General features: G+C 48.8%; 2 protein-coding genes across 2 annotated transcripts; one reads left to right on the top strand and one right to left on the bottom strand.

Moving 5' to 3' along the window:
• Positions 1–30100: 30100 nt before the first annotated feature.
• On the top strand, positions 30101–56018 carry IGFBP2 (insulin like growth factor binding protein 2; the record flags this gene model as incomplete). Its single annotated transcript, XM_082658524.1, has 4 exons — positions 30101–30527; positions 52443–52672; positions 53409–53549; positions 55674–56018. The coding sequence occupies 4 exons, from the start codon at positions 30101–30103 to the stop codon at positions 55836–55838; spliced, it is 963 nt and encodes a 320-aa protein (XP_082514650.1). The 3' UTR covers positions 55839–56018.
• Positions 56019–62651: 6633 nt separating this feature from the next.
• On the bottom strand, positions 62652–84509 carry IGFBP5 (insulin like growth factor binding protein 5). Its single transcript, XM_082657804.1, has 4 exons — positions 83296–84509; positions 68999–69228; positions 68573–68692; positions 62652–67375 (listed from the first exon to the last, which is right to left on the bottom strand). Exons 1-4 carry the CDS (start codon positions 83627–83629, stop codon positions 67244–67246), a joined length of 816 nt encoding a protein of 271 aa, XP_082513930.1. The 5' UTR covers positions 83630–84509; the 3' UTR covers positions 62652–67243.
• Positions 84510–142688: the final 58179 nt, after the last annotated feature.

Genomic DNA, 142688 nt, shown 5'->3' with positions numbered 1-142688 from the left:
CCCTGTTCTGTTATTTGTATTTGGGTCTCTCTCCCGCACTGATCTGTGAGCAGCTCCAGAGTGGGGTCCTGTCTGTTCCTCTTTGCTTTTCCCGCATGGGGGAACAGTATTGGGTACACAGTAGGTGATCAAAAGTGCTGAATCGGGCTTCCCTGGTGGCGCAGTGGTTGAGGGTCCGCCTGCCGATGCAGGGGACACGGGTTCGTGCCCCGGTCCGGGAAGATCCCACGTGCCGCGGAGCGGCTGGGCCCGTGAGCCATGGCCGCTGAGCCTGTGCGTCCGGGGCCTGTGCTCCGCAACGGGAGAGGCCACAACAGTGAGAGGCCCGCGTACCGCAAAAAAAAAAAAAAAAAAAAAAAGTGCTGAATCATTGTCATAAATTGGGTCTTTAGGTACATTTGAAGCAGTGCATGAAAAAGGTAATACCAAATAGTATGAATATTTACTTGGTGGAACATAAATATAACATCATAAAATACTAGGGACTTCCCTGGTGGTCCAGTGGTTGAGACTCCATGCTTCCAATGCAGGGGACACGGGTTTGATCCCTGCATGGGGAACTAGGATCCCACATGCCGTGCGTGGCATAGCATGGCATGGCATGGCATAAAATAAAATAAAATCCTAGAGTGTGTCAGGCTCTGTTCTGAGTGCGTGATGAGTTTTTCAGTGCTTGCCACAGACCCGGTGAGGTGTGTACTGTTATTATGTCCATTTTACAGAAGAAAAGACTGAGGTACTTGCTGGAGGTTCTGTAACTATGGAGCAGAAGAAGCAGAATTAGAATCCAAGCAGCTTAACTATAGAGCCTGGTCTTCTAGCAACTGTACTGTTCTTTCTGTGCCCCCACGTTGTGCTCAGGCAGTTGTGAGGATGAAAAACAGCCCTGCACACAGCCAATCACTATTAGCTCCTAACAAAAGTCCCACCTACTCACATAGCTCAGGCCATCAGAGATCTGTACTTGGCAAGCTAGTAAGGCAAGAGAGATCACTTTTGACAGAAGTGTTTGCAATAATAATAGAATTAAGAAAAAAAAAGCAGTTTTGCTGACTAATTAGCTGAACTCTCCTTGCACCTTATATTTCCATCTCTGCGCCCATGACCATGCTGAGCAGTGGTATAGTTCTTTGCATCCGTATCTGTCTTCCTGACTGGTCCGATGACCTACTTGGGAAAAGAGACCTGATCATTCCTTAATAATCTTTCCATTTCCTGCCGTGCCTAGGACAGTGCTTGGCACGGAATAAGCATTCCATAAATAGTTGTGAAATTTTTGAACGAAATTAAATCTTCACAGTGGAAAAAGAAGAATGAAATAGTCCATGAAAAAGCAGAAAGTAATCTGTAAGATCATAGTGCCAATGATTTAGGAGATTTTATGTCTCCTTTTCATTAGGCAAATAATACATGTTCGTGGTGGAAAAATGAGACAACAGAGACAGGCAAAGAGAAAAATGTTGAAATCGCCTATGATTCCATGATTAACATTTTAACTTATTTTCTTCCCCTTCTCCTTTCTGCTTTGTCTCTGCCCCTGCTGATCTCACATACAGACAGTGTGTGGCAATGATAACTGCATATGACCTATTTTCTGGCTTCTTTTCCTTTTTTTTTTTTTTTTTTTTTGGCGGCGCCGTGGGGCTTGGGGGATCTTGGTTCCCAGGGAGGGATTGAACCCAGGCCATGGCAGTGAAAGGGTCGCGTCCTAACCACTAGACCACCAGGGAATTCCCTGGCCTTTTTTCTAACTCAATTTTATATGGGTTTTATTTTCATTCACCTGTTTAATAGGACATCTTTACTATTAATATTCATTGTAGAAAATTTGGAAAATCAAAAGCTGGGAACAAAAAACAGAAATAAAACAATCCCAGAGCCTAGAATTAAGGTCTGGGTTCCCTCTCTCTCTCTCTCTCTCTCTCTCTCTCTCTCTCTCTCTCTCTCTCACACACACACACACACACACACACACACATAATAAAATTGAAATTACATGCACAGTATGAATCACCATGGTTGTTATTCCATTAGGTGGATGTTACCGTGTATATTTTTAAAGTGCTGTGGGCTACTTAGTGATAGACAAACTCTCAAAAGTTCAAGGTCCAAAGGATGATTCCCTTGTGGACCAATGTTTTTTCTTTTTAAAACAACCTTATTGAAGTAGGACTTATATACCACTATGTTCACCCCCTAGTAAGTTCCATGAATTTTAGTAAATTTATACAATTGTGCAACCATCATCACAATCCAGTTTTTAAATATTTCCATCTCCCATAATGGGAAATTCTGATCACTTTAGACAGGCTTAAGAGGAGATGGGTCTGAGGACCGGAATCATCTTTCTATAGATCCAAACCCCACACAGACACCTCTTCTCCCCAACAGGGTCACGCTGTAGGTACTGAGATCAGGAGTCAGGAAACCTGAGTTGCTGGTGTCCTTAGAAGTGGCGCCATCACCTTTCTGCCTGGGTCCCCATCAGGGAGGCAGAACTTCCCATGCCATGATTTATCGGATAGTTTTCTTTATGGCCTGGCCACACAGCTTGTGGGATCTTTGTTCTCTGACCAGGGATTTAACCCAGGCCATGGCAGTGAAAGCACCAAGTCCTAACCACTGGACCACCAGGGAACTCCCCTATCAGATAGTTTTAATGTTGCATCTGGCATCCATTTCCTTCCATCCCTCACCATTTCTCTCCCCTATCCACCGAGGCTGAGAAAAGCTGCAGCAGCTCATGGCTCAGGCATCTCTGAGCATCTTGTCATTTAGACACCAGCTCCGTTTTTTTCCACCCCTGCTTGCCCACAGTCTGGTCTTCACCCTGTGAACAGAGGGATCCTGGTCCAAACCTAATCAGAGCTGGTCAGTCTCTGACTCAAAACCCTCCCACGGCTCCCCCATCACACTTGGAATAACAGGCAGACTCCTGATGTGGCCTTTAGGGTACCTGCTCAGTTCTCCAACCTCTTCTCTGTTCACTCTTCTCAGCCTCACTGGTCTTCTTGCTGGTCCTAGAATGTGCCACACTTGTTTCCACCCCAGGGCCTTTGTACTTGCTACTCCTTTTCCCTCCTTTCATTTAGTCTCTGTTCAAATGTCACCTACTTGGAGAGGCCTTCCCTGAATGCTTACCTTAAAATAGCCCTGCCCACCTCCCCCCATCACTTCCTATCCTTTTCCCTTGCTTGTTACGTTCACTTTATATAGCGTGACTTGCAGTTATATGTTAAGCTCAAACATTCATTGAGTGAATGAATGATTAACTGACACACAATTTGCTCTGACTTATGGAGATCTACCTATAAAAAGTATGATCTAGAGGATCTGAATATGTAATGGAGTGTGTAAGAAGGCTGTGAATCCTCACTGGGGGAAGGTGGTCTCTGATGTTTCACTGTCTGCCTTCAAATCCACCACATATTAGCTATTTTCACCTGTAATTAGGGGCTATTTATAATGCCGATCTCTGAGGCCTTTGTGAAGACCGACGGCCATAATGCGTGTAAAATACTTACCACTTGTAGGATGCATTTTAAGAAGTTAGCTGCTATCTTCATCATCATCATGATCGTCCTCACTCTACTTGTCAAAATAGGGACCTCAAATATTGACAGCGCCTCATGAGAGCTGCTTTGGCGTCACGTAAAGAATTACATGGGATACTGTCACTATTCCTATAGAGTAGAGCTGTTGTTCTCAAAGTATGTTCCCTGGATCAGCGGCAGGAACGTCACCTGGGAGCTTGTTAGAAATGTAGCTCCTCAGGCCCCAGTCCAGACTTATGGAATTGGAAACTCTGGGTGGGGACCGACAGTCCATGTTTTAACAAGCCCTTGGGGTGATTACGATGCATGCTTAAGTTCGAGAACCATTTGGACGTGGCAGACAACTGGTACGGACAGGCTGAGTCAGGCTCGCAGATGTTTATGCTTGGCCTGCAATGATGGTTAAAAATTTTGAAACTAGGTGTCAATGTTTAAAATTTTGGAGATTTCACATAAAATCTCAGATTCTCAGCTTCTCTGTTGGCAGTAGAATAGTAGAGTGGAGTAGTAGCTGCCCCTTGAAACAGAGCAAGCTGCCCCTTGAAACCCATTTGCCTCATCCAATCCTACTTCCTGTGGCAGGGTGGCAAGCTTTGCTCATTCCCTTTACCTGTCTCGACCCTGTGAAACACCTGTAACAGAAGTGTTTCTCGATAAAGGGTGTTAGATATCATTCAATAGGAGCCCCGACTTGCACAGATGAGGAAGCAGAACTCACGGAGGGGAGGTGACACGGGTGGCCGTAGGGCCAAGTTCAAACCGAGTACAAGGTGATAGGACTCTCAGACCTTTTCTCTTGGGGGAACTGAGGCAAAGGGATCAGCTGATTGAATTAGCACCTCCTAGAGCCCCTCGTCCTGCCAGCCCAGCCAGGGACTCCAAAGTTAAGCCACTGAGACGCTTCCAAGGATGAGACTCTAGATGATATGGACCATTCCCCTTTGCCTTGGCGTTTGGGCAAGCTGGTGGAGAGGGTCTGTTAATTTTCTCTGCTCTCAACCTGACAAATACACTAGGTGGAAAAGAGGGATGGAGGAGGGGGCTGTGCTAAAGAGTGTCCTGGACATCTGCAGGGGCCCAGCCTGGACATCAGTCTTTATCATGCAAAGTGGGCATCCCTCAGTGCTATCAGACGGGAAGCTGGAATGAACAAAGCCAAGGGGCCAGTGGCTAAAGTAATGATGGCTGAAGCTAAGTCTGCTTAATCCTGAGCAACCTGGGTTATTTATTTCACTTAGCAGAGGGGGAAGGGGAAAGGGAGATGGAGGAAGGAGGGGAGGAAAAGGAGGAGGGCCCTGCAAGGCCAGAGGTGGTCTCCAGGCCTCCAGGGAAACTCCTTCCTGCAGACCCTGGCCGGCCTTGCGGGCTGAGCCCTGCTCCCGCTGAGACACAGTCTTTCCTCTACCAGCTCCGTGTATTACTTCCCTTCTCGAGCACCTCTTCGACTCCTCACTGTCTCAGTGACTCCCCTTCCGGGTATTCTTTCCAGATTCTTTCCTTTTCCTCCTCCCTCCAGGTAAACCCGACTACCCCCTCAGGAATGTCTTTCCCTCCGAAGTGACGCAGACCCTGACCTATACTCCCCTCCATAACTGAACCCAAAGCCTGCTTCTGCCGTTTCTTCTCGGGGCTCTGACTATACAAAGCCAAAGCTCCCCTCACTAACCCTCCTCTTCTCCTGGTCCCAGGACCGCTGATATTCGGGGACAACTCTGCTGTCTTCCACTTGTTTGGTACCCAAAGCACTTTTCTGGTGTCCTACAGTGGAACAGGGCTGGGAGGGGAGGAACGGGGCCTCTTGGGGATCAGGGACAGAGAAAGGCTGTATCTCTGGGATCCCGAGGAGGAAAGGAAGGGAAAGGAAGTGGTGAGTGTGTGAGGAAGACAGTAAGTGGTGTTTGTTTGGAGGTCTGAAGGAGCAAGGGTGTTGACAATTAGGAAGGGTAGAATTATGAGGAATGGTGATTTAACCAAAAACAGTGGTTTCAAAGTTTTTTGACCATGACCCACAATAAGAGATATATTTTACATTGCAACAGTGTACACATGTGCACACACACACACAACTGAAACCCTAGTTTCACAGAGCAATACTTACCCTTACTATTATATGTGATACACTATTTTCTATTATTTTCGTCCTTTTTTCCTACATACCTGTCTTTTGTTGTGTAATTATAATATTTATGTTAAATGTGTACTATTATACCTATTAAAGTGATTTAACAGCCCACTAGTGGTTCGTAACCCATAGGTTGAAAAGCAATGACCTGGGGACTTCCCTGGTGGCGCAGTGGTTAGGATTCCACCTGCCAATGCAGGGGACACGGGTTCGATCCCTCGTCCGGGAAGATCCCACATGCCACAAAGCAACTAAGCCCATGAGCCACAACTACTGAGCCTGCGTGCCACAACTACTGAAGCCCGTGCACCTAGAGCCCGTGCTCCACAACAAGAGAAACCACCGCAATAAGAAGCCCCGTGCGCCACAACGAAGAGTAGCCCCCAATCTTTGCAACTAGAGAAAGCCCACGCGCAGCAATGAAGACCCACGCAGCCAAAATAAATAAATAATTAATTTAAAAGAGAAAAAAAGAAAAGCAATGACCTGAAGGTTGACTGTTGGGAGTGAATTTATTACCCATCTCTCTCTGAACTTCCTTTTTATGACAGTGAGAGCCATCCCCTACAGAAGGCAACAATGCAACCAATAGCCTGATAAAAATGTCTATGATTATTATGGCCATTTTGAAAAAAGATTGTTTTTCAAAGTTTTGACCTTAAAGGAACAAAAGTCCTTCTAAGGGGAGCTTGCATTTCTCTCCCCATGCCTTTGAGATGTAAGTGTTCTACCTGGTCTTCTAGATCATCTCCAATTTTTATGACTGAGCAAAAAAAAAAAAAAACAAACAAACAAGGAAAAGAGGCCTTTTTTAAACTCAAACTGCAAAAAGGACTCTCTTGCCTAATCTCCTTAAAATTGCTTGTCAAGGGCAAATACAGATTTTAAAAGTCTTCTCCATGAAAAGAATGAAAGGCTTAGGCCATCTGAATGAGTAGACTTAATTTATTCCAAATAAATAAACTAGTAAGTTTTGTATCGTACCTAATTCACGACTAAAGTTTTAAAATGAAAACTATAAGACCTCTGTCTGTGTCTATCTGTAGGTACGTATGTCTATGTGTGTACGCTGTATATTTAGCATGTTTCTACCTCTAGATAGTATTGCCAAAATTAATTTGTAAAGAAGCTTTATTGAATTGGCTTAAAGAAAATGAGCACTTATACAAATTCTCAGAAATATAATAGAAACTAATCCAAATGAATTTCAGGTTCACATAATCTGGGAAATATTTAGTATTAAACTAATATTCACTATTAAAGCTAGTTTAAGCTTTTTGTCTTAACACAGACATGTCTTTAGAGTTATCAACATTAAGTATAATACTTTTATTGTACCTAGGTTTACTAAAAATCAAATAAGTTCATATTATTTCTGTTACAGAATTTGTCATCAAGAAAAATAACCTGGTATGATATTTTCATAAGTAGAGTAAGTAAATGTAAATGAGATAGTTTTTAGGTGAACTCTTTATGAATAATTATGTTTTATGATGTGTCTATCTAAAAATAGTTCCTTCAGGAATTCTCTGGCGGTCCAGTGGTTAGGACTCCGTGCGTCCACTGCAGGGGGCACGAGTTCAATCCCTGGTTGGGGAACTAAGATCTCACACGGCATGGGCAAAAAAAAAAAAAAAAAAAAGTTTCCTCAAATCATTTTGGTAACTTGAAAGTTTAGAGTTTTGCTAGATTAAGTAAATGATGGAAATTTATTAAATACTTAGATCGTTCCCAAGTAAAATAAGATACAGAAGCATTGACTAAACATAGACTTCCTTTTACAGGGAAACTAAAGATATTTGGGACAATTAGTAGATATGCTTGTTGCCATGCTGAGAAATTTTCTATAAAAAAGCACATGTTTTTAGAGACTATAAAATGTATTTATGTTTGTCAATCTATTGAACGCTAATATAAAAGATAGTTCATAATTGATTATTTCTTTTCAATAGAAATTAAGGTTTCTAAGTGTTAAAATTCTAATTAATATATGTAATTAAAATTAATAAGGAAAACACCTTTGTATATATGGAAATTTTTAAGAAAAGGTATAGAAATGAAAATGCATTTTGTTAAGGGAATAGAAAGTGATTTTGTCCTAAATCTGTCTATTTCTAAATGGGAAAGAGAACAAGGGGCAAACTAAAATGGATATAGAAAGTTGTAGAAGGTTTATGGGAAAAAAAAAAGGAATCTTTGGAAAGGAATTTTATTTGTGGTCAGGACTGGCTAAGATTGGAATGAATTTAATTAAGTAAATGAGTTTTGGGTTTTTTTGTGGTATGCGGGCCTCTCACCGTCGCGGCCTCTCCCTGCCCGGGAGCACAGGCTCTGGACGCTTAGGCCCAACGGCCATGGCTCACCGCTCCAGCAGCATGTGGGATCCTCCCGGACCGGGGCACGAACCCGTGTCCCCTGCATCGGCAGGCGGACTCCCAACCACTGCGCCACCAGGGAAGCCCCGTACCTTTGTAAATAAAGATGAAACATTTATCTTTTTCTCCCTACCTGAGTCCTCCAGAATTTGGAAACTCTTAGTGAGTATTCTTATTTTGATGGCAATATAGTAATTTGTGTAAATTCAGTTAGAATCTGTTTTCCTTATAACAAGACACAATTGGAAACTTTGGTTATGTTACCAAGATTTTGACTGGAATGTCTGAGAGAAACATGCATAGGCTCAGATATCACCAGAAGCTTTAAAGAGCTAAGATTGATTTTATGGAGCCAATGAAGACCTATGGAAAAACAGCCCGGTACCTTACTTACAAGGTTCCCAGCAGCCTTACCAGGGAGTAAGGAAGGGCACTTCCTGCCCCGTGCAGGAACCTCAAGATATGTTGGGGACCTCAAGAAGCGAGGAATTCACATAAATCCATAGGTCTTGCAGATGAAATCTGGTGGTAAGTCCTTTGATTTCGCTTTCCTGGCCCCAAGAGGCCTTTAAAAGTTCAATCTGATATTTTTATGAAAAACTCCAGCAAAGTAAATTTAAAAGAGCCTATAAGATCAATTGCTATTCTTGTTACATTTATGTAAATAATCAGGCCACATTTATTGAAACCATACTTATTTTGCAAACAAGTCAGTCTTAATTTGACTATATTTGATGTAAATAGGGTGATTTTTAGAGAGAAAAATTGTTTCAATGTCATGCCTTCATGGACATTAGGGTCTAGTGCCTTTCATTTTCTTTGGGGGTTTGGTATTTACCTGTAAACTGGATTAGATCCTAAATTCTCATTTCTTCCAGTATCTACGACTCTCCAAACTAACCTTTCCAGTTTTTCTCCCATCATTTTAATTTGGAGTCATTGAGAACTAAAACTGCCCTTTACCTAAACACCCGATGACGTCATCAAAGACATCTCAAATGCCAAAAGATGCTTCAACCTTGACATCTAGAAATCTCCTTCAGCTGGCTCCCCTCTGGTCTGTTGGCTTAGTGCCGTCCAAATTGCAATTAGTTGTACTAATCATTGTTCTAATCGTTCTCTCTTTGTTGTTGTTAAACTGTTTAGGCCTTGTGTGTTTCACCACTGTGCTATGACACCCGCCAGAGAAATAACGATAGCTTGACATGTGGAGGTGACTGCTCCCTCCTATAAGATTCCTCCTGATGGAGATCCATGCCTATTTTGAACACTGCCTGAGACTCTCTTCGTGGATAGCTCCTCATTGCTCAAATATGGCTGTAAACTCTCTATAAGCAGATCTCTCCCACAAACCCCCTCTCTCCCCGCTCCTTGGAACACAGCTCTCTTGGGAACGAGCCTTCCCAGTGCTGACAGAGTTCATACTGATGCCCAAAACCCAAGTGGTTGATCATTGATGCTTTCTAGGGAAAGATTTCAACCAAAAGGGAGAAATGTGAAAGGAAAATCAAAATGGAGTTAGTATTGCTAAGAGAGCGCTCTAAAATGGATCTGGGAGGCCATTAAGGAAGTGTGACTTATGCATGTCTCAGCCTGGATGGAATCTGACCTTTTGATCTGATGTTAAGTCATCCAAAACATCCGCCAGAAACTCACTACAGCCTGTCTAGTTATTGGACCCTCACCCTAAAACAGCTCATGAGTCCTTAAGGACAAATATTTCCTGACTCGAGTCAGAGTCGATCACGGTTCTCGCCAGGCAACTCATAAGTAAGGACCTTGCGGCTTTTTGTCTCTATAAGCTCCTGACTCTTTCTCTTCCCAGAACTCTTTTGCAATTACCCAGGTCTGTGTCTTCCAAATTGCAATTTTTAAAACCACGAATAAGTTCTTTTCTTATTTGCAGCCTCTTGCATCATCGTCATTGTCATTGTTATTATTTTGATTGACACAGATAAATTAAAACTGTGGTCACTGGGTGGCCTTCCTGGGTCAGCTAAAACAATTGCAAGTTTGCTAAGAGCTTTCCCAGCTCTTGCATTTCTGAGACTCCTTTGCCCTTGGGCTGCTAAGGCGCTTTGGCTGCTGGGAGGGAGGAACTGGGGGTCACTGGCCAGATCATTTTTCCTCCTTTCCCTCTACTTCCTGTCTCTCTCTTCCACCAGCAGCAGCAGCTGTTTCTCCTCTGTGGCCCCAGCTCCATGTGGGAAGCCCCCTGGCATTGTCTTAGCTCCTGCTGGGACTAGGGTGGCCAGATTTAATAAGCTGCAGGGCACTGGTGAAATTTGAGTTTCAGATAAATGGAATAACATTTTATATTCAATTTTTATTATGGTAAAATACACATAACATAGAATTTGCCATTTTAACGTGTACAATTCTGTGGCATTTAACACATTATATACTAAACTTCTTATACCCAAAGTTATTTATTTCTCTGAAATTCAGCTTCAGCAGCGTCTTGTATTCCGTGCGGGAGCTCTGGCTGGAGAATCTTTGCTCCTTCAACTGATGCTCCCGCTAGCCCAGGGAAGCTTTCTACCACCTCTGTAACCAATTTCCTGCTTTAAAGTCTGAATAAAATACCCAGAGTGTGCCCCGCCCCCGCTCCCCGCCTACTGATGGACTGAGAAATATCCACTCCCCAGGACTAAAGGGATCAAAAGAAGGTCCCCAGTAAGATGAGCGGTTCCTCGGAGGCCCCCCCATCCCACCCAGCCCTGCTCTATCACCAGCCCCATTTTTCTCAGCAGCTCTTAATCCTCCTCTGTTCCAGAAACTGCCAGGTGTTCTTCAGTCCTCAGGTGCACCCCTACCCCATTGCCTGGGGAAACTGGTTCCACGTGTCTCTCCGCCTTTGTCACACGGCCCCTCCCCCCGCCCCGCCGCCCGTCCCCCATCCGCCCACCTGCCTTCCTTCCTCTCAGTCCTCATCTCCGAGCCCTTCCTGTTGCACGTCTGGCACGTCCCCTGCGTCTGCAGCCTCTCCTGTTCCCTCCCTGCCCCCTTTCAGGACATGACAAAGGAAAGAAAAGGGTGGCCCTGGCTGCATTCACTACTTTTATTAATGAATGCGGGAGCAAAAACAGCTGGCCCTGCAAACATTTCTGCTGAGCTGGCCTGTTGCAGAAGGAGACGGAATCCCAGCGTTGTGGTTTTGGAAGGGCCCTTTGGAGCTAACTAACCTCACCCCTGGACAATGCGGGGCACACCGCCCTAAGTCACCCAAACCAGGAACACGGGGTGAGAGGCTCTCTTGCATCCCTAGTGCTGGAGTGAGCGCTGAGGTTAACAGCTCAGCCTTTGGAATCCAGACAAGTGATTTTTTTTTTTTTTTTTTTTTTGCGCCCCACTCATTCCTTCGCATCCTCAGCGGATGAGCGAGGGTATAGGAAGTGGATTAGCATTCCTCAGCCCATGTGGCCCAGTACTGCTCTGCATCTCGACGTGGTAGGTGTAGGAACTGAAGCATCCAGAAACTTTTAGAGCAATTTGCCTTGCCGCACCGTCCAAGCGCATGATCGTTTTTCTAGTAATTCGTTTATTATTGTGTTTTACAGGAGTAGGTCTGTGATGAATTGGGGGGGGGGGACTGGTCTTCCCTTAGAGGTAATTTGAGAAGCGCTGTTTAAGAGCACAGACTCTGGCTCTGAGTCTGGGATGGGAAAGAGGCGACGCATCCTAAGGCACGTGACTTAACCTCTCTCCCAGGATCTCAGTTTCTCCTCTGTGAAGTGGGGATAAAAATGGCTCCTACCTCATGGGATAGTTGGGAGAATTCAAATTCCCCGAGTTCAGCGTAGGAGCACCCAAGACTGCCTGGCACAGAGTGAGGGGCACATGTGCTAGTCGTTCCTAATTCTTGGAGGCTTCTTGACTAGAGTTGATTCAACCACCAAGATCACTCTCCACCGACCCTCTTTCTGGAGCTGTCTGAGGACGTAGCTCTATTCCCACTCTTTGTTTGCTGTTATAGTGATTACTGATTCAAGTTCTCTCCCTAGACTTGGAAACGTTTCCAGCCCGACCCACTGTCTTAAATCACAGGACAACACAATGACCCCTGGGTTGTCGGGTCAGACCAGAGCAGTGGGTTCACAGCTGAGGATGGTTAGGGAGGGCAGGGTGGAGCAGGAAGCCAGGGACAGCTACTGGGGTCCCAAGAGAAGGGATCAAGAGGAGAGTGAAAGGGTCATAAGACCTGAATCACAGAATAGGAACTGAAATGGGAACTCTGCAAGGACAGCAGAGGATGGACCCAGGAAACATGAACGGGAGACGGTGGCATATTTCCAACAGGCAGTGCAGCCCACTCACACCTACCTGACAAGTGCTAAGCATGTACCTTTGCTGCTTGAGCTTCTAGAAACTTGAAGATGTTCTCGATGTCCGACAATCCCTGTTCACAGTGCAACAGATCTTACTCACCCCAGGAAGGGATGTCTGTGCAGATCCCGGCACTTGTTGAGGAGGAGACATTACCACATCTGATCTCTCCTTCTCCAAATGGCATTTGGTCTTTTGTCAGGAAGCTGGCAAGCCTCTGGGACCCTGAACTGCCAGATGAAGTGGTCAACACCAGAGTGCTCACATCGCCAACCCCAGACTCACGTCCAGCTTATAGGCAGGTTGGGGTGCTTTGTACAATGTTTTTTTTTTCCTTTCCAAATTTTAAATTAATCACCAATATTTTCAGATTGGGAGAATTCACACAAAAGTCTGGAGAACTGGTTTCACTTTGATAATCAGCCAGTTTGGCTACCTTGAACCTTCCTTCCTGCAAGGCCACCAGCATTTGGAGCTGTGCAGCAGTTGACCTCTTTCGATAGTACGTGGGCTCTCCCTTTGCTGCAGTCCTCACCACTCCAGACTGTCTGGCCTTTTGCCTATTTAACTTACTTACATTAGCTTTCTGGTACACAGAAACATTTGACTTTGCAAACTTTTGTCCAAACTTATTCTCTTCCAAAGTCCCCAATAAAATTCTCCTCTTAACTAATCACTGGGACCCGCTCTTTTTCATTTCTACTCTGTACTCCAGCTCCTACTTCATTCCTCTCCTCTAATCTCAGTTCAGTTGGCATTACTGTCTGCACAGGTCCAGGAGCCTCCAAGCCTTTATTCATCCCGAGTCCTCTACCTACTTGGACAAGTATTAAAACTTACAAAATGTACAAAAAGCTCTCCAGAGTGGCGAACATGTAGAAAGAACTCAGGAACTGGAAAGTGTGGTAATCGTTTCTATTATACCCTAGTTCTTCTGAGTATAGATTCCTAACCTTTCTTGAACCCCTCCCCCCATGCCTCCCCTACGACTCAAGACTATGCTCTTGGGACTTCCCTGGCGGTCCAGTGGGTAAGACTCTGCACTCCCAATGCAGGGGGCCAGCTTTCGATCCCTGGTCAGGGAACTAGATCCCACATGCATGCTGCAACTAAGAGTCCACATGCCACAACTAAAAGATCCCAAGTGCCGCAACGAAGATCCGGCACAGCCTAAATAAATAAATAAGTAAGTACAATTTAAAAGAGACTATGCTCTTGTCTCTTCTCTATCGACACAGCCACAGCTTTCTGACTGGCTTCTCTCCCTCTCTGTGGTCCCCTTCAAACCCTTTCTCCCCACATTGGGATCTACCTAAAATGCAGTTTTGTCCATCTTACTCTCCTGCTTAAAGCCCTCAATGCTGCTTCTTTATTTGGACACGAAAGGTTTCAAGATTCTTCATAGGACTTAAAAGTTGCTCCAAGACCCAGCCCGTCCTTCCTGCACCAGCTCCGTTCTCACCATTTCCAGTCTTACCCTTGACTTCCCAGCAATACCAAACCACTAGCAGTTCCCACCACACCCCAAGCCTTTGTCTCTACCTCCATGCCTTTGTCTGTGCCATTCCAGTGGCTTGGAAAGCCCTTTGCAGCCCAACCCAATTCTTTTTTTTTTTTTTGCGGTACACGGGCCTCTCACTGTTGTGGCCTCTCCCGTTGTGGAGCACAGGCTCCGGATGCGCAGGCCCAGTGGCCATGGCTCCCGGGCCCAGCCGCTCCGCGGCATGTGGGATCTTCCCAGACCGGGGCATGAACCCGTGTCCCCTGCATCGGCAGGCGGACTCGCAACCACTGAGCCACCGGGGAAGCCCTTTTTTTTTTTTTAACCCAATTCTTATCTGTCTCTAGACTCAGTTCCTGAGCCTCAACACCTCCATGAAGCCCTTCCCCTGATAAGTGGGTGCCTGTCCCATTGCCCTCACCCGTCGTCCCACAAAGCCTGCTTGCCTACGCTGTTTGTGTGGCAGAACTTTGAGGACAAGAACTGCATGGGTCTAGTCTATTTTTATATCCCTAATCAATGCATGATAACTGAATGAATAAGTGAAGGGATGTCTCTTATTTCTCCAGTTAGAAGGCAACTGTTGCGGCCCAGGCCTGCCCTTTCCCAATGAAAGGTGAGTCAGTGATATGGAACAGAGCTCTCGGGTGTGTGACTCCAAGCTTCGTGAGGCTGGAGGGTTCCTGCTCAGCGTTTTTCTAGAGATAAAGCTTGGCTGGTGACTCATTTCACCCTGTTCTTTCTCCAGGATTTCACATTACAGTGGCGTCTGTTTTCCATCACAGGTGCCGTGACCATATGACCTGGAATGTCTGAGGTCAAACATTCTGTCTTTGTCCTAATATATGCACCTATACTCTGAGACCTCAGATCCCAATTAGAGGTTGAAGTGTCATGGGCGCCCTGCCCTCAGCTCTTGACCCCCTGCCTGTTCACATTTTAGGAAAGGGAGGTTTGCACCGATCAGATGAGAAGACGATTAGGAGGGTGGGGTGCAGGGAATGGTCGTTCATTCAGCAGACTGTGTTGGACCAGGCCCTGGCTAGGTTCCGGGCACACGGTGGTGAGTGCAACTGTCAGTCCTGTGCGCAAGGAGCTTACAGTCCAGTGTGGGGACAGACAGTCATCAGATACTTGTCGGACTCAGTGTGAAGCTGTAATGCTGGGAAGCACCACAGAGAGGTCCAGGGTACTCAGGGAGTCTGTAAGGAGGGGTTTGACCAGGAGGAGCAGGCCTTCCATGAGGCTGAGGTGACTGAGGAGACAGTTGAAGGAGTTGCTGGCTGGTAAAAAGGGAAGGGCCTGGAAGCACCGGTTAGAGAGGGAGGGTCCTCAGTGGGCAGTGAGGCAGGAGATGGGTGGAGACCCCATGTAGGGCCTTGACGGCCCGTCTAAGGCTTTTGGGGGTCTTTCTCCTAAGAGTGAAAGGAGACCACTTTTTTTTTTTTTTTTTTTTTTTTTGCGGTACGTGGGCCTCTCACTGCTGTGGCCTCTCCCGTTGCGGAGCACAGGCTCCGGACGCGCAGGCTCAGTGGCCATGGCTCACGGGCCCAGCCGCTCTGCGGCATGTGGGATCTTCCCGGACCGGGGCACGAACCCACGTCTTCTGCATCGGCAGGCGGACTCCCAACCACTGCGCCACCAGGGAAGCCCCCAGGAGACCACTTTCTGAGCAGGGATTTGAGTTGCTCGTATTGTGTTTGGAACAGAATCCCCTCTGGCTGCAGTGTGGAGAGCAGACTGGAGCTGAGTCAAGCTTTCTTAAAAGGAAGGCCGTAAGGAGAAATCCCCTACTGTGTCTGCCAGTAACTCCTGTGCTCCCTCCCCAGGTGAGCTCTGCCAGGGCAGGAAGGGTGGTCTGCTTTGTTCACTGGTTTATCCCAAACAACGAAGACCGTGCCTGGTACATAGCGGGTGCTCCCAAATTCCCGCATGTCTCCAAACTTTGCAAGTGCTTTAGGGCAGGTTTAAGTCAATCTCAGATCCCTGGGTGGCTAAGAAAGACATCTTGACTCATTTGACCAACTTGTCCTCAGCCTAGCATGGGTTCAGGCCAAGGATTCAAAGGATCCCATTGTCTCAAAGGGAAGAAAGAAGAATGATCAAGGCAATGGCTAAGGCAGGATAATAGGGCCAGCTGTCTTCAGTACACAGGATGAGTTTATCGAAAATGGATCTTTGGGAGGTTCCTTGATCAAGGTCAACAAATCTCATCTGGTACCTGCTTTCTGCAAGCTGTATGACCTCGCACAGATCACTTTAACCTCTCAGAGTCTCACTTTACTTATGTGAAAAGTGGGGATGATAAGAACAGCTTTGTGGGGTTGTTGTGAGAATTAAATAAGATAATTAAATGAGATTATTTTTGTAAGTCACTTTGCTAAGAGACTGGTATAGAACAGACCACCCAGCTACGCCTCCCCTCCCCTCCCCCTCCCCCTGCCCCCCTCCTTTCTCCTCCGTCCTACTGCTGTTGTTATTACTATTATTAGCTAGCCAGCCTTCCCCATGTCTCTCCAGAAAACCATTAACCATGGTTAATCAATCCCTGCTTCTACTCTCTTATAATTATATAGAGTTGTCCACCTGAGAAACAGTTCAATTGTAACTTTGCACGGCCTCATGCCTTTTGCTCTGGGGCTTTGTTTGAAACCATGCTTGCCTTCTGTGTCCCCAATGGCTTAATATGTGTAGCGTGTCTGTCCTAATCAGATGTCATCCGGGCCTTCCGTGGCATCTCATGTGTAGCTGCGCGAGACAACGGCTGCCCACTCAGCCCTCGGGGGTGCTCTTCCCTCCAGGCCACTTCAAAGGAAATTTTGCATACCCCTCACAGCCTATATTTTAAGTCAAATCCTTTGAAATAAGCTCTCCAGTCTGGGTGGAAAATCTCACCAGGCATTTTTATATGAAGTGAAAACAGAAAATCTCATTTTGATAGAAAAGACCAGTCCAGGACCTCATAATCTAGTGGAGAAAGTCGGGGTCGGCCTGACCCCAGCCCCTCTTCCATGTCCTGGCCAAGGCAGTTTGGGACCCACTGCTGTTGAAATGTACCCTCACCTCCCACTGTGGCCCAGAAGGGACTGGAATCTAATGGGATGGTGACAGAGTCATAAACAACTGCACTGCTACAGGACACTGTGCTTATCTCTGCAAATATTGACTCTGGAGGATCAAACAAGTGGCCAAAAAAACAATAATATTTTCCGCCAGAGAGAAGGTCCTGTTCCAAATGGCTAGGACCAGGCAGGGTAGACAGGCAGCAGCAGATGGCACACCTGCAAGGTGAAGGTCTCCAGAGGGGGCTGCTCTGGCGGGTGGAGCCTTCAGAATCGTTACAGCCAGTAGGGGAGGAGGGAGGGGGCTCAGGTGCACACAGGTGGCCTTGAAGGTTACCAGGCATCCCGTGTTCTGGATCAAAGTTTTCACGGTCAGGGGATTGTTCCGAGAAGCAAGACACTCACAGTTAAGACCCCACTCAGGTTCAGCAGACATTCGGTTGGGCCTGTTCTTTGGACCAGACATCCTGCCAGAGGCCGTCATGAGTGATTCCACTCGATCCTTACAGAAGCCCCGCGAGCTAGGTGTGCTTACTCCATTTTGCAGATGAGGAAACTGAGGCTCCAGCAGTTTGGTGACTTGTAGTCATCAGGTGTGTGACAGGGCAGAACTGGCACTGGGACCCCATAGAACCGCCTCTAAAGTAGGTGTGCTTGTCCTGGTTGTTTCAAGCTATGAAGTCCTTGGTGTTACAACTCAAACGCCCCTTTATACACTGAGGGTCCAGAGACCAGAATTCTGGGCCCAAAGCAGGAACTGAGGTCATTTGGCTGAGTCTCCGGGTTGTTCACTATTTGGTAAAGATGTGGATGGAAATAACTATTGATTTTTCATTCCGGCTCTTGGGCAGGAGCCACAATTTGGATAGTATTGGCAACATGCCCAATGCCACACTGCAGCTCCGGGGTGTGTGTGTGTGTGTGTGTGTGTGTGTGTGTGTGTGTGTGTGTGTGTGTGTGTAATGGTGGCAGGGGATTAACTGTGACTCTAAACCTTCCCTTCCGCCCAAATCCCAGACTACCATACCTTTGAGTCCCACGGCCACTGATAATCATTACAATAGAGCAGCGTCCCCGGGGCCTCTTTTCTTTTCTTAAAAATTTATTTATTTATTCTTGGCTGCATTGGGTCTTCGTTGCTGAGCGTGGACTTTCTCTACATGCGGCGAGCGGGGGCTACTCTTCCTTGAGGTGCGCGGGCTTCTCATTGCAGTGGCTTCTCTTGTTGCAGAGCGCGGGCTCTAGGCACACGGGCTTCAGTAGTTGTGGCACGTGGGCTCAGTTGTTGTGGCTCGCGGGCTCCAGAGTGCAGGCTCGGTAGTTGTGGTGCACGGGCTTAGTTGCTCCGCGGCATGTGGGATCTTCACGGACCAGGGCTCGAACCCGTGTCCCCTGCATTGGCAGGCGATTCTTAACCACTGCACCACCAGGGAAGTCCCGGGGCCTCTTTTCTATAGAATAAAGGGCTGGGTCATAAAAAGAGACCTCCTGCTGGGGGTGGACGTGGGGCTGAAAATGATATTAATGAAGATAACGAGGATGGGGTAAAGAGGCAGGGAATGCAGAAAGAGACCAATGCCAAGATAAGCTACAGGGTAGCAGAGAGGAACAACAGCAGAGGAGATAGAAATAGTTGCGCTCTGACAGTTGCATAGAGGAGAGAGAAACACTACAGAAAGTGAGGAAGACAAGTTTCCTTGGAGGCAGCAGCCAGAAAGATTTCCTCCCAGGTGCACTCGGGAGGCTGTGGGTGAGGGAGTGCGTGGGGGGTTGTGGAGGGGACTCAGCCACAGAGGGTGCTGAGCACTGGGAGACAGCACTGCTGCCTCTGATGGCCCTGATGTCCTGCCAACAACCACCAGCTCCCAGAAAAGTAGTTTCCAACACGCACCTGCTGTCCATAGCAGAAAGCCGAGGGGGATGTGGAGTTGAGATGTTGGGGGAGGGAAAAAGGCTTCCACCCTCACAACCAAGGAGCCAGAGCTCTGATTTCTAACACCACCTCCAGGAAGCCCTCCCAGCCCACTGTTTAGGCTGTGGGGCTCACCACGAGCCATCCAGAGGCTCGTCGTCCCCTTGCTTCACATTCGTGGCTCAACAGATTCTAATCAGGGTTATAATTCTCAATAGGCTCTTTTATTTGTGTTTTTCGTGTGGGAGTGTATTATTTCTTTTAATAGCCTGTACATTTCTCTACTATTTCTGTTGTGTATCCTTCACAGGATCTGGTGCAGGGCTCCTGTTCTTTTGAGTTTGTACAGCACTCTCTATCTTCTTTTAGCAACTTATACTTTAAAAAATTCCCATGTTTATTAAATTTTGGGACATTCTCCTGCCTGTGGCTTCTATTGAAAATTCCCTTCCTACTCGATAGCTTTTTATACTGCCCACTGTCCTTCGTGAGGTATTGACGCCCTCGTGAAGGCAGAGTAAGGCATTTTCACTCCCATTTTATAGAGGAGGGAACTGAACCTCAGAGGCTTGCCTAAAATACTTAACCTGGCCCAAAGGTTAAAATACCTTCTACATTTTGTACCAATGTATGGTACACAAGCTGGTTTTAGGTGTATGTCGAGGAACATATTTTAAGTTCTGTGTTTTGTTTTCATGTGTAAAGGAAAAGTAGCATATGAAACCTGTGTTTTCAGAAATATTATTACTTGCAGTATTTTATTTATGTAAAAATAAGTGAGTTGATTTAAAGATAAATATTAAAGACATAATAATCGGGGTTGTTCAAAGATGGGGCAAAAATGAGAAGCAGGTTCCCAAAGGACTGATGTTTGGGAAACACTGTTTAGTCTCAGTTTTGTCCGCAGTGGTCCTGTCAGTGGAGTTTTACTGCCTGTCCACAGCCAGGACGAGGAGATAGGAGTGCCAAGTGAAGGGACCGGTGCTTGGGGAGTGAAACCATGGATCGGTCCAATGACCCTGAATGAGGAGGAGCTCCGTTTCTTCAGGCTGCAGTTCTTCCATTTATGCAAAGAGGACTCGCTGAGGCTGCCCACATGTCGGCGTGTAGAGAGGATGGGATGATCTCCGTCTACTGTGGGCAAAGCCAGATAGAAGGGGTGTGTAGTGGGAGGAGAGGGCTGCCCAGGAATCAGAGAAGGCCAGCCTCTGCCCTCACAGAGCTCTCAGTGTCACGGGGAGATGGAGGAGACAGATGCAAGACACAAAAACACAGATCTTAGGATAGCTGGGACAGAGCTCCACTCCTGAACGGTGGTGTTCGGCGCAGTGGATGGGGTCAGATGGGATTGGCCTTGCCTTCAGGAAGGTGCTCTACCAGGAGTGAAGCGAGAATCACATTAGCAAGAATCATATTAGAAGAGAGGCTTTGTCCCCCAGGAAACTTTCCGCATCCTCATGCTGGCCTGTATAGAGTCTCTGAATTGAGGGTCCTCCTCTTCCCCTGGAGAATGATTCTTTGCTACCTCCAACCCCCTCAATGGCTTAGTTTCCCGACTGCCTGATTTCATCATTTCCTCCCCTACTCAAATCTCCCTCCCTTCCCCCTCAACCTCAGCTGAGCAGTGGCCCTCTCACCAGCCGGCTTCTGATTGGAGGGGAGAGGCTGTGCTTTAATTACAGAGCAAAGGAGAAACCAGGTCCGTACAGTCCTCTCCCGGGCGGGAAGGTGGAGGGCGGGCAGAAGGGCACGTTCGAACCCATGTGTCACCACCACCTGGCAGCAATTTTGTAAGAGCCCAAACGTGCCCACAGCAACTTCATGCTTTCCCTCACTCCCCGCGGAGGCAACAGATTTCCTGGAAAGGGGAGTTAGGGCAACGAAGTGTGTGCGACAGTGTGAGAAGCTGGAGAGGACTGGGGGGCGGGGTGAGCTCTGTGTGCTCAGCTGGACACACAGATCCCTTAGCCTGCATTGCAACACGCCTTTGCGGTGGACTTGGGTTTCAGCTGTAGGAGGGGCTCAGTTTGTGTGTGTGTGATGATGGGGACGGCTGGTGCCCTTGGGGAGCAGAAGGCAAGCTGAGCCTGAGCCTCTGAGCCTGCAATTCCCCATGGCTAGGGCCTTGGAAAAGCTGGCTGGGTCCCTCCCGTCCTTTATTTGTTTAGCTCTGCCTGGTTCTCAGTGGCCCCAAGGGGGTGAGGGTGGGGGTAATGGGAAGATGAGATAATTGTGAGGCCCTGAGCAAGTTTGCTCAGACAGGATTGTGTGACTGCGATCCACTGAGCGAGCGAGGGAGAGAGACCCCCTGGGAAGAGTCGGGGAGGGAGAGGAAAAGCAAGTCCAACAATACTAAAAGTAAACGTGAAGACTCAAAGCCAAGAATCTGTTCGCATTGAGAGGGGCCAAAGGAGGCAAGGGTGAGCAATCTTTCTCCCAGCGGAGGGCCAGAGAGTAGGGGCGGCAGGGATTTGCTGGGAGGAGAGGGGAGGCCTGCAGACAGATTTAGGATTAAGAAGTCTGCTGTGTTTCAGGAGCTCCCCCATCGGAATAAGATGGGCTGTTGTTTGCCAGGGCCTGAAAGGTTTATTTAACGATTCCAGATAGAGTATCGCCAAACAGATGTATTCTTGTTCCTCGAAAGAAAAGCTGCAGCCCATAGGAGGGGGGCAGGCCCATCTAATAGAGGCAGCAGCCCCGCTCAAATTTTTCACAGACGCTACACCCTGCTTGAAACCTTTTCAGGGAAGCCAGTTCTCTCTCGATCGGGTCTGTGGCATCTGCCTTGCCTCCTGGTGCCGCCTGTCCCGCCTGCCTCCTCCAAGAAGTCTCGGGGAGTGCCCTGCCCGGCTCTGAGGCTTGTCCTAGATGACTGTGGGGGGGGTGTGTGGGGGGGAGGGCGGGTCTGCTGGGGCCTGACCAGGTGCCGGACTGAGATTGTCTTCTGGTGATGCTGGGGACTCAGACACCTCACTGTGGGATTCTGGGAAGGAGTGGGGACCACTGGAGAGGGGACTTCCCAGCAGGCATCCTGCTGCTCCCATGTAGGCATGTTCCAATGGGCGGTCAGTTGGAGGCAGACTGGGAAGTAATACTCTAGGGTCTGTATTATCTCCTGGTCCTGACAGCCTTTGAAAGCCTGTTCTCTAGAATCAAGGAGGCCCTAGCGCAGGGGTCAGCATCTTGTAGACCTCAGGCCCATTCTGGCTTCCATCTGTTCTTGTAAATAGAATGTAATTGGAACATAGCACAGCCATACTTGTTTGTTTGAATGTCATCCTTGGCTGCTTTGGGGATGGGATGGCAGAGTTGAGTAGTTGTGACAGAGACCATATGAAGCCCGCCACGCCTAAAATATTTACCGAGGGGTTTTGTTGTTGTTGTTGGGTTTTTTTCTTACTAAAAAAGTTTCCTGAACACTGATTTGAAGGCTGAGGGGTGCTCTGCTCAACACTCTTCCTTCATATGCAATGGGGCTCAAGGTCCCGAACCCATCAGGGATTTCCACAACACCTTGACCTCAACGACCTCCCCAAAAAGGAGGAAAATATTGTGAATGGTTTAATGGGTAGCACCTCTACCTTAGGCTTGGAGCTCTGCTGTGCTCTTTGTAAAACTGTGAGCCTGGGAGGCTGGGATAGAGTGGGTAACCCAGTGGAAGGAAAGACATTGATTCATTTTATCCCTATCAGCCTGTCTCTGGAGAGCAGAAGTGCCCCTCACTCCCCAGGGAATGACCGAGAGTCTGAGAAGCAGAGGATACTGGAGTAAGAGCCTGGCTTACGTACAGATGTTCTCATCAGTGAGAAGGGGCGGAGGCTGTCCATCATGCTTTCCAGAGGGGGCCGGAACGACATCTTCTGTCCCACATGCCGCTTCTCACCCTCCTTGAAGAAGGGCTGGCCCCGTGACTGTTTGACCAGTAGAAGGCGGGGGAATTAATACTGTGGGACTGCTGGATGTTACGATGCCTCGCAACTTCCATCTGGCCTCTTGAAACACGTGCCCTTGGGACACTCCCCCTTGAAACTGAGCCACTCTGAGTTTGCTCTGAGAAGCCCAGACCATGTGGAGAAGACATAGGAAGGGTGTTGACCATCTGGCTCAACTACTGTCCAGGACGGTGAGTAACACTGTTGGATGCCCAGCTCAGTCAGGCAGACCCAAGTCCCAGACCCTGTCTACTACATCCACATGGAAGAGCCCATGTGACAATGACCCAGCTGAGCCCGGCCAATCCACAGAACCATGGCTGATCATACACATTTAAGACTTAAGCTTTGGGATGGTTCGTTCCACAGTGAGAGGTAACCAGTCCAGGACAAAGGCATCATGGGCCATGAGGGGCAGAGGGGGCAACTGGGGCCACACACCTTGAAGTCAGAAGCTGATTTTCAATTGAGTTCTGGTTTCTTGACTCCCCTGGGGTTGTGGGGAGGTAAGGGTTTGACATCTGGCTCTATTATATACTCTTTGGATGAACATACATAGGTCACAACCTCTCTGGGCTTCCTATGACATTTATGAGAATGAAGTGAAGTAACACCTGGGAAAGTATTTGCACAGATTTACTGCTCTTCGTTTTGTTCTTTTCTTCTTGTCATTGCACGTCATCACCTGTTGCTTTGGCCATGCAGATCTGCTGGGCCTCCTTCTTACAAGAGGAGAAGGTTCTGGATCTATGCCTTCTTCCAGGTCTCTAAGGCATCTATGCTCTGATGTCTTCTTCTCTTTCTTCCTTGTTTTTCTCCAGTGCACTTCCTGGAAGCTCTGTGCCTCCGGTTAACCCCTCCCACCTCACTATACACCGGGGAACCACCCCCCACCCCTTCCCGTTAAGCCCGGTGAATTCCTCCCCCTGCAGCCATCTTCCCAGCTGTGTTAGTGGAAGGGACTTGGCACTTTTCTGACCTCATACTGGGGAACTCTCAGCCTCATGAGCGGCAGGTAATAATAGTAGCACAACTATCTGTTGTCGAGGGCTGCATGAGAGGCAGAGTGCTAAGGACTTCACCTTGATTATTTCATTCACTCCTTGCAGCGGTTCTCTGAAACAGGTACAATTATTATCACCTCCTTATTAGAGATGAGGAAACTGAGGCTCAGAGAGGGGAAGTAACTTGCCCCAAATGACGGAGCCAGGGAGGGGAGGAATTGGACACGAATGCAGACAGCCTGGCTGCAGAGCCCTTTCTCTGAATTCCTCCACCAGCCTCCAATGCTCATGTTCTCATCTGATTCTTTTCCTTTGTGTCCTCTCCATTCGGTCACTTTAGAGTCATCCAACCTGATACAGTAACTTCTAAAGGACAGGGCTACACAAAAGCCTAAGTGAGCATCTGGGGAGAGGGATTTGGTAAAGACATTCTGAAGACAAAGATGATGATGGTGATCCGATCAAGTTGTTGCCCTGGTACCTGAGGCTCATCTGGGAAATCATCATAAAGCATGCAGCCTTGGCCTCTCAGAGCACATTCTTCAGTTTTCATATTGCTTGGTCGAGTTTCCAGCCATTGGATCAAAAAAGCCAGAGGTCCTCTTGCCTGTTTCGTTTGTTTCAGGCCGTACCAGAGAGGAGGTGGCTGACGCTGCTCTGAGGCAACTCCCAGGGGTATGGATAGAGGGTAGAGGACACTTCCTCTGCTCAAGGAGTACTCCTACCTTTTCTCTCTTCCCTTCCTGCTGAAACAGCAGCTAAGACTAAAACCTCCCTAATAAAAAAAAGTGGCAACCCATGCACGCAAGATGATTTTAGGTGCTACTCAAGATGTTTAATTATGATACATGGGCATGACATTACATCACATTATATGACACAATTCCTTTTGAAAATTCCTCCTATTCTATCACTAAAAAGATGCTCAGCTTCTTTAGTCATCAGGGGACTCCAAAATAAAACCACAATCAGATACAACTATGTACCGCCAGAACGGGTACATTGAGATATGACGGAAAATGCCAAGTGTTGGTGAGGATGGGGAGCAAGTGGAGCCCTCATAAACCGTTTTTTTTTTAATAAAAAAATTAATTAATTTATTTATTTATTGGGTGCATTGGGTCTTCGTTGCCGTGTGCGGGCTTTCTCTAGTTGCGGCAAGTGGGGGCTACTCTTCACTGTGGTGCGTGGGCTTCTCATTGCGGTGGCTTCTCTTGTTGTGGAGCACAGGCTCTAGGCGTGTGGGCTTCACTAGTTGTGGCTCGTTGGCTTCAGTAGTTGTGGCACGCGGGCTTCAGTACTTGTGGCTCGCGGGCTTCAGTAGTTGTGGCTCGCGGGCTTCAGTAGCTGTGACTTGTGGGCTTCAGTAGTTGCGGCACGTGGGCTTCAGTAGTTGTGGCATGTGGGCTTCAGTAGTTGTGGCTCGCGGGCTCTGGAGTGCACAAGGAAGTCCCCTCATAAACTGTTGATAGGAGTATAGGTTCATACATTTATTTGGCACAACTTTCTGGCTAGATCTACTAAAGCTGAGCACTGGGATACTCCATGATCCAGAAATTCCACGTCTAGGTAGGGACGCCACAGAACTGTGTGCCCACACTCAGTAAATGACATGTTCTGGGAGACTAGAAGCAGCTGTGTTCATAGGAGTCAAAAAGCGGAAACTAGCCAAATGGCCATCACCAGTAGAATGGAGAAATAAACTGTGGTGTAGTCATACCGTGGCACACTCCTCAACAGGAGAAGGCATGAACAACTACATGCAAGATCATGGACAAATTTCACGAGCCTGATGTTGAGCGAAAGAAGCCAGAGACAAAAAGACTACGTATTGTATGTTTTCATTCATGGGAAATGCAAAAACGGGCAAAATTCATCCATGCTAGTAGAAGTAAGGATAATGGCGACCCTTGGTGGGGAGGTAGCCAGAAGGGAGTCTTCTGAGTTCTGTTAATGCTCTCTTTCTTCATCTGGTTACAGGGGTTGGCCAATCTGTGAACGTTCCTCAAATTTATGATATGTGTACTTTTTTGCATCTATGTTGCATTTCCATGAAATGTTTTAAAAATACTCTTCTCCATCTCCTGATGACTTAATGGAGAAAAATTTCAACTTGGGTCTGGCTTGCATTTAATACTTCTCTGGCTCGGGCCTTCCCTGGTGGCACAGTGGTTAAGAATCCACCTGTCAATGCAGGGGACACAGGTTTGAGCCCTGGTCTGGGAAGATCCCACGTGCCGCAGAGGAACTAAGCCCGTGTGCCACAACTACTGAGCCTACGTGCCACAACTACGGAGGCCCGCGTGCCTAGAGCCCATGCTCTGCAGCAAAGAGAGGCCACTGCAATGAGAAGCCCGTGCTCGCTGCAACTTGTGAAAGCCCACGCGCAGCAGTGAAGACCCAATGCAGACAAAAATTTTAAAAAAAACAACAACAAAACTTCTCTGGCTCATCTTTTGTTAACCAGAAGAGTATATCAGCTTCAGAGGCTGCAGTAAGCAACAGTATCCAACTTGAACTGAATAACGTTTCTTTATTTTTTTAAAAAAAAATTAATTATTTTTGGCTGTGTTGGGTCTTAATTGCGGTGTGCAGGCTTCTCACTGCTGTGGCTTCTCTTGTGAAGCATGGGCTCTAGGAGCGCGGGCTTCAGTGGTTGTGGCACGTGGGCTCAGTAGTTGTGGCACAGGGGCTTATTTGCTCTGCGACATGTGGGATCTTCCCAGACCAGGGCTCAAACCCGTGTCCCCTGCATTGGCAGGTGGATTTTTTTGTTTTTTTTTGCGGTACGCGGGCCTCTCACCCTTGTGACCTCTCCCGTTGCGGAGCACAGGCTCCGGATGCGCAGGCTCAGCGGCATGTGGGATCTTCCTGGACAGGGGCACGAACCAGTGTCCCCTGCATCGGCAGGCGGACTCTCAACCACTGCGCCACCAGGGAAGCCCAATAACGTTGTTTTGTTTTCATTTTGTTTATTTTTATTGTTGCTATCTATACGTGGCCATCGATACTGCCTTTCCATTTATGGTAGTGATATAAAATTAAAAAAATAGCTTTAAGTAAAAAAGGAAAAAAAAGCAAATTGACTTACATTAAAAAAATATTATGTAAATGATAGTACAGGTGGTACTTAGTTATGGTAAACCTTGTGAGGGTGGAGTCTGTGAAACACTTTTCAAATGGAAAAAGCAGGGATTAGGGGGAGGGGAGAAAACCAGTTTCAACCTGTCCCCATCTCTCAGCGAGTCCTTACTGCTTAGTGCCCGGCACAGACAGGGCTCTCAGGCCAAAGGACATCACAGAAGAATTCATGAGAAACGTAAAGGAAGGTATGCTCCAGGAATGGTGGGCAAAGCAGGGGGCTAAAAGCTGAGAACCTGGGTTCATTCAAGATTTATCTAGCCTCTCTGTACCAGGCACTGTTCTAGGCCCTGGGCCTGCAGTGATGAACAAAACGGTGGAGTCTCAGGCCAGCCAGTAACCCGCCTGTGGTCTTGGTCAAGCCCCTCCTCTTCCCGAAACTTCAATCCATTGAGGATGTTCTGTGATTGAAGCCTCAGCAGCTGCTGGCCTTTCTGGAGTAGAACTATGAACCTCAGAGTGGTTAGGAAAGGACTTGAAAAAGATGGGGTTGTTGTTGGTGAGTGGATGTGTGTACACAGGGAGGAGGGTTACTCTTAACCAGGGAATGAAGAGAAAAGAATTGGTGTAGGATCTTCAGACTCATTAGAAAGAAAAATCTCATTGAGCACTTGGCATTTGCAAGTTAGCCTTACTTTGCCTGCTCATCTCCTTGGTTCTTGGCTTACGAGAAGAACCTTAGGATCAAGAACCTTAAAGGAGATGGAAGGAGAATGCATCTCTGAACGAATGAATGAACGAGTGAATGAATGAATGAGTGAATGAATGAATGCCTCTCGTATCCTCTCAGTAGATTCATGATTCATTCCTACCTTTCATCCCCAGCTGTTGGGCATTGCAATGGTGACTGAGATCGGTGCCCTGTGAGGGGTATTTCTAGCGATAGTACTTTTCATTCATTCACTAATTCATTCATTCAACACATTTATTGAGTGCCTACTAGGTGCCAGGCACTATATTTTAGACCTGTTTCCTGTCCAACATGGCAGCTACTTGCCACATACGGCTATTGATTGTTTGAATTTGGGCTAGTTCAAACCGAAATGTGCTGTAAGCATAGAATACACCTCAGAGCTCGAGGGTTTAGTACGAAAAAAAGGAGTGTTAAATCTCTCACTAATAATTTTTAATGTTGACTACACCTTGAAATGATACTTTGAACAAATTAAGTTAAACAAAGTATATATGAACAAATTAAGTTAAATAAAGTATATATTAAAATGGGTTTCATCTATTTCTTTTTACTATATTTTAAAGTGACTACTAGAAAATTGAAAATTTCCCATGTGGCTCACGTTTGTGGTTTGCAATAGATTTTTATTGGACAGCATCACGCTAGAGTATCTCTACTCTGCAGATGCTCAGACTCTAGTGGGTGAGACCAACAGAAACAAATGTTACTGAGCTGGCCCAGTATGCCAGGGCACACAGAGGAGGAGTGACCGGCTGCCTCCTCATGCCTGTCTCTTAGTTCTGTCTGATCTGCTCTAGACACAGCTCTAGTGATTTCTAGAAGTCCAGCTCTGTCTCTTTCACTCCTCTGACCAAATAAGGATGCTGCACCCCCCTGCTCAATTAAATGAAGCCAACTCTCCACACAAGTCAACTGGATTTCCTGCTGGTCCTCCCCCTGCCCCCAAGCCTCCGCTGGCCAAAGTGGACTTCCTCTCTCTAACCTCGCTTTCCCATTTCCAGGTCCTTGACTTAGCTGGTCCCTCTGCTCAGGATGCCCTTGCTGTGCCTGCATTTCCCCTGGTAGAATTCCAAGCTTCAATTTCAACTCTGACCTACCCGTGCAATCCCCATCACCTTACCATCTAAATATTTCTCCTCCTCAAAGCCTCTGACAACCAGTTATTTGTTCATTTCACCAAACTCTCACCCATAACATTGTTAGTTCCTTAAGATCAGGAACTTGCCTTCCTGGGGCATCTAGCTCACCTTCAGGGCCAGGTGGCCACTTGGTAAGTTGCTGTTCAGTAGAATCAAATGGCTCTCAGTTTTAAAGTTAGAAAGAGCTGGAGTGGAGAGCCCTGGTGGGGGAAGGGTGGCACGGAGGTGTTGAGAAATTATACTTGGGCTGGAGGTAGATTAATGGTCCAACCGCCTCCAAGAGAGTCTCTTTGACAAGGAGCTTTGTTAGGGTCACAGGAGGTGGGTGATGATTAAAGTGGGGTCCAGCCTGGAAGTTCCTGGAGCTGGGGACAGCTTGGATCAAAGAATCAATCTGAACAATGAAGGGAGGCCATTCTTGTCCATCTGCATTTATTGGAGAGAGCTCTAAATGACATTACCCCAGGACATTCTCCTACACCTGGAAAGCTGATCTGACGTAAGACCCCTGAAGCAGGGTGTTCTGTCCTGCAGCAAATGCCTCGAGATCTGTGGCTGGAGGCCCAGGTCCCCAAGGGACTATTTGTGGGGGGAGGTGGAGCAGAGTAGGCGGAGAGGAAGGGAGGTTTCTTAGTGTCCAGAAATTGCATTTCAGGTACTAATATGTTACCAAATGCTTGCAGGGTTGAGAAACTGAAATGGTCCCTAAGAGGGGCTGTTCGGGGTAGGCTGATCTAGAGGATGTGAACAGCCTCCTGATTCCTAAGTCACTGTCCCAAGCAACATGACAGCAGTGGGACCCGAGGATGGAGGGAATTGCTGGGAGGGGACTGAAATCTACTTGAAGGTCATGTCTGCCGTCCTTTGCATTCCCTCCAGCAGTGAGTCCAGCGCCGGCCACATGGGAGGCGCGCAAACGAAGCCTTTCCGAATTGAACCGAAAACAGGAGACAAAAGCACCCACTCTTGTCCACTCCCGCGCCAATCTTACCCAAACCCCCAAGTTATTCTCATCCTCCAGGAGTCAGGGAGCCCGGGGTACAAGGGTGTGGAGGGAGAGAGGCCAGGGGGTGTAGGGGACCCACGCAGCATGCAAGGAAGTGGAGATGGGCGAGTGGGCGTGCGCGCACGCAGAGGCCCGCGCGCGGGAGTGTCGGGGGAAGGGGGTGGTCTCCAAAAGGGGGAGGGGAGAAGGCAGGGGGCGGGGAGAAGCAGGGCCCTTTAGGACCCGGCTGCGGCGGCGGGGGAGGAGAAAGAAGCGGAGGAGGCGGCTCCCGCGCTCGCTGGGCCGTGCCACCTGCCCGCTCGCTCGCCGCCGTCGCGCTCACCGCCGCCAACATGCTGCCGAGACTGGGCGGCCCCGCGCTGCCGTTGCTGCCGCCGCTGCTGCTGCTGCTGCTGGGCGCGGGCGGCGGCGGCCGCGGGGCGCGCGCCGAGGTGCTGTTCCGCTGCCCGCCCTGCACGTCTGAGAGCCTGGCCGCCTGCAAGCCCCCGCCCGCCGCGCAGCCCGCCGCCGAGGCCGGGCCGGCCGGCGACGCCCGCGTGCCCTGCGAGCTGGTCCGGGAGCCGGGCTGCGGCTGCTGCTCCGTGTGCGCCCGGCTGGAGGGCGAGCGGTGCGGCGTGTACACCCCGCGCTGCGGCCAGGGGCTGCGCTGCTATCCCCACCCGGGCTCCGAGCTGCCCCTGCGGGCGCTGGTCCACGGCGAGGGCACTTGCGAAAAGCACGGGGATGCCGAGTACAGCGCCAGCCCCGAGCAGGTTGCAGGTAACGCTGGTTGGGACAACTAGTTCGGAGAAACTTGGAGGGCAGCGGGGGAGCCTGGCTGGCGGCCCTTCTGGAGGGAAGGAATGTGTGGCGGAACCTCAGAGACCGTTTTAGCGGAGGAAGAGCGGAGTCCTGGACCGGCTCTGGGCGATTGTTGGGAGGGGGGACCCGAAAGTCAGGCCCGGGGTGGGGGGAACTGGAGTTCGAGCGTGCGGAAGATCCCTGGCTACTAATTTGGTGGGGAAAAATGGGGAGAGAGAAGGCATCCCTGTTACCATAGGCTTGCCCGGTGGAATGTACTTCTACTGACTTCTTTTTTTGGAGGGGGGATTTCCTGGGGAGGAGGGTGTCGGTCAGATCGGTGTGAGTAGGAGCTTGAGCTGGTGACCGCCGACCGAAGGTTCCTGGAGAGGTCCTGGTGGAGGACGCCGCCGGGGGCTGAGGCTGGCGGGTACCGGTGACACCAGGGACCTCTAGTGAGAAGGGGGCGCTAGGAGAAGGCAGCGGCGCCTTGAGGTCCCTTCTTTCTGGGATTGTGAGGTGAGAAGAAAGGACTTGTTGGTACTTTGTAGGGTGGGCTGCCTAGGGGGAAAATTAAAAAGGAACGCTTCTATTTCAGAGAGGACGAAGAAGGCTCTTGCTTTTATGTCGGGTGGAACGATAAGAGAGGGACGTTTGGGAGGCGAGGAAGAGACCCCATTCGTTGAGTCACTGTAACTTAAGCCGGGTCGCCGGCTGCGGTCCGGGGCGGGGGCAGCCAGGCCGCTCAGTTTAGCATCTGGGCCCCCGGGCGTCTGGCAGGAGGATGCCTGGGCCGGGGCGCAACTACTCTTACCGGAGCGAGGTGTTGCCCTCCCCCCGCCCCCCATCCTAATTGAGGGAGCTCTTCCTGTCCCATAGAATGGAGGCCCTGAGGTTCTTCGTACGGAGCTCACATACCCCCAAACAAGTTTTTTTGGGGACACAACCAGGCTATAAAGATCTCTCACGTGTTGGTTTTTTTTGTTGTTGTTGTTTTGTTGTCGCTTTTGTTTTTTAAATTACAAAAGCCTCCTGCCCCAGTGGTCTGGAGGAAGCTGTAATTATTTTCTTTCCTCTTGGAGACGGTGGTGAAATGTGTCCACTGCCTGCTGCTGTTGATTAAAAAGCAAGTTTCTCAAACTTAGAGGGAAAAAAAAAAAAAGAAGGAAAGAAAGAAAAGAAAAAGTGAAAAATTCGTGCTTGCTCGTCAGCTTCTGCGGTCCTTGGCCCCCTCCCGCCCCGGACACCCCCCGCCCCCCCTTCCTTCAGCCTGCTATTGTTTTTTTTCCCTGTTCTCCTTGGGAATACAATTAGGGGTCAGAGTTGAAATCTTTTCTTTGTCGCATTTTGACCTTGAGTGCACAGCAAGTTAGGGCTTCCTCTGAGCGGAACCCCTCAAGTCCCTTTCTTCTCACTCCGGCTTGCTTCCCTCCCTAGCCTGCCTCGAAGTTAACCCTTTCCTCCAGCTTCTCTTAGAAAGTAATAGTAAAAGGGAAAAGACTCAGCAAAGGTCCTTTCACTGTGGGTGCCCATCCCCCCAGTCCCGCGTTCCTCCTCCTTCGCCCCCCAGCACCCCGTGGTCCACCGGGAAGGTACTGTGGTTTCTGAGCTGAACTCTGACAAACTAAACATCTCCCTCAGCAGGGTGAACTTTTGTTCAAAAGGCCTCCACGTTCATAGAAGCGTTTGGATTCTGACTGTTTTAACCAAGTGCGTAGCACATGTCCTTCCTAACCTTCCTAGCCTGGATGTGTCCCTCCAAAAACTTGTTTGGGGGCATTTTGTCATTCTTCATTCCTCTCACTCTCTGCCTGAAAACCAACTGTCCTGCCTCCCAGCCCCCAGAGGCAGGTTAGGGTCTTCAGAAGGGAACAGATGCTGGGAATTCTCCCATTCACTCCTCCCTGGAGTCGCCAGGGGAGCTCGGGGACAATGGGGTGAGTTCATGGGAAGAATGTCACTGTGGATTTTCTGCCTGGTTATGGGACTCCTTTCCGCCAGCCAGCCCCAGCTGCCTCCACAGCCTGCTCCCAGCGGCCAGACAGCCGCCTTCCGCATTTTTCTCCTGTGCTCCAGACTGGGAAGAGGGGACACCAAGGTTGGGGGTGGGCGGAAGCTGAGCGGGTGCCCTGGAAAGACGTGCTAAGAGCGGGGTGTTGGAGGCGTGAAGAGGGCTGAGGGGACGGGGGCACTGTGAAGAGGAGAGAAGCCTGGGCTTGCTGGGGTGCAGGGGAGAGAGAGAGGGGCGGGTTTTGAGGCTCCTGTGCAGGAGAGGGTCTTGAGCCAGGGCGGGGATCGGGGTGCTGCGTGGGGACTGCGGGGGTCCGAGTTGGGTGGGGTGTGCCGACAAGAACGTGGCCCCGATGAAACCTTAGCACTGAATGCTGCCTCCTCCTCCCCGTCTCCCATTTCTCCTCCCCCCTCTGAAGAATGACACCCCCCCCAGCCCCATCCCAGCCTGCATTCCTCTTTGAGCAGGTTGCTTTTGAGAATTTTAAACATACCCTCTTATTTCGAGGCAGCAAACCCCAGCAGTTCCGGCTTTGCTGTTAGCTCTTTTGTCTTTGTTCCCTGGACTCAGGGGCTGTGTTGCTGGCTTCCTGGGGATGGCTGGGATGCAGGGGGTGGGGGTGGGCACATCAGCGGGTGCTGAGCCTGCATCCCATGGGGGTGATGGGCTGGGACTTGGTGGTTCAAAGAAACCCAGAAGTCAGACGGAGGCGCGGATTGTGGGGTGGGGGCTTAGAGTGGGTGGGCCTGGAAGAAAAACAGGAGGGGGACCCTGAGATCTGCGTGAAGTCTGGACCTGAGAAATGCATGGGTGTGTTGGGTGGTGGCGTGAGCAGAAGTGCCTAGAAATGTTAGGGAAAGGGAAGGAAGCAGGCCTGGGGCAGTCCGGGCCCTTTCAGAATTCAGGGCCTCGGCCGGGCCGGACTGGCTCCCTCAAGCATCTCCCCTGCCTCCTTCCCTTCCGTGTACAATGCCGGGGATTATGCCGAGGGGCGGAGCTGCCCAAGTGGCCGTCTGGCCCGCTGCACTTATAAAGGTGCTATAGAAATGTGCAGTCATTCAAAGTCCCAGGGCCGGCCGGCGGGCGGGCGGGCGGGCCTGGGGAGGCTTTGCATCTGCAGTTGCTGGGGGAGCATAAAGGGGGGCAGAGGCGAGGGCTGATTTACAGTGGTTCAGTGCAGCTTCAAAGAAGGGGGAGAAAAAGCAACGGGACTTCTGGCTCAGAGCGCTGCTTTGCATCTTGTCTTGCATAAATTTGCATACTGAGTTCAAAGTCGTAAAATAGTCTTGGGGAATGAGTGGGACCTACTGTCACTGATTGCTAGCGTCACTACCTTCCCCCACCCCCCACCCTAGACAGAATACCCAGAACTAGCTCTGCTAAGCTGCTCTGCCTGAGTGTGTTGGAAGGGGAGATGGGGGACTGGAGGGCTGCTGCTTCTGGGTCCCTCTGGGGAGACCGGAGATCTGTAGTTCCTTGACTACAGGAATTAAGCAGGGTGTGGCTCTGTGCGCTGTGGCCTTGGAAGCAGGGCTGGTCTGGAGGGTGTGACTCCACAGGTCCCGAACCAGCTAGGCAGAGGCAGGCAGTGTTGGAGTCTTTGCCCGCAGTCTCCCCGCTCACCTTCCACTCCCATCCAGAGTGCTCACGGAGATCGTTCCCAGTGTGTAGTGATAATGACCCCATCTGTTCCTTTGATGAGATATTTGAGGAAGCTTTGAGAAAAAAAAAATCCTATTGACAGTGTCAAAAGATCTTACCAAAACAAAACCAGAGGTAAGGAGTCTCTGAATTAGAATAGGTGGTGGAGGAGAGGGGGAAAGAAAAACCCATCTATTGTGGACATGAGGGTCTATCTATGCAGTGGTTCTTGGCCTAATTGGACCCTTGAGTTTCCTGGCAGGCAAAGGGAAAAGGGAGGGTTAGATGGTTCTCATTATTAGCTTACCTTAGCAGTGAGCTTTAAAATAAACTTTCCAGGCACATCATTCCTTTGGGGGAAAGAATTTCTACAGAAATGCCTGCAAGGTGCCTGAGAGTCGGGATGTGTTCAATCACCAGCTGTCAGACACTGAGGGTGACTTTGAGAGCATCACTGTTCTCTAGCCCATTTATCAGGTTAGCTTCTCGGTTCTTAGATTAGCTATTCTCTGCTGTAGAAAATGGGACACACAATTGCTAAGTTCTGATATGAGCAGGTTCCAAAAATTCGTGGTTCTAATGAAATGCAGGACAGGAGTATCCGAGGCGGGGAGGGGTGGGCAGGGCAGGGGCTGCTAAAGGGAATGAGGGAGAAGTAGAAAATGAACAGGCTGTGCCCATGTTTGGTTTTGTTATTGGTCCTCCTCACATACTACAAAACCGTACCAAAAAAAACAAGGCTCGGTTATCATTATCATTATTTTTTAAAGAGACTGCATATCCAGGGACTGCATTTAGTTTTAGTCTCTCTCTTCTCTGTGTTCCCAGCTCCCCTTTTCCTTCTCTGCTTTCTCCATCCTGTCTTCACAACCCACTCTGGACCGTTCTCTCTTTCCCATGCTTCTCCCACTATAATTCTAGCACACCTGGCTGGTTGCTAAGCAGGTGGACAGGGCTCGAGAAAGTGACATGGGAAGTAGATTGGCCCGGCCTTCCTCAGGGATCCAAGTAGATGGAGACCACGTAGATGATTGGGGATTGGCGTGTTTGAACCAAATCTGACCCTTAAATGAGGAGGGCAGTTGACTGGCAGTGTAGGGACTGGGCTTCGTGGGCGGGGGTGCCTGCTAGGGCTGCTTCTGCCAAAACCAAGGCGCAGGGGAGCGAGGTTATACTTCTAATGTGCCAGGGTGCTGGCGATCTGGTTGGCAGATGTTTGGAGCCCCTCTGCTTCTCCTTGCTGTCTCTGGCCAGCATTTCGCTGAGGTGGCAGGCAGCCTCCCGCCTGTCCTCATCCTGGTATGAACTGCTTCTTTGCCTGCTTTGTCTCCTGTCTTACAGCATCCCTGCAAGGGAGGCTATTTACCTCCATTCCGCAGGTGTGGACCCTGGGGCTCAATGGAGGGGCCACCTGAGCAGCTAAGTACTGAGGTGAGAGGCTAACCTGGCCGCCTTTCCTCTGTACCCCTCTGCCTCTGTGACCAAGCAAGTGAGTGCGGGCTGTTGGCAGAAAAAACCTTTGATCCCCGTCAGCCAGAAGGTTTGTTCCTGGACACCTGCCACGTGCAGGTGATGCTTGGGCCACCGTTCAGTTATTTGCATTCCCTTGACTCTTTGGAGAGGCCCAAGTCCTAGAACTTGGGAAATTCAGAAATGGAAGTGGCCAGCGTGCAGTAGTCAGGAGGGGCAGAAGGGTTCCAGGACAGGCCTCTAGAGAGAAGAGCTGGTGGGCAGTGGATGAATGTGGAAGCAGCCTGGCCTTTGCTGGAAGATTGACCTGGGTTCCAATGCAGGCCCGTCTCTGAGAACCTGAGTGATGATGGGCCAGGGTCTTATCTTTTGGTGAAACGGGGATGATTGTATTTCCCAAATGGGGTACATGTGAGGTCAGCTATGATAACGCAGAATGCCTGGCACGTAGTAGGTTCTCTTAGCTGCCTTAATCTTGGCAAGCGACGTCTCCTCTCAGACACTTAGGCGGCCTTTAAAACAAAGGCCGAACTGGCTGTGTCAGGCGGGCCACCTGTCTCTGAAGGTTGTACCAGGCGCTAAGGGGCCTCATCCTGGTGTGAAGTGGCTTTGGTTCAAAACCCAGTTTCCTACCGCGTACTTGCCACCTGAGGCAAGAGATAATTCTCTCTGAGCCTCAGTTTCCTTATCTGTAAATGAGGAATCGATAGCACCAGCTTCATAGGGTCACATCTGTGCGTGTGTGTGCGTGCGTGTGGTGTGTGTACAGGTAGATAATACGTAAAAAGTCTACGCACTTGGGTGTTTTTTTGTTTTTTTCTGTAACAAGCCACTTGATTTCCAGCATCCATACCTCTGACCCATTTTCACAGACAGACTGTAGTGGAGCTGTTTGTGGAAAAGGTAATGAAACTATTTTCAATGCAGAATAAACCCAGTTGACAATAAACGGATGGCCTGAGGTCCAGGGCTTGCACTTTTTACGGATAAGTTAGGTGATGCTCTTTAGGGCTCGTGCGCGAGGATCTGGAGCTGACCAAGATTCTTCTGGCAGCTTCACTGTAGTGCCAGACGGGGGTGGAGGGACTGTAGGGGGCAGAGGGGGCCCCAGAGTTTGACCCTGGGTACTCTTGCTGGCCTTGCTACTGAGAAATGGGACAGGTTGAATTGGACATTAGGAGGAACACCGGCACCCAGAAGTTGAGTCCTGCCCTCACCTGCCAGCCGACCTCTAGGACCCAGCTCTCCAGTTGCTGGAGCTCAGAGGACTGGGGAATCCCTGAGGCCACATTTCAGGGGTGGGCAGCGCCTTCCTCCACCGATGGCCTCCACGGGACACCTGCTAGGACCCAGGCTTTAGCAGAAGAGGGTCAGAACCAGTGTGTACTCACACGTTTGGTACACGGCATGTGCCGGGTGAGCTGTGTCGTATTGTCAGTGCAGCCAGTGAAGACCCCATGGTGCCCGTTTCCTGCCCCAGGAAAGTGGGCTTTCGGGTCCATCCTGTCTGGGCCTAGGGTGCCAGAAAGTTGAACATGATCCTGGCAAAGAAACTGGATGTTCTATCCAAAAAAGCGATGTTTTCTTACTACGCTGTCTCCAGCGTTGACCTCACTCCCCAGTGGGGTGGGGCCTGAGGGGTTCTTAACAGGCGTGGGGAAGTGTCTTCTGGGCCCTGGGGTTCTTCCTGATGTCTGATTCCACCTGTGGTCCCGGAAAGCCCTCTGAATGGCCCGTCGGCCACGATGACATGACACTGTCTGTTGTCAAGCATCTGATGGAGTTGAGGCCCCAGGAAGCAGAGAAGCTGGATGCTTGAGTCTTCAGGGGTCAGCAGATGCTTGTGGTGAAACCAGGGACAATAGGGACAAAGCACAGCGTTTGCCACTGGGCATCTGGGGTGGACGGTAAACTCCGGGGACCTTGGTGGTGGGGGGAGGAGGGGGGAGGAGAAGCAAAGCTCTCCTTACAGAGGGGTTGGTGGGTCCAGAGAAGTGTGTTGGCTTTCAGGTTCCAGAGTAACTGCCCCCTCCCTTACCCTCTCCCGGACTCCGAATAGAGTGGATGGACTCTAGGAGATTTTTTTTCCTACTGGAAAATGGACCATCTCCCTCTGTCCCTCCCCCTGCTTGGCTTCTGATCCTCGACCCTCCCCTCCCCCTCTGGGGCCACTCCTGTTCCTTAACAAAGCCAAGGAAGATCTGGGCTGGCTCAGCTCCTGGGTGTCAGTCAGGACGCAGAGGGAGACCTTGCTCAGAAAGCCGGCTCCCCCGGAAAGAAATACAGAGTCGACTGTAGTGAGGAATTGTTTCCTTTCCCCTTTTTTTTTGGGGGGGGGAGGGGGGCATTTGGCAACCCTTGGGGCCCCTTCTGGCCGCCAGCCCCACATCTCTTCCTGGCTCTTGGGAGGCAGGGCAGGAGTGAAGTTTGGGGAGAAGGGAGCAGGGCCTGGCAAACCTCCAGCTGCCGGCCTGGGGAATTGGCCCACAGGCCCTGGTTAAGTTGGCCCCGAGCAGAGCCTGGGGAGGTTTCTAATTAGTGGACGGGTGTAGGTGTGTCAGCCTGTGTTCATTCAAGGAACTGAGCTCTGCGGGTGAGGAAGCCCTGAGGGGAGGGGCACTGGCCTGGGGAGGCCTTGGTAAGTTGGGGAGGAGGGGGGAGGCTCAGGGGTTCCTTCCTGATAGGGGTTGAGGAGATGGGGACCTTCTACCTGGAGTGATCTGAGTTGGATTGTAGGGGTGCAGTGAGCAAAGGGTCTGCCTCGAAGGGTAAATGACAAAATACATAAGCATAATTAAAATTGCTTTTTTTCTAGATATTGTCTACTTCTACCCAAATGCCTGTCGTTTTTTGTTTTGTTTTAAAATATTTTGGCCACACCGAGCGGCATGTGGGATCTTAGTTCCCTGAGCATGGATCTAACCCGCGCCCCCTGCGTTGGAAGCATGGAGTCTTCACCACTGGACCGCCAGGGAAGTCTGACTGAGGGTTTTTGCTTTTTCTAGCTGTTTTAGCCTCAAGATTCTCCCCACTTGACAGGTGAAGAAATCAAGGCCGTATTCAGGTTCAAATGCCAAGGCAAGTGCAGACCAGAATGGACGGACCAGGACGGAGTCTGGGTCTCCAGATTCTCGTTCCAGAGCTCCATTCCATCAGACTCAAACATGCAGAGAAGCAGTGAATTATACACTGCTGCTTGGAAAAGCTCCTTTTCCCTGGGAGGTAGTAATTAAGGCATAACTTCTCAAAAATGTTCCTTTATGCAACTCCCCGGGAAGTCTCTTTTAGGTCTATTGTCTCCACTTCTGGATCGAGGTGCCAAGTTGCCTGTGGATGGGGAACTTACTTTCTTTCTTTCTTTTTTTTTTTTTTGGGGAACTTACTTTCTAAAGTGCCTGAGGCCAAGATAAAATGAAAATGACAGTTCCCCTGGGCCCTGCCCTTGCAATTGCCTGATAAGGCTGGGTGGTTTCTATAGAGACACCGGCAGGAGGTGTGTCAGGCAAGATAAAGGGGGGTGGGGGAGGAATGGGTTTACTGGATCCTAAGGGCTTTTGGGGTTGGGTGGGGGCCCGCTGGCTTATGACTGATGGCTTCCTTCCCTGGGAAGATGAGGGAGGGTCCTGTGGAGATGGGAAGAGAGACAAGGTGATGGGGAACAGTAGAAAGGAAGCCCTGGGGTTACAAGGTCTTGGTCAGGAGTTTACCAGGATACCAATGCCCAAATGCCATTCTGGTTGGCTAAGAGCGATGGAGTTAAACCACCTGGGATTTGGTTTTGGCTCTGCTGTTGCTGCTTGATTTTGTGCCACTGGCCTCATACCCTATGGCTTCTTAGCCAAGCATGAGAGGAGATAAGAAATTATCAACCTCGTGTGATTGCTTGATGATAAAACAACGTTCTGTACGCAAACCACTTAGCACAGGGTTAGAAACTCAGAGAATCAGGTGAGTCGTACTGATGGTGATACCTCTCCCCTCTCTTCTCCCTCTGATGTCAACACACAGAACAGAAGAAGGCAAATGCTTGTTTTTTAGCTGTTTGCTGATTGGCCAGGTTTATTAAGAAGGGGCACTTAAGAATCCTGCAAGGAAGTGTGGCTGCTTCCACAGGGTGTGGCTTACCTGGACAGCTGCCCTTTGCTTTGGAAAGTCCAGAATGGAGTCAGTGGTGGAGGGATTTCCAGAGGGCAGTCGTGACCTCATTGTGGTTCTGCCATGGCTGACCTCGGAACAAGGTCCATGCATGCCCCTTGAGGGGAGGATTCTTACTTGAGGCCCTGCTAGTTAGCTCTGGTTCCTTTGCTGCCTCTAAACCAATAGAGCATAACCAAGGAAGACAACTGATGTGCTGCAGGTTTATATCATACAAAATTAGTGAACCTTTAGTGGAAGGAAAAGAAAGCATGGTGACCTATTTAAAGACACTTATTTATATTCAAGACACTTCTTGTGCTGGTTTGAGAGTGTGGCCGGCAATCCTGGACATCTTTGCAGGTTTTCAGTTTCTTTTTGCATCCTTTGGGTTCCATTTGTCAGGCCTGGGATAGCTGGGAGACGTCTGGGGATGGAGAAGAATTGGCAGAAGGAGAGGGTGGAAGGAGAGAGGTGAGTGGGACCCAGTGTTTATGGTCCATGGGAGCTGGTCTGCGTGGTGACATCAGAGCTGAGTGCAGGGACAGTTGTTTGAATGTGGGTCCTGGTAGAGGGAAGTAGCCTTCCTCTCCAATTCATGCTTCTGTTCGCTCAGTGCCTTTCTTCTCTCCTAACCACTCTTGCTGCTCTGGGGCTTAGATGGTGAGGGAGAGACCAGAAACATGAAAAAAAAGAAGTAATATAACAGGATACTCTAGGCCAGAGAGCGGTGGAATGCTCTTTGGATAGTCAACTTTTCTAATGTTTAAACACTGATTGAGCACAGGTACAAGCTATGAGACTGACTCTATACAGATACAGTTATCATACCACCTGTAGCACATGCTTTTTTTTTAAAATTTTTATTTTATATTGGAGTATAGTCGATTAACAATATTGTATTAGTATCAGGTGTACAGCAAAGTGATTCAGTTATACATATACATGTATCTATTCTTTTCCAAATTCTTTTCCCATTTAGGTTATTACAGGGTATTGAGCAGAGTTCCCTGTGCTGTACATATACAGTAGGTCCTTGTTGGTTATCTATTTTCTTTTTTGTCTGTGCCGTGCAGCATGTGGGAGCTTAGTTCCCCGACCAGGGATCTAACCCACGCCCCCTGCATTGAAAACATGGAGTCTTAACCACTGGACCGCCAGGGAAATCTGGTTATCTATTTTTTTTTTTATACAGATAGCCTTTTCAAAAATTAATTAATTAATTAATTTTTGGCTGTGTTGGGTCTTCGTTGCTGCGAGCGGACTTTCTCTAGTTGCGGCGAGCGGGGGCTACTCTTCGTTGCAGTGCGCAGACTTCTCATTGCGGTGGCTTCTCTTGTTGCGGAGCACGGGCTCTAGGCACGCGAGCTTCAGTAGTTGTGGCATGTGGGTTCAGTAGTTGTGGCGCATGGGCTTAGTTGCTCCATGGCATGTGGGATCTTCCCCGACCAGGGATTGAACCTGTGTCCCCTGCATAAGCAGGTGGATTCTTGACCACTGAGTCACCGGGGAAGTCCTGGTTATCTATTTTAAATAGATCAGTGTGTACACGTCAGTCCCAAACTCCCAAGCTATCCCTCTCCCACAGCACATGCTGTTTGATCGTGGAGGGGAGCAAGAAAAGCATTTGAAAAAGTTGGATATTATCTAAGAAGAAACCAAGTCAGTAGAGATGTATATACATGTCATGTAAGTAAACGGGTGCTGTTTTAGCCTTTTGACCAAGACTCTTGGGAAGATCTTGATGTGAAATCATGGGACCCCTCTCTGGTGGATAAAGTTACAGAAGGAAAAGAATCTCCAGTCTTGGAAGACGAAAGCGCAATCTCTTTCTTCCAAAAAGGCAAATTGAGCACACAAAATGTCTCCCTTCCTGCCCTCCTTTCATGATGTGTACTTTGTTTTACACTCTATGGAAGCTAAGTACAAGTTTGTGTCTTCAAGAAGCTCCCTCCTTTGGAGGAGGAAGGAAAAGCATGGACCCATGGCTTTGTGCCAGTGCACTCAGGCTACAGGGCTGTGAAGGAAGCTGAGTCCAATGACAAGAGTGCTTGGCCCAGGGATGCCCGTCATCCACTCAATCAAGTGGCCTTTGGACACTTGGAGGCCATATTGTCCATCCTCCTTCCTCCCGAACGATACCAGAGGAAGATGTGTAATTTTTTTCCACCTGCAATTTGTTACTCATTTTAGTTCTTCCTCTGAAACTCGGGTGGCTTCTAACGTGGATCTCTCCCATATCGGTTTAAGGCTGCTACCTCCCTGCTCCTTAGGAAGCCAGAACAGCTGTTTCCCTTCCTTTGGGCATGAGTGGCCCTTGAGTATTGATTCCTGCATCTTCTCCTCCTTGACCCTGTGACCTGCTTCCACTCTCTTCGAGTCTTTCCTCTGACTCATTTCTCAGTTCTTCATGCTGCACAGACCTGGCCGGGAGCCCGTGGTCAGTCTCCGACTGGCAGGCAGGTGGCTCTTGTGACCCTGGCCTCTGAGAGTGGCACTGAAGTTGGCCATGTCACTGTGATTTGGTCCTCCAGCCAGTGGGGTTCAAGGGGCACCCGTATTTACTGATACCCCTGCTTGACAAGGAGGGTGAGAGGTGGATGGAGGGAGTTTCTTTTAAAAGAAAACTTTAAAAATGCAAAGAAATACTAAGAATGACATAATAATGCCAGTCTACCGCCCACAGCTGGGAACGTTGATATTTCGTCGTCATATTTACTTCAAGTCTTTTTTTTAAGCTTCCGCTGATGGCCCTCCCCACCAGCCACCTGTTCCCTGTCCCTCCTCCCCAGAAACAACCACTAGCATTATTTAGTGTTTCTCTTTCTTAGCTAAACAGGTTTGCTAATGAATGACCAATATTTCAGAGTCATTCTCTGAGATAATGGAAAATGTACATAAAAGGTTTCATTCTGCAACTTTTTCCCCCGTCCACTTTAGGTTTTGAGATCTACCCATGTTGATAGACACAGGTCAGAGCTATACTTTTTTTTTTTTTTTTTTGACGGTATGTTGTCCTGTCACTGTTGCGGCCCCTCCCGTTACAGAGCACAGGCTCCGGACGCGCAGGCTCAGCGGCCATGGCTCACGGGCCCAGCCGCTCCGCGGCATGTGGGATCTTCCCGGACCGGGGCACGAACCCGCGTCCCCTGCATCGGCAGGCGGACTCTCAACCACTGCGCCACCAGGGAAGGCCCTGTAATGAACGTTTTTGTGCACATGTCAGAGAGAAGTAGAATTACTGGGTCAGGCACACTCTTCCCATAAGCCTTTGGTCCACGTTTGCACCAAAGCACGCTCTCCACTCACTTGGGCCTTCGGCAGGTAGGTCCCCTTACCAGGTTCTCAGATGGCTTTAGCTGAACCAAACGAGAAACGCTGGGGACTCACGGGAAGGAGGGAAAAGCTGATAGTACTGTTGACCATCTTGATATCAATTTCTCTGGCTCTTCAAGGACAGACTGGCTCGCAGAACCCCAGAGGACCGTGGCTGAATTTGAGCATGTTTTTGTTTTCTCAAACTGTCTGCCTCAGCCCTGACCCTTCCCAGGTCTTGGCGATTCCAGGAATGACCCTGGTGTTCTATGAAGCACTCCTTTGGAGAGTGCAGAGGCAGGGAGGCCCTGCACTTTCTGGTCACTCGAGGGGGACCCCGCGATGAGAGATGCTCTAGAAAACCTCCATGATGCTTGGCCGAGGAGGGCCCCTGTATGTGCATCTAAGCATATACATGTGTCTGTTTCTGAACCCGCACGTCAGTGGGTGCAAGGAGCTCACGAGGCTTCGTCTTTGCAAAGTGTACACGTGAAGGCGTATCTCTTGAATAGAAGCCTTTTCTCCCATCACCAAGAAATTCTTCAGGAAACCGAGTCAGGAATCACAGAGGAATGGGGCCCTGAGCTGGAAGGTGGTTGTTAAAAGTACAGAGTGCTTGACCCCTCCTGCCCGCTCCGCCCCAAGGCTTGCTGTCTCCGAAGCTCTGGGGCTGGAGTGTAGGACTTTATTTTTCGTAGGCTCTTCAAATGATTTCTGATGAACAGCTACAATTGGGAACTGTTTGCCTGGTCTAACTCTCTGAATTTACAGCTGAGCACACCGGGGCCTGCACATCTGAAACACCCAGCCTGGCATCATTCAGAATCCCAGACCTGGCGGTAACGTCAGGATCAGAACCTTGGGCCTCTGGCTTTCCGGCCAGTGATGCCCTTCTTGCCACACTAGAACCGGATGGCCAAGGCTTCGAGCTCCAGAGCCTGTGTTCCAAAGGAAATCCAAAAAGGGCTCAGAGTGGCGTGGCAGGTAGTTGGCCCTCTGCCCTCCTGTTGTCCACCGTCGCCGTTATCTCCAGTAGCGGTTCCTTCCCTGTATGAGGATGGGGCTGGGTGCCTACTGGCCATCCCACTCCACAGACTTTACCCACTTCTGCAGCCCTTAGCTAGGTGATGGGCTCGTGGTAGCTGTCGGTGCAGGGAGATGGTCTCAAGGTGAGAAAGGCCAGTTCCCGCCCTTGTGTGATGTGATCACCTGTGGGACCTATGGGTCTAGAACATCAGAGGAGGCCGCTTGTTTGCAGCCATTTCCTTACGTACGGGTGGGCGGCGGGTGTCATCAGAGAGGAGACCTTTTGTTCAGAAACCATACTGAGGAGCTACTGGTCTGTTGCCGAAGGGTTTTTTCCCAGAACGAGGTGGCATCTGAGAGATGTCAGGTTTGCTTAGCTGGCTCCGTAGCAGGGAGCAGGGGCTCAGAGAATGGGAAGGGAGTTTGGAGTGAAGCTGGGTGTCAGCAGGGCGTAGATGGCCCGTCCAGGAATGCCATTAGCTGGGCTGGAATGCCACCACGTGAGACATCCACGCACGTACTACTCAGGATTCCAGTGTAAGAGGCCCCTGCTGCCTGCCCGCCTGTGACAGGCTAAAAACAGGTGGAGGAGGGCACATGATGTCTCTCACCCAGAAAGACTAAGGACTTCAGGTTTAACCTTAGCTGAAAATTAACCAATAGGCCCCCTTCCTACCCCACCCGTTTCTAACTTCTGCCCCCGACGACGTCCTCCCGCTCCCCCACCTCCCAGCAAGGCCTGAATCACCCACCCTGGCTTCTGGGTGGCTTGTGCTGTTGACCAAAGTGGCCATATGCCGGGTGAAGTTAAGTGAGCAGTCAGCCACACAAGGGGACTGGCTTCAGAGCCTCTCCAACAACATCTGCTTCCCCTGTGTGTTGGTGCGCTTACCCGTGAACCCTGCCTCACCTATGCGTGCACGGCGGTTATGAGACTCTACTTCCTCCCTCTCTCCTCCTTCCCTCTCCCCCTTCTCTCTTGCCTTCCTTCCTCCCATCTTTCCTTTGCCTAAATTCTATAAGCAAAGTTAAAGTAATTTTGGCAAATCCACCCTTGCCCAAGGACTTCATCAGATGGCAGAGAGCTTTGATGTTTAGCAACATGTGGCATTTATACAATCAACAGAATCAAGCTTTAGAAGAAAGATGTCGAACGATGTAGCTGCAGAGCTCTTTTATAACTCACTTTCCCCCCATGCATTGGCCGCTCTGCAGACCAGGTATCACCCGCCCTTCCCCTCTACCAAACAAATGCACCTTTCGTTACTCTTTCAAGAACTAGATCATCTGCACGTTTCTTCCAAAGCCTGATTCTGCGCACATTGGGAGTTGGAGTGGTACTGATGCTGTAGCCTATTTAAGTAGCAGCCTTCACTTCAGTGGGGTGATGATTCTCATTTTTCAGACATAAGACGTTAGAGCTCAGAAAGGTTAAAGGGTCTGGCCAGAATCACGGGTGAATTGTCAGGGGCAAAGCCAGGATTGGAATTCAGGGCTCTTGACTCCTGGGGTTCTTTGCCCATTTGAGTCTGTGAATGAATTGCCCACTGCCATGGATATTAGTGGAGAAGTCGTCCTGGAGGGAGGAGGAAGATGGTAGTTAGTATTTATTCTTTTGCCCAACATATGTCAAGGTTAAGTGCATTTTGGGAGAAATCAACGAAGAAGGAGCCATGTGAGTTCTGTGCCCAGCCAGGGTGGAACCAGGAAAGCAGCCGGCATTCCCCTGGCCTGTTACTTGGAATCCATTCTCAGAGGGCCTGGAATGCTATTACCTGTGGAAGAAGGAGGTGAGTTCACTGGAGGGAGTGATGGATTTAGGGTTGGGTTAGATCATCTCTGTGTTGCCCTCAGCTCTTAGATTTCCAAATAATCATGAGATAGACTGAGGAGAAGGTTGGAAAATGGCTAGGCTTTCTTCAGAATAAAGAAAAGAAGAAAGAAAGATGTATTAACTTCTTACGAAGATGTGTGATGCTTTTGGGAAGAGGTCTCCTTTTCTCACCAGGCCTGCATGAGGACAGATGCTTCACACCGTAAGCAGGAAGGGGTAGGTGGTTGCTGTTAGATTCTTAAGGCTTGTTTTCCCCAGAGTGCTCTAAGGTCTCCGGTAGATCAGGAGTTGCCAACTGTCAAATGGAGCAGAGGTCGGAGCATCGCAATAGGAGAAAGTGAAGTTTCATGAGAGAAAGGGTCTTCATCCATTGAGTAAGGTTGTCAGTGCTACAATCAAGCCACGTGACACTGCGGGGGAAAGGACTGTGCCAAAGTTAAGTTTTAAAGCCAGAGTGTCAGTGCACAGAAGTAGGCATCTTTCTGCTCCCGACTGTCCCCCTCCAGCTGCCCTGCTTGGCTAGCTTAGTAAGACCGGGTCACAGGGCGGCGCAGGGACCCCAGGCCAGTCGTGGAGCACCTCTGATGACAGCAGAGAGGTTGTGCGTGCTCCTCTTGGACCCAGGTGCTGGTCCTTCTGGGCCTTGGGTTTGCTGTCTGTAAAATAGGACACCTCATCCGTGTCCTCTCGGTCCATCTGTCTCGCATTCAGCTCTCCTCCAGGTGTGTAAGGTGGGAAGGTGTGGCAGTGCCCCTACGGCAGGACGGGCCTTCTCCCCGCCCTTCAAGCCTCCCACAAGGGAGACTCTACTCTCCCTCTATCATCTCCCCTACTTGTCTTTGGAAAAGCTTGACCTTCTGTACATAATTGGGAAACTCCCTTCTTCAGCGTTGACCCATTTCCTGGGTCACTAGGCAGGGAACAGCTACTGCTTACTGATCCTTACAGGGACATCTCTTCAGGCATCTTGGAGGTCCCTGTCAGTCACCTCTAAGCCCGCAGGCTTTTCCAGTTATGTGATTTGGGTTGCTAAGAACCATCTCTTAGAGTGACCTTTGCACTGTAGCCCATGGAGCTGCATACATAAGTGGTTGCTTAATAAATATTATTCTGCACCGAACTCTCCTAGGCAGAAAAGAAAATGCAACTTGGTATTTTTGTTCTGAGGGCAAATTCCATCTCTAGCTGGAGTTCTCCATGTGGAATGTTTTCCTGCGGACTGCGCTGTCACACCTATAAGGGAACGTATGGGCAGAGCTTGGTAACGTGTGATAATGTCCTTGTCCAGCAGAGCGTGAGGGTGCTTCCCCGAGTGTGGGACGCAGAGGAGGCAGCTGAGGGCGAGCCCCTCGTGCCGGCACTGCGTATGCACGCAGCAGCCCTCGGAATCCTCTCTGCCGCCCACTGGAGGTGGATCCTGTTTGTGCGTGTTTTACGGACGAGCAGTGAAGGCACAGAGAGCTTAAGTAACTTATCCAGGGCTGCACAGCTCAGTGGTAAAGCTAGGATTCAGCCAGGCAGTCAGACTTTGGAGGCTGAATCCCTGAACCCCTTTGGCTGGGGATAGGATCAGTCAAGGAATCGAGGCTCTTCTCAGCCTACAGTCCTTTCTGATCTCCACCCAGTCAACAGTTGTGTTTCCCTTTCCTGCGCTTCGACTTCAAGATGTGGGGTGTCAGCACCTGCGTCAGCAGACCAGGCCCATGGATTTCCTCATCTTATTGGCACTTTCGTCGGCAACGATGAGATCGATAAAGGAATGGAATGAAACATACCCTTGAACCCAGGTGGCTTCCGTGAGGGTGGACGAACTGACCTTCCGCTCAGAGCCGTCAGGGACATCTCAGGACAGGAAGCCACCTCTGTCCTTCTGGGATAGGACTGCCCACTTGAGCCCTGTCTTCTGGGACCTGGAGTGGGGCTGCATTATGACTTTTGGGGGCAGACATGTTTGTCTTTGGGGGCAAACACAGAAGAATTAGAAAATCGTATTTTATAACTGCAAACGTATCAGTGTTATATGAAGACGTTTGCTTTGACCTAAAAGTTTATTTTTTTCTTCTGATTTTAAAAGAAATGAAAACATTTCCTAGGGCCCTGGGCACCGTGCCCTCTGTGCCTGATGAACAGACCAGCCCTGCCTGGAGCCTGCCGTCCTGAACGTGCACGAATCTGTGTGCCCCTCTCTTCCATCCAGTGTTTCCAGAGCTTGCAGAGGGCCTGGTTCTGAGTGTTAACTGTGGACTGACCTCTAGGGCTCATCCAAAGGCTGCTTCTTTGGCCCCTGTCAGTGGTACGAGTGCCCGGGAGAGTTAGGGAAGAGGGGTCAGCAGGCTAAGAGTCCTCTGGGGTCCCCACCACCACCACCAAGAAGGAAGGCTCATAGGCCAGAAGTGTTCCTTGTGATGGAACAGTGGTGGAGGGGTCTTAGCCGAGGGGGGGGATACAGTAAAGCTCAGATCTGCTTTATGTGAGGCTGGGAGTCTTCAGCACTGGGCCGGGAACTTCAGGCCTCTGGATCAATCCTAACTGCGAACAGTGGTCTTCAACTGGAGACCATTTGGCAATGTTCAGAGACGTGTTCGATCGTTGCAACTCGGGGAGGGTGCCGCTGGCATCTGGTGGGTAGAGGCCCAGGATGTCTTACACAGCGTCTTACACAGGACAGCTCCTAACAAAGAATCTTCTGGTCCCAAAGACAGTAGTGCTGGGGTTGGGAGACCCTGATCCTGAGAATGTCCCAGGCATTGGGTTCTGGTGAGTGGAGCCTTCCCAGACGTTCCTGAAGAGGACTAAATGTGGGCCATCCTGCTGTGTTTCAACCTGAGAACGTGGAATTGCAGCCACAGTGGAGACGGGCTGTCTTAATTTAAGCCTCGGGGCAGGCGGGCAAACCTGCCCCCAAAAGAGAGGAACCCGGTGAACTTCTGAGAGTCACAGGCTTCGTGACAGCAGAGCGGATGGTTCCAGAAATGGTGGGAAATTCCCAGAGCCCTTGTCTAATTACTTTGTGAGCAGAACTCAGGGCGTCGGGTGCAGAAGTGGTGTTGAGGTCTCCATAGATGCTCTCTGTCACTGTGGGCAGGAAGCAGGCTGAGCAGGGCACGATGAGGATGGGTTTGTTGTGCCCAGGGTGAACTCGGGTACGAGGGGCTGGGCGAGGGCAACCCAGAGGTCCCCATTGTTTTCCCCCTTTGATCCTGCATGGTTCCCAGTGCAGCCGGGGAAGCAGGACTTTTCTAGGCGTCTTGCTCTCTTCCTCCTGTGTTCCCCGGGCCAGCACCTGCAGGGATGAAGACAGGGAGCCTGAAATTGTGTCACCAGGTCCAGGTGCAGAGAAGCAGAGAAGCCTGTAGAAATGGAAATGGCAGAACTGATGGTGAGGATGGAGATGAGTCCCCCCCGCCCCACCCATTTGTGCCAACATCTGCCTTATGCTTCAAGGTTAATGTTAAGCAGAATGGAGGGTTACCTGAATCAGCCCATCCTATTTATTTGCCAGGTCTGTCTCAGACTCTCGCAAGCCTCTCCTTCAGCCTTCTGCCCTCTACCTCTGGCATCTGAACCGGGAAGGTGGGATCATCTTCGTGGTTGGCCTCAGCTGCCTGACCAGTCCCAGGGGAATGCTGCAGCTGGTCCCCATTCAGGGGAACCGGGCCGGTAGCGGAGCCGGGGAACCCGGACTGCTTCTCTTGGGGCCTCTGGGTTTCTGCTGTTTCAGCTTCAGGGACGGAAAGGGGAGGGCAGGGTGGGTGAGGGAAGTTTGGGGCGGGTGAATGTAGAACATGGTAGATCAGGACTCCCACCCAAGTCGGTGGCAGATGCTTCAAATCAGCCTTCCCCTGCAGGTGGTGCTGGGGCTTCTGGAACGGGATCTAATCTGCGCTTGGTTTATTTATGATAAAATCTGGGCTACCCGGAGCCCCTGGAGAAATAGCCATTCTAGAGAAAAATTTTCCGGGTTTCACAGGGCTTACTCATTTAAATATTTCCATTATTTTTCTAAAGTTTAGCAATTTTGGATAGATATCTTTCTTAATACTGAATACTTGTCATGTTTACCCCTTTCCTTGTTGGATGCCCCAAAGTCGTATTATCAACACTAGTCTTGTTTCAGGCCACACAACGTGGAAGTTTTCAGGGGCCATCAATGGCTGTGGAGTTGTTTGCTGTGCACCAAATGTCCCCGGAGCTCTTATGTTTGGTTTTTTTTACTGTCCTCTTTCCTCTCTGCCATTTGATACTTCTCGCCACTGACCACGTGCCTTCCTTTTTCTCCTTTTAATTTTGTTGATTTTATTCTGTGGTGGCCTTGGAAACCAGACATGCAGAAACCAGGCTTATCTGACCAGTGCTACTGCGAACCGTCAAGGTTCTTCGTGCACTGACTTCCCTTGACTTGTGAGGAAAGCATCGCGGCTTCACAATGCATGGATGTGGTGTCTGCTGTTCTGATGCTCAGAAGCTTATCTTCCTCTGCTTCCTGCTTCTTGATTGGGTTCCACACGGCAGGGGTAGCAGATCACTGAGGCAGCTGTCGTCATCATCATCATCGTCAAAGTAATCACCACCAACAGGACATAGAGTTTCTGCGTTCCACACTGTATCTTCACGGCTTTACCTATAACATACTCTCAGCAGTTCTGTAAAGTAGGAACTATTATTATCCAGTAGTTTACGGTTAAGCAAAACAGAGGCACAGTGCGGATATATATGTAGGAGAAATACAGCTGGTATAAAAAGTGGCAGAGCTGGAATTCCATTCGAGTCCGCCCTCCTATCCAGCACTTGCCAGGCTGGAGATTACGTGCCTGGTTCTAAAGGATGCTCCAGCTAGTGAGAACCGACCAGGCATCAGGCCTAGTGCAAAGGGAAGGGATGGGAGTAAACCTCTATTGAACTCCTCCGTTTCCAGGGACCCCGTTGGTGCCTGGTCCCCCAGAGTCTGCTGGAGCATGCTCCGAGGATGCAGGCGCTGGCTCCCCAAGGCACGGAAGAGGGTCCCACACCTTCGCTGGTGGGGGAGTGAACGCCGAAACTCACAATCCAGAGGGGGTGTCATGGCCCCCCTTTTACAGGTCAGGGCCAGCTCTTTACACCGTATAGCATGCCCAGGACAGCGACCCCCAGAGCCTACCACACTGCCTGAATTCTGAAAGGACTGCCAAGTACTAGGTGCCTCGCCTGAAACCCTTGTGTAGAAATATTGTAAAAGCCATTCGGGTATGTTATCCAGGCTGTAAGTTTTCGGAGGTGCATTAGAGGGGAAGAGAAAATGTGCAAGATTTGTTTGGAAACTCCCACTGCCTGCTCCCTGAGCCCTGCAGGGGGCCGCTCCAGGCAGTGTGGTCTGAGACCCTGTTGGCCCTGCCGTGTCTGCGGGGGGCTGTTTGCACCCCGGCCCACCTAGAGCTTGCCAGAAATTGTCTCCCTGGTTAGGACCCTTCCATACCATTGACTCTGTTCCCTGGCTGGACGTGCCTAAGCCTGCATGAGACCGTGGGAGGGGAGGAGTGCTCTCAGGGCCCCTCCACCTGAGCTGTGTGCACCGTAGGAGCCGTTCCCTATTGCCGGCTGGCTGGAGGTTTAAGAAAGTCGAAAGACTCAGTGGATGGTCCGTGGACAGACATCTGGATGAGGCTACGCGCCCTGCGATAAGATGAAACTACAGCGTGGTCATCGTTCCTGTCCTGGGGGCTCTCGATGTAATGGGGAGTGGGGCAGCATGCATAGACAGGACACGAATCAGGGTCCCGGGATGGTGCTGTAGCGGCCATAGGAGTGGAGCGTCAGGGCAACAAGAGGAGGAAGCAGACGGGCAGATGAAGAGTGATGGCGGCGGGGGCTGGACGCTGTGTTCCGGTGTCAGCGCGGCTCTCCACCTCACTTCCCTGCCAGACACAGCACGGCCCAGTGATCTCTGCGGCATGAGTTTTAAAAGCTCATCCGATCCATGCCTTTTCCGACCAGACATCATGAAGACTTTAAACGGGGGGGGAGTTATTGGTGGGTGAATCTCTAGAGGTCTTTCAAGGAAGAGTGGTGGACGTTCCCCGTTCCCCGGTGAGAGCCTTGCCTACATGGTCATCCTTCGTTTGTGCCCCTCTGCTCCCCCACGTGCATCCTCCCCCTTGACCTCCTGGGGTGGAGGCAGAGCAGAGTAGGTGACCCAGGCATCTTTCTGGAGTCAGAGAGCCTGCGTTCAGATCCTGGATTGTGATCTTGGTCAAGAAATTGACCTCCGTGAGCCTCAGCTTCTCTGTCTAGAAGTTGGGGGACGTTACTAGTTGTGCTCGTCATTGCTGTGAAACCGAAATGGATCATCCACATAAGTCCCTTAGCACCACTGCTTAGATGTTAGTCATCTCCTTCCTTGTCATTATCAGGGGTCCAGATAGTCCCTGGAGGGCCCACCTCTCTGGAAACTGGACCTGCAGCTCTTCCTCCCTCCCTCTCTCTGCAGACAATGGCGAGGACCACTCTGAGGGAGGCCTGGTCGAGAACCACGTGGACGGGAACATGAACTTGTTGGGAGGTGGAGGTGGTGCTGGCCGGAAGCCCCTCAAGTCGGGCATGAAGGAGCTGGCCGTGTTCCGGGAGAAGGTCACGGAACAGCACCGGCAGATGGGCAAGGGTGGCAAACATCACCTCGGCCTGGAGGAGCCCAAGAAGCTGCGGCCGCCACCTGCCAGGGTCAGAACGGGTCCGGTCTGGTTGGAGGGGTGGGAGGACGTGTAAAGGGAGTGTCCCAGCAAGCGGGGATGTGGGCCCCCCGATGAGATCCATGTCCTGTGTGCCTGCGGGCAAAGCACTTCCCTTTCTGATTCTGCCACTGACATATTCAGGGACCTTCAGGTTGATCAGTTTCTCTTTGTGGGGGGAGCTCAGTATCTTTGGCTGTGAAATGGGCTCTGCATACGGGTTCTTGAAGTCCCTTCTAAAATCTCCACGTTTCTGCTTGGCTTTGGGACACAGGCAAAGCAATGGATGCTAGAGATATAGATGGATCCGCTCGAGGTTGCCCACTCGCGTTGCAGCTGCCCTCACTCAGCTACCCCACTTCTTCTTTCCAGCTCAGCTTTGCTGTCTAGGCCCTGGTTGGGTTGACGGAAGGGAATGGAGGTTGGGCCACCGGGTGGGTGTAGAGATACTCCAGAGGCAGCCACTTGAATTCAGTATTTGCAAGTAGCTCCCATTTTGACCCCTGAAAGCCGTTGACACAGATGGAGGAGAGGAGGGAATACTCATATGCAGGTGGCTTTCTTTAGGGGTGCGGTGGAGCATAACCATATGGTAGGTAGATTGCTGGGCTGGGTGTCAGAAGTTCCTGGTGCCACTAGCTAGCTGTGTGGCCTTGGGAAAGTCCCTTCAGAAGAATCACGGGCCTGTTCCCACTCTAAGCATCCTCTCCGCGTGCCTGTGCCCACAGACCCCCTGCCAGCAGGAACTGGACCAGGTGCTGGAGCGGATCTCCACCATGCGCCTTCCCGACGAGCGGGGGCCCCTGGAGCACCTCTACTCCTTGCACATCCCCAACTGTGACAAGCATGGCCTGTACAACCTCAAACAGGTGAGCGAGGATCTCCTTGGCCCTGGACCCTGGGTGTGTCTTGTTCTTGCCCCATCACCTGTAAGCCTCTGAGCGGGAGACCTAGTCTTCTGTGAGGAGGCGGGTGGCGATGCCAGCCAAGAGGGGAGGGGATGCCAGCTGCCAGGCCAGGGAAGGCAGGGGCGGGGCTTCTCTTCTTGGCTTCAGGCTTGTCAGAGCCTGACTCCATGTACCCAGCTTACCTGCCAGCAGCGCTTGGTGTCCAGGATAGGAGGGAGCCTCTTGGAGGACAAATAGCGCCTCACACCAGTGCTTCTTGATTTTATTGAGCGTTAGAATCACCTGCAGGTGATTCTGGGACCTCGTCCCCAGAGACTGTCATTCAGACGGTCGAGCGGGATCTGAGAGTTCGCGTTTCTAACCAGCTCTCAGAGGACGCAGATGATCCGTGGACGGCATTTCCAGAATCACTGATTTAAACCATTGTTGACCAAGTAGACTCTCTGGTTTTCAAGTATCTCAGGGAATGGAGAATCGGGTGGAGAAACGCCACTTGAAATATTTCTAGAAACGGTTAACAGAACAGTGTTATCAGTACATTAGAGAAAATGTAGAAAGTGTAAGTGAAACACCCAGGAGCCCTTTTTCCTCCCCTTTCCATTCTGTTCATATGCCTTCTGATGATCTCTGCGTGTATGCATATTTCCCCTTATTATTAATATTGTTTACCTAACCACATAGAGTTTGTAGTGATGATTGTTAGTGGCTGTTTAACATGGTCAGTTGTCCTTTCACCTAGTGCACTGCTCACTTCCTCCAGCTCATCCCTGGTATAGGGAGAAAAAGTCTGTGTGCATTTCATGTAAGGCAGAGAGAAGGATTGAGATGGTGTGGACTCCACCGGCCATTCTGTTCTCCAGCAGAGGGTCTGAGCCCAGCTGCACACTGGGCTTCTCTAGGGAGCTTTAAAGAATACAGATGCCTGGGCCTCACCCCCAGAGATCCAGATTTTGTGAGTCTGGGGTGCTTTCTGGGCACCAGATTTTTCAGAGGCTCCCCTGGTGGTCCTAGTGGGAAGTCAGAACTGACTTTTAAAGGGTGGGTGTGCAGAGCCAGGAGATGGGGTACGGGGCTGCTGATGCCCCGGGGTGGGGGTGGGGGTCTCACTTCCCCATCTCCTTCACAGCCCAGGCATCTTGCCCTTTGAAATAGCAGTCTAGCGTTAAAAGCTATTGGTTCGTACACCTGCCCTCTAGATGTAGCCAGCTACTTCGTTTGGAGTTCAAAAGAAGAAATAGTGATCTTCTTTTCTACTGAAGCTTATGGGTAAACGGGGATTTGCAAGAGGAATTGGCTCATGGGTAAGATCAGGGATCCTGGGAGGGGAATGCCTGGCTTGGCATCTCAGCTGTGGCTCTTACTAGCTCTGTGATGTTGGGCAAGTTACTGAACCCACCTGGACTTCCTTCCGATCGTCCTTAAAATGGTAAAGTAATGGTACCTACTTCACAAGGTGGTTGAGAGGATTAAATGAGTGTATGTTAGGGGCTTCCCTGGTGGCGCAGTGGTTGAGAGTTCGCCTGCCGATGCAGGGGACACGGGTTCGTGCCCCGGGCTGGGAAGATCCCGCATGCCGCGGAGCAGCTGGGCCCATGAGCCATGGCCACTGAGCCTGCGCGTCCGGAACCTGTGCTCCGCAATGGGAGAGGCCACAACAGTGAGAGGCCCGCGTACCACAAAAAAAAAAAAAAAAAAAAAAAAAGAGCGTATGTTAGATATGAAGTGTAAATGAGCAGTGTATATGACTGCTCACGCCACGCCCAGCACATAATAGGACCCGAGCTAACGCTGACTTTCATGTGCGTTTTCCGCCTCACACTACGAGTGAACTCCAGTACACTGGGTCCCTGGCTGGATGGGACCTCCCCGTGGATGGGGGCTGAGTCTTTCCATCGCGAGGCATCCCCAGCAGCCTTGCTGATAGCCAGAGCACGTCCCTGGGCCAGCAGCACCAGCGTGAGTCATGTTGGAGCTTATTAGCCGTGCAGAATTGCAGGCACACCCAGACCTCATGAACGGAGCCTGCATTTTGGTGGGACCTCCGTTTTATCGGGGTGTCCTCTATGTCCTCTTCTCTCTCCTCAGTGCAAGATGTCTCTGAACGGGCAGCGTGGGGAGTGCTGGTGTGTGAACCCCAACACCGGGAAGCTGATCCAGGGGGCCCCAACCATCCGGGGGGACCCCGAGTGTCATCTCTTCTACAACGAGCAGCAGGGGGCTCGCGGGCTACACACCCAGCGGATGCAGTAAACCTACAGCCAGCCGCCGGTGCCTGGCACCGCCCCCCACCCCTCTCCAAAGCTGGCAGAGCAAGGAGAGCGCTTGCGTGGTGGGTGGAGGGAGGATTTTCCAGGAGTTCTGACACGTGTATTTATATTTGGAAAGAGACCAGCACCGAGCTCAGCACACCCCCCCGCCCCCCCTAACCCCCCCACTCCCCGCCTTCCCCCTCCCCAGCTGGAGATGCCTGCACCCTCCCTCCTCGAGTCCCTGCTGGGCAGGAAGCGGGTGGTTGCAGTGCGGAGCTGGGGTAAAGGTTTGGGAGAGGGAAAAAAGAAATTTTTATTTTTGAACCCCTGTGTCTCTTTTGCTTAAGATTAAAGGAAGGAAAAATAAAGCACGTGTCTTTTGCCTGAGTCTTTGGGGCCCCCGTGGGAAAGAGATCTCGAGGCTCACCAGCCTCCTTCCCTCCAGCCTTGACTGGACTCACGGGAAAGTGGGACAGGCACGGTCTCGGTTTTCCATTCATAACACAGCAATGAGATGGATGGGGTAGGAAGAGGGGCTATGGAAACTCAAAAGTCCTGAATCCAGGTGGAAGCCTCCACTGCAGCCCTAGGAGTCTGGACTCCCAGCTGAGGCTCTAGCGACCTTCCCGCCCTTGGGTGGGCCCTGGGGGAGGAAGGGTGGAGCCCGTGTCTCTTTCTCTCTCTCACATTCAGAAGACACTGCAGAGGAAGAAAGGGAGCAGGGAAACAAGGAGAACTCCCTTGCCCAGGGGGAGACATCTACTCAGCCCCCAAGGAAAAGGAGTGGGGCTGTTGTGACCTCTGAGAATCCAGGCCTGCTCGCCGATGGGCCTGAGGAGTTGTCTGGCCCCAGAATAGCACGTGTTGACCAATGCGGAGGGACTAGGGAACGAGGCACAGATGTGGGTCTGAAGCACAGTTCTGTGTGAGAGCTCTGCCCGCTTGGTTCTGTTGGCCCCTTCAGCCCTGGCCAATTCCAGGGGGCTCCTCACTTTGCGGGGGGGGGGCATGGGGGAAGGAGTGTGCAGTGCTTTCAGACCCACTGTCCACACACGGCCCCATTGGCCCCATGTTTCACAGTGCCACCCCTCTTCTGTAGCATCTGACCCCTTCCTGCCATGGAGGAGGGGACCGGAGGCAGCTCTGCCTGGTCCACCTCCCTCCTGACCGTCCATTTAGCATCTCAGGAGAGGCAGAGGGATACCTGGGGCCCGGACCAGGGGTGAGATGAGTTTCACTCCTTGAAGAAGAAAAGCAGGTCCCCCAAAGCAGACATCCCCTTTCAGCGTATCTAGGCTGGGCCAGTAGCTAGTGGCTGGCCGCTCCGGAAGTACATTAATTCAGTTAATGGTCATGAATCCACAAATGAGGTGCTATTATTAGCTCCACTTCACAGATGAGGAAATGGTCCCTGGAAGTGCCCCACCTCCACCGCCCAGGGCTGGGGCCCCTAACTCCAGAGAGGGGGTGCTGCTCAGCCCTGAGTTACACTGCCCCCTGTGGGCGGAAGCAGGGCGGGTGCTCGGGGAGAGCCTGGAGGGCTTTGGGCGCTGGTTGGATCTGCAGCCTGGGGGTCACCAGTCCCTACACGAATTTCCTTTTGTCTACTGATGGGTATTCCCACCGTCCCTCTCCTATCCCCTCAGCCGTAGTCGGCAGCCGGTGGCTGCTGTCCTGGGTGGGGCAGCTGTGCTGCCTTTCCCAGCAAGGGCAATGCTTTTCAACTTGGCTAACATTTGAATTGACTGGGGCACTAAAAACAATTTTCATGCTGACGCTGATGCCCCACCATCAGGAATTCTGATCTCATTGGTCTGGAGTGGACTGCAGGCGTTTTTTCTTTCTTTTTTTTTTTTCCTAACATTAATTGATTGATTAAGGTTCTAGTGCAAAGCCAAGGAGTAAGGCAATGAATACTGAAGTCGGAACACCTGGGTTTGAATTCTGTCTCTTACTATTCCATTGCCCTGGAGGTAGGTTACTCCCCGCTGAGCCTCAGTTTTCCTCATCTGTTTAATGGGGATGATTTCAGCCTCAACAGGGTTGATATATCACCCAATTGATAACAGGGTGATTATTAATGTGAGACAATAGATGTGAATGTGCTTTGAGAACGACAGGAGTGTACCAAATGAAAGGGGCTATTATCATGGGGCCACTGCTGGGGTCAGCCCTCATGCCAACCCCCATGCCCCAAGGTTGCTAACTCACTTGAGTCCTTTCTGTAATATTTTTGCAGCGTACTCCTGAGGATGCCACAGTCTCCCTGCCCATTTCCATGTCGCTTGCCTGCAGCCTTCTTGTACTCTAAGCCCTCTGAAGAGGTGGATTTTCCGGGTATGTGATCAGTACTTCTGCTGTGGCTCTGGCTACAGGAACCGCACTGACTGATGTATACTGTGACCTAGAAACCTTTTCTGAGGCAAAGCTTAATTGCACCCATGTGGGATGATGGTTGGCTGGGCAGGGATCTTGACGATGTCAAGCTGATGGCTCGCCTTCTGGAACTGTTTAAATTTTAGTTTAGGACGGGCCGTGGACAAACACTGCGGCTCTACTGCCACTGTGTGGCAGCATGGGAAACTGAGTTTACACTGTCTCAAAGCGTCATTTGCTTAAGAGGTGGTCCCAGAGTCCAGAATGCGTCAACTGGGGATGCTTGTTGAACTTGCGCACCACGGGACCTATCCCAGGTTGCCTGTTCTCATGCCTTCCGAATGTGGAGAATCACCGCTGTAGCGACCGCATTTGTCAGATGTGTCTGGAATACTGGCTCCCTGTGATGGGAGAGTTGGGAGCATGGGCTTGGAGGAGGTGAGGCCGCCTTGGAACAGAATCTGGAGGCTGCGGCTTGTGACATGTGACTCTGGACACATTTCTCACCTCTGAACCTCATTTGTTTTCATCCTTAAATGTTGAGATAATGTCTCTCTCAAAGAATTGCTTTGAGAATATAAACTCATTTCTGTTGTATGATAAGTGCTGCCTACAGGCAGTTACTACTGTATCCTGGGCTCAGTGTTAGGGTTTTAGGATATGAAGGTGAAAAAGATGATGGTCCCTGTCCTGAAGGGGCTGACATTCTAGTAAAGGGAAGCAGCCGTACAACGGAGGTATGCCTGGTGCAATTAGGAGAACAATTGTCTCAGGAGGCACGTAAGGACAGAACTGTAAGAGGAAATAGGAATTCGGGGAAAGGCGTGTTGTGTGTGTGTGTGTGTGTGTGTGTGTGTGTGTGTGCGTGCGCGCTGGCGCATGTGTGGTGGGGTTCAGACAGAGGGGCCAGCATGAGCTACACAATAAACGTGGAGACCTGCCGATGGCTGAGGTTGCCTATGGTATGGGAGGTGCAGGGCGAGGAGGGCCCACCAGGAAGGACCTTGGGTGTCTTGATGAAGGATTTTAAGACCAAACGCTCTCAAGAGTCAAGGAAGGAGTTTAGGAAGAGGACGACATGACTGGATCTGTGTTTTAGAAAGTGAACTCTGACTGCGATGTCTAGCATGGAGGACACGGGTGGGGATGGAAGGTCCCGGCAGGAAGAAACTGTAGTGATCCAGGTGAGAAGGGAGCGTGGTCTGAACCGGGCAGGGCAGGTGCTGAGAACGGTCAGATTGGAGCGCTGTCGGTGAAGTCGCTTATTCCTGAGATGTGGGGACTTATTAGACATTGGGGGTTAAGGAGGGCTGGGTTTGGCAATCGGGTAGATGCCATTCTCTGAGAGAGCAAAGGGAGGCGAGAGATGGAGAGGGGAGATGAAGAGGGGAGAGTTTAAGAGGGAAGATGAGTTCAAATTTTGTTCGTGGTTTTGAACTGGTGCTTTTAAGGTATAAAGTGAAATAAGACAGGTGAAGTATCTGAGCTTACAGTACGAGTTCAGTTTTGGACACCTTGAACTTGAGTTGTCTGGGGGACTTTGAGTGGAGAAGATATCCTCAACTTTCCCCTCATCCCGACATCCAGTTCATGAACAAGTCCCATCGGCTCTAAGCACAAGATACTCTTCCAGACTCTGACAAGTACAGGTTTCTGGTAACTGAGTATACTGCTGAACTGAATGAATAAGTATTCTCAGAACTCTAATGGAAAACTGATGAATTCATAAAAGTGCTAACAAAAGATCAAGATGAACAAACAATTAATTACTGAGTGAACTGATGAGGATGATTATAATTTTTGTGACTTTCTGTTTGAATTAAAAAAAAAATCCCACAAGGACTCAGAGGCAAAAAATATACAAATCAATTTTCACTGCAAAGTAAAGGAGCTGTTACAGTGGAGGATCCCTGGACTGAATGTCAATATCATGACATAGTATGAGTGTGTTTCGTGTTTGGTAATTGCAATCATTGCTGCTTCTGTTGTGGTCATCCATTTACAATGCTTGGTGTCAGTTCACTTATCTCTTGTAAAAATAAAATACAGGGCTTCCCTGGTGGCGAAGTGGTTGAGAGTCCACCTGCCGATGCAGGGGACGCGGGTTCATGCCCCAGTCTGGGAAGATCCCACGTGCCGCGGAGCGCCTGGGCCCGTGAGTCATGGCCGCTGAGCCTGCGCGTCAGGAGCCTGTGCTCCGCAGAGGGAGAGGCCACAGCAGTGAGAGGCCCGCGTACCGCAAAAAAAAAAAAAAAAAAAATACAGTGTGTGTGTGTGAAAAAAAAAAAAGATACTTTTCCTACCCATCCCCTTCTCTCCCTCTCCTCTGTTGCCTACACAGCAGGAGATGGGATGGTTGATGGAGGAGATGGGGAAGCAGCAGGCAGGGAGAGAGAAGGAAGGGGACTGTCCCTTGGAAACAGAAGAGGACTGATGGGGGAGGTGGGAGAGAACATGACGGAGGTTGACTCCATAGGGGTTGGGATGAGAAGATAGGACGCTCTCAGAGGCGGGTCTTGGTTTTCTCTGATAGCGAGAAGGCAGTATGAGGAGGAACGTGAGAGTGTGTTGGGGAACCTGGGAGGTTCCCCAGGCAGGATCTGGAGGTTGGGGATTCTGTGGCGGTGTCAGCCCACACGATGCTGGGACTTTCTCCAGCAGGGCACAGTGGGGCTGTGCAGGAGTGACAAGGGGAGGTTTATCCAGGGCCGAGGGGCTGCAGGGCAGGTGGCACCCAGACAAGTAGATGCTAACAGTGGAGCCACGGGCTCCAGGATCCCCGGGGAAGAGCCGGGGAGGGTTGATGACTCGAACAGCAGAATAGGGGAGACCAAAGGCTCTCGTTCTTCCACTGAGTAAAACGCTGACGTTGCAGCGCCCTCACTCCATTTCTCTCACTGGAATAGTTGACCGTGCTTGGAATGGGAGAGGGGGATCTTCCGATTTGCCATGCGAACCCTTGAGGGCGCCCAGGCTCGGAGAGGGGCTTCAGTGGATGGAGGTGAGACCGTGGAGTTGAGAGTGACCCCAGGCCCCAGCCCAGTCCTACCGGCTCCCAAGGCCCCCCGGGTAAACATGTGGTCAGCAGCTCTGGGTCCCAATGATGAACTGTATAGGGAGGGGGTGGGACCAGGTGCACAGCAGCCCGGAGCCAGGTCCCAAATGACGTGGGTACCTGAGCGGGATGTCCGGAGGTGAGGGTTGTAGGAGTAGGGGGCATGGTGGAGTGGGCCTGGGGGTGGCATGGGCCCTGAAGGGGGAGCAAGTCTGAGAAGAATCCTGGCCCCCTCCTGCCCCCCACCCACCCCAGGCAGTACGTGGATGAGCAGCTGCCAGCGGAGAGGCCAGGAGACAGTCCCGGGGCAGGTGATGCCATGTGGCCTGACCTGGACCACACGGCCTTCCTGCGTGCCACTCTTCCTGTCCCCGCCCAGCACAACTCATCAGCACTCCCGCCCAGGAAAGTGAGGAAGGCCGGTCCGTCTCTGGCCTCCCAACGCAGCTGTCATACCCTCCAATCTCTGCCGTCAGGGCGCTGGCTGAACGGCTGCACATCTGCAAAGCTGTGTACGGGCCCAGTGGTCTCAGGGAAGAGAGCTTCAGTGGTGCTTCCGAAGGACACATGCCCAATGACAGGCCAGCCCCTTGCCAGGCAGGGACACTCCCAATGTCTCTGCTTTGCCATGTGACTCGGACGGGGCAGGGCACCGGAGGGGGGGGGTGTCCGGGTCGGGCAGAGTGGAGATGCCCCCAACTCTGTCCCCTTGCTGTGCCCATGGATGGAGGCCCTTGTTGGAGGTGGTCAGGGGGGTGCATGAAGGGCAGTGCCCTGCTGTGGGCTCGCAGGTAAAGAGGGGACATGGAGATGAGGAGAAGCGGCCGGAGGAAGGAAGGGCGGATGGTAGAACAGTGTAGGAATTGTGGTCCTTACGCCGCTGGAGGGTTGAAATCAGAGTTACTAGCCATTTCATAACTTTCCTCTTCAGCGGGTGGAAATGGCAACGGGGTGCTGGGCAAGAGCAGGAGGTAGGATTCACCTCTGCCAGAGGTTCCCAGGAGTTGAGAGCTTGAGAGGAACATTCTAGCATTGCCTTCCTTAAAGTCCTCTCTGAGGAGAAGAGACCCATCATTTGCTTAGGAGTTGATTAAGATCGCTTTCTTTAGCAGCGGGAGCTGAGATTAGATGGTAAAAATGATAACAGTCCTAGTGCTAACGCTGCTGAACTGCAGGACCACCCTCCCGCCTAAGCGCCTTGTGTAGGGAACTCACTGAAAGGGTTTCCGAGAGATGGAGAAGGGGGCACCTGGGTTTGGGTCTGGGGGCCCCTCTGGAGGGAGCAGGCCCTGGTTTTGCCTCCACCTGGTCCTCTCTCCTTCCCTCTGTCCTCTCTCTCCCTTCGCCTACCTTCCCTGGACCCTCGGAGGAAGGTGACGCAGGCTAACTGAATGCATAACTTTATTAAATAAATGCTTTGTCACGACAAAAGACAAAGATCAAGGAGTAACATAAATTATAAGTTGAATAAATAGTATACAGCAATCTTCACTTTTTTAATAAAACGTGAGATCCTCAGGTTTTTTGTTTTGTTTTTTTTGTTTTTCTCGTTTTTTATTTCCTTACGTACAAAACACTAAACAGGAGGCGAGCTCTTCCACATTCAGGTGATTTTTTTCCCCCCGCTTTTTCTTTTTCTTTTTTTTTTCCACAAACAGGTTTTGTTTGTTGGTTTTTTGTTTTTTTTCATCCTTTTCACCAGTAAAGATTATGAGCATTTATTAACAAAAAAAAGTTGAAAACAAAAAAAGAGGAGAGAATAGCGCTATGGTATGTATGTATGTCAAATTATAAAGAACTACAGTAATATGTGCTGTGGTTATTGCTGTCTAAAAAACAAACAAACCGGTAGGCAACTCGGAATCTGAAGGAATCTTGTCTGACAACTGTCTATCCGTGTGGGCTACTGTGTGATGCTGGTGGTGGACGGTCCGGGACTCAGGCTGGTGGCCTGAGTGAGAGGCGGGGTGAACGGGTGCAGGGCGGCTGACCCCCCTCACCTCCCCTTTCTCCCATCCAAAAAAAGTTAAAGAGAGGAGGCCAGAGTCTGTGGAAATGGCTAAACTATATATTCCATTAGAAAACCAAGAAAGTATGTTTATAAAAAGACACCAAAAGCCTATGAGAAAAAAAAAGTGGAGAATAGTGCAAAATAAGTCTTGCACTTTAGTGGTTTTAAAAATAAAGACAGTACAACGCCCAGGTTGCTGGCCGGTAACCTCTGTTCCCTTGGCCCACTACCTCTCAAAATAGAGCCTCCTTTCTCTTGGAAGCCAAATCTGTCCTCTCCGAGACCAGAGGGTTGCTTCTCCTTGGCCCACTCCTCTCTGCAATTGTCATCTGAGCTGGATCCCTCTTGGGGGCTAAGTGGATGGAGGGGGGGGCACTGCCCCAGTTGGAGGGGGGCTGGGCAGTTGCTTGGTAGCCCTGTGGCTGCTGACGAGCTGGGCAGTGGGAGAGTGGTGGTCCAGGCCCGCCTCCCTGGAGGAGGTTGGCCCTGCTGGGTTACCATGGAGACCACAGAGGTGGTGATAGGGAAATGGGCGAGGGGACAAGGGATGGGACCACACAGGGCCTCCCATCCTCCCCCCCGTGTGGGGGCTAAATGTCTCCAGGTCTGTCTGTCCAGGCCTGGCTGTCCGAGAAACTTTCGAGTCTCTTCCGTCCCAGATGCCCTGCTTTGCCCCTGTGCGTGGGGCAGCTCTAGGGGCAGGGGGAATCAGTCCTGGCTAGGCCTCCCTAAGTGACCTGGCAGTAGAGGCGGACACAGGTCTTCACTGCCAGAGCGAGGCATGAGTCAAAGGGGGATGGGGAGAGACCTCCTGTTGGCGCAGTGGGCCAACGTTTAGACTTGAGGCCACAGAAAACCCAGAGCCTAAGGCCTCTGGGTGAGCAGACAGCGGCCAACAGGCAGCCTGGGGTCAAGAAGGTCCCTGCTCCGGGACTTCACAGCTGGAGCTCACCACACCTGCCTTCCCGCCACCTCGCCCAGGGGAGGGCTCACCTTCCTCAATGTCTGCCTCCCCATGGGCTCCCACCCTGGGCTCAGGCCAGACCTCCCTCTGTCTGAAGGTCCAGCATCCTCTAGGGAGTGGCCAGCTGACCAGAGTCCTCCCCCCGCCCCGTCCTCCCTGCAAGCACGAGAGAGAGACTCACAGGTTTGGGTTAGTCAGTGTGAGCTTTGGAGGCCTGAAGAGACGGGTGGCGTTAAAGCAGGTCCCAATCCCCCACCTTACGGCTGACGGCAAAGAGCCCATGGAAGGAGCACAGGCCCCTTCAAAGTCCAGTAAACAGCGGGAGGAAAAGACAGCCCCTCTCAGTAACCAGGAACCAGGTCCAGGCCTCAGGGGGTGGGGAGAGCTCTGCAAATCCCTGGTTCAGTCTTTTCTTAGGGGGAATGACCCCCCAGTATCCACTCGGTAGATCCCAGGTAGACGACTGATCAAGATGCAAAGAAAGAACGGGCGGAAAGAACAGTGAAGTGGGAAAGGCTGACGATACTGGCCTAAGACATTGAAAGGTGAATCGGGGGCTTGGGGACAGTTGCGCAGAGAGCTGGGGCACGGTGACACAGCAGGTCAGGGAAGTCCTCACGACTGCCAAACCCCTCAGGCCCTTTGTCCTGCGAAGATCGACTGCCTCTTCCATCCCAGCCAACCGTCCTGGCCAGGGAAGCAGGAGACATCCCCCCAAGTTCCAGAGCTGCAGGCTTTCCACTAGCTGGAGTGTGTTTGCTCCTTAGCTATCCCTCTTCACCGTCCCCAAGTTAGATGCTGGTGTGGTCTCCACGGCGTCGTGTCATCAGGAAAGAGTGGAGAAAGCTGCGTTCACAGCGAGAAAGGGTCTCCTTCGCCATGTCCAAGACCCTTCTCCTGGCCGGCGATCTCCATCCTCAGAGGGCAGCCCCAGGGCTGCCCACTTGTTGGGGGGAGTCCGTGGAGGATGGGATTTTTCTTGGTTCAAAGTCTGGCTGTCAAATGACAGCACCCCCAAAACACACATTCCCCGCTTGTCCTGGGCTTTTCCGCCATCCTCCACCCCAGGACGGAAGCCAGAACTGGCCGGAGTGGATGAAGAGCTTGAAACCCTCTCTGGCCTCAGTCCCTTATTGCAGGGTGAAGGTGGGCAGGTGAGCACATAGGCTTGTCCCTTCCAAACTATGGCTGGTCTCTACTGATCCTGTTTCTGTGCAGCCACTACAGTCTAGAACCCATCGAAAGTTACCCACCTTCCCTGGATCCAAGGCCTGGATTAAGCACATTGCTCTCTTACAACCTGTTCCCCCAACTTCCTCTCTCCTTCCCCTTAAATTCCAGAGGCATTATCAGGTGGGGACCCAGGGAAGTGTCTCTTGGCTTTGTTCTCTTTTCTGTCGCTTCGCTCCAAAGCTAGAGCGGGACAGTCAGCCCCCTGTCTCTCCAGCTCTCTGCCCCTCGCTTCAACTACTCTGGCCTGAACAATCACTTCTACTGTTTCCCCATATTTAAACCTTTCACCTCCATCTCCCTCTTTGCCGTCTCTCATTTCAGTCTCTCTCCTGCTCTGCCAGCGTGAAGGCTGAAAGAGGCTTTCCAGAGGCAGGCTCTGTCCAGATGAAACAAAAAGGCTGGGCAGGACCAGGGGGTCGAACTTGGACCTATCGGGTTCACTGGGTGTGGGAGTCCAGAGACAGTGACTTCCCAAGGGTCTAAAGGTGAATGGGATGTCCTGGGGAGCTCGGTGGGTGCACCGCTGGGTGTGCTCATCCACCTGGCTTGGTGGTACATGAACACACACACATGGGAAATCACGAAAAAAATCCAACACTGTGTCCCACAAAGGGTTGAGTTTGCCACTGCTCATGGGAGGCAGGCATTATGGGTTGTATTACAAGAAGATGGGTTTTCTTGGTTTTCCCAGAATAAGGACGCTCTTCAATGCCCCCAGAGGAACTACTTGGAAAAGTTAATGCAAACCTTTGACAGAAAGGAAGGAAGAAAGAAAAAAATCAAGAAAATAGATTTATATGCCTATATAATACTATATGGAGCCTTGTAGATAAATACAGGCCCACTTTTTGTTTTTCCAGCCTATCCTCCCCCACAAAGGCTGTGCTAGCTGCGAACTGGATGCAATGAAGGGCTGAAACTACAGGCTTCGTTCAGCGCAGAGTTTTAGCCGCCCTGGAAGAACCCATCTTCCCACTATTGGGGGTGTGGATTGATTTCTCAGAGTCTGCAGGGGGAGTGAAATATGCGCACATACTTCATATTCATGGAGCCACTTAGGGACACCTGCCTAGCTAATATCACTCAGTTATGAATTTGCTGTGTGTTGAGAGGAATGGAATGCGTTTTAGGTTTTGTAAATTTGAGGGAGAGAGAACAGTGTCGGGGTGGGAGGAGAGGAAGGACCCGTCGAGCCGTGCAAGCTGCTGGCTGCAGGCGGAGATTGATCCAGGAGAGGCACTGACGCCTATTGTCTTTTCCTTTCTCCCCCTGTGACCCATCCAAACTGGGCAAATTCCAAGGGTGTCATCGAAGGCCACACCTGGGGCTGCACCCGCTCCTGCCCAAGCGGCTCCCCACCTCGGGCCGGGGCTGGACGTAAAGGCGGCTGCTTCCGGCCCACGCTCTGCTCTTCCTTCTCGTGACTACTCGTCCTCCCCTCTCTCACACACATCTGCTTCCCTCCCTTTTCTTTCTCTTGTTCTTCCTCTCTTGCCCTCCCTGTTCATTCAACTTGCCTCAAAAAGAAAAACTTTTTTAAAGGGGGGGGTGTCTCCTTAGCTTTGTGCATCTCCATTGTTGCCGTTTTCAAAGTTGAGACCTTGCCAGAGATTCCGAGGTCCTCAGTTTCTTCAAATAGATAGATATATGTATTTTCTTCCCTTAAATGAGATGAAACGAGTGGCGTCCTGGGGTGGAGGGAGGCACTGGCTGGAGTCGGGGCTGGGGGGGTGGGATGGGGTGAGGGAAAGATGGGGAGGGGACGCGTCACTCAACATTGCTGCTGTCGAAGGTGTGGCACTGAAAGTCCCCGTCCACATATTCCATGCCTGGCAGCTTCATCCCGTACTTGTCCACGCACCAGCAGATGCCACGTTTGCGGCCACGGGAAGGCTTGCACTGGGGTGGGAGAGTGACAGGCAGTGAGGATGGCTGTACCCCGAGGCTCTGCTCCTGCCTGGCCCTTCAACCTCCCTTCCTCAAGACAGATCCTCACCCCCGGAGAGTTGAGGGAGCTGTACCCAACCCTGGGGGTTCTGATGTCCACACTGCATGGGCGGACGGTGGGGGGGGGCGGGGGGGGGAAGTGCTGATTTAGGCAGTCTTCCCTAGGCTAGCTCCTACGACTTTGTTTCATGTCACCCATTCAGGGTCCTCCAACTTGGTAGTTTCCAGAGAATGATATAACCTGATCATGATCATGATGATGAAAATGATGATAAATTAAATTGTTAAATAATAGTAGTAATAGGAGGCATCACTTGTATAGCTGTATCACCTACAAGGCACCACCTAACACTTACTATATTGTAGGTACTGTTCTAAGTACTTTATAAAGATTAGTCCATTATTCCTCATAATCATGTGAGAATAATAGGTAAAATTATTCTCCATCTTACATGAGAAACTGGAGGCAGAGACATTGACTAACTGGGGTAAGAGGACACAGCTAGTAAACAGGAGAGCCAAGCACTCACGCAACGCTGTCTGGTTCTTGACTCCTAACCTAGAGGAGGGATGCCCTCATCAGAGTCATCTGGGAGGGCATTTGTTAGAAATGCGAATTCTCAGAGTCTGCCCGAGACCTACCATCAGAAACTCTGGGGTGGGACCAGCAATCAGTGTTTTAACAAGACCTCGGGGTGATACTGATGCCCTAGGAAGTCTGAGATCACTACCCTAAGGTAATGTGTACTCCTTAACGGGCTCAGATGACTGCTTCATCAGCCGTTGCCCAAAGGGTAGCCTGGCTGTGAATGGGACACTAAATGATTTCAAGTGGTATGTGGTTAAAACACGTTTTAGAGTCATGTATATGTATATATTTATGTGTGCCTATCAGAAAATATCACATCCAACGTGTGACGTGACGCGGTGATAGAAAGTTTCCTTTATAGATGAATTCATGTAGGTAAGGTGAATCATTAAAACGTCAGCAGATTATAGTGTAGGAGGGAATGGGGACAATCACGACTGTGACGGGGGCAAGGATTTTGGAGGTTTGGGACAAAGTGTTGTTAATGACAGAAATCCAGGCATTTAGAGGTGGAGGTTTCTGGCAAGTGCCCTGAACTTGGGGCTTGGCACGGGGCGTACCTGCTTTCTCTTGTAGAATCCTTTGCGGTCACAGTTGGGCAGGTACACGGCGCGGGGCACCATGCGCGGGCTGGCTTTGAGCTCCTGAAGGGAAGCCTCCATGTGCCTGCGGCAGGGACCCTGTGTGCGGACAGGAGAGGTGAGAGGCGTGCCAGGACCCGCGGGAACCACCAGGACGTGCAGAAAGCATGGCTGGGGTATGGGGGGGGGGCGTGGTAAAGGGTCTGTATGGAGAGTCACCGCCTTCCGTCTCCAATACCTGCCACCCAAGGTCTCCCTCCGCCTCGCCTGCCGCGCTCCCTGGGCGTATAAAGTGCTGGCACGCACGCTCATTTAGACGCAGGCTAAGGTGGAAAGCTGGGGCGATGGCGGAGGCTGCGGGGTGTGGATGCAGAGGGGCATGGGGAGAGAATCCTTGAGACTCACCTGCTCAGACTCCTGTCTCATCTCAGGTGCAGAGATGACCCGGGGGTGGGCGGTGTTCTCAGCTCCCCCCACGAACTTGGACTGGGTCAGCTTCTTTCTGCGGTCCTTCTTCACGGCCTCGGCCTTCAGCTCGGAGATGCGGGTGTGCTTGGGTCGGAAAATCTTGGGCGAGTAGGTCTCCTCCGCCATCTCGGAGGTGGTCGGTTCCTCGTGCTCGCGGGAGTCTCTTTCTGCAGGGAGAAGGGGGCTGAGGCCCAGCCGTGCAGAGACCGAGGCTCGAAGGATTGGGGTGAGGGCACGGGCTCTCTGCCCTCCTGGACTCGTCCAAACTGGGGAGAGCAGGGAACTGAGAACCAGGGCACGAGTCGACACTCGTGTAAGTGGTGGGAAATCCGGGGCGACTTCATGGGGTAGGAGAGTGTTGGAAAAGTCAGGCTGATACAGGAGGGGACGTTGGACAGGAGGGAGAGGATATTCTGGGGACGGGGAGGGTGAGGGCTGTGGGAAGGGTCTTGCTTGTTGGGGGGCTGGCTAAGTAGATGGGGTGGTGGCCGGAGGCGGGGCTGTGATGTAAGAACACATTCTGGAGACCTAGGCTGTCGGGGGAAGTAGGCGACGACCAGAACGTGGCCAAGAGGCCAAGTCCATCCTTTTGGTGTTTTCGGAACTGCTGGAGTTGAGATATATCTGGGGCCGGGAAACCAAGGGCAGGAGGGTCCTGGGGTGTCTGGATGGGCAGGGGGGTGGGACCATCAGGCAGAACAGGAAGAGGGGAGCCGGGAAAGCCAGAAATGTGGGGTCTGGAGGGGATCAGTGCCGGCGGCTGGGGGTGACGTGGAAGCCCGGGGCCTTGCTTCCTTCTCAGAGCTGGCTCTGTGCTCTGTGCCCTGGGAGGCTGGGACATAACTCAGCTCCAGGCCAAGAGAGGCAGACTGCTGGCTGCGGGTGGAGTGGTTATATATAGCAGTGACTTGGTGACAGTCTATATTTAGCTGACTTATGACCTTTAAAGAACTAGGACTTTGTTCATTTATTTGTCGATCTGTTCATTCCAGCCTCCGGCCTTTTCTTGGTTCACAGATTTCCATGAAATTCTCATCTCACAGGCGCCCTTCTCTGGGTCCCTCCTCTCAGCGCCCTGATCTCACCAGCCTAGGCAGACCCAGGGCGAGAGGTCTTCGATTGCTCTTCCCAGGTGGGCAGGATGCCCAGGGTGAGAGCAGGTTTAGAGCAGGGGGGGTGCGGGCAGGGAACCCTGTCTTCACTGCCCTCTTTTCTTTTCAAATTCTAGAAAAAGAAAATAGGGCTTTGGGGGTGACCCTGAATAACTCAAATAGACTGAAGAAGAATCCGGTTGTCCACCCTCGCTGCTCTCACCGGGCTGCCCAGGAGCTGAGATGGCAAGGCATGGGTTGGGAAATGGAAGGAGAGGAATCTGAGGAGGTGGTGTCGAGGAGAGGTGCAGGGAGGGAGCAGTTCTGTGAGAGGACACTGTTTGGTGTGCCCGGGGCAGGAGATTTCAGCCCAGGGGAAGTTCCAGGTGTGTGTTAGGAGAGGTATGTGGAGGCCTGGCCTAACCTGGTCAGGATGGCAGGTGGCAGGAAGCACCCAAGCACCTGTTTGTCTCTTGGCTCGGGATTTGTCAGATTTAATCAAATAGGTAATCCAGTCCTTAAGTCCCGGGCAGGGAAGTACCCCACCCTAAAGAAGCCTCCAGAGGTTCGCAGTGTCCTGGGTGGCGGCTGATTTGGGTATTTATCCACAGGAGAGGAAGGGAAGTAGTTTCTGGAGAAGAAGGTGTGAGAAAGCAAATGACAAAGCAGTGGGCAGGCTCTCCCTGAACAAAATTCAGTACCAGGATCCCTGTCCCCTTCCGGCCTTTCACTCCCTCTTCCCACCATGTCCTGCCCTGTGCTCTGACTCTATCAAAACCCACCGGGATGATAAATCAACAAGGTGATGCACCTGGCAGGTGGAATGGAGCCTTCCGGAGATTAGCTAACAGAGTGATGTTTTTGGCGTAAACCAACTTTTCCTGGTTGTGGGATTAGCTAGGATGGGGGTGGGATGCAGGGTGGAGCAAGCTGATGTGGGGGACTCTGTGCAAAGTGAAAGATTAGGGCTCTGTTATCTAGTAATTCAGGCCCAAACCTGAGGCCCAGGTCTTGAGGGAGGGGGTGAGGAGAGGAAAAGCGAACCATTGCCTAGTCACATCTTACTGAGTGACTTGACACTTCACTCAGACTCTCTGGGCATCCCCAAGCGCTCTGACCCTCGCTTGAGCAGTGGGGGAGGGGAGAGGGCAAGAGATGGTTGCCATTGAAAGGCTGGGAGCATTCTGGGTGTGCATGGCCACATGCCTTCCCCAATCAAGGTTGTAACCAGGTGAAGGGAGGGGAGGAGGGCGAGAGGGCTGGGTGTGGGACACATGGAGGAAGGATGAGCATCTCCTTTGGGGGCTGCTCTGGCCTGGCCCAGAGGGAAAGCAGACTGTCCTCAGGGGCACCTGTGGATCTGGGCTCTTCACCGGGAGAGGTCCCCGGGGCTGCTTACTCCCAGTGGCTGGCTGTTCCAGCTCCCCGAATCCCTCCAATAGTCCATCCCTGTGTCCACAAGTACACACACCCATCCCAGCGGTACTATTTCTGGCTCTTAAAGATATCTGGGGTGGGAGTGCCACCCACCTTCTTCTGGTCACCTGTTTTGGGGGCCCCCTGTCCCTTTGGTCAGAAGGTGTGATTCTCCAGATGCTGTTTCACCTTCTCTCACGGAGCTTCTCTCTGGCTTTGGTGGTCGTGGAAGTACATTGGCTAATGCCCACCCTCCCCCAGCGTCAGCAGCCCTTCTCGAGACTCTTCATATTTTAGGATCTTTGAGAAGTGCTGTGGCTGCCCTTAACCTTGACTCACCCTCCCTGGGAGGAGAATAGGGCTGTTAACAATGGTTCAAGAAACTTTGGGGCAATTTACTTTGACCTCTCTTGGTCTTATGTCCAAAAGTGTTAGCTTTGAGACTAAGCAAGGATGATACTGGAGAACAAAGTGCCTTCTTTAAGGAACTCAAAGTACTTTTGCAAACCCTCTGTCCTTTCCCTGGCCTCACCAAGGCCGGGTTCCTGAGGGCATACCCTCCCCAGTTTGCAGTCTCTTTGGCTGTTTCTGAAGGGCAGACTTAAAGTTTTGATGTGCCTCCCGGGTTTCGGTGCCACTTAACCCCATGGGACCTATTACTTAGGCAGCGGGAGAGTCGAGTATCAAAGATACTAATCAGGGTCTTGTGGTCACCTGTAGGCTCCAGAGAGACAGTGGAAACTTGGAGCGGAGCCAGGGCAGAGCCATGAAGATTAAAGGGCTGGAAAGTAAGACTGGAGCTGGGATGCCGGAGCCAACTAGCCCTACTCAGCTGCTTTGTAGCTGAGTCATAAATAGGCTTGCAATTTTGGAAGGGTTTAAGTTTTAGATAAAACAAGAAGGCACAAGTAGACTGGCAGCTCCTGAGCTGTTTCATCCAAAGAAAATGGAGCAAGGTTGCAGAAGGGATTTAGGTGGGATATAAGGGAGGACTTCCTGGTGAAGTTGCCCTGCACGTGAATAGCAATCTAGGGAACTTAGCAATGCAGTAGGTTCTGGAACCCAGTCGACCAGCATGTCAATACCTCCATACGGCCAGTAGGTGGCGGAGGAGACCGATGGCCGCAGAACACGTCCGTGGCGCTTCCTTGTAGGGACTGTAAACAATTTTAAAATCTGGAATTTGTGTGCCTCCCTCCCCTACTTCTCTGACAACCACCCCAATCCTCCCCTCTTTGTGTGTCTGCGGCATGCATGGAAAGAGTCAGGGAGATGGACATGCACGGACTGGGAAGGACCCACGGGGGGTCAGGGTGGAGAAGGCAGGTGTGGGGCGGGGGCAATGCTATCAGTGTGTAACCCCCTGCTGTTTCTTTAATCTGCACCTGAAACACGGTCAGGGAAAGAAGGGAAACAGATCGAGGACCTCCCTTCCTATCTCTAGATGTTATTTTGAAAGGATTCTGCAGAGAGTGGGCAAGGGAATGTTCACTATTGTTCCCTCCTCTGGGAAACTGTTGAGGCAGGGCCCTTTAACTCCATGATCTATCCAACAACTAAGGAAGCAAGGGCTCTCATATTGTCCCGATATTTACCTTTGGATAACTATGTGATTCTCTGCTCTGTTCTGCCCCCAGTCCTGCCACCCGGGCTCTCTGATGCTCCCAGCCCCTGCAGTGTTAGGGTGGGCACTCAGTTTCTCCTTCCTTCATAAGGCGCTGTGCATTCACACTGATGCAGCAACATCCACTCCCCAGGGCAACACGAAAACCTGCCTGAGGACTGTGCCATCCTCATGTCCCAGTGAACCTTTTTTTTTTTGGCCACGCCATGAAGCTTGTGGGATCTTAGTTCCCCAACCAGGGATTGAACCAGGGCCCCGGCAGTGAAAGTGCTGAGTCTTAACCACTGGACCGCCAGGGAATTCCCCCAGTGAACCTTGAGTGTGTCTGGGTGCAGGCCCAGCCAGTGTGGACCCAGAGGCATCCCAGGGCGGGCACTGCTCCTCACAGCACAAGTGCCAATGCATGCTCCCTCCTCAAGCCCCACCACGGTCTCCAACCCGCCCTCTCACTGTAGTTCTCCCGCAGGCAGGCGCGGGGTGCTTTAGCAGCAGGACCAGGTACTTGCTCTTAGGAAGCCTTCTCATCCCACCTGCTCCCCGAGCCCAGCGATGGGGCGGGTCCAGTTGGGGACCTTCTGCTTCCTGCAATCGAACCTTCCACCCTAGGGCTGTGAGTCCTACCTTGGCACCATTAACAGCCTGGGCCCAGCCTGGTGTTTGTTTCCCACACTATCTTGACCTCATAATCAAACTTAGAGAAAATGGGTGGACCAGATATTGTGACTTCGCCTACGGAAATTGAAGAAGCTGAGGTGTACTTGGAACGCGCAGCTCAGGAAGGATGTGGGGCTTTGCCAGGCCACTTGGACCTGGGAGTAGTCTCTTTTCCTAGCCAGAAGACAAGAGGGGTTCACCCAGAATCTCTCTACAAGGAATGAAAAGGGGAGCTGGGTTTCCACTGCCTCTCATTCTAGCTCCCTCTGTGGAATTCAAACAGTAAGCTTCTTAAGGGGAGAACTTTGTCATTTATCTTGGTCTCTCCAGCCTATGGTCTTCAATAATCTTTAAATGGAGAGATGCGTGAATCTGCTCACGAGACAGCGCAGGAGGTCTAGGAGCAATTCTGTAATGCCAGCTGCGGCATGTTAGAGCTCAGTGGATACCCTGAGGGGTCATGTCACCCATGCACCTGCCTTTAAACACAGGAGCTGCTGCAGAGGGAACAAGGCGGCAGGGAGGTGAGCCTCACAGGAGCGGGAAGAAGTAGGGTCCCCTGGATTTACTGGGCTTCTTTGATCTAAGACTGTGCTGTCCAATACAGTTGGAATGAATAAATATTAAGTCAGATCACAAACTCAGCTTCTCAGTTGCTCCAACCACATTTCTGCTGCTCAACAGCCACATGTGGCCAGTGGCTACTGTGTTGGACAGCGCAGATCGACGACACTTCCATCACTGCCGAAAACTCCCCTGGGCAGCTCATCCGAGGGCACTGATCCATGCCTGGGTATGGCTGGATTCGCCGTGCCTCCTCTCCACTTGGCCTTGTTTCCTAGCCAACCTGCAGTCTCCTGCTCTTTGCTACACGTAAGGCTTCTGCGAAAATGCTGGATCAGCTGCTCACTGTTTAAAAAGATGTGAGACGTGTCTCAGTCTCCTGAAGTTTGACCATTTCCCAGCTGCAGATTCCAAGAGACTCAATTACACTGTGTGTGCCTTTGCATAAAGAAAAAGGGGACGGGGCAGTAGGGAGGGCTGCAGAGCCTTCCAGGGGAGCTGCCCCGTCCCCGCTCCTACCCGTAACATCACTGACCAGAGCCTACCTTGCCCCAGTCTCTCTTGGAAGACTCTGTTTTCTTTTCCTCTGTGGTTAGTAACAGACATGCATGTTCTGGGCTCTTCTTCACCTGAATTATGGGCTGAGAAGGGAAGGAACACTGACTTCCCAAGAGGAAAAGAAACCCAAACGACTGTTACCCTAAGGAACCCGTTGCAAGAAGGGAGGAGTTGCAAAAAGACACTGGAGGGGAGCCTTGCTGACCTGGGGTACATGGCAGAGGCGGGGAGCAGATTCAGAGAGTTAGTGACTGGACAGAGAGAGCAACAGGCTTAGCCCCCTGAGCTCCTTTACAGCCCCCCGCCATTTCAGGCCAGGAAAACCAACGTGGGTATGTGACATCTCTATCCTGAGCACAGAAATAAAGACACCATAGAGCAAAGCAAAGAAACAGAGTCAGGAGCCAGACTACCAGCCCTTGACCTTCAGTCATCCTTCTTGGGAGGAAGATGGGGCTGCTAACCGTGGTTCAATAAATCCTGGTGCAGGTGTACTTTGACCTCTCTTAGTTGCTTCCTCTCCTCTCCTTGCCTTAGTTTTCTCATCTGAGTTATGGGGAGGATGACAACAGCCACTTCTCCATAGGGTTGTGAGGATTCTATGAGCTGCTACGTGCTAATGAACTCTCAGCGTAGGTCTCTGCCTTGGTAGGTCTCTGTTGCCTCCCACCTCCCTTGTTCCCATCATCAACTAAAAATCTGGTTGCTGTGATATGTGGCTGACAGGTGCCTACTTGTAGATCACAAGATCTCAGGTGCCTTGGACTGAAGAAAGGTCTGCTGGGAAGTGATGGCTCTACCTTCATCTCTGGGGAGACTGATTGCCAACCTCAGGTGAGAGGGGCTTTGCCCAAGAGCTTCTGAGGACTGCTTCCCACTTAGAGAACTCAGCCTGGGAGTCTGTCCTTTGTCTAATCCCATTCCTTCATGCTGCATTAAAGCACTAGGTCTTTTTACCTAAAGATGGAGAGAGAAAAGGTGACCCACCACCTTTCCGCAGTGTAGATACGGCAGGTGTCAAGTTGGCGACACTTCCCCAGAATGAAAGGCTGGGGTCCCACTCGCACATCCTCCACTGTAAAGGAAGGATCCTCCTTATTTTTTCTCCCTGGGGACAAACTAGGATTCAGGGCCATGACTCTGGCACACGTTTCTTGATCCCTGGGCGGCAGCTGGTGATAAATTTACCCATAAGAGACACACACTTATGCGCAACTCCCAAGATGAGTGTATCCAGCCATCCAGTATCTCTCTAGACTTGCGGAAGGCACATGCTCAGTAGAAACGTCTCTATCTCTTTCCTATATACACCCCAAACCAGAAGGTAATGGAGGGGTGAGGTGGGGGGCAGCCTTGAATGGGGGAAGGGGAGATGAGGAGAGGCAGGAAGTGAGGGACCATTTCTCTGACCTGGCCACACTCCCACTGGTGACTCATCACCGCCCATTCAGAACAGCACAATTAAGTAGCCAAATTCCCTGAAAAGTCCTGTATGACCAGAAGGGGGCGGCAGGGAGCGGATGGTTTGAACACTTTTTAGTTTTTTCCCCTCCCAACCCTGGTTCCCCTAAGAAGAGAGACTTGCTAGGGGTCAAACAAGGGAGTCTGTCCTGTTTGGCAATTAAAGCTCAGACTCTTTTCCTTTTTGACTTCTTTGGGGCAGGAGGAGAGTAGAGACAGTATTTCCCTTCTCAGGTATGGGAGGGGCTTGCTGGTGGCCTCTGCCCTGTCCAGTTCGGTGGCCACTAGGTATATGTGGCTTTTGGCACTTGAAATGTGGCTAGTGGGACTGAATTTTAAGATTTATTTCATTTAAATTAAAAAAATATCCTTGGTTATTGGAAAACTTTTGAGTATATTTAGGGCAACTCAGGTATACGAATCTACTTTTCCAACTGTAAATCTTGTGAAAACTAAAAATACAGATCAAGTATTTCCAATGAAAATTTGGTGTTTGAATTGAGATGTGCTGTAAATGTAAAATACACTGCAGATTTCAAAGACTTAACATGAAAGAATGTAAAATACCTCATTATAATTGCTTATTTTGAGTATATATGGAAATTATAATATTTTGGGTATGTTGAGTTAAAACATACAGTTAAAATTAATTCCACCTGTTTCTTTTTACCTTTTTTTTTTTTTTTTAAAAAAGGGACTCTTAGAAAGTTTGAAATTACATATGTATGTGGCTTGTATTATATGTCAGTCGGACAGTGCTGTTCTAAAGGGTGTGGAAGGAGAGCCATCTTCACTGAGTTGACAGGGAGACTGGGGAGCAGCTCCCCAGTACGGCTGTAATGGTACAATCTACCCAGTTCAGGATAATAGGGGCCCATGTAAAACATCTCTGCAAACCAGCAGAGGTCATATGAGGCTAGGTTCTGAGTGCAAATTCAATCTGGGTTTTGCTTCAGGATTTGGTAAGAGAAGGGCTGATCTCTGATGGTTTAAGTGAGGGATCAAAAATAAGATAACCTATTTACTTTAAAACACCCCCCAGGGCTCACCTGGCGGTCTAAGCCAGGGGTCCCCAGCCCCCAGGCTGCAGACCGATATTGGTCCGTGGCCTGTTAGGAACCGGGTCGCACAGCAGCAGGTGAGCAGGGAGAAAGCAGAGCTTCACCTGCCGCTCCCCATCACTGGCATTACCGCCTGGACCATTCCCCCTCACCCCTGCTTCCGGTCCGTAGAAAAATTGTCTTCCATGAAACCGGTCCCTGGTGCCAAAAAGGTTGGGGACAGCTGGTCTAACCTATTGGGAAGACAGCCTTATCTGCCTCCTTCTTAAGAAACCCCCAAAGGAGGAGCTGCACCAGCAACCAGGATGTATGAGGATGGCTCTCAGCAATTCCTCAGATCAACGTGAGGCCCCCAGCTGTAATCTGGAGGGTTTCCTCTCCTCTCTTTCTGAAAGAGCTCCCACATACCTGACTACGTTCAAAAACCCGGTGACCTTCTCTCTCTCTTCCTTATCAACTTTTGTGGCATATGGTTTTCTCTCTTTTTCTTCTGATGCGCAAATCCCCCAATCACTCCCTCACCCTCATCCCACCCCACCCGAGCTCAGATCTCATCATCTTGCTGCCCGGCTCCATGGAAGCCCGTGCTGGTGGAGGCTGGTTGCCATGGGAAGCCGGCCACTTCTGTGCCGTGGGCTCCTTAGAGACTATGGACTGCTGCCTAGCCAAGGAGCAGCGAGGGCCTGCCTGCCTGCCTGCCCGCATCAGGACAGCTCCCTGTCATTCAGGAAATGAGGTTTGGCACATGGACCTGAAGTCCTGACTGAACACACTACCCTCCTTGCCCCATCCCAAACCACTGGCTTAAGCCAGCCTTGCTTGCAAGACCGTGCAGAAAAAGGGACAGAACGGGGAGGGATTGAAAATAAAGGGGTACTGCCTTCTCCACTTTGGGGTCACTTCACTTCTTCCCCTCAAATGGAGCACTCCCAGTTCTGAGTTCTTATTTCATCCTCACAACCCGCCCCCGCCAGCTCCTCCCCACCCCCCCCCAAAGCTATGGGATGACAGCCTCGGGTGATATTTGCCAAAGACCTCATTGCAGGTTAGACCAGACTGAGGCCAGAGACCTAGTGACTTAAGGAAGAAAGCCAGGGAGAGCGGAACGGAGGCCTAGGCGCAACACGATTCTAAGGCTGAGTTCTCGCCCTGGCTCTGCCTCTAACCCTGCGCCTAATTCTGGGCTAGTGACTTGCATTTAGGGCCTCAGAGTCCTCATCTGTAAAATGAGGGCCTTGACTGCCATGATGCCATGATCACTGCGGGTTCCTTCCAGCTGTAGCATTCTTTGGCCAACACCCAGACAATTCCTGGAGAGACTCTCGGACCTAGCTAAGTTGAGTGGCCAGGCAGGAAAGGCTACTTTGCCTCTCATAGAGATCTCCAGTCACTTCTCTGGATTTATATTTAAGAAGGAAAAAAAAAAAAAAGACATCATAACAGATATCATGGCAAGAATTGAAGCTTGAAACAAGAATGGGGGATTCTGTGGATATGGGGAGAGGGGACCAGAAGCTTAGAACTGGCTTTTTTTATTTGCTTATTTCTTCCTGCAGATATGTAATAAATCTTATTTTTTGGAAAACATATGTCCAGATTACACTTGAAGGATGGTCTCTGGGGGTTGCAACTTTTGGACCTACCATAGTAAAAATGCAAAACAAAATCTCAAACAAAACCTCACCAAACAGCCTCCTCCCTCTTCACTTCTGCTTCCAGTGGGACCTCATTGGTACCTGGTCTGTTACGGTGTTCTTCCAATTTCTGGAGGCGATAGACCTGGAGTGTAGTGGCCCTTCTCCAAAATTTTATTTTCCATACATTAAATAACTGAGTTTCAAAGACACTGCTCAGGTACAAAGTAAAAACTTTAGATAACAAAAATCACCTTCTTTTCCTGTTAGCACCTTCCCCCTTACCCCACCCCCCCCTTCCCCATTAAGGGGACCAGGGTTTCTGCTGGGATTCCTGCTCCCATGCCCTTTGCCGTGACCCTCATGGTGACCTCTGGCTCCTAGGTCAGGCTGGTCCCCCCTCTGCAGCTGCAAGCCCACCTGCCTGCTCAAATCCAATCCAAGCCCCAGGACTAACGCACAGCTGCTCCAAGTTAAAACTGAAGCCCTCAGGGGAAGGCCTTGGAGTTGGGGGATGGAGAAGGGGGTGGGATGGGAGGGAGGGATAAGAAAGGGGTCAGGGTGGAGGTGGGGAGGGTAGGGGGAGAAGTGGAAAGAAAATGAGCTCTCACTGTGGCCAACTGTGCTTGCTCTTCCAGTCTGAACTGACAAAGCAGAAAGAGGGGGAAGGGAGGGGAGGGGGAAGGCAAGAAAAATCAAGTTAAAAGCACCCTCTCTCGTCTTCCCAGCTCCCATTTTGGTTGGCTCAGGGCACAGCCAGCCTCTTAAAGACTTGTTTCAAAGGGAGGGGATACGGGTGGGAAAGGAATCTGTCTCCTTCAGTTTTCCGTGATCTTGTTCAACCCAGACAAAAATTTGGCCAATAAACCTAACTCTGGAACTTGATTTCAACATGGCATTTGGACCAGGCTGAGAATGGAAGCCAGGGTGCTGGAGGGCCAAACCCCTCAAAGAAGCAAAGGCGGAATTCATTTTTATTTAGGTAATTTTTCTTTCTTTCCCAGAAGCATATTTTCTGTTCTTCCTCTCTTATTTCTAAATGACAGAACTGAAACCCAGAACCCACTTCTCCCTGTATCCCAAACTTAATATCTCACAGGCACAAGAGAGATCTTCCAGACCCGGGCAAGTATGTGCGCCAGTAAAGCCGCAAGGCTCCTTCTCCAAACAAAGCTGAGAGCAAAGCTCGGTCCTTCCTTGACTCGACCCAGCTCGCCCATATTTATTGAGCTCGGTCCAATAAATAACTCCTGTCTCCCGCCTCCCTCTAGCCCTCCCTCACATTGCCCTCTGTTTCTATATCTATCTTTGCCCCTGAACTGGCCAGAATAAAATGCAGGGCCTGGAGCGCTCCCGGCACCAGGCTCGCGGGCGGACGCCCTCTCCCGTTGCTCAGCAACGCGCCTAGCAAAACACCAGTCCCCTCCCGCCCTCCGCTCTTCCTCCCAGAAGCTTTGGCTGCCTGCCATCTCGCTCTCCTCAGCTCCCCATTTCTGATTCTAGAAATGCACTTTTTTTTTTGGTTGGAAAACCCCCCTAAATCTCTCTCTCTCCATATATTTTTTGATATATGTGCATATGTATATTATCATCTATGTCTGTATCTAAATTTGGGGCAAATCCAAGTTCGCACTGCTGGTATCGGTAGGGAGGAGTGGTGGTGGAGTGTCAGGGGGCAGTAATTTTGCCTAAAGGAGCTGACACTCTCCTCCCTCTCTCTGTTCGTTGAGCTCTCTTTAAGTACCGTCGCTGCACCATCTCCAACTTTTGGGGGACCCACCCAGTGGTTTTCGGGCTGAAAAGCTCTAGCCAGGAGAGCCCACTCCCATCCCATCCATCCGGGAGGAAGGCGTCAACTCCGGCCACCGGTCAAGGGCAGCCATCCAGCGACTACAGTGGGTTAGGCACCTGCTTTAGGCGGGTGGAGTCTTCCAGAGGGATGGGGATGGGGATGCGGGAGGGGGAGGAAGGCTGCTCCGTGTTGGTCCAGAGGCACCTTGAAGGTGGGGGCTGAGGAAGGGGCTGCAGAGAAGTCTAAAAGGCATCTTGCTTGGGACAAAAGCGTGTGTGTGTGTGTGTGTGTGTGTGTGTGTGTGTGTGTGCGTGTGTGTTGGGTTGAACTGGAAAGTTGGATGCGCCCGTTTGCTCTCCCAGCAGCTGCGCGCGCGGGCACCTTCCACACCAACCACATCACACCAACCATACGGTTGGGCAAATAAAAATGGGGCCAGAAGGCGGCTGAGCGATAGCTTGCATGCTTTCGATGTGACCGGATTGTTACCCAGAGCGCTCGCTTCCAAGCCAGGAAACCGATTCATACCCCACCCCCCACCCCGTGCTAAGCTTTTCCAAATCCACATCCCACAAGATGAAGGCGAGGGGGACCGCCTTTGAAAAGTGGCTCTTAATAAAAATAACTTCACAAACCGGCCTCTGGGGCCTCCGGGGCCTGCACGTTGCTCTCTCTCCCTTTTTGCAGGCTGCAGTCTGGAGAAAGACTACCTCTTGCAAACCTGGAGGGACGGCCTCCTGCGACAGGCAAAACCTGCAGGGTTTGTGGGCATCCAGGTCGAACCCAGGAAAGGTCTCCTGCCTCTTCTCAAGCGCCAACGCACTCCTTTCTTACACGACAGTGTCTGTAGTGTGCAGTTAAGAAAACTCACGTTGGGGTGCTCGTAATGGAAGGGGATAGGAGGTAAGAAGAGCATTGTCCCAGTAATAAAATACTACACAGAATAAACATTATTTAGCTAAGTCTGAACCCCTTTGGGAGAGGACCGATAACGACGTCTCAGAACCCAGACTCTTGTGTAGAGTTCATTAAACTTTTGCTAAAAATTTAAGATCAAGTAACTTTCCAAAAGGAAACCCAGTCTAAGGGGCGCAGAACTGTTCTGATTGAAAAGTAGAGCTCTGTCAACCTTTTAAACCCGAGACTCCTGGCACTGAGACTTTGGGGGCGGGGCAACCCGGAGGCGGGGCTACTTGGAGGCGGAGGGGAGGCTCCGGGAGCTTGGCTTTTCCGTCTCCGCCCCCTTGATTTTGCATTCTGCGTTTCCAGGGCCCCTCTTCCATTTACACCACGCCCACTTGTGATCTGGTTTGAGAGCTTGAGGGGCAACGCGGGAGAGTGGGCGATTAGCACTGGCGGGGAAGCTGTGATGTCTGAATTTCATGCCTCTTCGGGCTTCCCAACCCTGTATCCACCTTTCTTCCTAGGTAAAATCTGAACTGGGGCACGGGAAAAGGAGTTAGATTCGGGGACAAACACCAGCCCTGGAACACCAAACCCTTCCTTCTTATCTCTTTCCATCACTCCCGCCCTCCCCCACTTACCGCCTCACCACCTTCCCGCCGCCTCTGAGCTTGGCTAAAGTAATCTTTCCTTTCCAGGGAGGAAAAACGGTATTTTGCATTTCAGTATGTTGTATAATTGACCGCGGTCAATCCGATCGAGTCAAGAGCAATGGGTGTGCACGTGGGAGGGGCATCGAAGTCCCCACCCAAAAGGCATTAGCTACCAAGGGTGCGTGCGTGCGTGTGATATGTGTGCATGTGAGTGTGCGTGTGTGTCTGGTGGGGTAGGAGAATAGAAACGTCAAGGAGGGACTGGGTGGGGGGGGGTGGGTAGGGGGCTGGGAAGGACAAAGGTGGAATTACCACAGAAGATCGGTGACGCCTCTCTCTCTCCAGGTCCCCAGTTAAAGCAATATTTTAACAAAAGACATTATTTTTTTTCAAGTTCAGGAAAAAAAAAAAAACCCCAACAAACCCACCCCACAACATATTGGGTAGATGGGGGTGGTGGAGAGGGAGTTAATAATGTAAGGTGTACGTTTTCGGACTGGAGATTCAGTACCTGGGGATTTGGACCTGGAGACTGAATAGGATCTTAGAGTCAGTGTTTAGTCGAGGGGGGAGGGGTGGGGTGGAGGAGGTGTGGGCAGGAGCGAGGAAAAGAAGCGAAAACAGGGAGAGCCTCGGCTAGACAGTAACCCGGGTAGCAGGATCGGCCAGGGTTCCAATCCCGAGGGGCAAGGACCCTCCCCGCCCTCCTCCCGGGATGCACCCAGGCTCTAAGCCACTTGCTGGGCAGAGCGCGCCGGGCCAGCCTGTGCCGTGTCCCCCGCCCGTGCGCCGCATAGCTGCCTGGCACACTGAGCGTGCTCACCGATCTTGGCTTGCTCGCGGTAGCTCTTTTCGTTGAGGCAAACCCCGCGGCCGTGCAGCAGGGCATGCAGCGGCTTCTCCTCGTCCTGCCGGGGGAGGCAGCGCAGCCCCTGGGCGCAGCGCTCAGTATAGACGCCGCACGACTGCCCCTCGGCCAGGGCGCAGGTCATGCAGCAGCCGCAGCCCGGCTCCTTGACCAGCTCACAGCCCAGGGGGCTGGGGGGGCACATGGAGAGGGCTTTCTCGTCGCAGGGCTCACAGTGCACGAAGGAGCCCAGGCCCTGGGCCGGTCCCGCACAGGCGGCCAGAAGCAGGAGGACCGCGGTGAGCACCATCTTCTCCGAGTCTCCCCCTTTACCTGGGGCGGGGCAGGAGCGCGAGAATGAAGGGAGAAGGGGGCCAAGAGGGCGCGCGGAGAATTGATTTTTCTTTTGAAAATTTCTGGCAGGTAGAGCAGGTGGCCTCCGCCAGACAACTGCAAAATGTAGGGAGCGATGGAGGGCTGGGGTGCCTGCAAGCAAGTCTCAGTTGCAAAGATTACGGACTTGCAACAGGTAGGGGAAAAAAGAGCAGCGCCAGGTGCACGCAGAGGGATCGGAGGCGGGAGAAACAACCCCTCCCCAAGCCTGACCTGGTCAGAATTGCGGGGCGGGGGCCAAAAATTATTCACCCCAAAACCACCACCGGAATAATGAGATCGGAGGCTGTGGAGGAGGGGGTGCGGGGGGAGAAAAATAGATTCGTCTTCAAAATTTTTGTTTAAAATCTCCAAGTGCACCCGGCTCCTTTCTAACCCTCAGCTGCCAGCGGCGCGCGGCTGCCTCGGAACAGGTAAAAGGCGGAGGCTGCAGCCGCGAGGGTGGGGGGAAAATGTGGAAATAGAGAAAAAAAAAAAAAAAAAAGACCAAATCCAAGCCCCTAACACCTCTTTTCTCCCACTCTGCCAGCACCTCTTCGAAATTCGCAGGTTCTGCGTGAAGCCCGAAGCAGGGTGCAAACGGAGAAGGGGGTGATGAAAAGGAGGAAAAAAAGAAAAGAAACAAAAAAAAAGGAAAAAACCCACACCGCTTTGCAGCTCTTTCCTAGCTCTTTTTCCCCGGCAGAAGTTTCCAAAGAGACTACGGGCTCCGGTCGAGCAGGCGCTTTTAAATAGACGGCCCCTGGCTGCCAGCCAGTTTGTAGCTGCAATTTGAGCTCCCCAACACCCAACCCAGGCAAGGATGCCAAGGAGTACAAACTCACACGGGGTGGGGGTGGGGAGAGGCCTTCTAGACACACGGGGGCTCCCCTTCGCCGCCCGAACAGCGCCCTCCTCTCCCGGAGTGGAGAAAGGGCCGCGGGGGACGGGGCTCGGACTGCCCAGAGCGGGCAGGAGGCGGGGGGGGGGCGAGTGAAGGAGAGTTCTTCGCAGCACGGTGGATACAATACGGAGTAACCCGTCTCCCGGTCCCTCCCACCCCTTAACTACCCAAGGCCCAGGCTGGAGGGAGAAGTATTTTCTTATTAGCCAACTGGATATATACAGTGCCCAAGAAATCCTTCCTTAGCTTTGGGAAATGGCTGTCTGCTGGTTTTTGAGTGACCAAGTAAGGTGTGTGTGTGTGTGTGTGTGTGTGTGTGTGTGTGTGTGTGTGCGCGCGCGCTCTGTCTCTGTCTCTGTCTCTCTGTCTCTCTCTGTCTCTCTCTGTTTGTCTCTCTCTGTCTCTGTCTCGCATGTATGTGTTGGGGTGGGCGTTAGTGTAGGGTGGCCAGTGATGGGTGGTGACTGAAAAGAAAAAGAAAGAAAAGAAAAACTGAATTTCCCCCTTAAAAATCTGGGGAAGGGGATTTAATGTAGTGTTTCTGTTGCTGGCGGAGTGACTGTCTTTGGTCACAGGGTGAAGAAGTGGCCACTTTCCTTCAGTTACACTATTAGCCCCGGGCAGCTGTGTGTGTGTGTGTGTGTGTGTGTGTGTGTGTGTGTGTACTTGCTCGAAGGGACAGTCATAGCAGCAGCCTGTAGGCAGCAGTGAGTTACAGAGACTGGCACTGCGGAAGAAAGCTAGGTCTGAAAATCTTGCCTGGAGGCCTGAAGTGTCCTGGTGTGGGGTTGTCAGAGGGAAGGTAGGCAGAGTGGTCATCCTTCCCCTCCGGGTTCTTTGAAAGGGGTATTTCCATTGGTCAGGGCCGCATCCCTGGAGGGACTGGGTGACAAACCAGAGGGACCCACTGTTATGAGGGACACTGGTGCCAGCAGGCACAGCCTAGGAATCGGAGCTGACGTCACCACAGGACTTGCCGATCCCGACCAGGAGCACTGTTATCCCTTTTGGAACCTCATGTGATCTATGGGGACCCTAAGGACCCTTCTTTCCTAAGTAAAACGAAAGAGAGCTGAAGTCTTCAAAGAATGAAGGTGGGGCTTGTCGTTTTCTCCTGCACTTGGCATGGGTGGGTCGTAGACTTCAGAGGCAGATCAGAGAGAGCTGGGCAACTGTTGCTGCCCCACTTGGGGGAACTTGCGGTGGGACTGTCACCCCTTTACATTTCTCTTCGTCCCTCTGGAAGTGCTCTAACTTCCCTTTGGAGAAGGGGCTGCATTTCATGAAGTTTGCCACTAGACTGCACCCTCATCTATGATAAGAATTCCTTCTGTAGGGCTGCTTTGAAGAAAATATTTCTCTTGCCAGTTTGGTTCAGAAGCATCTCGCTCTATGCTGTTAACACCCCCCAGATCCTGATCTCTCTTCCCACTTATCTACTTGCCGAAAGGCATGTTTAAAAGTCAAGGCAAAAGTTTAAAGTTGTGCTTTTGTTCGTATCGCCAGAGGGGCTTTAGGTGTTGGCTGAGAGACGAGGAGCTGTGTGTAATGATTAAAAAAAAAAAAAAGCAAGGCTCGTTAACATTGCTTCTCCTCTGTGTCTGGGGCTCGGTAAGGTAGGCACAAAATTAATATTCAAAACTCTGGTTGGAATATTTGAAGAGTGAGGGAGATCACGTATTACTTTCCCCTTTGTGTCAAGTGCGGACAGCGTGGCGTGTGTGTTCCAGCCCCTGATCCTATTTCTGCAGCCACTCCGCAGCAGAGCCGGCTAAGGCACAGTGGTAGCATTTCAGATGAATGGGGAGATTGTGGCGCTCCTTCCAGAGAAACATGAGTTGCCTAGTTCCAGCCACCCTCTATTCTGAGGGAGACGGCCTCAGTGACACGTCTTTTTGTCTAGCCGACTTCCAGTGGCTGGAAAATAAAATGTGTGAAGACGGGTAAAAGGGAGAGGGGGATGATTCATAGAGAAGACGAAAAGGGTAGAGAGAAAGGAAGCCAGAGCTGGTCCATGGGGTCTGGTGGCAGGGAGCCGGGGAGAGGGGGAACTCTGTAAGTCTGTAGACATTAAGTGACTGTCTGTATTTCCACTTAGAGACGGGCTTATGTCATGAGGGGTTGCGAGCTGGCTGATGGGAGCTCAGGTAGGCTCCCTGCGAGGGCTTAAGAGAGAAAGAACGCTCAGTAGCCTGGGATTGTCTATGGTAATTCGGTCCAAAGATGGGCTCCTGGCTGGATGGGTTTGCCCCTGAGAGCCCATAATTAACGTCTGACGGCAGAGTGGGAAGGTCTGTTCCAGGATGTTGGATTATGGAGGGTGCCTAGGAGCCTTTCTTTATTCCATTTCCCCCTCGCCTCTGTTCTGAAGCCCCAGATCTGTTCACAGTCACCTTTAGAAGATTGCTTCCAGAAAAAAAGTCGTTTGCGTCAGTGAATTTAGTTTGGGGGCTGGGGGGTGGCTCACTTATGCCTGCCACATTCAAACGTCAGAGGCTGGGGTCCCTTCCCTCTTTCTCTGCCACAAGTTTCCCAACTCTGCTTCCTAACTCTGGCATATTCCAGCTTTGATGCCTTTCAACCACATCTTTCTTGGAGGAGTAAGAAGTTAAATATCATCCACTTGTGTCCAGTTCCCCAGAGATCACCCTTTTCCATTCCTTTAAAAGATTAAGTGCATATTTCAAGAAATGCAACCCAGTAAAGATTTGTGCTTTTATATGGACAACTTTTCCAAGGGTACATAGCATTTGTGTTTTATAAAGCGTGAGTCCTTTCCTCTGGTCATTTTCCATGAGTTTCTAATTGGTTTTTGAGGCCAGGATGATGCCTGATGTGAGAAAGCAAGGCTTTTAATGAGACATAAGATATCATGGATTCCTCTGGTTGGAGAGGAAGAATGTCAGCTAAGGGTCTTGCCTTCATTCACTCCTATGAATGGCTATCCCCACTGTTCTAGACAGATTTGCCTAAACTGTTCCCCACAGTGAGTTATTATTCCATTATAAAGCCCTTTTGAGATTGACCAATCCCTTTCCCAAAGGAAAATACCCTTTCACATTGAGCATTCTAATGCTACCGTCTCACCCTGGCCCAAATCTAAGGTACGGTGACCCTTAAGAAATAAAGTACCCAATCGCTCAGGTCCCCCAGCCAAGATTAGGGAAATCCAGCAAGATTGAAGTCTGTGCAGAAGAGCCTTTTAAGGCAGCTTTGTTGTAGTGATGCGGCTGAAGGCTAGGTGGCAGAATAGATACATCATTTAAAACACGCCTCCTTTAGAGAAGGGAAAAGAAGCTGACACTGGTGAAAGTCTGACAATGGGGGTGGGGGGACGTGGGAAGCAAAAGCACGGACGGACGGCCACTTCGACGCCCACTGGGTGCACTGTGCACCGTCCCGGCCTTGGCACTGCCCTTTGCTGTGACAGCACCAGTTCAGCTGGAGGTGGGAGACCCTCCAAGTCCCCCCCTGCGGCTGTATGCATGAACCTTTCCCTCTGAGCCTAGGAAGGGCCAGGTCAGAACTTGATTATTTGGGGTTCATCAAAGGATGCCCTAAAGCTTCTCTGGTGACTAATTATAATATGGTCTTCAGCCAAAGTGCATAAAAATGTCCTTTTTTTTTTTTTTACATTTTAAAATGTTAATTATGGTATATTTCAAACATTAAAAGCAGAAGATAATGCAACAGATATCCTCTACCCACCACACACATTTACCACACTAAGATTTCACCATCTTGTTTGAGGTTTTGTTAAAAAGAAATAACAATGTTACAGAGAACAGCTTACCTCCTGCTGCAGCCCATGCCTGTCTTCCCTCTGCAGAGGTAGCCATCCTCCTAAAATAGCTTTGTATCCTTTCTGCACAATGTTTTTCTAGGCTTTTTAGGAAGTTTCTTATAGAACAGAGTTAGGACGATTTTGAGGGTGAACCCATGTGCCCCTTTAGAGCTCGTTTTGTAGCAGGGCTTGCTACGGTGGCCATTTAACTAACGTCTAAATAGACCCAAGGCTGACTTTTGAAGGAGTTGGAGCCAACTACAGCTCAGAATGATTTATATTTCTATGTGAGCAATATATAAATTGATAGTTTTAAGAATTCATGTTTAGGAGGCTTCTGGAGCCGTTCCAGAAATATATGGCAGAACAGGGAGGGCTCCATGAATACAGTTTCTGGTTGGAGGCCTCCTGTCTTTTTGGGTCATGGGACCTCTTATGTTCCGACAACAGGCAGGCCCAGGGCTGTGTTTGAGTTCTGGAAAAAATGAGATTAACCAGGAAAAATGATCTGTTGTGAGTCAGAAGACAGTGTGGATCGATCCAAATCTAGGAGGGATAGCGATGGACCAGGTAGGGAAGCTGGAATCACATGGGATAGGAGGAAATAGAAAGCGTTACCTGCTTGAAGCAGGTTTGATGTAATGCATTTGAGTCATGAAAAGGCCAAATAAGATCATGGTGTGCCATTGGAATAGGTTTCAGCACAGTGCAAGAGGGAAAAGCAGTAAGAGCTAGCTTACCACCATTAGCTCATAGGACACATTTAAATGAATTAGGAAGAGATGTCCCTCCCTAAGATACCTTACTTCTATTTGTCAGAAAATTGTTATAACATACAGATTTTATTAGAAAAAAGAAACTTTACTACCCCTTCCAGGAAACCGGCATAATGAGTGTGTATATCTATGACGTCTGCTGTGTGGCTTGTGCCACTTCGATGGGGCTCTTCTCATGCAGCGCACAGTGTGCACAGCTGTATGCGGTGGCACTGTTTGGAAGAGTTGAGCCTGGTTACCATACCATCAGGAAGCACTGCATTTCTTCTAGTGTGGGAAGGATCGGTCCAGTGACATGGCTTAATCCATTACCAGGGTTGAAGGATGGGCGTGAACCCCTTCAGGGCAGCTAACTCCGGCCGTGTTCTCAGCTGGGCCAATCTACACCTTTGTTCCGTTACTTAGAGAAACCATGCTTTTCCATGTCCCCATGGCTTTGCACAAATTGTCTGTTCTTTTTTTTTAAAAAATAATAATAATTAATTAAATTTTGGCTGCGTTGGGTCTTCATTGCTGCACGCAGGTTTTCTCTAGTTATGGTGAGCAGGGGCTACTCTTCGTCATGGTGCACAGACTTCTCATCGCAGTGGCTTCTCTTGTTGCAGAGCACGGGCTCTACGTGCGTGGGCTTCTGTAGTTGTGGCACACGGGCTCAGTAGCTGTGGTATGTGGGCTCAGTAGTTGTGGTGCATGGGCTTAGCTGCTCCACGGCATGTGGGATCTTCCCGGACCAGGGATTGAACCCATGTACCCTGCATTGGCAGGCAGATTCTTAACCACTGCGCCACTAGGGAAGTCCCCAAACTGTCTATTCTGACAAGAATGCCTTCCCCCTCTGTGCTGACTGGTGAAATCCCAGTCATCATTAAAGACCCGGATGAAATCACACCTCATTTGGAAGGTTTCCCTGACTCCCATGTGTAATTTCCTAAGGGCATCTAGCTGAGTAGCACCATTTATCCCATGAGGTCCTCTGTGTCCTCATCAGTAAAATGGAGGAATAATATTGCTCATCCCCTAGGGTTGTTGTGAGCCTTCAGTGAGACAGTCTATGTGAACCTCACTAGTGCTTAATTAATATTACCTGTTGTAGCCCTATCTTCCCATTAGACTGAATGTCTTGAAGGACCTGAGGTCTTACTCATCTTGACATCTTTTGAATAATTTATAAATAAAATTGTTTAGTTTATTTTTGGCTGCGCAGGGTCTTCATTGCTGCATGTGGGCTTTCTCTAGTTGTGGCGAGCGGGGGATACTCCTTGTTGCGGTGCACGGGCTCTACGCACGCGGGCTTCAGTAGTTGTGGTGCACGGTCTCAGCAGTTGTGGCGCATGGGCTTAGTGGCTCTGCGGCATGTGGGATCTTCTTGGACCAGGGATCGAACCCATGTTCCCTGCAATGGCAGGTGGATTCTTAACCACTGCGCCACCAGGGAAGTCCCTCATCTCGATATCTTATTTCTGCTTTTCCTTCTTCCTTCCCTACCTCTTAGCCATAAGCCCCTAGTACCGTTCCTAGCTCAGAGGGCACTGAATAAATTATTTTTGAATGAAAAACATTTACCACCCCCTAATTATTCCAACATCTTCCTAAACAATGAGTTTTATCTCTTCATCATTCTGATTGTTTTACTATCCATGTTGATGTGTTTCTACTTTGTACCTTTATATTCTAGTCTGGTCAACGCTTTGTGTCTCAAATTGAGTAATTTATGAACTCTTTAAAAATTCCAGTAAATTCCAGTATACTCCTATTGTTGGACTTAAAATATGTTAATTGTAGTGTAACCTAAACATATACAAACATATAAAGGTATAAGCTCCGTACGCTTATCTCACTGTAAAATCCAACAAATATGTAAGTAAACTCAGTCAAAACTACAAACCCAACAAAATCCAAAATGACAACATTAATTTAGTGTGTTGTTTGATGTTTGGTTGATGTTTTGCTGGAAATAAATCACTACTCACGTTGTGATTATGGTTTAACTGTTACGGTGCAGGGTTTTTGAGCTTGGTATACACAGGCTCGATGTCCTATTTGATGATTTAACTCTCTCACTATTTTTGTTTTTAAGCTACAGTGGAGCCATGGCCTATATAGTGGTTAAAGTCAGCTTGACGTACAAAAACTAAGGATAATCAAAATTACCCATGAAAACCCCTTAAGTCACTTGAAAAACAAAACAGTACTGCAAAACCTTCACTTTTATAACATAGCATCAGGACACCCAGCCTTCACTCAGCTCCTATGCATTGTCTCAGGATCAAATCCACATCTGCTTTTTAGCTCATTAGCAAATGACAATCACAATGAAATTACGTGAATCCTATACCTTTGAAAATGGAAAATGTCTTCTAGTGCTGGATGCAAGGCTGAGGTAAGGAACTTACACAACTGGGTGATGAGCTTTGGAGAAAAACAAATTAAAAAAAACAACATGAACAACCTGTACTATTATGGCTGGTCTGAGTGTGTGTGTGTGTGGTATATATTGGAGGTCACACACAGAGAGGGCCTGAAGTGAGGGGGGTTGACTACCAGTTTGTTGGTAAATGAGTCACTGCATACAGCGTAAACATCACGACTCACTAGGTCATTCTGCTTGTATAGCCTTAGAACAGGTAAAGGCACCAATTCGACCACCAAACATGAAGTGGGGGCATCTTAACCATAAGCCAACTGAAGAGACAACACCTGTTTGGAGCAAGGATTGAAAGGCCGAGTGGAGAGGTAGGATTTACCAAATTAGGGTAGATTATGGGTGTGGAGGGCAGGTTTCCCTGAGCCCCAAGCTTTGAATACTTCTGTCCTTTTACATTAAAGCAGCTCAACTTTGGGCAAGTTACTTGACCTTACTCTGGTTCCATTTATTCTGTAAAATGGGCTATAGTACCTATCAGTGGTTGTTGTGAGGGTTACATGAGACAATCTATGTAAATCGCTTGGCGCAGCACCTATTACATTGTGTGTTAATTTGCTAGGGCTGCTGTAAAAAGGACCACAAACCGAGAGGCTTAAACAACAGAAATTTCATGTCTCAAGTTTGGAGAGGCTAGAAGTCTCAGATCAAGGTGTTGGCAGGGCCATGCTATCTGGAAAACTCTAGGGAAGGATCTGTTCCAAGCCTCTCTCTTAGCTTCTGGGAGCTCCTCGGTTTATGGCGGCATAACTCTGATCTTCACGTGCTGTTTCCCTGAGTGTGTGTCTGTGTCCAAAATTTCCCTTTTTATAAGGACACCAGTCATAGTAGATTAGGGGCCCATTCTACTGCAGTATGACCTCATCTTAACTAATTATGTCTGCAGAGACCCTACTTCCAAATAAGGGCACATTCTGGGGGTGAGGACTTCAACATGTGAATTTTGTGGGGACACAATTACATCTACAACACATAGTAAACACTCCAGTGGTAGTTATTATTATTCACAATGCCTTCTTCAATCACCTTTCCATGGTGTAGTTTTATAGTCAGAATTTTCAGATCTTCATTTTTATTCTCATTGTCTTTCCTGGCCTGTTTATGTCTAGAAAGTACCCCAAGAACAGGCGATTGGGCTGTTGTGTTCACCATCGTGTTGCCGGGTGCCTAGAACAGCGATGGGTGCATAGCAGACACTCAGTGAAGGTTTGTGGATAAATAAATAATGTCTGTTTCTTTCCCATTTTTTTCTTTTTTTGATTTCTCAGTTAGCCCAGACTCTCTCTCTAGTTATCTTTTCTCGATTGCCAAAGTATTAAAGGCAAAAGAAATGAAACCAAACAAAATTTAATTTCCTTTTTGTTGATAGTTATTAAATCCTCCCTAATCACTTGCTCTCTGCAGCCAGTTAGAAACCCAACCAGATGGCAAAGGGCAGTTGGGGTGCTGGTGGGGGAGGGGGGGTGCAGGTGCCTGTGTTGGAGCCAGCTAGAGTCCACTCGGAGCACTTCCTGAGACTTGATGTTGGCCAGGTCTAAGACTTGAGAATGAAGGAGACCCAACTCTACCCTGAGAGTCTGGGAAGGAACCAGTGAGGTCAATATTGGCTCTAGAGGTTGAAAGTCAATGTCTACATCAGGAGCCACAGGCCAGAAAGGTACAGGGGCTTTACTTGGTCTTCAGAAAGATGCATGCTTCCTTTGTCTGGTGCAATGACTCCCCGGTCCACAAACCACCAGCGCAGGCCCCAAAGATGTGACCACCCGTGTCAGATGGTTCCCTGGTCTGACAACAAGGAGTTCCATAAATCTTGAACTCAAGCAGGAGCTGGTGTGTCAAGTACGGGAAGACAATGCTCTGTATTCTAGAGACCCAGAGATGAGTTGTCATGGGCTAAAAAGAAGTGTCTGAAAACTAAAAACACACTAATAATTTACTGATCGACTGGCACCATCCATGCGTATACGTATCTATCCATCTACTTAGCTATTTTCTCACAGCTGTAGAACAGATGTCACAAATGTACATAGCCCTGGTAAGTCACAGGATGCAGGCTGGGTGGGGACTGGGGAGAAACATGGGTTCAAGAGGGGATGTTACAATTCACTTTCAGACTATTGTTACCATTTGGGACTATGAAAACAGCATTGCCCCACCCTACTCTGACTTTTTTTTTTTCTGCAAAGATTTAATTGGATATTTAACTTTATTACAAAACCCTTTTTATTTTTATTGTGGAGACAAGCATACATAAAAGTAGACAGAATAGTATAACAAATCCCCACGAGTCCATCCTTCAGCCGGAAACAACCATTATTCTGTGGCCATCCTGCCCCCTATACACAGCTCTCTTCACTTCGTCCATTTCCATTGACTGAATTTTAAAACATATGGAAAACATAACTCTTCAGCTTCACGTTCACAATTATGTTTATGGAGCCTCTTTCTTTTCCTTTTTAAAATAAATTTATTTATTTATTTATTTTTGGCTGCATTGGGTCTTTGTTGCTGTGTGCAGGCTTTCTCTAGTTGTGGTGAGCGGGGGCTACTCTTTGTTGTGGTGTGTGGGCTTCCCATTGTGGTGGCTTCTCTTTGTTGTGGAGCACGGGCTCTAGGCGTGCAGGATTCAGTAGTTGTGGTGCGTGGGCTCAGTAGTTGTGGCTCGTGAGCTCTAGAGCTCAGGCTCAGTAGTTATGGCGCTCAGGCTTAGTTGCTTCACGGCACGTGGGATCTTCCTGGACCCGTGTCCCCTGCACTGGCAGGAGGATTCTTAACCACTACACCACCAGGAAAGTCCTGGAGCTTCTTTCTTCTTGAACCCTGAAAATTCACCCAAACATTTCCAAATAATAAGTAGGGAGATAGATTATTGCCTTCTAAATTATAAAGGAGGAAATTGATGCCCAATAAAATAATGTTTGAGGAAAGTGGTTCAGTGGAGGATAAATGACTTTGAGGTTCCAGAGTTTGGACATTTGAGAGGATGGTGGGGGAAACAGATGATCTGGGCAGAGGAAGCACTGAATAAAGGTGGAGAATGAGGTGGAGAGGGTACCTCCAGTGAAGCTGCCCTGAGCACACAGCAGGTCTGGAAAGAGCAGAGCTGGTGAGAGAGACCTGGGGGTCATCCACAAAAATGTGGCAGTATGAACATGAATGCCCAGAAGGGAAAGCACTGGGCAGAGAAGAGCAGCTCGTTCTGAGCTTAGGAGGAGAACTCAAGTTATTGCCAGGAAACTAGTTATTACTGTTTCCCAGGAAGGCAGAGAGGTGGTGCTGGAGGAAGTGATGGAGGGCACCTGTTTGACTTGAACTTGGTGAAGGAAATCAAGAACTGGTCATCATGTGAAGGTGGGAGGAGATTGGGACATGTGGAGAGACATGAGCATTTGAAACAGCTGGGATGGACTGGGTGGGAGAGAGGACTCCTGGGAAACTCATAGGAGGAAGTGACTGCCTGCTTACCCAGAAGGGAAACCTCTCTACCCACACCAAAAGTTATCTGTTCCAGGAGACAGAGAGCGAGAGTGAGAGCGAGAGAGAGCGAGAGAGAGAGCGAGAGTGAGAGCGAGAGAGAGCGAGAGCGAGAGCAAGAGAGAGCGAGAGCGAGAGCGAGAGCGAGAGCACCTCTGCTGGTTTGAGTTTCAAATTTCAGGGAACATCTAGAGCCTCTTTTAAAAGCCACATCATTAGGTCTGGCCTACCCAGGAAAATCTACCTTTTGATTGACTCGAAGTCAACTGCAAATTAATTGAATCTGCAAAGTCTCTTCACCTTTGCCATATAAGGTAACATAATCACAGGATTTGATATTCTATCATGATGTTCTAGTGGTTAAAAGCAAGCTCCATGTCCCACCAACATCCACGGGAAAGGGATTATAGAAGAGTGTGGGTCACTGGAGGTCATTTTAGAATACTGCCTACCCCAGTGCTTGACAGGTCAATGCCATTTTTGTCCTCAGGTTCCCCACCAGTACAATAATGGGACTCTGAGTCCTTGGAGCAGTGCTAAATCTCATGTATAGATCTAATTGTCAAGAGAGAATGGACTTAAGAGAGGAAGAAATATTCAGTTGTCTTCAAGCTTCTCAAGTTCTGTAGTGTTTCAAAAAAGTCTGAGGAGGATACCAGCATATGAACTCAAGTCAACAGACGTTTACTGAGAGCACTTTAGCACCAGGCACTGTCTTTCATTTTGTGTTACCAGGGACACAAAGATGAGTGTGTTTCTTTTTTTTCTTTTTTTTTTTTTTTTAGCAGTACACGGGCCTCTCACTGTAGTGGCCTCTCCCATTGCGGAGCACAGGCTCCGGACGCGCAGGCTCAGCGGCCATGGCTCACGGGCCCAGCCGCTCTGCGGCATGTGGGATCTTCCCAGACCGGGGCACGAACCCGTGTCCCCTGCATCGGCAGGCAGACTCTCAACCACTGCGCCACCAGGGAAGCCCGAGTGTGTTTCTTGATTGCAGAAATCTTTACAGTTTTCTGTGAGATCAGACACATATACTGAATACAAAGTAGCCTAAAGGAAATATCTTATGAGATGTAGGCAGCCAGCCTGGGAGCCATAAGACCCTTACTCAGGGGTATCCCTATAGTACACACACCTTGATAGATGTCCTATGGCTTCTGGTCACTTAAGTACCTCCTTTTATTTCTGATTGCCATAGGGAGCATGACCAACTCCGGGGAAGAATATACAGACTGTTATTGCCAGGCTGTGCTTCAGCATTGGCTGACATCTGGTCAACCTCACAATACTAAAGCTGCACAGCCCCTCAGCGCAAAAGAGGATGACAGCCCTGGTGAAAAATTGGGTTTTCCAGTTCTAACTTCCAGGGGTTATTCAAAGTGTCAGGGATATGAGAGGAAGGAAAGACATTCAAGAAAACTGACGAGGAGTGTTTGGGCTGGGAGTGGAATCTGCTCCCTTCCTGAGCCTGGCCCATCTCACCCCCAAGTCTTTGAAGTGTGTTACCTGGACAGTGAGCTAAGCCATGCTTGGCAGGAGGGGGAGGGAGGCTGTGTGGTCTGGCAAAGAGCAGAGCAAGGGGCAGAGGGATGGAGCTTGGGTCTGCGGCTGCCTCACACCACCTCTCATGCTAGGCATTTCACCATTCAGTCCAGCTGGAAAATGAGGAAAAGACCCAAGTCGGGATTTCACTGAGAAATCCAGAGGCCTTTCACAAGAATAAACAAGGCAGTGTTTCTCCCTCTCTGGTCTCTGTTGCTGTGTGAGTGTGTGATTGTGTCTATTTCTGGGTCTTTAGGGGTGTGTGTGTGTGTGTGTGTGTGTGTGTGTGTGTGTGTGTGTGTGTGTGTGTGTGTGTGTGTGCGTTTTAGCTGTGATCATTTCTCTCTGTTCCCTGTCCTCTTACTTTCTCTGTGGACCAGCTTCAGGATGTGATTTTGGGCTCCACTTCTGTCACTGTCTTCAAGTATGACTGGGTCGAGCCACAGTGCCCCTCACCCCCCTACGCCTCTCTTTAGCTTACTTTCTGGCTCAAGTGAGGTCTGCATTTCTGCTGCATCTTCTGAGTGGCATGTCTCGGCAAGCCTCTACCCCTCATCTTGACAATGGAAATGTTGAGGATTGGGGTAGTAGGAAAAGCTCTTGACCTGGCAAAGGCCTTGCAGGGCCCTGGTCTGTCTGTTGCTGGAGCAACGGCAGGTTTTTTTTTTAAAATAGGCACTTCTGGTACAGGGACAAAGAAAAACAAATAAAAAAAAATCACTCCTTTAAAGTGAACACTTTTCTATGGCCTTGGATTTCACTTTCTCTGCCCCCGACCCCTGCTCAGAGTCCTCAGATGGGCCAGACTTCTTCCACATTTCTAATATTTTATCCTTCCCGTTTACTCAGGAAAAGCAAATCCATTTCTCCTTCCTCTGGCCTTCCTCCCTCTCATTCTCCTTCATTTAGGGTGCTCTGGGGAGTAGATTGCCTTTTACTGTGTGCATTTAATTTGACTCCATTTAGAGAGGGAGAACCTTGTTTGGTGGCTGCTGCATCTGAAAACATCCTGGTTAGGAGTCATACAGACCTGAGTTGAAGCATTTAGCTGAGTGACCCTGGTGAGTTAGCTTTCTGTAGCTCTGCTTTAGTTTTCCTAACCTATAAAATGGAAATAAGCCCACTGTGCAGGATGGGAATACTAAACAGGAAAACATATGTAAAGTTCTTAGCACTCTGTCCACTAAATGCATGGGCTTTGACCTTCATACTCATTGTGGGTGGTGGACACACAGTAGTGCACACATCTTTTAAAGATGCCTTCCCTTCTCAATGTATTCCTCTGTCCCTTTTTATTAGGCTTAATGACGACTGCCCTGCCCCTGCTCATAGCCAAGCTCAGTGCCTTGAACCCTCTCTGCCAATCAGAGTGATTGGCTCCAGGGAAGACACCTGACCCTGTCATGGCTCACCCATGGGTGAGGCTGGGCCAATTAGATTCTCCCTTTCATAAATGTGAATGAAAAACACAGAAGGAAGGACCAGTTGGTGGTGGTCATGGGAGCTGAGAAGTCTTAGGAGACTGAGGTAATAGGACAGCAAGATGAATGAACACATACTCAGCAGCAAATGGCCCTGATTCACAAAGGCTTTCGGTTTTCTTGTTCCACGGTCTTATGATTGTCCTCACAATCCCATGACATTCCTTCCACCCTTTCAACAGCCACTTTCTTCCCTTGACTAGTTGGAGAGGGTTTTGGCATTTTGCAACCAAAAAGCTTTTTTTAAAAATTTTAATTTGTTCTTAATTTTATTTTTTTAAACATCTTTATTGGAGTATAATTGCTTTACAATGGTGTGTTAGTTTCTGCTTTATAACAAAGTGAATCAGCTATACATATACATATATCCCCATACCCCCTCCCTCTTGTGTCTCCCTCCCAGCCTCCGTATCCCACCCCTCTAGGTGGTCACAAAGCACCGAGCTGATCTCCCTGTGCTATGCGGCTGCTTCCCACTAGCTATTGGTTTTACATCTGGGAGTGTATATATATCCCCAAAGAGCTTTTATTAAAACATCTTCATGCATTTTCTGATTTGGGGTGGTGCTGGGCTGTCATGGAAGTCCTCTTCTTCTCCAGCCTTGAAGACTGTTGGGATTGTGTGTCTTTATGGAATGTTGACTCTACAAGAGTTTGTGTGATAAGAGTTCATCATCCTGTCAATTTTCATACATAGAAAATTTTCACTCTTAGGAAACTCTTGATGTGCTAAACATTGGTCCTTTTGCTGAAGTTTGGACTCTTCTTTCATAATTCTTTTTATTCCCTCTGGGATCCTTGTAGCGCTACCTATTTTTCTCCAAATTATTTGGGTTCCGGGACACTGGAGATCTTCTTTTCTGCATCCCAAAGTGTTGGAGTTTCTCAGCAGAGAGATCCTGGAGATACAAAATCTGTTTTGAACGTCTTAAACCATATATTACCCTTGAAAGATGCTTGCTATTTCAGATCTTGATGCCGTGCCTCTGAAAATTCATCATATATTCACAGACAGCATTTCTTTGATCCTCCTGACAATACCTGGCTGGTTAAGTGAACCCATTCTACCAACCTGGACATAGAAGCTCAGAGGAAGTCTGGTTGACAGTAGGGGTCTTTGAAGCACATCAGCTTTGGAAACCTGGGTAGAATGCCTCCTTTCCTACTATCTCAGGCTCACTGCCAAGCTTCCAGCTACAATCCTGAGCCTTGGGCAGAGCTCATTTTAGGGGGAATCAAAAACATGAGGGATTCTGTCTACATGTGCCCAATAAGGGAGACTTATCTCCAACAGAGATGTTTCAAGGAACCCTACCAGGGACTTGGGAGATCTTTGCTTTTATCCACTTGGAGAGAGCTCACCAACTTGGAGGATACACAGCTCTCCAGGGAATGAGCAGGGAAGGGACTTAGAGATGTCCCGAGACTCCGTCTCCATGGCCGTGGTAGTCTCATGGAGCACAGGGTTGGGGGACATGCATAACAGGCACAAAGCACACCTCTAGTCCTTTAACACCAGATCTGCTAAGACAGCACCATTGCTGTCATGGATGTCTCTGGGATGTTACCTTAGAAACCAGCTAAGCTGCTTCTTTGATTTTCTCTAGCACCTGGGAATTAAACTCTTCATATGAGCTAATACCTTCAGCCTTTTCTTAGTCCAAACCAGCACTGTCGTGGAGGGAAAAATTAGAATGAGTGAGCTAATAACCTTTTGGGATACCAAAGGTCTTTGACGTTTGGTGAGTTTGTGCACCCCTACCCCCCCCCCCCACCTTTAATTACTGACCAGATTCCTGAGTGAGATCAGGAGTAAGGCAAATGGGTGAAGGGCTTGAAAATAGCCTGCTTCTCTCTAGAGCCTCAGCCCTGGTTATTTTCAATGACTGTCTGAAAATTCACAATGGATCAAGGTTCATGTTCATGGTAGAGTGTCTATGTGGGGCTAGGTGAGAGTACTTCTGTGGGGCATCTAGTGGTAGATGCCTTAGGGTTAGGGACGCCAGACAGAGTATAGAATGGCCAGTTAAATTGGAATTTAAATAACAGTGAATACATTCAGTATAAGTATATTCCATGCAATATTTGAGACATAGTTAAAATTTATCTGTTGTTTATCTAAAATTCAAATTTAAATGGGTGCCCTATATTTTTATATTTATCTGACAATTCTGCCTGGGGTGAGCACAGTCCCTGGTGACTCCAAGTTTGTGAGAAGGTAATATGTGCATATGTTTGCATGTAGGAGGCATGGGTACCAAAGCAAATAGGAACGGTGTATGTGTAAAAGTGTGTCTGTATCTTAGGAGGAAACAATATCTAGGTCAGAGATATTGATTCCAAAATTATTTTTTATTTGCAAACATTTCCCAAGACCTTAGAGATCCTTGGAGAATTCCAAAGGTCCTCCTAAAATTTGAGCGATTGACCTTCCTAAATTAAATAGCCCCATTAAGTCATTTGGAAGAATGAGCTAACTAAAATTCTAAGAGTATAATGTAGAACTTTCCCCCTTCTTTTTATTATTAGTTTTTAAAATTATTATTTAGGATTTTTCTCATTACACTCCTCTTTCTTCTCTTTGATGACCACTGAGGAGATAAAATATGAAGACAGAAGCTGTAGGAGTTTAGGCGTGGTTGGGGAAAAATAAATCGACTCTTAGAGGTTCCTGCGCAAGAGAGAGGGGCATCCAGAGAGGGCTTTGTGGGTGCGGGGAGAACAGGTTCTGGGCCGGGACTCAGGGAAATCTGGCAACAGATGAATCAGTCCTGGCAGGTCTAGGAATGGAAGACTCTACACAGCTGGCTCCTGGTGGTGCAAAGGGAGTGGCAAGTGAGGGCTTTTAGCCCCAGGCTAAATCCTGGAGGAGGACGGGAGGAACAGGCAGATTTACAGGTTGCAACAAACTCCAAAGCCTTGCCCAGAGTTCTCTGGTTGCCCTGGAATGGAGGTGTAAGCTCAACTGCCAGTCTGGGGTGTCTGGATCTTTCTGTTCAAGGCAGATTTGACACTACTTGAAGCTAGTTGTCAGAGGACTTGACCAGGGTTAAGCAGTGTTAAGTGCGGGGCAGGGGTGGGAGGCAGGCTGGTCCTAACTTTCCAGCTCTGGCAAGCTCTCCCTGCTTGCCTGGGTAGGACACACACTTTCGAACCAAGTGTTCCTGTGACATCCAGGTGAGCTCCTCTCCTTCTTGGCGACCTTCTGTGGGGATACACTAGTCCCAGGTCTGATACCTGGGAGCACACACACACCTTGTCTCAGTGAGCGGCCGTCGGCCAATTAGGAGGATGTTCAGCCTCGCTGGTATCTCATTCTCCAGATCCAGACAATATGCCTGGCTGCAAATCCTGGAAAACTTGGGTTTGATCAAGCTGGAGACTCAACCTGTTTGTGCAAGTGGGAAATCAGGATTCCTACTGGCTTCCCTGTGCCTTCACGTTCCTGGCCAACGTGTGCACCAGCCCGTTCTCTGCAGACACTGCCAAAGCATTTCCCTTCTGTGCTGCATCTTTGACTCCCATTTAGCTGAGGGTCACAGACAAACTGATTTATCCCTTTGGCCTCAATTTCCTCATCTGTAAAGTAGGTGGCACTTCATCCATCCCTCAGCTTCAAACTAGGACATCCCTTCCTTAAGCTTATGATGCTATAGATTAGATATGGAGTTAGAATCTCTCTCTTTTTTTTGATGTTATTTATTTGTTTATTTATTTATTTTTTGGCTGTGTTGGGTCTTTGTTGTTGCGTGCGGGCTCTCTCTAGTTGCGGCGAGCGGGGGCTACTCTTTGTTGCGGTGTGTGGGCTTCTTATTGCAGTGGCTTCTCTTGCTGTGGAGCACAGGCTCTAGGCGCGCGGGCTTCAGTAGTTGTGGCGCACGGGCTTAGTTGCTCCGCAGCATGTGGGATCTTCCTGGACCAGGGCTCGGACTCGTGTTCCCTGCATTGGCAGGTGGATTCTTAACCACTGCACCACCAGGGAAGTCCCTCTCTTTTTTAAAAATATTGTTAGATCTTTATTTTAAATACATTTTTTCTCTTTTCTTTTTTTTTAAAAATTGAAGTATAGTTAATGTAGAATACTATGTAAGTTACAGGTGTACAACCTAGTGATTCACAATTTTTAAAGCTTATACTCCATTTATAGTTTTAGAAAATATTGGCTATATTCCCTGTGTGGTACAATATATCCTTGCAGCTAACTTTATACATAATAATTTGTACCTCTTAATTCCCTACCCCTATTCTGCCCCTCCCCTCTTCCCTCTCCCCACTGGCAACCACTAGTTTGTTCTCTCTATCTGTGAGTTTGCTTCTCTTTTGTTATATTCACTAGTTTGTTGTGTTTTTTAGATTCCACATATAAATGATATTATATGGTATTTGTCTTTTTCTGACGTATTTCAACAAGCGTAATATCCTCCAAGTCCATCCATATTGTTGCGAATGGCAAAATTTCATTCTTTTTTAGGGCTGAGTAGTATTCCTACATATATGCCACATCTTCTTTATTCAGTCCTCTGTTGATGGACACTTAGGTTGCTTCCATGGAGTTGTAATCTCTTTGTAAAGCCCCTAGAGGTTGGTGGCCCCTAACATTTCCACTTCCTTAACTCTGGAGATTCATGAACCTCTTGAGATACAATCCTTGGGAATGTCAAGGATTTACTGTACATCAGAATATTGATAGTGTGTTATCTCTGGTTGTTGGGATAATGGATGATCTCAAGTGTCTTCTTTGTACCTTTTGTGTGAGTATGCATTACTTGTACAAGGAGAAATTATTACCTTTAAATGCTGTCTTGAGAAGGAGAAGTCCAGGCTGTTTGCTAACCTTTTTCTGGAAGATGCTGACGGGGGAGCAGTGATTTTGTGTAGACGCTGGGATCTGATTCTGTGACCTCTGGTAGTTCCTTCCAACACCTGAGTCTGTGCTCAGTGGGCCCAGCCAGCTCCTACCTACCTGCAGGAAACTGTTGCCAGGAATGAGAGACAGAGGAAGCAAGGGAGAGAGAATGGAGAAGGGAGATGTGGAGGAGAAAGACAGGAGAGTAGAAAGAGAAAACTGTGCTGTCACGAAAAGCCCAAAACTTCCCTTTAACCCTTTCCCTTGTAATTAGTTGGTGCAGCTGGAGGGGAAGAGCTCTCGGTGAGTTAGAACTTGTTGGGCCCCAGTCCTCAGGACGTTTTTTATTTTATTTTATTTTTTTACATCTTTATTGGAGTATAATTGCTTTACAATGGTGTGTTAGTTTCTGTTTTATAACAAAGTGTATCAGTTATACATATACATATGTTCCCATATCTCCTCCCTCTTGCATTTCCCTCCCACCCTCCCTATCCCACTCCTCTAGGTGGTCACAAAGCACTGAGCTGATCTCCCTGTGCTATGCGGCTGCTTCCCACTAGCTATCTATTTTACCTTTGGGAGTGTATATATGTCCACGCCACTCTCTTTGTTTAAGACTTGCTCAAGTGTTTGCGGAAAGCTTAATTCTCAGATGGTTCCTCCTTCTTCTCTGTCCTCCTTCTTCTCTTCTTCTTTTAATTCCCTGCCTGGAGGGGGTTTGTGAAGGGTTGGAAACTTTCTAGTGTCCTGGCCAAGAAGCCTTTTCCTCAGGGCTGGCCTGGAGATGCTGGCAAGAACTTGGTTGAAGCAGGTTTCTCTCCACAATGATTTGGGGGCTGACTTTGCAAAGGTCTTGAGGGGCAGCAGTGGAGGAGGAGGGAGGGTGGCCAGGGTCCAAGAGGGGCAAGTGAAGTCTGCCTCTTTTCAGGACCCTTGTGATTGCATTTTGAGTCCTCTCAGATAAGTCAGGACAATCTCCACATCTCAAGATTATTGGCTTCCATCTATAAAATCCCCTTTGCCATATAAGGGAATGTATTCACAGGATGCAGGGATAAGGACATGGACATCCCTGGGGGGGTGGGGCATTATTCAGCCTACTGCACGGATGGTTTGTGCTTCTAGAAAAGTCCTCCTACCTGCCTGAGCATTATACCAGTAAACAAAACTCCCACTTACACAACACGGACTCTGGGCTTGGAGCCGGACCAGAAGCTCTGTGAGGAGCACCTTGCTGACTCCTCATAACCCTTTCTGATGCTGGTGCTATTATTTTTATTCTCAGTTTACAGTGAGGAAACTAAAGCCTGAGATTTCAGTGACTTGCACGAGGTCACACAGGGAGTAAGTCAAGGACCTGAGATTTGAACTCAGGTCTGTTTGGTTCCAAGATCATTCTCTTCCACATCCCACTCTCCTGGGTATGGGAGCCAGCCCCCTAAGAAAGCCCCCATTGGTCCTTGCTCGTTCCCTTATGTAGGCCCCTCCCACATTGTACCAGGATGAAAGAGACCCCCATGAAAGTGAGCGCGTGTGTCTTCTGAGGTTAGGGCATCAAAGTCATTGTAGCTGTGCTCTCTCTTGGACACTCGCGCTGGGGAACTAGACATCATGCCACGAGTGCTCTCAAGCAGCCCCGTGAAGAGGTCCATGTGGTGAGTAACTGAGGCCCCCCGCCACCAGCCTGCACCAAGTTGGCTGCCACATTCCTGAGCCAGCTTGGAAGTGGAAACCCCAGCCCCTATCAGGCCCTCAGATGACCACAGCCCCAGCTGACATCTTCACTGCAACTTCATGAGAGACCCAGAGTTCAAACCTCCCAGCTAGGATATTCTCAAAAACTATGAGAAAATAAACTTTTTTTTTTTAGCCACTACTTCTTGAAGAAATTTGTTACACAGCTATTTATGACTAATACAAGGCCCAAGTTCTAGAAAGGTGGGCAGGTTTTGCTCTGAGCTCTAGCTATGCAAAGGAGGTGCTGGTCAGACCTTGATCCTCTGAAACCTGTGTTCCTTTCCAGCTGGTTAACGCCTAGCCCTGGAGTGAAGAACCCAACAATTCCAGGGTATTCCCCATTCCTGAGCCACTTCCCAAAAAGAGCAGAAAGAGTGTTCATCTATTATCCTACTGCTCTAACACCACCCATGGCTCCCTCATGCCCATAAATGGTTCTCTCCAGCCTAAACTCCTTAGTCTGGCATTTCGCCTCCCCATCTCCCTTATATCACAGCCCTTCTGGTCTCATTTTTCATTGATCCTCAGGCTGCCCCTTCAGGCCTGCTTGGACCAAGGTGTTCACTGCTACAATCTCTTCTTGGTTACTGGCGTGTACTGCTCTCCCCGCATCAGTTGCAAAAGAATGAACAAATCCAGACTGAGGATCTGTGAGCTACTAGGAGACAACGAGGGATGCTCTTTACGTGCAGTGTCTCTATTTGCACAACAAGCCATTTTTACAGAGAAGGAAACTGAGGTGAAATGAACTGCCCAAAGTCCCAGGGGAAGTAAGTGATGGAATCAGTACTGACAGAGTCAGGCCCACTCAGCCCTGTGGCTGTAAGTTCAGTGTTTTTCCACTATACAGTATTGCATCTGACTCACATGTCTATGGAATTTTACAGTTTATAAAGCCCCTGCCTATGATAATCTTTATTGAGTTCCACAACAACCCAGGGTGATAGAGAGAGCAGAAACTGCTCACCCCATTTCACAGATGATAAACTTCACAGGAGGAAGAGGATTTGTCCTCATGGGGACAAGTATCAGAGCTGTGATTCCAATTTAATCTCTGTCTCCAGACCCACTGCTCTTTCCTCTGCCTTCCCTTTGTGCCTTTCCCTAAACCTACCAGAGGTTTTTGCCTATCATTGATACTCAACGTGTATTTGTTGGCTGATTGATTAATTTTGTAATGTATTCTTTAGTAAATGGTGCAAAAAGGGGTCTGGTGTCTGGAGAATCATCTGTGATGACTGAGACTGACTTTAAAACAAGAACTTAAAAAGCTCTGGCAGAAAGGTATGAGGGCAGATGGCAGAAGAAGCTTTATGATGGAAAGGCTGAGAGTACTTACACAATGTTGAACAAAGGAGGTGTGGGATTAATTCTGCTGGGCCATCTCTAAGAATGACCCATCCTTGCCTGGGTCTAAGAAAGTACTGTTTATTTTTAGGGGCAGGGGGATGGACAAAATGAGCCACGGAGGGTCCAGATAGTCGAGCATCCATAAATCTGGTGTGGATGTCATTGTCACCTGAGTCACTGAACCAGAGCAAAGAGGAGGAGGATGGTGTCAAGTTCTTTGCTGGGGACTTCTCATCCCCTGAGCTGTTCTACAAAGAGACTCTTTGAGGACAACTCATACAGGGTTAGGTTCCATGGGCTTGTGAGGACTCACAGGTTGTCCCACCCATGCAGAGTCCTTAGATATCCTGAGATGCTCCAGTGGGCACTCAGCGAGTGTCTGCTGAATGATTGCCTGAATGTCACATAAATGGATAGCTGTGGCTTTCTCCTGTCTCTCCAGGGTTCTCACAATGTTTCACCCTGTCCTGGGCACCCATTCCGGTTCCAACTGTTCTTCTTCTGGCTTCCTTCTGCCCTCTAACCACACTCTAACCAAACCCAGTGGACTCTTGTCTTGCCTTCTGTGGACATAATCCAAAACTGGTCACCCCCAGCCTGTAATCATCAGGACCTGGTTTTGTTTTGTTTTGTTTTTAATAGTAGGGTCATTTTTCTTTCTTTTCTTATAATATTTATTTATTTAGTTTGGCTGCACCGGGTCTTAGTTGTGGCACATGGGATCTTCGTTGCGGCCTGTGGGATCTTTTAGTTGCAGCATGTGGACTTCTTAGTTGTGGCATGCATGTGGGATCTAGTTCCCCGACCAGGGATTGAACCTGGGCATTGGGAGCATGTAGTCTTACCCGGTGGACCACCAGGGAAGTCCCTTGACCTGTTTTTTTTTTTTTTTTGCGGTACGCTCTCACTGTTGTGGCCTCTCCTGTTGCGGAGCGCAGGCTCAGCAGCCATGGCTCACGGGCCCAGCTGCTCCGCGGCATGTGGGATCTTCCCGGACTGGGGCACGAACCCGCGTCCCCTGCATCAGCAGGCGGACTCTCAACCACTGCGCCACCAGGGAAGCCCGACCTGTTTTTTTTATGCACCTTTTTGTTTGGAGTCAGAACCTACTTGGTGTAAGAGATGTGAAGAGACTCAGGTGCAGCCAGAAAGCAACCTTGAGCACCGGGCTGTCTGGGGCTAAATCTCCCTTTCAGAGTCCACTCTGGGGGTGTGTGTGAGTGAGGGGGCCATTCCCCGGATCACAGTGGCCTCCATCTGGGGGCCAGGAGACACGGCTGACTTGGGATCTGCCACACATGAGCCAGCACATATGACCTTGAACAAGTTCTTCCTGCTCTGGGCCCTGGGTTCCTCACTGCGAATAAGGTCGCTGGAATACTTCATTCTGTCATCCACTCAACAGCTATTTCCTGAGCACCTATTACATGCCAGACTTTGATGACATGGTGGTAAACACAGTACAGTTTCTGCAGTCATGGAGCATATGCACAGGGGGAGTCAGACAAAAGCCAAAGGAAGCAGTGAGTGACTGGGGAGCAGATGTAACGTCAGATAGATGGGTGTGGGGAAGGTAAGTGCAGCGGGGCGAGTGGGAGGTGACGGATGGGGGCCTGCCTTAGGTAAGGCGGTCATGGGAAGCATTTCCTAAGAGGTGACATTTGAGCAGAGACATGAAGAAAGGAGGGGAAGGGCCAGGCATGTCTCTCAAGGAGTGTATCCTCAGAAAAGGAACAGCAAGTGCAGAGACCTTTGGAGGGAATCTGTTTGGTGTATTTAAGAAGCAGCAAGGACAGGTGGGGGCAGAGTGCAAAGAAGTAGGCAGGGGCCAAGCCACATGTTAAGGACCTTGGATTGTCTCCTGAGTGACTGGGGCAGCCATGGGGCCCTGGGAGCAAGGGACCGGCATGCTCTGACGTGGGTGTTAAAATAATAAGTTGATCCCGAGTTACCCGACCTCGGGCTCCTCCCAGTCCCAGGCTAAGTGGATGTGGCTTGGTATGGGAGGAGGAAGTATAGACCCAAAGCGAGGTCCTGCCTGAGAGGCAGACTTCATGAGCTGCGTCAGGACAGACCGAGGGAACCTGCTTACCCATGCCTCGTCCTTTTCTTGCTCTCTAGCTGCAGCCCGGGCCTTGCTGGTATACAGGAACACAGAGCTGGCTGACAGAGGAACCTGCACCCCACAAACCATGGGCCATGGTGGCTGCTGGGTTGGGGTGTGGGATACTAACTTAAGGATTAGATGTTTGGGGTCTCAAACACTCCCAGATGATGTTCTTCCCTCTTTAGAAAAATCCTTCCTCTTTTCCCCCTTCTTCCCTCTAGTTTCCCCCATCTCCATCTTTATTCTTCCAGTCAGTTCCCTTTTCTTCCTTATCTATAACCACCCCGCAAGGACTGACTAGCATCTCCTAGAAGCCGAGGGCTTATTAAGTAAAACCTAATAAGATGGGCTCCCTGGCCCATCAAAAAGCTAAGACACTTGCCTTCGGTCTCAAAGCTAGAAAGTTGTAGAGTCTGTACTTGAAGTCAGGGAGTATGATTCTGGAATCCTCTAAAACCTCCTAGTAGGTCCCAGGGAATCCTATGTTGTGATAAGACCAAGGATGCAGGTATACCCAAGGCACTCTTGGAAGACAGGGAAGGGAGCGCTGGTCCAGCAGCAGGTGGGGGCGGGGCGATCAGGGAAGTCTTCACAGAGAAGCGGGTGTTTGAAATAGGGTTTGAAAGATGAATCGGATTTTGCCAGACAGAGAAAAGATGTATGTGGGAGAATGTGAGGAAAGGCCAAAAGCAAGGAGGCTGGGAAAATCCATGGTGTGTTTGGGGAGTGACTAGTCAATTATCTAAATTAAACACCAAAAGAGATTACCTTAGTGGAAAAATCAGACACACTGTTTGTTTGAACAAATCTGATAGTTTTTGTTTTGTTTTCAAGTAACTGTCACTAAATAAACAGAATAAATACCGATAATTTTCAGGTAATAAATGAGATTAAATATTTATATTATGTTCAGGTCAAAGGATAAATATAATGAGGGGAGAAGGGAGGAGAAGATTGAGCTCAGGGATAGGGAATTTCCTGTTTAGACAGAATAGTGTCTGGTCAGTTGGCGACATTTGATCCTGAGAGGAAAAAAAAAGAAGTCTGGGAAAACTGGTTGAAAGGATCTGAAACACTCCACTCTATTGGAAAACCATTTCTCAAGTCTCCTGCTCCCTTTTCCTAGAAATAGTTCATTTTGTTTAGAGTATTAAGTGAAGAAGGGATTTAAAGAGAAGAAATTTTGATTCATAATAATAATACCACACCTTTCTCCCAAGGAGCTCAGGAAATTACATCATTAATTCCTCAGCTCATTCCCACCTCTTTTGCCCCCAAACTATTCCCCCGGCACAACCTGGAGAGAAAGAGGTAGCCCTGGCACAGCTTCTGTGGCTGGCATGGTGCTCCAGTGGGATCTGCCGGGATGTGCAGGCCTTGACTTCTAGGACTTGGGTCCCAAGGCTCTGCTGTCTTTGTTCTGTCCACCCCAAGCCTTCAAAAGAACACTTAGATATCTGTCTACTTAACCCCAGAGGGACCTCACCCAGCCGTCCTAGAAATCAAGCAGTATCTACCTTCTCTAAAAATCTTCAGAAAAGAAAATACCACGACCTTCTTTGAAAGTGTATCTAAGCCCCAGTAGAGTGAGGAAGTGCTTGATACCCAACTCAAATCTCTTCCGCTGTAGTGAGCCCCATTCTTTTGGGTCTTGTTTCCAGCTGGCGCAAAGAACAGCTATTTTGTCTCCATCACGTCAAAGAACCCCGGAACCTTCCCTTAACTTTAAAGTTAATTTGTTAGATCCTCCATCTTGCAAAAGAGAAAGCTAGGCTTTTCTAAAGCTGACAGAAGAGAAATTCTTGCATCCCATCTGCTGGTGGAGGTGGGTCCACTGAGTCAACAATTCTTTGGTGAGTACTCACTGAATGCAGAGCCCGTCCTGGGTGTCACAGAAGATAGCAATCAATTATGACAGCTCTCTGTCGTGAAGGAGCTTTTGGGAGAGGATAAAGCATGTATCCACAAAAAACTAAACATCAACTTAAGACTTAATACAATACAAGATAATGTCAATACAAGATAACCATGGACAGTATCGTGAGGGAGAGTATTATTGTATCAATTCAAATAATAATAGCTAATATTTATTGACCGCTTGTTATGTGCAAGGCCTGTCCTGAGTGTCTTGTATTCATTAACTGATTTCATCCTTATTACTCCCTTCTGAGGTAAGAACAATTACCTTGTTTTAGAAAGGACAAAACTGAATCATAGAAATATTGAAAGACTTGCCTAAGATCACGGAGTTAGTAAATGGAGGAATCCACACTGTGAACCCAGATTATTTAATAGCAGAGTGTGAATGATTAAGTTCCAACAGGGAGAAAATACAATTTTTATCACGATGAGACACCGGGCAGATTCTGATACATGTCTGAGGGAGTCTATGGAGAAGGTGGAAGGGGTTTTGCATATCAAACTCTCTGTGACTGGCAGAGCTACTGTGCTTTCTCCAACTTTAGTAGGACCAAAGATTCAATTGTCAATGTATCGTAGTGATATCTGGATGGTTCCCAAGGCAGAGTAGGTGGAGAGAGCTGGGGGTCAGGGGACAGAGGCAGAAGCCTGGATCAGCCCGACTTGTTATGTGTCCTTGGACAAGTCACTTTCCCTGTGGGCTTTGTTCCCATCTGGAAAATGAAAGGGTGTTGGACTCAGTCTCTTAGGCCCCGTCCAGCTCTAAATGCTAGTTGTTATGCTTCTTATAGAAACAGATACTATACGGAACATAAATGGTTCAACCCAACCCAGCGCTGCGTACATCTTATGCCAAGTGTTCAAGAAATGGGTGTCAATTTGATTGAGTTTCTTCGGGAGTGGTTGGGGGGGCACCCCTTGGGGCTGGAGCAAATGGGCAAGACAGATGTCACAGAGGAGATGGAACTGGGGTGCAGAATACGTGGGGGAGGTAGCTGAGGTCACCCTTTCCTGCCCTAGAGATGTGGCTCTATGTGTCTAAGTTATCGCATTGACAAATGTCTTTAATCATTGCATCAGATACGATGTGCTCAGTTGCAAATAACAGAATTTTCCTGAAATCTGCTTCACCATGAAGGGGATGTTTTAGCTTGCATAATCAAGAAGCCCAACTGAGTGGTGGACTTCAGGCATGACTCAGTCAGGGTGCCAGGTCTCTGTGGTTCTCTCAGTTCTGCCCTCTAAGTGTTGGCTTTGTCTTCAGGTTACTTTTCTCATGGTTGCAAGATGGCAGTGTACAGTGGCCGTGGCTACATACTCCTTGTTCTTGTCCACCCTCAACCAATAAAGTAGAGTCCTGTGCAGGAGTGGTGACATCATTTGTGGGGTCCAGTGTGAAGGAAAATGTGGGTTTCTTGCTCAACAATTATTGAGAATTTCAAGAAGGCAAAACCAGAATATTAAACCAATTATGGAACCTTAGTAAGTGTAGAGCACTGTGTGACTGTATAGGTCACATTCACGTGAGGTTGGTCTTGGTCCTGTGCTTAGTCTTATTGGGCCAACTTGAACTAATCACTATGATTTCCAGAAGGATCCCATGAGCCGAATGGCTTATTTGGGTTATTGCTCATTCATGGACCAATTCTTTCTCTTTTAATTTAATTTTTGTTTTATATTGGAGTATAGTTGATTTACAATGTTGTGTTAGTTTCAGGTGTACAGCAAAGTGATTCAGCTATACATATACATATATCCATTCTTTTTCAGATTCTTTTTCCATATAGGTTATTAAAGAATATTGAGTGGAGTTTCCTGTGCTATACAGTAGGTCCTTGTTGGTTATCTATTTTACATATTGTAGTGTGTATCTGCTAATCCCGAACTCTGAATTTATCCCTCCCCTTTTTCCCCTTTGGTAACCATAACTTTGTTTGCTATGTCTGTGGGTCTATTTCTCTTTTGTAAATAAGTTCATTTATGTCATATTTTAGATTCCACATGAAAGTGATATCATATGGTATTTTCTTTCTCTATCTGACTTACTTCACTTAGTATCATAATCTCTAGATTATCCATCCATGTTGCTGCAAATGGCATTATTTCATTCTTTTTTATGACTGAGTAATATTTCATTGCATATATGTACCACATCTTCTTTATCCATTCATCTGTCGATGAACATTTAGGTTGCTTCCATGTCTTGACTATTGTAAATAGTGCTGCAATGAACATTGGGGTGCATGTATCTTTTCGAATTATGGGTTTTTCTCCAGATATATGCCCAGGAGTGGGATTGCTGGATCATATGGTAACTCTATTTTTAGTTTTTTAAGGAAATTCCATACTGTTCTCCACACTGGTTGTACCAATTTACACTCCCACCAACAGTGCAAGAGGGTTCCCTTTTCTCCACACCCTCTCCAGCAATTATTGTTTGTAGACTTTTTGATGATGGCCATTCTGACTGGTGTGAGGTCATACCCCATTGCAGTGTTGTTTTTTAAATTAAACTAAATTTAATTTAATTTTTTAGGTAAGAAGTAGATTTTTTAGAGAGAAACACACTCCACAGACAGAGTGTGGGTCATCTCAGAAGGCAGGCCCAAAATATGGCATGGTTAGTTTTTAACCTCATTGTAATTTTGAGTTGCATTTCTCTAATAATTAGCAATGTTGTGTATATTTTCATGTGCTTTATGGCCATCTGTTTGTCTTATTTGGAGAAATGTCTATTTAGATCTTTTGCTCATTTTTTGATTGGGTTGTTTATTTTTGATATTCAGCTGCATGAACTGCTTGTATATTTTGGAAATTAATCCCTTGTTGGTCTCTTTGTTTACAAATGTTTTCTCCCATTCTCTAGGTTGTCTTTTCCTTTTGTTTATCATTTCCTTTGCTGTGCAATGTGGACCAATTCTTATGATAAGTTGGATGGAATTATCTGATTGGCTCAGACCAATCAGGGCTCATTTTTGGAGTTCAGGTTGGGTCATGCTCCACCCAAACTACAAGTGCTACTAAAACAAAGGAGAGGCAGCCACAAATCAACACAGTTATGTATCAGTGGCTCTGTGCATGATTTCAGAATGGGTGGATCACATAGTATCTTCCCACCAGACAAGCATCTGAAATGAGCTCCCATCTCAAGAAGTAGCCTTGCTGTTTTCTCCTTCCTCCCTCTTGTCCAGAGCAAATTATCCATCCCTCTGTTGAGTGGAGAAGAAAATAGATTTCGGGCAGAAAATAGATTCGGGCAGCTAGAATTAGGGAAAGAACTCTGAATTCACACTTCTAGGTTTCTATCTAAAGGAATGAAATCAGTATCTTGAAGGGATATCTGCACTCCCACGTTCATTGCGGCATTGTTCACAATAGCCAAGGTATGGAAACAACAAGTGTCTGTCAAGAGATGAATGGATAAAGAAAATGAGTATATTTACAATGGAATATTATTCAGCTTTAAAAAAGAAGGAACTTTTGCCATTTGCAATAATGTGGATGAACTTAGAGAACATTATGCTAAATGAAATAAGCCAGACACAGAAAGACAAAGCGTGCATAGTATCACTTATATGTGGAATCTAAAAATGTAGACCTAGAGAAATAGAGAGTAGAATGGTGGTTTCCAGGGGCTGGAGATAGGGGAAATGGGGAGATATTGGTCAAGGGGCATGAACTTTCAGTTATGAATAAGTTCTGGGGATCTAATGTATAGCATGGTGACTATAGTTAATAATATTGCATTGTGTATTTGAAATTTGCTAACAGAATAGATCTTAAGTATTCTCACCCCCCCACACACACACATGCACAAATGCTAACATGTGAAGGGATGGATATGTTAAATAGCTTGATTGTGGTAATCATTACACAATGTCTACTTATATCAAAACACCACATTGTATGCCTTAAACTGTTTTGTTAATCATACCTCAGTAAAATTGGGGGAAAAGTGATGATTCTGTGTGAGCTACTCGCACGCAGATTTAAGATCAGTGTTATTTCAGTGAATGAATGTGACCACCACACTGTGAAAATTGTAAATAGTATTTAAACATACATGTATGAAAGCTGTTTCTAATACTAAGAAAAAAAAGATTGGGATTAACCTCTCCACTTGATTCCTTACTAGGTACGTCATCTTGAACCCATAACCTTATTTCACTATCACTGGTTTTTTTTTTTTTTTCCCCCCCACATCGGGCAGCATATGGAATCTTAGTTCCCCGACCAGGAAACGAACCCACAGCCCTTCAGTGGAAGTGTGGAGTCTTAACCGCTGGACTGCCAGGGAAGTCCCACTATCACTATTTTCTTGGCTTTGAAGAAAAATAATGCCAGCCTCACCTGCTTCAGAGGGCTATTGTAACAATTAAAGGAGAGTGCGTAAGTGAAAACGCTTTTCAATCTGGTCAGGATGATATGTATGGAAAGGATTGCCGCTATCTATTCTAAAGTCTGCGGGCTTTAACATCTTGAAGGCTTAACATGCAAGTCTCTTCCAGATTTTAAATAGGAAACAGAAGAATGGCTAGTAGAAAGAAAGATAAATTGGGCAGGGCAATTTGGGAAGGTCATGAAAAGACCCTTGAGCTTTAAAAATTAGGAGAAAGGTGATTGGTATTAGAGCTAGAGGATAGAATTTCTTGTCCAAAACAATAATTTCAGAGGCAAATCATACTAATTTCTTACTGATATGGAAAATCACCTCTTGGTCTCTCCCCCTGGGTCTCCACCCCATCATCTCCCCCTCCCATTACCATTCTACTTTCCTTACCCTCTACCCCTGCTCCCCACAAATAATTCTTAAGCTGTCCCTACTACCTCTCCAATCACTCTTCTGGTGCCTTGGCTCCGATATCTTCTAGGCAACTTGGAAGGGACCACCAATCATGGGTCATCAGTCCTTGATAGTTGAGGGTAAAGAGAATGGAATTAAGTTCCAACAGGTTCCCAGGGCCCAGACCTCTGGTTCCTGCCTTCCTCCAGCTTGAGATTTCAGCATCCATCATTCTTGACAGTTGCTTGCACGGGGAGGCCTCTTCCAAATCCGTAAATCCCAGGTGCTCCAACAGGGAGGGCAACTTGCCTGCAGCCTATCAACACATCTAGATGTCTATCTTGACGTAAACACCTGCAACACTGAAGGCACATCTGCACATAAATTAGACGTTACCCATCCAACCTAAAGTTGGTTATTTCAACAGCTCACCCCATTGGGTCCCCTTCTACCCCACCCCAGCACACCAAAAATGAAACAGCATGATTTCATACTTTCTCACATAAAAAAAATACACTAATGGACAATATCAACCCTTCCACATTCCCTTGGTTGTCCTGAAACTTTGATTCTTGTAGATGTGGGAACAACTAAAGATGTTACTTTGCTCATTCTCCTATTTCTAGACAATGTTCTATTCAAATAATCTCAGGAACAGGTTTGTATATGATTTTCTTTTGAAATCACCATAGAAGGAGACATCATATGTCGTCTCATTCAGTGCTTTGCATTCTGACAGTTTGGTAAAGCTTAGTGATGATGGGACGTATGTATTGGCTGCTCGACATCCATTTTCTCTTTCTTTTTTTTTTTTTCTGCAAACGCCACCCTAATTTCAAATGGTGGAATTACCCATGGGTGCAGTCTTCGTCTCAGTAAAGTCCTGTCCTGGTCTAACCAAGGGGTGGGTCCATGCCCCAAGCTACGCAGTGGATTTTCTCTCCTGGGGCTTAGTTGAGATGAGCAAGTAGGATGAGCCACACTGGTGGAGCCCATTCTGGAGGAGCTCCTGGCAGGCTGGGCTTCTTTCCTACCCCACACGTGCCCTGGCCTACTCTGGACCCAGCCTTTCTAAACCTGGCCACCAGCTTTTCCTCTGATCTTGTGAGCCACCTATGTTGGCCCCCAAAGTAATCCCCGATCCCCAGGTGAGGTGTTTTTGTTTGTGTGGTTCAGCTTGTTTTTTGTTTGTTTTTTTGTTTTTCTTTGAGTCTGCCAGTGTGAATTCTGTTTTCTCCTAACCAAAGAAACGTATCTAACTTCATAATGCATATACTTTCCCTGGACAAGAATATTTACACTCATGGCTCCAATATACAATCAATATACTAGAATTTAAAAATCTGATTTTAAGTCCCTGATCTTTTCCCCATTTCCACATCGATAACTTCACTTTGACTAGGCTTCTCTACCAGGGTGTGCATAGCCATGCCTCATATACAAAACCTACAAGTTTCTTCAACAGAGCCTTTCTTTCTTTCTTTTTTTTTTTGCATGTACCAGATACCAATCACCATGCTAAGTACTATGGACTTAATAGCAGGCCCTTTCCTTAAGGACCCATGGTTTAGTGTGTGGCTTAGAGAAGTAAACACTTCATTCCATATGGTGTGCTCAATGCTGTGCAGAGAAAACAATGGAGGGTCCTAACGCCGGCTAAAGGCTTCAGGAAAGGCTTGATCAAGGGGATAATATCCGGGTAGAATCTAAAGGTGAATTGGAGTTAGCCAGGTAACTATGGGAATGGGAGTTAGATCTGTCACTGGTTCTCATGGCCTTGTTTACTTGTTTATCCTCCGAAATGCCCTCACTTCCTGCTGGAATGTAAGTAGCACCATGAGAGTGGTGAGCCCGTCTGTTGGTTCACTTCCTGTATCCCAAGAAGAGAGCCTGGCACATTGTAGATGCTAAAATAGTTCTACATAAACATGTTCTGAATATGAGGCATCCCCTGAGGTGGGTGCCGGGGCCCTGCTTTCCTCACCTCGTGCTGCACTGGGTGACACTGGGGGACACTTGGGGACACTGGATACCATCAGTTGTTAGAACATGCTGTGCTGTTCCAGGCTCTGGGCCTTTGCACACGAGGCCTGCAGTGCTGTCCTTCCTCTGCCTGACCGGTCTCTGTCCTTTCACAGCCAAGCATGGGGTTCTCCATCACCTCCCCCTGTACCCTTGTCCTGACCCCACTCTTCCACCTCCCCTCCCCGGACCCCACAGGACCCTCTCCAGCCTGCTGTCACGGTGCTTCCTGCCAAGGCTGCTAGATTTAACAAATACAAACACAGGGGCTTCCCTGGTGGCGCAGTCTGCCTGACGATGCAGGGGACATGGGTTCGTGCCCCGGTCCGGGAAGATCCCACATGCCGCGGAACGGCTGGGCCCGTGAGCCATGGCCGCTGAGCCTGCGCATCTGGAGCCTGTGCTCCGCAACGGGAGAGGCCACAACAGTGAGAGGCCCGTGTACCACAAAAACAAACAAACAAAAAACAAACACAGGCTGTCTAGTTAAGTTTGAATTTTAGATAAGCAACAGTTGTTTTTTTTTTTTTTAAGTATAAGTATGCCCCACGTAGTATTTGGACATACTTGTACTATAAAATTATTCCTTGTTTTTCTGAAATTCAGCTTTCACTGGGCGTCCTGTACTTTATCTGGCAGCCAGACTTTCTGAACTGGGTTTTGGCCACTGATTTTCCTGTTTCTCCCTGTTCCCATCATTGTAAGACATTTCTTCTCCCATCTCTCCACTGAGCCCTGTGACCCACTTGCTGTCCCTCAGGCCCCAGACTGCTACCTGTGAGGTCAGCCTCTTGACCACTTGGTAGAACCGGACAGGGGTCCATGTTACCTGTGGGACATGGACTGCCTCTCTGCAGACCCCCTGCCAGGAGCCCTGGGGCACAGCTGTGTGTGGAGGGCAGATTTAAAAAGGGACCTTTCTTCTGGTTCATCACTGGGGGTGATTTTTCCTTCCTGCTTCCTCCCTTCCATCACCTCCTCCAAACTCAAGAACTTCAGGAATGAGCAGTAGCTCCGCTGTCGGGATGCGGCTGGTCTAATGACAAGATAACAATGACTGCTGATACTACTAACAGTATTGGGTGTGTCATAGGTTCTGGACACTTTACTGAATGCTTCCTAAAATCATCTCCCCTTATACGCATGAGAACCTTAGGAGGTGGGTTACTTGTATCCCCATTTTACAGATTATTATCATCCCCATCATGCAGATGAGGAAACTGAGCTTAGAGAGGTTACTTACAGGATCCAAGTAGTACAGTTGTGAATCAGGGGTGGGACGGGGGCCAGGCACTCTCAGCCCCGGCATGCTCACCCCGGCTCTACCCTGTCTGCCCGGGCGCTGTGCTAGGACCCGGCTGAGGAATACGGTGGGGTATCTTGGTGCCACCCCCATCTTACCCATACAGTGGGTTAGTGTTCTCTGGACTGTAACTCTGGATATATATAAATTCTTATTTTTGCCTGCTTTCTCTGCTATCTCACTCTTTCTATACCCCATTCTTCCTCCCTCAGTAATGACCTGCCCAGTGCTTTCCCAAGCCCTGCTAAGAAACCTTGGAAGCCTCACCTGGAATAGACCCTGCCTCCCCAAGCCCCTTGCGGGCCCAGAGCCGTGCTAGGTAGGTGTGCCTTCTGAAGCTGCAGCTTGAGTGGGAGCTCTGGGTACCCTTTCCCTTAGCCCGTCAGCTGTCGGGCAGCCGGGGCCATTCCATCCAGGAGGCTTGAGCTCCTGACCTCACTCTGTGTACTTGGAGCCTTGGACAGCCATCCAGCTCTCCAGTGTGAATACACTACTTTTCATGTTTTCAGGCTTTGCTCATGGCCAAGGCCATTTCTACCCGGAGCTCAGGTGTGACTCCCACATAAATCCTGAGTCCCCTCTCTCCTCCCACCTGCCACTTTACCAGCAAGAGTTATCACAGGATCGTAGTGTTAGCCTTAGATCAGATTTCAGTGAGAGATCGTCTGATCTGATTTTCTCATTTTCCAGATGAGGAATTGGAGGCCTAAGAAAGATTAGACAGTTAGTCAAGTTCAGAGTTAGCAGTGATTTGTCTTTTTTGAAAACTGAAGACATGAACCGAGTATCCTGGAGAGCGTCGGCCGGTGGGTTTGGGTTATTCCATTGAGAGACTGTAGCCCCAAGGGACGTGAGCAACGGCAGAGTGGAGTCTCATGACTGTTACGGCTTGGTTATCAACCAGGCTTTGTGTCCTAGGATAATTCAGGACATCTGTCCCTCATGGGATGGACATTTCCAGAGGCGTTTGCTTAGTATCTTTCCAAGGGTCCGTTAATAGAAGAGGCTCTTTGGGGAACCAGGGAGATGTGGTCAGATGGAGGTTGGACGGTTGCCAGATGCCGAGAGGGTGGGAAGGATTTGCCCTTGGACAGGGGAGGGGGATGAGAAAATCCCTGAAGTCCCAACGAACACCCAGATTCTACAAACTCTGTAAGCTGGGACTCAAACCCAGGCCTGGAGGTGTTTTGTTATTTGCTTATTTGTTTTTCAGTTAGGGCATGCTGCCTTTGCCTAGGCCATTAGGGCCATCAAAGGTCACAGTAGCCATCCTTCGACCTCTTCACCCCTGCGAAGCTGACGGAAGTCTATCATGATGAGAAATATTTCCAGGGAGGTAAATTTGTTTTCTCTGGACCCCATGTTTTGGTTTCACATGCTTAAGAGTTAGGAAGTCCTCCCAAATGTTCTCCCTGGGGGCAGCTTTCATTCTTCCCATCTTTGTAGGTCGTTGGTGAAAATGAAAATCTTATTAATTAATTTGTTAAACATTTACTGAGCCTTACCGTGTAACACGGTGCTAGACTAAGGGGTTATGGAGATGGACAAGTCAGAGCTCACATGTTCTTTCAGCTGCAACTGTCCACAGGCTGCCAGGCCCGGATGCCAAGTTTCTGATTCAGGGCCCTTGGCATCCCCCTCCTCTCACACCCAAATACAGGATTCAGTTACAGCCATGGCCCCCGACAGTGTTTGCTTACATCTGGGGATTACCATCCCCCCAATTCCCTTTTCTCTGGGGATTGTTCTTTGAAGCATAGTTACATCCAGGTGTTGGTGGGCAGTGAGGTGACTCCAGAGTCCGAGGGATTTTCCCCTCCCTCCTCGCAATTCCCAGCCGGCTTGCTGATGAGAGATCTCTTCTTCCTTTTAGGAATTTGCTACTCATTAAAATGTAAATCCTTCTGAAGAGAGGTCTCACTTATGCTCTGATCAGTTGCAACTGATGATGATGTAGTTGGTGATGAAATAAGATCTTTTTCTTATTTTCATATAATTATAAAAGTTATTCCTGATCACTGAAGAGAAATGGAAATATATAGAAAATGCTTAAATAAGGAAACAAAAATCACCCATGTTCTTATAACCCAGAGACAACTGTGGTTGAGATTTTGTTCTAGTTTCTAGCAGGCACATTGCTTAGTTTACTGAGAGGCTAAAAGCAAAATCTCTGAGCAAGGGGCTAAGCCAGTTATTAGCTTTGTGTTCTTAGCACAAATGCTTAGCAAATGACTAAGCTTTTTCCGCCTCAGTTGCCTCATCTGTAAAATGGGGATAATTGTGGTGGCTACTCTATAAGGCTGTTGTGAAGATTTAGTAAGTTGATACTTGTAAAGTGCTTAGAGCACTTCCTGGTATATAGTAAGTGCTCAGGAAATGATCATTGTTAGTATTATTATTATGATTGTTGTTATTGTTTTGTAACACACACATAACTAAGCCTCCCTGGACTGCCTCCGTGGTTCTTGTTCTGTGCTATCTGGAGGCCAATCCCTGTAGTCCCTGGACTCATCCAATTCCAACTCCTAAATCATTGCTGAGTGATGTAGATTCTTCTAGAATTTTTGGGAGATGTTGGAGAGGTTTATATCACACTATGCAGCAAATTCTCCCTCTCCCCATGCACTTTAAACATCTGTGAGCTTTCTCCAAAGTTTTAATCCTGGTGGAAATTATCCCATCCTCTCTTCTCTGTCTTTCCCAAGAAACTCATCCTCAGCTTCTCCAGCCACCTGGCACTTAAATCCTCCCACCACCGCCTCAAAATCTCATCAGCTTACAAAGCTAGCAGCTGCACTCAGTAGAACCAAAGAGCCAAATCCTGACCAAGCACACCCCCGGGGCTTCACTTTATCTAGCCATGGGTGGGTCAATTTACACACATGGACACACTCAGAGCAATGTGCGTAGGTAGACCCCCTAAACAGGAATCCTTCTTCTTTTTTTTTTTTTCGATACGTGGGCCTCTCACTGTTGTGGCCTCTCCCTTTGCGGAGCACAGGCTCCGGACGTGTAGGCTCAGCGGCCATGGCTCACGGGCCCAGCCGCTCCGCGGCATGTGGGATCTTCCCGGACCGGGGCACGAACCCGCGTCCCCTGCATCGGCAGGCGGACTCTCAACCACTGCGCCACCAGGGAAGCCCAGGAATCTTTTTTCTTACACTGTTTGGTGTCTTGCTTTTTTTTCACTTGTTAATATATTGTGAGCACTTCCTATCACGTGATGGTACACCCATGGGGCAAAATATTATATGATCATTAAAAATATTTTTAGAGGTTCTTTTATGCAGGTTTCTTGTTTTTGTTTTTTAATAGGGAGGAGGCTGGAGGCTGCAGGCACTGGAGGTAATAAGAGGCTAACCATGAAGGCTGCCAGCAAGGCAGCTTCCGTGCCCACGCTCACAGCCCTCTAGAACCTGGCTTATACACATCTGCTTTGCCATCATCATTCCCTTCCTGAATGCTCTCAAGACCATGGATTGGAACATGTTTTTGTAGCTTTCTAGCAACTCCTCTTCCTTTTCCTCTGCCTGTCTTACCTCTTGTACCCACCCTTAAAGATGGGGTCTCCACAGGGTTTTCCCTGGGCCATCTCTCATCTCCTGTCTGTATGGTCCCACAGGCACCTCCCCCATTACAGGGCCTCAGTCAACATGTTCAAAGTGGAATTCATAATTTCTGCCCCAGGCTTGCTCCCCGTCTGGTTCTCTGTTTCAGTCAATGGCATCCTCTTCACCTACTCCTCAAGCTGGAGCCCATCTCTATGTTGTCTTTCCCCTTTCCTTCTGCATCCAATCATTTTAGTCAGTATTTCATAAAATTTTATGTGTTCAATCAAAACTACTGTCCTTTATTTCGAAACTGTGTTCATCCCATGTCTTTGATATCAAAATACTTAGAAAAAAATGAGGTGTAGGAGATGGTAGGTGGCAGTGGTTTTTGGCTGTTCGTGTGTTTTCAGTATCAGTGACGGAGATACTGTTGATTGCTACTGAAACCCAGACTCCTTCCTTTTTCCCAACAGAATCCAGTTTTGTTCAGATTTCCACTCTATCCCCTGCTTCAGAGGGCAATTCTGATGAGCCTAGGGCAGCAATTCTCAGTGTGTCCATGAGACCCTTCCAGGGGGTCTGGGAGGTCAAAACTATTTTTATTCTAAGCCATTATTTGCCTTTTTCACTCTCATTCCTTTATGAGTATACACTGGATTTTTCCAGAGGCTGTCATGTGATATTGCCACAGATTGAATGCAGAAGCAGATATGAGAACCCAGCTGTCTTCTATTAAACTAGAAATTAAAAAGATTTGCAAAAATGTGGAACACTGCCACACTTCTCACTAAACTTTAACAAGAATGGTTATCTTTTATAACAAGTTATGTTAACATGTAATGTGTTTATTATTGTTACTTTAAAATACATTGACAAATAAATATTTAAAAAAATTTCCTGTATTAATTTATAACACAATACACATCAATAGCTATAATCCACCTAAATGAAAGCTCTCTGGTGTCCATTTTTAGAATATTAAAGGGGTCTCAAGTAGAAAAATTTGAAAACCAATGGTCTAATCTGGTGACAGCTATTGCTTATGTAAGTGACCCAGATTAGCCCAATCAGATTAGATCATGGAAAGATTTATATTTCATGTCTGGGGCAGAGATTGCTCTCTCTTGTTGGATGTGAAAGCTTTTTGTCTCCATTGCCACTGGTAGGATGTCACAATGCTGCTGATGTGACCTTGTTTGAAGCCACTCTCTGCTCTTCCAGTGACATAAGAAGATAAATCTCTACACTGCTGGCTCCATTTGAGTTGGATTCTTCATTATTCACCTCTGAAAGCCCCGTAGCTGATATAGCACTTACCAATAATACCAATATCATTCTACACCCAGTTCTGGTGTGTGTGTGTGTGTGTGTGTTTTCCAATGCCACCAATTAACCAAATTCTGATACTACCTGGAGATAGCATCACATCCCACAGGTTAAGGGCTCAATCCCACAAAACTGTCCTCCTTTGCCCACTCCCTGCTCCCACTTCAGATGCCAGTGAGCCTGTGCTTCTGACTGATGGGGTATGGATTGGAGGTTCCAATGGCTCCTCCTTAGGTTCAACTAATTTGCTAGAGCAGCTCACAGAACTCAGATAAACATCTTACTTACTAAATCACTGGTTGATTATAAAAAGATATCAGGAGCAGACAGATGGAAAAGATGCACAAGGCAAGGTGTGGGGAAGTGTCTTGGAGCTTCCATGCCCTTTCTATGCGATCCTCTCCCTGCAGCAATACATTTTCACCAACCTCAAAGCTCTTTGAACTCAGTCCTTTTGGGTTTATATGGAGGCTTCTTTATGTAGGCGTTATTGATTACATCATTGTCCATTGGTGATTGATTCGGCTTCCAGCCTTTCTCAATTCCCCTGAGGCCAAGGGGGCGGGACTAAAAGTTCCAACCCTCTAATCATGTGGTTGGTTCTCCAGGCAACTGGTCCCCATCCGTAGGTGCTTTCCAAAAGTCACATCATTAACATAACAAAAGACATCTTTATGGCTCTTATCCCTTAGGAAATTTCAAGGGTTTTAGGAGCTCTGTGCCAGAAACATGGACAAAGACCAAATATATATTTCTTATAATAAATCACAATGTCACAGTTAGAAAATGAGGAGTTGGCATCCCGCCTGTTGGCCCTAAACTTTGGAGGACACTTTACTGTTCTGTATAATCTATAAACCACCATATTAGATGATCCTCAGATCTTTCTCTGAGCCCGAGGAATCACCTAGAAGGAAGAATGGGGCTGAGAAAGATGGGGTAGCAGAGAACTGAAGGTGTGCAACATTGAAGGTTCACCACATATAGATGTTCTAGCTCAGAGTGAGAGACATTAGAAATAGGGTTGCCGTGGAAATCATAGACCTGGTGTGTCCTTTGAGAGCCAGACTCCTTGAAGCTACATCCCTTTCCCTTCCATATTCCCTAGCCCCCACTCCTCCCTCTAGCTCTCTTCTTTGTAAACCGAACTGTCAACATCTGCTTGGGTGAACTGACTCATGGTGACAGCTGGGAAAGTTTGCTCCACTGCCTGATGAGGGGTAGATTAAACTTCACAGCCCTGGGATAGAAGAGCGTTTTCTACCCTGGATATCCATACCACCAAACTGAGAACAAAGAAGGATGGATGGGGCAAGAGGTACCTGAGGCATTTGTGGCACCTGGGTGACTGTCCCTAGTGCTTTCTCCTTCTGTTGGCAGTTGTACTAGTCTCTATTTTGTCACTTTATTCAGGACTTTCAAAGGATCTTGCAGATAAGTTTGGGTGAAATGGGTGGGATGAAAACATGGTAGAGAAATTAGTTCCCATACCTTTGAAAAGAGCGTTCTTGCCTGTTTAAAATTAGCTCGGTGTCAAGGGGCAATCACTGATGCCTTTCTTAACAGGACTCTAGCCACAGCAGATATTTCCTGGGAGTGTGGGAATGACTATATGCAAATTTACAGGTACTTCAAAGTGAGTTTGTACAAAAGCTGGAAAACATTTGATTTTTATTTTGTTTTTGGTGGGCAGCAAAGTGGGAAAGAAAGCAGGAAAAGAGCTTGCTGGCTTAAAAGGACAAATCGAACTTTTCTCTAATAAACTGCAAGTAGGATTCTCAAGGTCTTTCTAGTTAGAAAGAGATCAAAGCTGGATAGAAGCTCCTTGCACTTTTTTGTTATAAAAAACTGCTACGAAGACACAAAGCACACTAGACTTGGGATAAGCCCCGGGGAGACTTTATGTCCAAGTTAGGATAATCAAAAAGAGTTTAATTTACTCAATTCTGGAATAAAACCAAGGTTGCATTCAGCAATATTTGAAACCGGATAAAGGTCAGCGAATGAGATGCGCAGTTGTGTTTAAATGTTTGCGTCTATTTATTCATGTCTTACGTTGTACTCTAAATCACTCACCTTCCTTTTTTAACTAAAAAAAAGATAATCGTCATGCCTAATCGTTTTATCATAGCTCTTAACTTTAAAAAAAGCATAAGGAATGAAAAAAGCCTTTCCTAATCTTCAGTTTTCTCTTTTTTACTCTCAGGGGTCCTTAAAGCCAAAGAGAGTGTCTGTTAGTGAGTTAGAGTAAAACCACAGGGTAATTACTTTCTGGGCTACCGAAGCAACGTTAGTTGCTTTCTGTTGTGAGAATGCTGAAAGTTGCCACAAAATTAAACCAATTAAGATAACAAGGGGAGAAGGAGAAGATTAAATTTATTTCCATCTGATTTAACTTATTAATTTCTCAGGGGAGAAGGATTCCCTGCTGTTGACCTCCAGGTTTTAACCCATGAACCACTTTTGTTCTCAAGATGTACTTGGGATTTAATTCATACCCCAAAGGCTGGACCTTTTTAGTTGACTCAAATGCCTCTGACCTTTAGGAAGTAGGTTTGAGGAATGAGAGTCAGGGAACAAGTTAGTCAGTCAGCAAGTTTGTTTGGAGCCCCTACTGGGTGCCAAGCGTGTTCTGTAGTCTGGCAATTCAGTGTGAACAAGTCAGAACTCCTGACCTCCAAAAGCTTATGCTCTAATGGGGGGAAACAGATATAAACACACAAACAAGTAAAGCAATAAAATAATTGATAAGTGTTACAAAGAAGACAGAAGAGGGAAATGTGATAGAAAGGCACTTCCCAGCAGATAGGACAGCAAGTGCAAAGGCCCTGGGGCAGGGTTACACTTGGTGTGTTTGAGAGAAAGAAGTCCTGCATGACTGAGGGCTAGGGGGAGAAAGCCGTGTTATACCGTCTCTTCCTTTACTATTTCATCATGGCCTATGCAGCTAAAACCTTCCAAACTGTTCTCTACCTGGTCAGTGGGAAAGCTTACTATAAAGACAAATGCCTGGGAGGGATTTGTTGAATTTCATGCCAGGTCCTACTGCTGGTGCTAGCCAAAGGCTAGGGAAAATGGTGTCTTCCTTCTCAGCAGCTTAGGGAATATAGTTTTCTCACTAGGTTTAGGCCTTCGTTCAACCATAATTACATTGTTAGGGATGGTCAGTTCTAAATAGGTTCTCCCACTTCTAGTTGCCGAAAGTGGAATCCACTCCAGCTAGTACAGGCTGGAAAGGATTTATTAAGAAGTATAGATATACCATGGACCAAGTGGGGGGGCTGAAGAAAAAGATTCTAGGCCGAGCTTCCAGGAATGACTCCCCAAACCACACCGCAGAATTGCACCCCCATGGAACCTGCTGCCTCTTCTGTGGTCAGAAAGCCAGCATAGCCACAGCGGGCTGCTCCTGCTCCCCTGCCTTTGCTCCAGTCTGCTCCAGTTAAATATACATCCCATACTCGTCCTCTCTTTCTTCATAATTTGATTCCAAATCAAAGTCTTGAATGAGTGTATATGATTAATAAGTCCCAAGTCACATCCCAAACCTTAACGGCTTGGGCAGGAAGGTCAGCTAGAAGCTGGAATGGGAACTGAGGAAGGTAATCTACTGAGCCTGGCACCCCAGCTCAGCTTGGGTTTTGCCAACTGCATTCCAAATTTTGGGGCTCATTCCGGTTACTCCAGCACTTTTCTCTTCTGTACACAAGGCTGGGACAGCTATAAACCACAAGCAATTTTCCTTTTCAGGTCCTGCGTTCAGAGCTGTATGGCCCTAGGCAAGATGTGATCTGGGCTGGGATGGTTTAACGTGGCATGGATTTGGAGGTGCCTGGGGGGAAAGGCTCATCCAAAGAGTAACATTTAGACTCTGAGCCCCAAGAGTGAGTAGGCCACGGTTACTTTTGGTCATTTTTACAGCTGCAGTATCAGCATAGAAGTTGACATGTAGTAGGCACCCAATAAATATTTACTGAGTAAATAAATGAAATAAAAAAAATAGGGTGAGGAATGGTTAGGCATAAAATACTAAGCAAATTCATTTGAGTCTATGTGTGTTTAACAAATGCTAATAATGCTTGCTATGTGCCAGGCTCTGTTCTAAGTGCTTCACAAATATTAACTCATTTAATTCTCATAACTACTCTATGAGATATGTACTATTATTAATCCCATTTTAAAACTTAGATACAGAAAAGTCCGGTTTCTTACCCAAGGTTGTACAGATAAGAAGCGGTGGGGCTAGGGACTGGGTTGCCCCAAATATCTTCTGTTGTTATAAGATTAATCTGTTATTGATTTGGCCTCTATATACAGTCCTACATGCCTCCATGTGATAATATGAAAGTAAATGGTTACGATAAGGTGCATACGTAGGGTGTGTTGCTGTTAAAACACTGAAATCCACCTGTCCTTATTTTCTCTTTATACTGCCTCCCAGCCCCTTCCAGTCTCCTCCAGGCCATGCCTGCTCAGGTCTCCTTCCCCTTGTCCTTGCCTCATTCCTGTGCCGGGATGGGTTTCGGTGTGATTTCAGTTCCCAGGAGGGTCAGTGGGCCCTTGGGTCCCCTGCTGAGCGATAGGAGGCTATGCCTGCTTGAATGAATACCAACACAGTGGTAGGGCCTGGCGTGGAACCCACTGTCCTCTTGGAGGAGTCCAGAGTTAGAGACTTCTGACTGCCCTGACTACGGTGGCATTCTAGAGCTCTGTGCTTTCTTCTGGAAATGCTGGGGAGACCACAACACCAGCATAGAGCATCCTGTCCCCCATTGTCCATGGCGTCCATCTGCCAACCTCCTCCTTGGCTGGTTTATTTTAGGGTAATGGGTGTCTTGGAAAGACTGAGATGGAGTGTTGTCAAAACTCTTCTGGCCCGGGAGAGTATGGTATTTGCAAATGCTGTGGAGAGTTGGCTCTTTTACAGGGGCAGTGTGGATTATCTGCAGAAAAAACAGATACTCTGCTGGCATTCTTATAGATAACATGGGGCCGTGCGGGAGAGCATCCTCTTTGCCAGCATAAACAACAGTGTTGTGGGAGTGGGGGTAGGGAGGAAGGGTGTGCTGTTCAGAGTTTATTCCATCCATCCATCCCCTGCTTCCAAGCAGACAGCTGTTCCCAAGCTTAGATAGACCTCTTGAGGCACCTTCTTTCTACAAAGGCACCTGGCAATGGGGAAGTCCTTCTGATATCTACCTATAGGTCCTTCTGCTTCAGGACTACCTTCTCTGTTTTCCATGGAAGTCTAACCCAATGTGCTTCAGATAGTCAGGAAAAGCCACCCATTTTCGCTGCCCCTGACAAAGAATTTCCCACACTGTGGGGAACCAAGGCTCCCTGTGCCCAGGTTGCAAGAGTACCTGTGGCCCTACTGCAGGCCCAGTGGGCCCTGAGCCCTTTAGCTCTTGACCTTCCCCTCGGTGAGTCACAGAACTACATATCCTGCTTCGTCTTGTTGGAGCATACTTTTCCCCTTGAATTTTTTTTCTCCTTTTGGTGTTTACATGAACTGGTTGAACCCGTCACGTGGTGAGTCCGTGTTTATATTTGCAGAAGCTCTGCCTGGGGAAGTTCTGTTTGCAAAGAGGTCACCCCATCCCCGGGCTTGGCTGCAACCCCACACTGGGGTTTCAGCAGTAGTAGCTGAGCACACAGCAGGGGCCACCCTCCCCCTTTTCACTTCTCTCTTTGTCCTAGGTTCCAGGATCCTGGTCCCAGTGGCTCTGGCAAACTCAGGGGAGAGTGAGGCCATCTCCCTCCCTCCTCATCTTCAACCCAACCCAGTGTTTTCCCAGACTTGTCTGTCTCCTTTCTCAGAGCTTAACTGTCCTCCGTGGTCTTAGAGGTAGACTTGGGTTGGTGGAGTAGATGGTAGAATCTAAAGATGGGCTGCTCTGTTGCCAACCTTCCTTCTACTGGGCTGACGATGCAGTCAGCTTTCTAGGATGGTTGAGACCTTGGACTTTGGAGTCAGGCAGAACTGGGTTGGAATCATGACTTTGCCAGTTACTAGCTGTGTGGCCTTGGACAATACCGCTAAAGCTATTTCATCATCTTAACTGACTCTAATAGTTCTTACTCCTTAAGATTGTTAGGAGGATTAATTTAGGGCATGCATACAAAATGTTTTTAATTATGATGGTGATGATGATAACTATCTTACCAGTTAGAACTGGCAACTTTTCCTCATCCCCATTTTTCTCCTCGATGAGAGCATTGTTTCCCAACTTTTTTCATTAGTACTCCCCTAAGTAGCCTTTTTAGGCATTGTTTTCCTTATCATTTCCTCTCCTCGGCTGTACACTCTAACTCTGTTCATGTACTCTGACCCTTTGGAGGCTGCAAATCATTGTAATATCTAAGATAGTTTCAGTCCCCCTAAGAACTAGTTTTCACAATGATATATTCCCTAGTTGAGAATGCATGTATTAGAGAGAGGTTCTGCTGCCTGGGGAATCATACAGGTTATTATTAAAGTCTTTTGATTAGATGTAGAAACACATAAACCCCAGTGTAGCCACTTTGTGGGCACGGCTGTCCACAGGAGAGAGCCCCAAAGAAACCAAACGCTTGTCACACAATAATGGGTGCTTATTGACCATAAGCGTAGAGCTAGAGATTTTACTCGTTATGGTTTGAATTGTACCTTTTTTCTCCTCTCCTCCATTTAATGTTTGTCTTTGGGACGGCTCTCCCTGGTAGGAGAATTGGAGGGTCCACAGTCACTCTTGCTTATGGGACTGGAGTCCACTCTCCTATGGTCTTTGAGACTCAGTGATGACCGCCCCACTGATGTTGACCACGTGGCTGCCTCTCTAGCTATACATGGGAAGTAAACTGTAGGAGTGATTTAGAGAGCTGACACTTCTTTGTACAGAAAGAAGAGGAGGGTTCCGGAAGGAGAGTAACATTTAGGACACAGAGACTTGAAGAAGTGGGTGTGAATGATCTGAATCTGAATGCAGAGGGGTCAACTTAGGGGTGAGGCAAAGCCGTCTTTCCAGCTGAGTAGGCCAGGCCTTGCACAACGGAGCCATTACATAGACTGTTATGCGAATGGTGCTCCCAGGAATTGTGCAATATGGCGGATCTGCACAGATGACCTCTTCCTTGTGAAAGCCTAAATGTTAGATGACTTCCCTTGGGAGCTGAAAGATAGACTCCGTGTTCACAGTTCACTCAAAGTCTGACCAGTCTAAATTGACCATTTCCTTTTTAGTTTTCCCTACTTCAACAAAGCGATGTACATATAACTGCAACATGGAGTGTTAGTCTTGTGGTGGACAAGAAAAAGGAGAGGGATGTATTGTCCCATCTAGACTTGCCCTGAGTTCTAGTAGAGAATGGATAATGCCATCTTGGAAGAGATATGGCTTCAAATCTTTAGGGTGACCAGAGGCGAAGCCTGTGGCAGGGCATCCTGAAAGGATATATACACAAAATAATGTCTGATCCTGCAAATACCTACCTAGGCCAAGCTCTCTTGAGAAGAGATGCAGAGTTGGGGTCACCCCTGAGTTACGGTCCTCTGCTGAGGTCTTGCTATATGCCAGACAGGCTGATAAGTGCTTAGATTTAAATTCTTGGTCCACGATGTAGGTGATGATGATACCTATTATTTAGCTTCTAGATTAAAAACATTTTTTTCCAGACTAGGCAATTCCCTGACATCTTATGGAATCTGCCTGAGAGAATGTTCAGTCAGTTCTGCCTCAGTGTGGATGCACTCATTAGCATCTTTCCTGACAGGAAGTGTTGCTTATGAGGAAGAGGAGCTCGATGTCCGGGAGGGAGAAAGGCAGAGAAAAGGAAACTTGGAAGCATGGAACACAAGTGCTTGCATCTTTGGCTCTGCCTGGAGCAGAAGCGTTCTTAGCTTTTTCTCCAATATCACTATAAGCTTTTAATCTTTCCCATTCCAAATGTTTAGAGGTGTTTCTTCTTTCCTTATTTCTTGGCCAGTTGTCCCTTTCCTGAAAATTTCCCTAGAGACTTGATGTCCTGCCCCTCAACACACTTTGCCACCTGCTGCATGGCATCAGACTATACAGTACATATAAAGGCAGCCCTGATGGGAAATAATCCTCACGCCAAAGTGGGATGCGTCTTGGTGCTGTTTGTGGGAGAGGGTGGGAGGGTTTACATGCTGGTGGTGTGAACGTGAACATGGAATAGCACAAAGAACGCTAGGGCTGCATTCAAAACACTGTGGTTGCAGCCCTGACTCTGGCCTAAACTTTGGGGAGGCCGTTTAGGCTGACTTGACCTGGATGCCTTCATCTTCAGAAGGAGGAATCTTTGAGATTAGCTTTGAGGTTTTTTCTTTTCCCCAGCTATTGGTATGTTATGACTTAAAAAATTTTGGTTGACAGAATCACCAATTCCTTCTCCTCACAGTGTCTGTGTCCCACTTACCAACCACTTAGGGCTCGCAACAGCGTTTTTCCAAATGGGACTCTTAGTGGCTCTGCGAGCTGGCGATGACATTGGCTTTTCTCATTAACTTTGCCTTGAGTTTTATGAGACTGATTCCATGCTGCTTCGCCGCCCCCCTCCCCCCAGTCCCCACCCCTGGCTCATCCTTAGTCAGAAGGGCACTTCCCCGTGAGCATCTGGGTGAGGGGCCTGAGAACTCAGACACCGAAGGCTGAAGACAGTTTAGGAATGGGTCTTCCAAAGAAGGTAGGGGGAGGGCACCAATTGTGAATGGTACCAGTGGGTTCCCAAACCTCCGATGATAACTGCATAAGCATGAAAATATTCTTCTCCTTTCTCCCATCCCAGGCCTTTAGGCAACTAGCCTCGGAAGGAAGAACCTGTTTTCTTCCAGACTGTGGCCACTCCTATTTTTATTCTTCCTTGAGCTCTGCGGATCATGGCAAAACCGTGCCAGAGCAACTGGTGGCTTGCTCCGTGAGTACCTCACAGAACTGGGGTCTTTTGTCTTTTTGGACCCAGATGATGACAGCTGACACCTCGCTGGGGACTGGAGAGTAAGGAAGGTCTTGGTCTTAGTGTCCCCACCCTGCTCTATGGACCAGAGCAGGGAGTCGAGTGGCAGGACGTGTTAACCCTACAAGCTAATGCTGGGAGTTTGTCTGCTCTGTCCTGCTCCTGCTTCCACAAGAATCTTCATCTCTCTGATGGCTATCCCCTCCACAAAGCAACATCTGCCCCATCTAAGAAACACCTCTTTTTTTTTTTTTTTTTTTGCGGTACGCGGGCCTCTCACTGTTGTGGCCTCTCCCATTGAGGAGCACAGGCTCCGGACGCGCAGGCTCAGCAGCCGTGGCTCACGGGCCCAGCCGCTCCGCGGCATGTGGGATCTTCCCGGACCGGGGCACGAACCCGCGTCCCCTGCATCGGCAGGCGGACTCTCAACCACTGCACCACCAGGGAAGCCCAGAAACACCTCTTTTTTTGTTTAACCAAGACACTTCTCCTGCTCTGACCCTGAATCAAGCCCCTTTCTGGCATCTCTGACTAAGGAATAAGAAGGTAGAAGCTAAGTACTTGTGAAACAGGATATGGTTGCCCTCGCTAAACATGAAAGTTATGTTTGCCAACAAACCTCCAGTTCCTGAGGAAAAGCAGTGTTTTTAGGACTCCCTCAGTGCCGCCTATGTGGAGCATACCCGGTCTGGAGAAAATGAGGAGGAGAAGGTGTGGGTGTTTAGGAGGTGGGAAGGTTTGGTTCTAGGAAGTGAGAATGCATGTGAATTTATTTTACAGAGGAAAATAGGAATTGAAGAAAGGATCCATTAAGAACGTCCAAATACTAAACCTTTTGGTAAGAGGAGCTGTATTTTATGCCTCTGTTGGCACCTAGAAAGGAGTGACCACCATTCACCCTGGACAGAAAGATCCAGGGAATTTCAATCCACTTTAGACCATAATTATCTTAATAGTTCGCATGATTTCCTTCACAGCTTCAATTTTCATTGCTTTCCTCTTATTTTATTTGGGCTGTAAAGCAACTGAGAAGACTGCGCCTTCCATATTGTATTTGGAAGTAGCCTTGCATGAGCTTAAACATGCAAGCCCCAGGGTCTCCTTCTGTCTTCTCTGACCCCTTGTGAACCACCTTGGACCCCTTCGACAACCAGTCCTCAAACTGGGCTGTAAGAAGGCTGGATGGAAAGAATGTGTTACAACATTGAAAACTGCTTATGGAATAATGTTAGGAACATGAAGGCATCACAGGACACAAGAAAATGTGAATTGAATGATAGTTATGTATTTTAAAAGATATATAGTGGAAAAAACAGAAAGAAATATACCCCCAATACCATCCATGATGAAATTATGAGAAGTTTTTTCTTTCTCAGTTTCCAAAAGTTTCAAAATGTATCTTTTGCAGAGCATGTATCTGTTGGAGGTGGGGTTGAGTGTATCAGTCATTCAGGTGTCATCTTTCTTGGCCATTGTCTGTCTTTTGGATTTTAAAAAAACTGGGTGGGAACCAGGCATTTTTCCAAATAGAAGATCTATAGAAGCTTTTCTGGTTCAGTACCTATCTCCCTCACCTCTGATTTTTCCCTAAGCAACCTGCACACACACACACACACACACACACACACACACACACACACACTTACTCCCTTCTACCCCAGGCTACGTGCACAGAAGGCATTGAGTGTCTCTGGGAGAGGCGTCTGTACAGACACTGTTTCAGGCCAGCCAGCTGGCCTCCAGCTTCTCTCCAGCCACTTGAGATGGTGGGAACTCAGCGGCTGCTGAGTCGGACGTGGGAGAATTGCAGAAACCACCGGTGAATTGCTCCTTTGTTCTCCTCCTAATCTTCTAATCCTGGGGAATAGAGAAAGGAGTTTTCCTGGGACTTGGAGTTCAGCTCTCCAAATCCCTCTGTCTTTGACCCCACCCTGAGGCTTGGGATGGGGGAGGGCAGGTGGAAAGACACAAAGGAGAGGGTGGTGTCAAGGTCGTGAAATATTCAGCAGTCCCCCGCCCCCCATCACCTTTCTCAAGGGGCTGGAGTTACACTGACCTCATGTTAGGACCCCTGCCTTTCCTGGGTCTGGGCCCCAGCACAGTCTCAGAAGTTCCTCTCTGACTCCCTTCCTGCTTCACCTGCCATCTACCCCACAGCCCTGCGGTGGCTGAGAGCCAGGGAGCAGGTGCAGGCCTTTCATATGAATGTTTAGATCTGAAATTCTCACTTCCTAGCCAATCACCATTCCCGTAATCAATTTATCCCATGGCCTATACACGTGATAAGTGCTTATTTTCCTGTACTTACCTGCTTAGAGCCCCGAGAAAAGGAAGACAGATTCATGGTTTAGTTTCTTGTAAAAAACATTTAGCTGTGTTCAGGTCTGTGGCCTCGGCCGCTGCTCCCTGAAGCTTGGCAGTGACTTTTGTTAATTTGCGCGGCCAGCTGCAATGACAACAATAGCTAATGTTTATCGAGTGCTTGACACTCTGTGGAGGGCGTTATACATGTTCGCTCATTCAGCCCTCCTCTCGGCTCTGTTGCAGGTGAGGAAGCTAGGGCACGGAGATAAAGAACTTGCCTGGGATCCCCCAGCTCGAAGGCAGCAGAGGCTCTTCCTGAACGTGAGCAGTGCGGCCCCAGAGTCCACGCTTACACCTGTGCTATTAGGCCTACTGCCACCCTGACGAGGGAGTGCGGATGCCCCAGGTGGACCCAACCCTGACACCCAGAAAGCAGTCATCACATACGACAGGGAGGAAAGGGGCTTGCTGGCCACACAGACATACACAGGTACCGCCTTGCAAAGGCCACATCTTTCACTTGTGTGTCCCCAGTTACCACCGTGGTGACAGACACATAGTAAGCTCGTTAGGTTCAACTGAATGAACGGCTTGCTCAGCTATTAAATATCTGTCTGAGTCAGGGACGGTGCGCTTTACGTTCCTGTAGGAACAGGAGCAGATGTGTCTGATACATGCTGCACGAAAGAAACCTTTATGGATGAAGCAGAACATGAGGTTGTGTTCGGTTTGCCGTTTTTCTTATTCTTCTGTAATATCTACCCCTTCCTGCCCACCTTCCACGCACACATTCATCGTCCTCTCTTCTGATTGTTTTGGATACTTTCTTGTTCCCACCCGACGGCCGCCTCTACTTCCTCCCTGACCCCAAGGAGGCAGCTTTCCCCAAGATGCTCTCTGGATACCTCTCGAGCAGGAGCTTGGGGGGACTCTGAGACCCTGGGACCGAGGCCAGGGGCCCATTAGACCTGGGTGCATTTTTTGCAAGTTGCTTGCCCTCTCTGAATCCAAAGAAGAAGCCGTTGCACCCTGAAACGATGGGAAGGGGGGGGTAGAAAAATGTCCCTAATCTGGATTGTGAAAAGTTCTCTTGAAACCCTTAAGAGAGGCCATGCTCTTGAGGGCTGGGCTGAGTGGGAATGTGGAAGGTCTGTGTTGGTGGATGAATTTGGTGAGCTGCATGGGGACCTTGAAAGCTGGTCACATGGCTTTAAACATCGTTTCTTATTGCATCTGGGTTTCTTTTTGCCCTGTGCCAACTTGAGCCAAGGGGACCGAGGTTGCGGGCGAATCAGCTCATTCCCAATTTCAGCTGGCATGAAAGCAAACACGTTGCCCTTTGAGGGACACCTAGCTCTGCCAACTCCAGGCTCCAGATGCTGGCGATGACTGTCTAATGTGCCTGATGGCTCTGGCATGGACCAGCAAGGCATTCTGGGTATTGACATGGAAATAAATGGGGCAAAATGTGTGTGGGTGGGCAGAGGGATGGTCTGCTTGCAGATTTAGGGTGTTCTTTGCCCCAGGGGACTGTCAATCTCTCCCTAATGCAGTGACTTAAGCGTAGGTGGGTGGTGGCGGGGAGAGGAGGGTTCGGAGAAAGAAAATGGAGAAAGAGAACGGGCAGTGGGAAACCAGCTGCTGGGACACAGTGCCAGCTCGTGTTTCAGAGGGCTGCTGGAGAAAGAGCTGGGCCAGGTCTCAGAGGAAGCCCCTGGGTTGCCCAGGAGGCCCACCCCACCAGCCATGTGGGCTTTCTCTCCCACCTGGCTGGTGTTCCCTCACTGGGAGCCTTAACTCTTTCCCTCTTTGTAGCTGCCCTCAGCTGCTCCTTTTGGCCCCTGTAAACACAAGTAGCCCTGCTCTGAGGACTCCGATGCTGGTCTCCGGTGCTTCCCTGCTCCCAGGAACTTGGCCCAGCAATCTCCAGCCTTTCCTTCATCTTTTGTCCAGCTTGTTCATCGAGAGCAGTCAACACCCTGCCCTTCAGGTGCACGGTGAAGGGATGAATGGATATCAGGTCTTCTCTAAGCACCCCCAGGAGCCGCCTCCCTGCCCCTGCTGACATAACACGGCTCCCACCATCTCATTGTGCGCCCCAAATATCACTTTAAAATTGACCATCTATTGGGCACTGTTTTGGTCAGGCTAGGTGAACTGCCTCAACGGTCTGCACTCAGATCTCAATGGCTTTGCAGGGGATACATTGATTTCTTACATCTTCAGGGCTGGAGGGGTGGATTTGCCTGGGGTGGGGGTGGGAGGACTCTGCTCCATGAAGTCCCTCATCCATCCAGTGGCTCCTTTTATCTACAGCTCTGAGTCTTCCGTGGACACTCGGAGCCACTCTGTGGCAAGGATGAGGAAGGAGAGCCCATGGAGGAGCCCCTGGAGAGTTTTTATGGCCTGGGTCTATAGGTGTGTTCATCACTGCCCCCAGCATGTCAGGCACATGCCGCATCTATTATTTGGGAAGCTGGAAATGTACTGCCCTGGAAGTAAAGACCAATGGCTCAGAGAACAGATAGACGGTCTCTGCCGCAAACACCTTGAATTTAAGAGCATAATCTTTGGCATCAGACTTAAGCTGAAAGCTGAGTCCCACCACTAAGTAGTGTGTGCTCAGAACTTTGGAGAAACAATAGGTCACTGCAGTTAAGTGAAGAGGATGGTGTTCAAACTGGGGTCATTTTGACACCAGAGCTACGTGATCTGGGGCTGGTTGCTTACTCTCTCGGGGCCTCCATTTTTTCATCTGTAAAGCGAGGCTAGCAGTACTCACCAGAAGATTGTACAGATAAAAACATGTTTACTTAAGCTCTTAGCACAGGGCCCAACCCATAAAGGCTTGATAAATGTCACCCGTCACTGTTCCTACTACCTAGTGTCATTATGGTTGTTACTTCATGCTAAATCCTCTGATGGGGGCTGGGGACAAAAAGTTAAGCTAAGTAGAAATTACCCCCAGCCCTTGAGGGTCTCATAATCTTTTAGGGGGAGACAACATGTCAACCAGTAGTTTTAGTATGTGACATTCTTTGTGAAGGGGTGGCTGTGGCACAGAGAGGGGTGAGAACCTCAGCTTAGGGTTCAAGGGAATGAAGGCCTCTGAGATGTAGATTAAAGAGAGGACACATTTTGAGAGACAGAGAGGTGGCGCGTGGACACTTGGGACTGGGGCTTAGGACGTGGGCGAGCTGGTAAGAACCAAGGCCTAAGGGTGGGAAGGGCTGAGCAGCCCACGTGAGGTGAGGGGCTGGACCATAGCAGCCCCTGGAGAGGTGCTGGGTTGCAGCGCAGGATAAAGTGTAGGTTAGTTGGAGCCAGATCAAGAAAACAAAATGAAATGAACTTCACTTTGGCCTGTAAACAGTAACGGCCTCCTTGGCAGTCTTTGGCCTTGGCTTGCATTTGCCTGGAGACCAGCCTCAGCATGTTGTCCCTTTCCAAACCCACAAATCATGCTCCTAAAACAGAGGAGATGCCTGAAGAGGGTATATCCCTTCCCATGTAACACAACTTTCTAAAGTTTAACCATCTCCGCTCTTCCTCTGGTGGCTACCGTATTCTTTTGCTCTCTTTCTATAAAATCTCCCCTTTAGTTTCTATCTTCCTGCCCCAAAGAGGGTCCAAGCCTCCTCCACCCACACAGGACTCCTGCACCTCCTCCTGGGCTCATCTTTCTCTTATGTAGAATAATTCAGTGCTGATTTGCCATCTCATTATGCATACCTACACTTCCCCTCCTTTCTGTAAGACAAGGGTCTTCTTACCCTTACCCAGGAGACAACTAAATGGTATTTTTTTCTCTCTGTCAAACAGATTAATTGACCCCCAACTCCATGGGAGACACTGTGTGTGGTGGTCATTAGGGCTGTTTACAGGTATGGGGTAGAGTCACCCTTCCCTCCCCACTTGAATCCAGACGTGGCCAGTGACTCTCTTTGGCCAATTGAATGTGAGTGGAAGTGATGAGTCTCACTTCCGGTTAGAGGCTTTAAAAGCTACTGTGGGATTGCTATTCACCTTCACCTTTGCCCTCTGTCACTGCCACTGATGATGCTTGAGATGATGCAACCCGCCTTATCTAAGGTTGGCTACTGGAGGGAGGAGAGATGGGGCGCTGCAGCAGATCTGCAATACGCATGTGGTATAAAACAAACCTGTGTTGTTTTAAGCCTCTGAGGTTTGGAGGTTATTTGTTACAGAGCATATCCTGACTGTTCGTCCTGACTGATAAGCTTGGCAATTGACACTTGGTAGGATCCATCATAGACAGAAGCCCTCAGAGGTTAAAATCCTAGATTGCCAAGTCCATGAAATGCCTTCTCATGAGAAGAATGAAGACTTTGGGGAAGCACCACTGGTACCCCAATAGAGAAGACTCCCTAATATGTGCTCCAGATAACTTCAGGTGTTGCTGTACGAGAAAATGAGGTGGTGGGGCAGCCAAGGATGGGCTGACCTCCAAAAACCTCAACCTAGAGGTCTTTGCCTTCCTTCTTGTTTTATATCCTGCATTCTTGCACTGTCTGCACAATCTTTCTTCACCTGTTTAACTTCGCCAAGTGACTTTACTAGGGTGGAACAAACGTTATGTAGGTAGATGGTCTGCCCATTTAACTTTCATGTGCTTGGTGGGGAGGTGTTGCTGAGGGGAGGATGGAAATGGGGAACAGCGAGAAAAGGAAACAGAGGAAGAAACCAATGGTTAAAGAGAAGCATCTTTTGGGGACAGGTGGTCATATGAGGATGGTACACAGTGGAGGAGGGGGTATGGGAGCATGATTAACTTAACCTTCAGTGCACTGAGCTCTCCTAGAGATGGTAAATTATACCCAGTTTGAATCAACCTCAGCACTTGTTTATTCATTCATGCATTAATTCACTTAAACTAATACCTATTGAGAGTTGCAGGCACCATTCATTTAAAGATAGTAAAGACATGGTTCCAGGCTTCCAGGAACTCCCAGGCAAATCTGTGATTAAAAATGGTGAGCTTAGGACTACTGGTATCCACAAGGGAGTGGTCATAAAATGGTTAAACAGTAAGGTTCCCAAATTGCTACAGGTCCTGAGGAATGAACAACTGATCCATTTCTAGCCAAGTCTCCAAATAAGAACTTCCTTTTCCCGCCAAAAAGAATTTGGAATGATCCTCCCAGTCTGGCAGCAGAGGATGCTGGGAGTCTGAAGTCTTAATGCCTAGATTAGCTGGAGAGCTGCTGCAGGTCCAAGCTTTCTTGCACAGTTTATTACTAGGGTAGGGTTTGCTTTTTTTAAAAAAAATTAAACAAACTGAGCAATTTGAGCTTTAGTAAGTGAGCCCTGGGGATGTAGGGTAAGCTGTGGGATGCACAGGTGAGGACAGAGGCGCTGCGAGCGCAGCTTGGTGGACAGGCCAAGACTCAACAGTCTGTTCTCTAAAAGTTGAGGCTTTTTACTACTTTGGTGGAAGGGAAACTGGCAGATAATATGAGACGTCCACCCCGACCCACAGCCTCCTGGTTGCATTGGATAGGTAATGTTACCTGTTCAGTTAAATGTCAGGAGATCTCACTGTGGAGTTGGGGCTTTGCCTGCCTCATCAAACCCTTTGAGCATCTTCACACAACTCACAAAGTGTTGCAGGTTCAGGTTATTGCTTCCAGGCTGTGAGAACCTTGTCTGACAATCAGACAAGATTCTGGCCTCTAGAGCTGCAACACCACCCAAGGAGCCCTCTTTTGGTGTTCTGTCTTTGCCCAGCTTTTTGGCCCTCTGGGAGGGCCATGTTTGACACAGGGGCTGGTGTGCAAAGTCAATGGTGGGTCCGAGGAGAGAGTGATTCTCTCTTTTGGTGCTGGAGACTCCATCTCCTCCTAGGGAGGTCAGGGAAGGTCCCCGAGAGGGTGAGTCTTCAAGAAGGTCCCCAGGAAGGTGAGGAACATTTTCTGGATGAATACAGATGTTTCAGGCAGACAGAACTGGTTTTGAAAAGGCACAGAAGGATGAAACAGCCTGGTGAAGTCACGGAGCTGTGAGTAGATGATGACTAAAGGGTAGTGTGTTAAGTCTAAAGGCTTATGTTTAATGATTGGCATTGGTTTTAGGGTGAAACTGCCTTATGCTCATTCCTGCCAACCCAGATTCTATTCCTGTTCAGCATATCTTTAACAAGGCTTTCTTCCTTGCCCTTTGGTCTTCTGAACTACCTGAATGTTGGTTACAATTGATAGCTTGGCAGATTTTTTTCCCTTCCTTAGTGGGACCTAAACTAAATGGTGCATCTTACAATGAATGTACTTTAGATTTGATGAATTATCATTTAGTTGGTTGACGTACTTACATTTACTTCTCCAAATCCATTGAAGCAACACCATCTTCAGGCTTTCATTTCGGTCTCTCTAGTTTCTCTTGGTTTCTTTCCTTTTTCCTATCATAGTTCTCAACTTACATAGATGTAAGTTAGCTACCTGTCAATATTCATGAAATTAACATGCTTAAGGCTCATTTTATGTTTGATAATCTCTACCTCTATAATGAATTATAGATTAGGATCAATATGCAACACGTTTTAAGAGGATAGTTTGAGGCAGTGAAAAATTAGAAACGGACTAAGTAGTCAACAATAAAGGATAGGTTTAATGAATCATGATACACCCATAGGATAGCAAGCCATCTACTATAAAAAATTGTGTTGGCAAAAAAAAAAAAATTGTGTTGGCAAAGATCTACATAACTGACAGGAGAAATGTTCAAGTCTTATTGATATGTCAAAAAAGCAGATGAGATGTGGTATGTCCCTGATTAGGCTGAAATATTTATATACAGATACATACACAAAATATGAGTTTTATTTTCTTTTGTGCTTTTTCTTTACTTTGCACATTTCTACAGTGAACATGTACTGCTTTTATAATCAAAAAAATCTGTTAAATTCATTACACATATTCGAGAGGTGGGAAATCCTTCACCGTGACTCTTCAGGGTCAGGCAGGACTTCTTTAACTTTTGTTGGAATTTTACAGCCCTAAAAACAGAAATTAAGAGTTTTACAGACTGTTTCCTGAAGACAGGGCCAGTAGGTGTGGCAGGAGGAAAGCCAATGTGGTGCTGAGCTTCGTCAAGAAGGATACCGAAACCAGAAGTCATTGCCCTGCCCTCCTCATACAGACTGCGATGCCAAAACATGCTACTTGCTGGGTCTCATGTAAAAATAATAGAGAGGCTCACCCCATAATCCAGTGTATGGAAGACATTCTGTCTGCTTTTACAGAGGATTCCCCACACTGAAACCATGGAGGCTGAGGAGTTATATATGGTGCATATTTATGAAGCTCTCTGGGGTTGGAAGAGGACAAACACGAATATGATTTTCGACACCTTCTTATGAGAAAAATTGAACATCCCTAGCACGAAATGGGTAATGTTAGAAAAGAATTTAAAAGGACACATACTTTACAGAGCCATTAATACCTTCTATAGAGATGATTACTTTCCAGAGGTGCTACAGGTGGGTCACAGAAAAGCCTAAGTGAAATTAGTGGAGTAGGACTATGTCCCTAACTTGGGGACAAGTTCCAGCCTTTTTTTTGTACTTGTGGCATCATATTGGAGATACATTTGATGTGATTAAAGACCTCAAGATAGCACTAATGAGCCGTTAATGACTACAGTGCAGTCATCAACAGCAGTATAATAATGTCTTTCAGTATGTATAAAAGCATCCAGTCTCCTCGTAAATGGCTTGTGTTCTTTTCAGTGCTGTGGTCCTTATGAGTAGAACTCTCTATTACCCTGACACACTCTGTTACATTCTCTCCAGTGGATTTTTATGTGTTCCACTGAACATGGGCTCCTTCCTCAGGACTTAACCTCTGTCCCTGTTATGGACTGAATGTGTGTGTCCCCCCAGATTTATATGTTGAAACCCTAACTCCCAATGTAATGGTATTTGGAGATGGGACTTTTGGGAGGTCGTTAGGTTTAGATGAAGTCGTGGGGCCCCCATGATGGGATTAGCATCCTTATGAGAAGAGGAAGCGAGATCAACTCTCTCTCTATTCCCGTGTGCAGGCACCAAGGAAAGGCCATGTGAGCACACAATGAGAAGGCAGCCACCTGCAAGCCAGAAAGAAGGTTCTTACCAGAACCTGACCATACTGCAACCCTGGACTTCTAGTCTCCAGAACTGTGAGAAAATAAATGTTGTTTAAGCCACTCAGTCTATGGTATTTTGTTACAGCAGCCCAAGCAGACTAAGACAGTCCCCTTACCCACAGCAAGCTGTACTACTTGCTAAACTGAGTCACCCAATATCGTCAGCTCAGAGAACTACATGACCATCACTGCCCTACCAGCGTGTATACTCCAGTGCAGCAAAAATAAATATCACACTTATTCAGATTCGGTTGCTCACTGGTGA

The sequence above is a fragment of the Grampus griseus genome (genome assembly GCF_964374135.1).
Source record: "Grampus griseus genome assembly, chromosome: 7".
Lineage (NCBI taxonomy): Eukaryota > Metazoa > Chordata > Mammalia > Artiodactyla > Delphinidae > Grampus > Grampus griseus.
Note: the sequence above shows the minus strand (reverse complement) of the source record. Positions and strands in the feature narration are given on the sequence as shown.

Excerpts from the sequence above, each read along its gene's own strand:
- IGFBP5 (XM_082657804.1), bottom strand. The coding sequence starts at position 83,629 with ATGGTGCTCACCGCGGTCCTCCTGCTTCTGGCCGCCTGTGCGGGACCG. Across the intron at positions 69,229-83,295 it reads CCGCGAGCAAGCCAAGATCG|AAAGAGACTCCCGCGAGCAC; the intron begins GTGAGCACGCTC and ends TTCTCCCTGCAG. Across the intron at positions 67,376-68,572 it reads GATTCTACAAGAGAAAGCAG|TGCAAGCCTTCCCGTGGCCG; the intron begins GTACGCCCCGTG and ends CTCCCACCCCAG.